The 141,940-nt window shown below is 44.9% G+C and overlaps 4 protein-coding genes across 19 annotated transcripts; all 4 read left to right on the top strand.

Moving 5' to 3' along the window:
* The first annotated feature begins 3,923 nt into the window (after positions 1-3,923).
* On the top strand, positions 3,924-4,903 carry LOC128910728 (interleukin-8-like). The gene is made up of 3 exons (XM_054204318.1): positions 3,924-3,945; positions 4,536-4,662; positions 4,816-4,903. Exons 1-3 carry the CDS (start codon positions 3,924-3,926, stop codon positions 4,901-4,903), a joined length of 237 nt encoding a protein of 78 aa, XP_054060293.1.
* A 19,785-nt stretch (positions 4,904-24,688) lies between these two features.
* MTHFD2L (methylenetetrahydrofolate dehydrogenase (NADP+ dependent) 2 like) lies at positions 24,689-89,186 on the top strand. Of its 16 annotated transcripts, none has more exons than XR_008466607.1 (14): positions 24,689-24,848; positions 31,265-31,449; positions 32,767-32,889; positions 37,060-37,212; positions 37,991-38,098; positions 43,278-43,370; positions 49,084-49,209; positions 66,698-66,815; positions 67,592-67,744; positions 68,052-68,189; positions 79,909-80,062; positions 80,813-80,889; positions 84,111-84,174; positions 89,097-89,186. XR_008466607.1 is itself a non-coding variant. In XM_054202961.1 (10 exons), exons 1-10 carry the CDS (start codon positions 24,709-24,711, stop codon positions 68,104-68,106), a joined length of 1,254 nt encoding a protein of 417 aa, XP_054058936.1. In that variant the 5' UTR covers positions 24,689-24,708; the 3' UTR covers positions 68,107-70,120. The 16 variants fall into 16 exon arrangements, 7 of the variants coding, with proteins under 7 accessions (XP_054058936.1, XP_054058937.1, XP_054058938.1 ...); XR_008466604.1 differs by having other exon boundaries at positions 68,052-69,384; XR_008466605.1 differs by lacking the exon at positions 84,111-84,174 and having other exon boundaries at positions 68,052-69,384.
* Positions 89,187-92,913: 3,727 nt separating this feature from the next.
* Positions 92,914-102,069, top strand: EREG (epiregulin). Its single transcript, XM_054202969.1, has 5 exons — positions 92,914-93,008; positions 99,483-99,566; positions 99,876-99,999; positions 100,538-100,684; positions 101,675-102,069. The coding sequence occupies exons 1-5, from the start codon at positions 92,963-92,965 to the stop codon at positions 101,733-101,735; spliced, it is 462 nt and encodes a 153-aa protein (XP_054058944.1). The 5' UTR covers positions 92,914-92,962; the 3' UTR covers positions 101,736-102,069.
* A 16,332-nt stretch (positions 102,070-118,401) lies between these two features.
* AREG (amphiregulin) lies at positions 118,402-126,820 on the top strand. The gene is made up of 6 exons (XM_054204169.1): positions 118,402-118,507; positions 118,635-118,802; positions 121,970-122,153; positions 122,604-122,762; positions 124,512-124,614; positions 125,592-126,820. The coding sequence occupies exons 1-5, from the start codon at positions 118,465-118,467 to the stop codon at positions 124,597-124,599; spliced, it is 642 nt and encodes a 213-aa protein (XP_054060144.1). The 5' UTR covers positions 118,402-118,464; the 3' UTR covers positions 124,600-124,614; positions 125,592-126,820.
* The last annotated feature ends 15,120 nt before the right edge of the window (positions 126,821-141,940 follow it).

The raw sequence follows: 141,940 nt of genomic DNA, 5'->3' as shown, positions 1-141,940 counted from the left end.
ATCAGACGAATGCAGAAATTTAGAGTAGTAAAGGGCTAAAAAGATGTCTCGCATCTGAGAAAAAAACATGAATCCAATTATGCAATTTTGCAAACATTAAAGAGAGAAAAAATTAGGGGAGAGTGTAAGCTGGACAAAGCTACATGTCAAAAAGCAACAGAGAATGGGCGGGGTTAATTACATATATGTATATAATTAAATAAATAAAATAGCTATCAAAGGGTGGATTTTACAATATGACAACTATGTATAGGGAGATATATATACACGCACACATCTCCTTAAATCAACCACATATTGTGAAATCACAAAATGACTCGAATGACAGATATTTTACCCACAACTGGCTATTCTACCGTGTCATAATGGGAACTACCTGGAAGCTGAAGGTATTTAAATGACTGGTGTTACTGTTTCAGCCGTATGGTGAAATCCAGCTGCAAGGAAAACCAGCAGCTTCCAAATGACCGCAATACTACTTGTATTTATATATTCAGTGTTTTCCCCCATAGTCCACATCACTAAGTGAGCAGCTCTGCAGCTGACACCTGCTGGGAACGCAAAACCACATACCTCCACATTATTTACAGAGGACTGAAGTCAAACTCTGCAAATTCACATACGGACCGAAGCTGAAAGGTTATTTTGCAGGAAATGTCAGCAACTTCTCAGAAAGACATATATACAGATAGACATAGAACAATTCTTTTACCCCGGTCTCCACAGTAACCAATGATACTTTTCTACTGTGAACTATTCACTTTCCAAAAACTCTAAAGTTTTCCATCGCTTTATGAAATAACCTCAGATGTCAAAATAATCTTAGAACTGTAGAGCGGCAAGCTTTTCTGGTTTTGAAAGCAAATGCTTTTCTAAATACATACTTTAGAAAAAAAACATTCTTACTTGTACTTTTAATAATCCACAATATTGTGATTAGGTACTTCTTAACATTTTTACGTATTTTTTCAGTCATTTTCTAAAATTACCAACATTTTAGTCATTTCATGAAATAAGCAATTTCACAATATGCAAATACACACACAAACGCACAAATATCTCTTCATTTTGTGAGCTACCACTCACTTGCATAACAACGGAAAACGGTTCTGCATCGTCGACTGGATGGAATTCAGCGCCTCAGTTTCAGGACTCCTTTCTGAATACAATATTTTAGGTATATGAAAATCATCAGGAATTCTTTACAAGAGAAGGCAGGGCTGGAGTGGGATGGAAAGCAGCCTGCAGTGTGCATGTCTGGTCATAGGCCAGGGGACAGTGACCAGCGGTGTGGCAAATGCATCCTTTTTTTTAACTGTATAACTGAATTTTCCTCTCAGGACAGATACCTAAGAAGAAGTGGGAAGAAGAAATCTGAAAAAAGAGATGTATTCAATAGGGTTAAATGCAAAAGCATAATAAGAGGCAGCCTCTTTGTGCTTGCAAATCTGAAGGGACTTGCAAGAAGCAATCAAATTGTCCTTGACCGAGGAGAACAGAGAAAAACCAAAGAGGGCTAAGGGCATAGAAGGGAGCATGAGGAGATGGTGGCTGTTCCTGGCATTTCCACAGCTGGGGTTTTTTGTGTGTGTTGTGTTGTACAAGTAACTCAAATCCTCATTAAAGAAAATTGTGAACCACACATTATCAGTTCCCTTTTAAAGGAATGGGAGCTGGAATGACAATGTTAAAACTTTAAGTGCTTTCTGAAACACCACCTAATACTCAGAGGTGTTGAAAACTCAAACCTTCCTAAAATCCTTATTTTTATTTTTATATGATATGAATAAAAGCAAGAGGTCAGGAGCTGTTTTCTGGACACCAGAGCATGTGGCATGGCATATCTCATCTGTATAGCCCATAGACAGAGAAGTGTGTTCTCAGCCACAGGATGACTCCCTGGTCTGTTCTGCCCCATGAATTTGCTGGGCATTATATGGGACAGTGGATAAGTCTATGTAAGAGATTTTTAAAAGATCGTTATCATAATGTGATAATGCTCTGACTTCCTCAACCTATCCAAATAACAGAATTACCTAGACTTTTGCCAATGCTCTATTATTAAGTTGATTCTGTCTTGTCTTCCAGCACCGAGAGAAAATTAAGCAAGTACTGAGCTAGAAATGATGACAACTAATGAAGATTAATACCTCTCTCACTGTTTTAACGAGCATGTTGTTCTCTCTTAGTATTTTACTGTTTTCTTGGAATTAAGAAGGAATGAGAGCAAGCAGAGTGGCTCCAACTTACTGCTCAGTTTCAGGTGTGTTAGCACAAGCTGTTTCATCTCAGAGGTTCCCACTACTTGTTCTGGCTGTGCCAAAAGGCAGGAGCGAGTGCAATTCTATCTGTATGGACATGTAAAGCAAATCCTGGAGTATAACAGTGTCAGCGGTCCCATGTGGGTCTGAAGACACAGCAGAGTTTGTTTTCAGTTCACCAGAAGAAGGCACAGAGAGCAGTCATGGACAGCAAGACTCTAATCTCCCTCCTGATTCTCTCTTTTACAGGCAACTTTCCTGGTAAGAAAATTCAATTTATTTTCCTTTGTATTACAATTCTTCTGTAATACAGTTTAGCTACACAGAATGTTTTCAAGGTGTGTAGGATTTCCATACTCACACTGTCTTTGAGGTAGCAGGTCACGAAAAACATATTCATGGACTGTGGGAGCAGGGCTATTTCTTGTCTCCTATTCTTTTTCTGCTAGTGGAGATTCACTGACACTGGTGAACTTGTCCTTTCAATATTCTGAGAAAAACGAGATTACAACCAGGCCCTGAGAAGTGATAGCCTGTAACAACTGTGTTGCATATTGCCTCGCCATCACTTTTCATGCTGCTTTGATCATTAATAGGCCCTGAGATGAAAGCTTGGAATATTCAGCTTCGTTTGAGTCAATCTATTTCTAATCAATAGACATCTGTTAGAGCTCTTCACTGAGAAGCAAGAGGGTAAAAAATAAACAAACTCTGCTGGGAAAGTCCAAAAAGTATTTTGTGGGCAGAAAGTATGCCAAGTTTAGGGGTCTGGAATGCTTCCAAGCTTCAGCACCATGTGGATGCTTGCTCCTACTGTGTCTTGGATTCACGTTGGGATGACACACGTCTGCAGCGTCTTCTGAGCCAGAACACAGCTGGATGTGGCCAACCTCCAGGCTGGACAACTGGCTAACAGGATGGCTCTATCATTACACACGCCTGCAGTGAAGCCCTGGCACTGCCTTTGGGACTCTCCTTTTCTTCTCTTGAGCCTGCAGATAGGATGTTGCTGCTCTGCTGTGATGGTCTGTGCTTCCCAATTCCTGACTTTCACGTCCCTTTATTTCTGCTTTCTGTCAGGTAGGTACAGAGGTGTCAGTCAGCCAAAAGAAGGACTGGCAGATTCATCTGGGCAGAAAAGAAGGGAAATAGGTGGATGACCATATCAAGATACAAGAACTAGCACAGGTTAGGGAAAGGGGTTTGCTGTTTGGTCTTAAGGGATGTCCAGACTACCCATAGGAAGAGAGGACTGAGATTTCGGCTCCTGCAGCCTTACTCATCTCAGTAAGAGTGTCTGTGTGCCCCACATCCATTTCTTTGGAGCTTGTCTTTGCTTCTTCTTGATACTACCCTCAAAGTACCGAACCTCCTCTTTCAAATATGTTCCACACTTCAACTGTCAGGAATTTCAAGCTGAAGAGGCAGCTTGCCTTAGCAGGAAAAACAGACAAATGTAAGAGTTGTGATTGTGTTTTTTAACTGTGATACCTGACTTGAAAACAGGGAGATATCCCAGTGTCTGCAGTGGGTGGAGCTGGGAAAGCCCTGGGCTTCATGACTTGTGATCTTTTGTGACTTCCGTCACCTCTCTGGTACTCTGTGGTCAATCCATAAAGCTGGGATAACGTTTTTTTGGGTTTTTTTCTTCACTAGGACAACATGGGTCTGGAAGGACTGTCAGGTGACAGCAAATTCAGTCCACGGACTTGGGCGCTGTACAATGTGTGGCATAATTTAATCAAATTCCATCCCAAAGCTTGTCGGGCTTCTTGCCCCTAGTACTTACCACGAGTTGCTTCCTCAGAGGGTCCCACACCTTTTCTAGCATCTCGATTAAGCTTCTAAGCTGAATATTTTCATGGCTTTTTCACAGCAGGTATGAGTGTAGAATTTTAGCCCAAACAGGTTTCACATCCAGGCTGTATTCATGGGCAGTAGCTGTCTGCCTCTTTGGGTTGCTTTTTCTTCCTCTTATAAGACAGGAGCCCCACATTTCCAGTAGCCCTTCATTGCACTTGATGTTGTGGGATGCCAAAATAATTGCAGTAGTAAGAGGAACTTACAAATTGTTACCTTACAAAGTCTACAGCTCTCAAATGCCCTGTTCTTGCTCAGTGAACATACTACCTTAAACCCATGAATATCAATGCATTTATACCTTGAGGCATGAACATTTTAACCGTTCTGCTTTCTCTAATTAATATTTTCATTGTTAGTTTGAGGTTCAGTTGCAGACATTATAAGTTTCCCTTTCCTTTCCTTTCCTCACAGAGATGATGCTGGCAGCAGAGCTGCGGTGTCAGTGCATCCAGACTGCCACAGGATTAACGCTGCCAAAGCAACTGGCCAACGTAGAAATCATTCCTGAGGGCCCACACTGCAACACTGTGGAAATCATGTAAGTAAAGTCAGCAGGCAAGAGAAGCTATGGCTTTACAAGTGCTAAAGAGCTGGCTGCCCTTAAGCTTACAGTCCTCAGCCTTGTCTGCGTCCTCCTCTGACCTCCTCAGGTGCCAATATTAACCAAAATGAAATGTTCATTCCAATGCAGAGCAACACTGAAGAACAGCCAGCAAATCTGTTTAGATCCCCAGGCCAAATGGGTGAAGATCGTAATTAACAGGATTCTACAAAGGTAACTGCCAGGATTACCTTTTAACTGGAATTATTCCACCAAAGGGCATATTTTCACCAGTATAAACATCAACGTGTGTGCAATCTTCAACGCTCTTCTCTGAGACCCATTTGAATAGCACAGGGCTAGGAATACAGGAGACTAGATTTAGTTGATCTTTGGACTAGGCAGAAGCAAGGCCTACCTGACATCTCAGTAATTTAAAACAAACAAATGAACTGTTACATGTCACACTTTTCAAACAAGTACATCGATCCAGGGTTCCTCAGGGCTGTGTGTTCAGCTCCACATCGCCAAGGGTAACGTTTGGGCTTTCTGGAGGAACTGCCTTGGAAGCAATAGAGAAGTATTGTTTAGCACTGCCCTGTGCCAACTGGTCTGCCCAAGAGACAGGATGGTCATTTGGACAAGCTTCTCCGGTGTGTGTGGGTGGGTGTATCTCCTCAGAGATAAATTAAACACAATAGCCTTCCAGGCAAACTTATTCTAGAATAGTTTCAAGTGGTCCCTCAGCATAAGAAGGACATGGACCTGCTGCAGCGAGTCCAGAGGAGGGTCACAAAGATGATCCGAGGTCTGGAGCACCTCTCCTATGAAGACAGGCTGAGAGAGTTGGGGTTGTTCAGCCTGGAGAAAAGAAGGCTCCGGGGAGACCTTATAGCGGCCTTCGAGTACCTGAAGGGGGCCTACAGGAAAGCCAGGGAGGGACTGTTTGCAAGGGCACGTAGCGATAGGACGAGGGACAATGGTTTTAAACTAGAGCAGGGCAGGTTTAGATTAGACATTAGGAAGAAGTTCTTTACAATGAGGGTGGTGAAATACTGGAACAGGTTGCCCAGAGAGGTGGTGGAGGCCCCATCCCTGGAGACATTCAAGGCCAGGCTTGATGAGGCTCTGAGCAACCTGATCTAGTTGAAGATGTCCGTGCTTACTGCAGGAGGGTTGGACTAGATGAGCTTTAAAGGACCCTTCCAACCCAACACATCCTATGATTCTATGACTTCCCCCTAGTGCAAATTAAACAAACATTCAACTAAAAGGAAACAGAAAATAATTCTTTAATTTTCCACTAAAAGCGAATCTGTTTTTGTCTGGTTTTGATGTTTGTAAATTAATCTCACTGTTTTGTGCATGCTGTAATTCATTACAATATCTGTATTACAGTTCATCCAAGAAACGGCGTCAGTAACGGAACCAGAGGTCTCTCGGCAAGCAAGAGAAAGCTGCACAGAAAAGTCATTAGCCTTTAAGTGTCTCCAGGGTCAGCGTATTCATCATTTCACTCTAGCTTTTTTTTATCCTCACTGCTCTCCGTGCACAAACTGTTCATCTGCAAAAGGAAACTGCTGGGCTCAATAGGCTGTCACATTAGCAGACTCTCGTGTTTTATGGCAAAATTTTACACGGTGCTTAACTGCAGAGGCATTTAAAGCAATATCCTAACCAAACCCTAGCCTTGCGTTGGTCAGCTGGAAACACCTGCACAGTTTTAGCATTCACTGAGCTGGGAGTTATACCACAGCATCGCTCAGCTCCATTCTGAAGGACTATGAAGTACAGTTTTGGATAGTTTAAGAGGGCTGTAGTTTTCAAAGTAAAGAAATAGTAAGCAAAGGAGATTCTTACTGAAAGAAAAAAAAAACAAAAAAGGGAAAAAAAGAAATTCCCCGATATCAATAAAAAACTTGTTTAGAAGCAATTTCGGTGTTTAAAAATTGGGGTTTTTTTGGTCTTATGCAAATTAAATATACCTCTCACCTTAAAACAGTGGAGTCATATTAACTCTGTTTTTGTCACCAAGCTATCAATGTCACAAGGACTCTTCCATAAAAAAAAAAGTTTTTAGAAGCCATTGGTTCAACTTTTCATAAATGAAATGTGAAAAAAATGTGTGTGAATTATCTTTAATGTTTTCAAACCTGCACAGAGTTTTGCCACCTGCAAACCATTGTTAGGGTTTATTCATAGTGCACCAGGGGCTGAAAAGTAAATAAAAATTTACAATAAGTACAACAAACGAAATTTGCCATTAAGACCTTACACTTACAGAAACCTGAAAAAGTATTTTCTGCCAGAAGAGTTTTCTTCCAAATATATTGAAAGATGCTGATCTAGTCAATTAATTAGAAACAAAACTGTTGATCTTTTTATCAGTGTTTCTTTCAGTTTTTACTGAAATAAGGTAGCTTTTTTGACCAGCTTGTTTGGCCAAGAGCACACTCATACCAAGTTGGTACTGGGAGTGCATATGCACATTGCAGCAGGAGTTGATAACGAAAAATGCCTGACAAACGCAGTTTTGCTCTCTATGCTAAACCCAAAATTGCTATCTCAGATTCAGATTTTTGTCTCTGCAGACAGACAGTGACTGCACTGACACAGGGGACTAATACAACGTAAATACAATGCGGAGACACAGCAAATAAATCTCCTTCCAAGCCTCTAGGAAACAAAAATGCACCCCTTAGCCAAATGTCACTGCCCCTCTCCGGGACATCAGCTTTAAAAAGACTTAAGGTTCCCGCCCTCACATCTGCCATTGCAAAAATTCTTGCAGGAACATTACTCCTCAAATGCTTTAAAACTTCTTCTAACTTCCAATCTACTTTGCCCAGAAATAAATCTATGTCTTTCCACTGCAATCCCTCTGCCTATATAGGTCTTTCCTTCCTGCCTTCCCCAATAACATACCTGTAAAAAGCCCCTATGATCCTATTCAACAGTGTAAACCCCTTTTATCTCTTTGCAGAATATAAATACTTCAGTCTTCTAATCGCTCTCAGTTCTCTCTGATCCAATCTAATCTTTCTCAAACAGAAATAATAATATGTCAGGTAAAATAATGAGCTTGTCATGAAATGATGCTACCTAATTTAAAAAAAAAACCCACAGATTTCTATGGTTCCTCACACGGCAGTTTAATCGCACTGCAAGCGCTCATTCAGACATAAGAGTAAATTTCAGCAAAGGCAATATTGATGGCACTTTTATCATCAGGCAGGTATCCATTACAAATGAGAGAAGGTACAAGCTGATCCACGCAAATAGTTTTGAGGTGTCCAGGTTTCAAAGGATACGGGAGGTGATCCAGCTAATTATGGGAGAAGGAAGGACATCTGTACCGTAGAATGAGATAAAGCTCAGAGGCAAACAACAGGGATAGTAAGCGTTATGGGATGAGAAACCCGTAAGCAGAATAGGTCTTTTCAGCCTGGAAAAGAGATGACAGAGGGAATGTGACAAAATTCTGTAATGCTGCAAATGGCATGCATAAGGAGAACAAGGAATAAGGTCACTGATTCCCATCTAAAAGAAAAACAGGACAAAAATTGAAGGTAGCAGCTGGCAGGTTCAGCAGAACCTGAAGGAATGTGCTCTTCTTACAACAAATAGTTAGGCTGCGGGTGTCTTCGCTACAGCTATTAGTGAACATTAAATGCTTCCAGAGGTTCAGGCAGTGAGTAGCCAAATTAATGAGGGAAAATCCTGTAAGGCCTATTCAACACAAAGATGCCGTCTTTGGCTCAAGAAGTCCCTTAACTTCAAATTCCCAGCACCTGGAAAAACACAGAGGAAAAGTAATAGTTCAAAGTATCTTTGTATGTTTTTCCCTACCCTTTCTCAAGAATTCTTTATTGGTCCCTATGAGTACCAAAATACTGGATGAACCTGTAATGAGACATGACACCACTGCTGTTATGCTCTTTTGTCCTAAGGCCCTGAAATGTCATGGCGTTTCCAGGATGCAAAACAAGGCCTCTGTTGGCTTGCGTTTTGTGAGCAGCTGAAGAAATCTCCCCTATACACCAAATGAAATGAAAGAGGCAATAAAACAGAGCAGGATTTTTCACAAAGTATGCTGAGTCAATCTTCTGATCATCACGCTGCTGATTTCATATCCTAGGCTGACCATAGGAATAGCAATGTCAGCATGAAAAAAGGATGTGGAAGGATGATTTAGAAACTTCACAGCATGATGAGGAAGAGCAACTATAGTCTTGGATTACACCATTACTGCGTACCGGAACCATGCTAGAACTGGTGCATAAATTCTGCTTGAATTAATCATGCTCAGTAAACTACAGAAAACATACCATTTCAGAAACTTCTTCCACTGATTTGAATTGGATTTCCCTGTTCCTTGAACCACCACCCAAGTTACTATGATTTATCTGATTAACACATGCATTTATTAGTGTTAATTTATCAGTGAATGAGGACTCAGCACTTGATGGCTTTGCCCATCTTGACACAAGTTTCTGTTAAATTTTAACCTCTCACGAAGCATTTTCTTGATCCAGGGTTATAAAAAGGCAATGATAAATAGGAAACACATTGTCCGCACCATCTCAGTGAATCTTTTCCATCTGCACATTCTGAGTAATGTAATAATGTTGTCACTCAGCTGAAACCACCAAAAAACATGGCCAAGTTATGAGATAATATTGATGCCGAGTAAATTGGTGTGTTGAATGAAAAGAATTAGCCACAGCTCCTCAGACACTTGCTAACACAGATGCTAAATGGTGACAAAATAAAAACATTCATTATGCCACGCTGCCAACGGGGCTGTTTAGGAGCCTGAAATATAGCGTCATACTGCCACAATTTTTTACAGGGACATAGCCACAGAGCCTGAATTCTGCATTTCTTGCCCCAGCATTTTTCTTCTTGTTCCTAATGCCAAGTTTTCGTAAGACTGGCCACCACACTGAGCATTGCTGCGGGAACACGCCAATGAGTGCATAGCACCAGGCTGAGATCACATTCAGACTGGGCAAGCTGAAAGGTGCTTTGTAGAGCCACATTCAGGATGCTCCACCCTTACTGGTGTTGCACTCCATGCCTTCTTTGGCTATCTTGAGGTTTTAATAAGGTGAGCTGCTTTATGATTCTTTCTCAGTTAATTACAGGAGAAATTGTTGCATGAAAAACAAGAGTAAGTGGTCACTAGAAGAATTCTACATCCAAAGGCTGTGTGGTCTCTGCAACGGTTGTGAGCTATCTGCGAAGGAATCGGGTCAGTGCTCTGAAATGGATCCAGTTAATGAGAATGAAAGCAACAGTAATTCTGCATTAAAAGCATTTGCACAAGTCTTTAGATCAAAATCCCAAAAAATTTAATTGTAGACTTCTTACCTCCTTCCACGGGCTTCACATGAGGCCTCTAACTCTAGGGCGTTCTACTTCCCAGCTCCATGTTACTTCCCAGCTCAGATAATACAGGTTCCACAGAAAGAGCTGATACGAATAGTTTCTTAGAGCAGCTGAGCAGGAGATGAACAAGAAAAACTGATCCCAAGGGGAAAGCAGTTGGACAAGTCCAGACCAAAAGGAAGAGAAAGAAGGATGAGGAAACAAAAAGGAAATCTGGAAAATAATGAAATAGTAAACATTCCTTGGAGGGTGTGGAATCTTCCTGCTTCTGTCTGCACTGGCCTGACTCATTACAGCCTTAGTTTTGGCACTCTAAATTATTACCCTTGTCACCATACGTCAGAAGGAAATGTGCCATTCCGATGCCAGATGTAGGAAATTATGTGGGAAATACTGATTCACCGCAAGGAAAATAGTACATCCATAAAAACTCACCCGTGCGGCTTGTGGCACACTAAATAAAAATAGCGTGCTTTCAGTATTAAATTAAAATGGTGAATATGCATGTAATTCTTCAGTCATATGCAGTCAAAATCAGAAAAGAAATATAAAAAATTTTAGCCATTTTGATATTTTGAATACCAGCACTTGGGGTTTGAAACGGCCACTTCTGTCCAGTGCCTCATTCTAATCCACAAGGGAGCAGGTGTCCATTGGCCAGCAAGACAAGGTTTTTTGGTAATGATAATACCTTTGTTAGAGTTATCGGTAATGATAATAGCTTCATTAGACCAACTACTTTCTGTTGGAGAAATAAGTGTATGGATCACAAAGCCTTCATCGTGACACTTTTGTATTTCCTTATATAGTGAAAATACCTGGGTTATTTAACTGCCCAGTAGAGTTTTGTATTTTTTTTGCCATAAAGCTCAGGATGTACTTCAAGAATAACACTCAAATCACCATGTACTGCAAGCCACATTTCACTGTCACATTAGTACAATGATGGAGTTCCTCGTGGACGTGTATGAGAACAAATATTTCTCTTAACTTTAGAGCCTTCTTCAGTGAGGAAATGAGTCTCTGCTCTACAGGAGGTATTGACCTACTATCACCCCCGGCTTAACGATGGGGAAACTGAAGTCATAAATATCCTAGAACTCCCTTCTAAAGCCATACAATGCCGAAGGGTTGTCCTCCCAGCAGAACACCACATTCAGGAATCTTTCCTACAGACACAAAAATGTCCTGCAGGCACAAATTCTCTTGTCAACAAAACAGAACATTGTGGTAATATGATTAGAAAATTTTACAGGCAAACATGTGCTCTTTACCAATTCTTTCAGTCTAAATGGAAGACAAAACTCTTCCATTGTATTTTTTCACACCGCCCAGCAGGGAGAAATGGTAAAAACCAATTCTTATTGAGAAATACAATAAAGCATGTAACAAGATGTACATTTATACCGAACATCTGTTCTCATTTATTTTTATTCTTACTCTGTTTGACAAACAAGCTTTTCTAGTAGAAGGATTGCATCTGGGTTGCACTATAGCAAAGCCTTGCACTTTTTTTTTGTGCTGGTACTGTAGCTTAGCCCTTTTTTCTATACAAAATAGCAATGGGCCTTTGCTGGTTTGAACAAGCTTTTCTACACTATTAGCCTGTTTTCAAACCCTGTGAAGGAAGGTTTGGTAGTTAAAGGCTGGGCGTCTGATGCTAACAAGAAAGACTTCCCTAGAGCTCTTCTTCAGTAGGTGTGCTATGGCAAAGATCGCAAGTTCAGATTCCTTAAATCAGATTCCTTAAATTTTGATTCTTCCCATGATCTAAAAGTACTTGTCCTGTGGATGAACTCATTAGTATTTACTATGAATAGCTTACTGAACTATGGAACGTACCAGTTCTCTCTACTTCTGTGCAATAGCAATTTTTAATTTCAGGGTTTTTCCAAAGGCACACCCTATTTACTAGTCATCGTTTCTTAACTATTAGCAACATTTTCCTTCCATGGCACATGAATAATAGCATATTGCAATGGTAGGAAGCCATTATATACCTTAAACTCACTACTGGGCAGGAACTGAGTAGCACATTATGATTGAGGTTGACTGTGATCTCTCCTTAAATTCTACTTTTCTGTGGGAGTGCTCTTAGACAAATTATTTTTGAGTTGAAATTGTCCCCATGCTCATTCTGGAATATTTTTATGTACGGAAAGTTTTAGTCACATCTTTTCAATGACAGATGAGTTGTTTTATCCAAAATTACAAGTACCCCCCCCGCCTCATAAACGTATCCCCCTGGTAATGCAATGGTTAGATGAAAAATGAGAAAGATTGAAATGAACAATATCAGAGTGGACACATCTTAAAAATCTACTTAAAAAAAAACCCAACCAAGCAAGGAGATGGACTGGGGAATGAAGGCAAGAAATTATTGTGATTTCAGATACACATTTCCTAGAGTAAACGCTGTTTTCAGAAGTGATGTAAGCATGTCAATGCCGAAGTCAGCCTGAAAGCCAGTAGAATCTATGTGGCTAAGTGAGCTCACAGGTTATGAATTTAAGATATGAGTAGCATGTAAATGTGCCTGTTCATTATTTTTTTTATGCAAACTTATTGACCATTATGAATATTAATTCCACTGAGTTTAGTTAATCTACCCCAACATACAACCTTGCCTCAAATTTACCATTACAGTTCCTACTTCTAAGTGTTGTTGGGCCTCAGTTCTGAAAAGTCCAACACTTTATATTTAAGCCCACATGGTTGACCTTAATAGTACAGATAACTATTTTCCTGTATGGCAGGAGCAGACTTAAGGAGTTCAGCCAGTCTCAAATTCCCACCCATGCAAGCCAGTAACCACAGACAGCAAAATAAAAGATTCACATAACTGCTTACATCCAAATACAGTCAAATAATTTGTCAACATCCCTTGTAATAAAAAAAAAAAATCCAAAATTCTGTTTTCTACCTCACACCAAGACTCAAACTTAGAAAACAGAACATGCCAACATGAATTATGTTCCTAACTTTTGCCTCAACAACCATCTTTATCCTTGACATTCATCCTTTATAAGTTTGTAGCAGCAACAAAATATCCTGGCATAATTTTTATGCATTGTCTCACAAATCTTTCTTCATACACAGGCAGTAGTTAAGTCAATAGCACTCACTGTACATATGAAAAATGTACACTGTTCATATATTTCAATATCAGCTGTCTATTAAATGGCATCTAATAATAACATTGTCAGATTACTGTCTGCCATTGATTAGAAAATCATTATTTAAACTAAAACCACGGCTGTATATATTCAGAACCACAGCTTTATTACCCTTTCTGCTCCGTCTGCACCTACAACACTGAGGTGAGGACAGAAGTACAGTTGCAAATTACAAAACTGGGTCCTATGAAAAACACTAATGTTTTCCAGAGAGCTGAGCATCCATCAGTTCTTTCCAAAGTCACAAGAATCACATGAGAGCTAGCATTCAGGCATGTCACTTCAAACCTTAGCCGAAATGACAAACTCTCTTTCAAATTTAACAGGCCCACTGCATTTTGAACGTACATCAGAGATAAAATCAGGACTGGAGGAGCATTAAGGAAAGTTCCTCGTGCTGAACAGCTTGAAGAACTACATCACAGTTCATTCAAAATCAGCCTTTCCTCAATCCAGGCGCAGCACACGTGAACGACACTGGTGTGAGAGAATATGCTTAAGACTACCCTTCTAACAGTATCTGCACTGGACAAAAACACTTCCACAGTAAAAAGGAAGAAACTGCTTCCTCAGCATATTAATATTTGAACATTATTGCATAGAAATAGAATCAGATTACTTTTTTATAATGTTAACAGGGTCAGTTCCCTATTCTGTCCCATTTGTCCGCTACAAAGAGGATGTGGTTCCTGCACAAAACGTAGCTGTCACACCAAGCGCACACACCCTAGCTTAAGCAGACATAATAAAATAGAACGGGCTGCATTACTCTACCTGATCAGTGCCAGTTGCATCGTTACTACATCCACTGAATCCTGATATGCTCATGTATGCTGTTATGTGTTATGACAAATACAGCAATACAGAAACAATTATGAAATAAAATATATCCTCCTACTCTTTGGGTATCCTGCTATTTACTTATTTATTATTTGGTTTGCCCTTGAGTGGTTTGCTTGAAAGTATTTGGAGTGTAATACGGATAAATTTTTCCACATGGATTTCCTATGACAGGGGCTCCACAGGGCATGCCAGAGGTGTGAATGTGCTCTTGGTTTATCACGTGAGGGGCAGAAAGGCCCAAAATCCAGCCCTTTAGGTTAGAGTGACAAATAAGGCTCTCCTGGGAGAGAGGTTGGAGAAGAGACTGGAGAAAGAAATGCATCTTATTTAGAGCAATGCTATATGAAGATATTTATACTGAAAAGCCACTATACCCAGTGACCCACATTTAACATCTTGTGTGTTAATGCCTCAGGATTGCACACACGTAGTCAGCTGCCTGACTGCAGCGAACAGGCTGGAAAGCAAAGGAAGGTGATTAATCATGTAACTTGTAGTTAAGTCATAGTAAAGAATGTTGTAAATATTAGGAACTTACAAGAGTCTTCTATGGATAATGTGCAGACATATGGCAAAAAATCCAATGACTGTTGCCTACGTCAGACAGTCCATGAAACACAAATCATTGGCAGTACAGGAGCAATTCTGGGAAACTGCTGCCACGTGCCTGTTCTGCTCTTGTCTTTTTTCCTAGAAGTTAGTTTTTGGCTTCAAGGACAGGAAGCTGGGCTAGATGGATCCTCATTCTCGTCCAGAGTGGCTGTTCATAGAAAAGTCACAGGTACTTCACTCTGCAGTCTGCGGCTATTAGAAGTTGGATTTATCCCTTACCCTCCTCATCTCACTTGTAGAAAACAGACACATGGATAGGTGGTGTCTTACTGCATCGCAATGACAAAGCACTCTGAATTTTGATGAACCAGAACAGAGCAAGCTGTGGTATATGAAAAAGCGTCTCCTTCACCGGCACTACGGAATTGCTGTAGGTAAGCAACCTCCATCCCCAACCTTGGCAGTGACAAAACACACCCATGGATAGATGAAACATGTTCTTTCCTACCCCCCCCCAACCATTCCCTTCCTGCCATTTACAGGTGATCTGAAATACTGCTCCCTCTCCACAACCTCGAGAAAGTCCTTCCTGCACTGGCCACCCCTCAACAGACTTCAGTGCATCTCCACACATAATGGTTCTCCTCCGGGGCATGGTGTCTACCAGAAACCATTGTCAGCACATTGTCCTGTTGCAACATGTCTGTCTCGTGAATAGCATGGATTCCAGGGAGAGCTACATCTGGCTTCACTTGACCGGAGCAGCAGATATTTGCAAAATCCCACATCTCCAAGGCAGAATTTTCACCTTCACTGCCCGGCTCACACCAAAGACTGGGACTAAAACATTGACAACAACCAGTTTTCCTCAAGAGCCAAAAGACATACTATATCTCCTGGAATAGACGCCTGTTTTATATGTTGTTTTTGAAAACTGGGCATCAGTGAAGACTGCTACAATTCTTCCGTCCTGCTCTATGTCATGTTTTTCTTCAGATGCAAGCTAATCTACTAAAACAGCAATGGAAATACCTTCTTGTGCAACTCTGGAGTTTTGCCTCCCACCCAATTTTCAGCATGGAAGTATATTGCCCAACAAGTAACACTAGTAAAACAAGACACATCAAAAGCCTCTCATTTTTTTAAAGTCCTCATGGAACTTAGGACTTTTTGTCATCAGTTCTGTGAAATTATCAAAACACTAAGCATGAAGAAAGTTAAGCTTGACAGCACCCTACAAGCTTCAGATAAATGCCTATAGATAGTTAAATGTACACAGTCACATTAAGCCTACCATTGCAACTTAAAACTGGATTTAACCCTTGCAACTATTTTTCTTGGCATAAAAAATGGAACTGGAAAGAGAGTTTCCGTATAAAGTTCCAGCTTTGAATGATTAGCATGATAGCCTTTGTGCTGTATTGTAATAAACATGATGAACTGAAAACATTTATATTTAGAGGAATGGCTAGGAAATTGCTTTGTACCTCCATAGCTGCAGGATGTGGCAGCAGAATGCTTTCACAGAGAAATTAAAAACTGCTTAGTCTACAGATGTACTCAAAGATGACGACTATTACCGCCTGCATAACATGTCAGTTGTTTGCAATGACCTCTGTGGGAAGCCAGGAAAAATTCTTGAAAAGTATACTCCATTTAGCATTAAAAATAGAGGAACACCTGCTTCAGCAAAGACACAGCCAAGCGTCTTGCTCCATGGATACAAGTTCACTATCCTATTCCAGAAAGGAGTGCACTCAGAAACTCATTTGGCAAACTAGCAACAATTATTATAGGGCTTGGGTTGGGGTTTTTTTGCCACTACTATTTGAATAAAGTAGCTAAACACATTTTCAGTGAAGGCGCTGTATTTCAAGAAATTTCCACAGTCAGGCTAAATAAAAAGCAGGTCCTTATGCCCTGCGCAGAAATGGCTTTGCACAAAAAAGAAATAGCGTTCCACAGTCAGGCTAAATAAAAAGCAAGTTCTTATGCCCTGCGCAGAAATGGCTTTGCACAAAAAAGAAATAGCATACAGGTTTTCTGTGTGAAACATCTGGTATCATAAGTAAAGTTCACATACTGACTTAGGAGATTTATCCTAAGGATAAATTTGTCCTTATCATTCCTGACTCGCATGTCAGCATAAATCTCAGCATAAATCTAAGACTTTTCGCCTCAGCTCAGAATTTTCTTCGTACTCTTGCCTGCTAGCAGCACAGCTTCACTTCTGATACCCACGCTAAATATGTAATCTCAGTTAAGATGCTGTACTCGGTAACTACACTTGATCCTTATCTTCAGTGGATTCTTGGTATCCCTGATATCTATTTTTAGAATGTCTTGCATATATACCTCTATAACTTCTATTATATTAGTGACCTTTCAATAAAGTGCTGATTTCCTGGCAGTTTATAGAATAACACTCTTTCTGTAATATCCAGACAATAAATATAATACACCCCATAGCAATTATTTTTATTTCAACAAGCTTGCTAGTCCTCTTTTCCTCATTCAGTATTACCTTCAATTTCCATCTATAATTAAATTGAAATTAAATTCACAAAGTGACCAGTTTGCACAGCAAGGAAAATATAATTATGTTAATTCAGTTTTAAGAAACTACAGGGAAAGCAAACGAATTCAGATCCAGAGAAATGCACTGAACATGGGCTTGCTGTGTTCGTGTAACATAGCAGATTTTTCTAACTTTTACTTGCACTTTCATTTTGACCAGGATCTTCTGCTTTCCAACAGCACTGCACTCCTCATCACTGGGGTATTAAACTAGATTTGTACTACTACACCATCATGTAAAATGGACCCTTTTTCTTTCTACAGTTAAATCAAACTAGATCATTTAGAGACATTTCTTTGTAAGTTTTCTCCCACGCCCTTTTTGCCAAGAGGCAAGACCCAAGATCAACTACACATTTTCATAGGTTCATTTAAGCATTTTTTCTGTAATTCTCCTGCCAATGCTAAGACAGCTGCCAGCACACAGGCTCTCCAACAGTGACACACCTAAATCCCTTAGACCCTGGATACCAATTTACCAACCCTCACCAGCACATAAAGGCGTCTTACAAAAAGAAGAGTGCTGAGAGCAACCTAACGCAAATCTACCTCGGTCCTTCCCCAACCCCAGCCCACCACGGTATCTGCCGGCTTTCCCCCGGTGACAGTTAGCTCTTTACAGCCCTGCTCATAATGTTCAATCAGTTGCTCACCTCAGCCATAAACGCCAGTATTCCACCATTGACTCAGAACGAAACACCTCAAAACTTGTGTAGGAACCATCAGTCCTTGCCTGAAAGAAAAAACAGAGAACAAAAAGTCAACGATGGAAAGGCAGAGAATTTCAACCGTCTATTGGAAAGAAAGTTTGTGCCATAAAAAAACGAAATCAGATATGAAGAGACGGGAACTTCGCACTAGTGGCACATGAGCACTGCTGTCTCTAAATCCCCACAAAGCAGGATGGTGAAATTGTGAAGATATATAAGGGATATGTGAAGATATATAAGGCAACTGTAATATGTAGACAACAGCTATTTTGGAATCTACATAATTTTCATGAAGATTTGGGACAATACACATTTTCAATAAAATGTCACAAGCTTAGAGAGTCTCATATAGATAACCTTGGCAATACAACATCCTTTCTGAATTTTTAACATGAAAACTGTATTGGCTATCACGGCCTGACTGTCTATCATTTCCAGTTTTTTTTAGTTATGTGAATGAACTGGAGATAGTTACTTTCTGGGACTGTCTACAAATGAGCATTTTAACAAAAAATTTAGTCATCGAGTGAGTGGATCTATCAAAAACAAAGACAGCTGAAGAACGGTTTGGCAAGTGATAGGAATGAAGGTAATTAGTATGGGTTTGCTGGGAACTTCAGTGTGGATTTACTTTATTTTAAACTCATAAAGACATCTTCTGTTGACTTCAGTAGCAATGCTAATTGTATCTGCATTTCGAAGTAAAAGCAACATAAAATGCTGGTTTTATGTTTTGCTGATGTATGTTTTCAGAAAAATAATTTTCACTCGTGGTTTTCTTTTTTAATAGAATAAGCTTTAACGTAAGATCCACGGGAAGATTCCTTTATCAGACATAATTTGTAATGTGTGGTTAAATTACATGCCAGAAGTCTTGGCAATGTTTATAATTCTTAATGATTATTTTAGAATAACCTAAAAGAGAATACAAATGCAATTAAGATACGTCAATCAGGCTTAAGAGAAGCTCCCCAAGGCTGAAAATCCATGTTCTCTGCTGTTGTACTCATAGCTAAGAGTTCAAGCACCAACTAGATACCTCATTCCCACTTGTGCAGAATTCTGAGTCACAGTATTCAAAAAGAGTCATGGCAGAGCAAATACATGTGGCTATTATAAATTTAACTGGTCTAAATTTAACTGGGAAATGACACAGTTTGAGTAGAATCTGCTTAAATTCAGAGCAGAACATTTTACATACCTTGCAATCCAAACAGACTACTTGGTTTGCTTGACTAATAATGGAAAACAATGAAAAGAAGTCAAAACGTTATATACTTACGCAAATACATTACAGAATTTGGAGCTTGTTACTATTTTGGAATAGATTTTACTGTTAATAATAGTAATAGTCATTACTGTCTACCAATAATTTTGTAATAACACAAAATGTCATTTCATTTAAAATCGAATCAAAATAATTTCCTTGTTTCTCCATGAAAACACTTATTTAAAGGATCCAATAATGTTTGTGGAAGGCATTATAAATGTTTATTGCTCTGGTTAGTGATTCTGATTAATGAACCTTTGCTCCAAATTTGATCCCACACCAAATGCTAGAATTTTCCTTTTTCACGTAAAAAGGTACTTTTTATTGTTTCCACTGTAAAGTTCTTCAGACAGGGTGCAGAGAAAAGGAAAAAATTTATTTCAATCGTGCTAGAGAAAGCTGAGAAAAACCCCACATTGATTATGTAGGAGCTCTGTAGAAATACAGTGCACTGTTACTGAATGACACAATCTACCTAACTCACATCAGTGCTTCCAACACCACACTCACTTAAGAAGACATTTCAGAGTCAGACCATGCCAGACAATAAATGCTAGTTATTAATCAAAAATGCATCTATCCATAAGTGTCAGCACTCTGCGAGCATTGATTTAATGCCTTGACACCTGTAGAGAGGGATGCCAAAAAAACTAAGATCAAAAACTCTCATTAAAACAGACTTGGCCAGGTATTTATTTCTTCAGTTTGCGCCTTAAAACTGCGTATTTGAGCTAGGATTTTTCTAAACATACAGTGTTGACTGGTAGCCCGAGGACTCCCAATAGTTACATGAAACTATTTTTAAAATAGTTTTTAAAAGTTTGCCTGTGCTTTGATGTCTATATGTCTCTTCAAGATCCTAAATATGAATTTCCATCTTGCATCTAGTTCTCTTTCCTTTCCTACAGAACAATTTAATACCTGTTTTCTATTTCAGCTGACAGCTACGGTGAAGAGAACTTGTGCCCCTGTTTGACTCTGTTTCCCTGCCACCATCATCCAAGAGCAGGTCCTAAGAGAAAATGAGATGTTTAAACAAGTGAAGTGAATGGAGGATCTTATTTCACGCTGCAGAATATCGACTACGCAGCAATAGATGCAGTTAAGGCCATCACTAACGATCGTCCTGCCATTCAAACCGAACTTTGGCTGCCCAATTAGTACAAGACGCAGCAGGAGGAAATCAGTGTGAGGCCAGCCTAACGTGTGGCATGAGTGCCTCCTGGTGGCTAGTTTTCCATATGGCATGGCAAACCCGGGATGGCAAACGCTTGCCTTTGTAATTATCCTAATGCAGTCACAGACTTTCTCTATAAACAGAAGGCGAAGGCACAATCCGGATTATTGATGCGCGCTTTAAGACAGCCACAGCGTGTAGTAACACACATGCACACACAGACACAATCCAGAGCGTTCTGATGAAGGAAAACCCTTCAGGCTTCAAGTGATGTTCAGTGCTGCCTTCTTTTCCCCCTTTTCCGAACAGAAGTTGCAGGATGTTGGACCAAAGTGCAAAATATGCATTTGTTAAGTAAATTGATCACACATCCTTTTCATTTAGTATCTCTTCCTGCTCCAGCAATAGCTGTGACTCTCACTTTTGTTCATATTCCAAAAATGCCTGGTATTCTGCTGTCAGGGCCCAGGTTTTATACACAGTTTGTTGCTGTACGAAGCAGAAAGCTGAAAGTGCCAGATGGTGGGATCTTGAGCAGGGTTTCTTAAAATACAGTAACATGTTCGTCCCCAATACTATGTTTGTCCCCAATACTAGTATCCAAAAATAGAGGCTGTGGTAGGACTGCTAGAAAGTAAAAAAAGGCCAGCAAATAAATTCTATTAAAATGCAAAGCTTCCCAAGGGTAACAATTTTTTTTCTTAAACTAAATTTTTCTCAAACTAAATTTTTCTCAAAGTACTTTTTCCCCCTAAATTAAGATTCATTATTTCCTTAAACTAAGTCTGCAAAATACGGGGTCGTTGCCTCTCTTCTCAACCTGTCTCATACAAATGTACACCCTCCAGCAGCTGGGAAGGCAAAACAGGGAAGAAAAAGTGGAGATGTGGACATAATATTCTCCCAGGATATAAAAAAAATTGCTCATAAAATTTTTTGCAAAGCAACATTTCCTGATACAGATTTTCACAAGATGAGAGAACCACGCTTCTTACTGAACACTTCTTACTAAACAACTGTGTTTGACTTCCCCTTCACACACAAATAATTACTAAGAGATAATTTTAAGTTGATGGTGTTGTTAGTGCCCAAGACAGTATTTTTTAACTATAGTCCTTTATTGTATGCACATAAAAATACTTCAACAGTAATAGACTCTGAAACAACCTGTTAAGAATACCCACCTTCTTCCCAGATGTCAGTGCCTAACTCTGCTTTAACTGTCACGCAAACCAAATTGCGTATTTTCAGCTTTGTCCTTTGTACCAATTTCATCACTGCATTTTTGTGGATCATATGCATACTGTTATTTATTATTTATAATATATGCAGCAGATTTTGAGCAATAGTAATGTGGTCACTTTTTGTAGGCTATGCTCTGCAAACTGTTAATTATAAATATTGTCACCATAGCAATGATGAGCTTTCAGGCATTTTTTTTTCAGGAATGATATGAAAAGGCAGTATATTATTTTGGTGTGAATGACTGATATTAGTGGCATTTTTTTTATATGTACATTACTATACGCAGCTTCAAGGTCAAACCTGAGGTTGCCAGTATGGTGCAATTTGATTGGTGTGAAAGTTAATTTAAAATGTTGTGCTGTTTTGTTTGTTGTTTTTTTAAAAGTTGTGATATTTAAGTACCAAACTTGAATGGGATCTAAAACCCAAGCAGTTAACTCAGGTCAAGAAAAAAGGTTTCATCCTCATATTACTGAAAACCTATTTTTATTTGTTTGTAGGCATCAGTATGAATAGCAGGAATCCAACTGGTACAAAAGGGGAATCTGCATAAAAGATAACAGGCAACTTTTTGTATGTGTGTGTTTAGCATCACTAACTGAAAGAGTATGCTTGCCTACATTTGTCAAACATTTTGTAACTGATGTACTTTTGAGGTAAAGCAGTTCTCCAGTCACAATTTGTATGGCAAATTTTATCAAAAGCATTTATAATACAACTGCTTTTTCTAGTGTAATAATTTGGTAGAAAAATATGTGGTGGATGTTCTGTTTGTGGAAAATTTTAACAACAGCAATTCAAAGTTTTATAGTCAAGTATACAAACCTTAGATAAAAAAAAAAAGTGAGTAGACATCCTTTTCCATCCTAGACAAAAGGAAACTTTTGAAAGAATTCTTTTCCCTGTAATAACAATTTTTAGGACCACTGATATTTTTTTCCCTTTCCCCATCCTGTTTTCTGTTACCCTCATCCGCTTTTCTTTCTTTTAATATCTTACCCTTTCTTTGTGATACACATATATACCTCCTTGAAGTAACCAACTCCTTTTTTTAGGATTACTTGCAATCCCTTTTCCCACCACCACATAAGGTATCGATCTATCTGTATTTGAACATCTCTGTTCTTACGGAACCGTTGATATGACAGTCCTAAAAAAAAGCAGCATTCAAAAAATGTCTAGATTTTATATAAATGAGCTTAAATATTCAATTTACATTCGTTATCTTAATTTCTTTAGAAGATTAATAGGATAGATTAGCATTTGAAGATCTTTGTTCTACCCTAAAGGATCTACTCTCTGTTCAGGACTGTAAATTTCCACAAGACTTCCTATAATCCTCACGTTCATTTTTCTGCAAACACGATAGTAACAAGAAATAATCATAGGAGTAAGGGACAGCATATATAACGGTGTCAATGAATCTTTTCCTTTTTTAAAAAAGCTTTATAATTAATGCAATATGTACATGCTAGATGGTGTGTAAAGTTTGGTGTCACTCCTTTGTTATAAGGTAAGAGATAGCAACCTAAAGGGGAAGATTTACATAATATCTACAATACTGGATGAGAAGATTCTACGAGGATGTGAAAAATAGTGAAGGTATTGTTGGCTTTCGCCATAATAACAAGGCTATAAATCTTTGACTTATAAGGATAACTAACCTTTAGTAAATTAGGAAACATGAGAAACCTCAAAGATAACAATTAACAGCCACTATGAAGAAAAACATCATGAAGAAAAACATCCGAGGGAAACAAAACAGAACTTCTCCAAAAGACTCCACAAGTGATTAACAGAAGGAAACAGATGCATAGGAGAAGGGAGCTGATGATAATCCATCCTACCAGAAGGAAACACATGCATGGGAAAAGGGAGCTGATCCTACCAGAAGGAAACAGCTGCATGGGAAAGGGGAACTGAAGATCATGGATCCTCAGAAACAATTCAGAAGGAAACACACACATAGAAGAGAAAAAGGACTAATAATAATCAATCCTTATCAACAATTACTCTGTCTAAAAGAGGGAATACGTATGCAATATTGAATGTATATAAGACATGGTTGAAGTGTTAGCTGGTGTGCCTCTGACTTGAGTCATGCACCCAGCGCTGTGCTTTTGCTTTATTGACTTTGTTGCTGTAATAAAGTAAGTGCCATTTCTGTTTAAGGGATCTGGCTACTTATTACAGAGGACAAATCATTAAAAAACAATATGCACATTGTCTGTGGAAACACCTGAGCCACTTTCCTTACACAAACACCTAACTTATCAAATAAGCTGCCAGTACCATAGCAGAAACCGCAGCCTCAGTAACCCGTCGCATCTTTTCAAAGCTTTTGCCGGCTTCATAAAGGAATGTTTCAACTGCCAGGAGGTGCAGTATTGTACGTAAGGTTGACGCTATTATTTTGGCCCGCTTGGTCTATGCTACTTCAGATCTCCATTTGTTTTCTTCATCCCCTCTGCAGAAGATTTTTTGCACGCATTTTAGCAAAAAATCTGCCACAAAACATGACAGAAAGCACTAATGATGAACAGCAAGACGGCCCAAAAGACTGGGAAAAAACCAGGGTGCAGCTGAGAATTACCAAGGGCCTCGCTGTTGTCTGGGTGGCTCTGACTCGGTGTCGGCTTCGCCCACACCGCATTTTGGCGGGAAGAGACGTTCGTAGGAGCCAAAGGACGCAAATGAAGACCTCTTTTTTTCACCGTCATCTGCAGGGGTTCCCGCCTCAAGACCCCGAAGCCCTGAGGGGAGGCACGGCCTGGGAAGGTGTGCGGAGGGGAGGCTGTGCCGCTCGCCCTCTCACCACACAGACGCGCAGGGGTTGCTAGCCCCGGGCGCTGTTTGCTAGCCCCGGGCGCTGTTTGCTAGCCCCCTGTGATGTCCTGCCCGCAGGTGAGCCTTCACTGGCGGCGCTGCCGCTGGGCACCCGGGCGGTGCATCCCCCTCGCCCCTCAGGCCCGCTCTCTCTGTCACGGCGGCCGGGCGCTCCACCCTCCCCTCAACACCACGCCAGGCCCGGGGCCCGCTACTTGCCCTGGCTCCTCCCCTCGTCGCTCGGTTGCGGCGGCGTTTCCGTCCGTCGGGACCGACATGGCGGCGGCGGCGGCCGCCGTCTTCTCCTCCTCGGTGCTGCGCCCGGGCTTGGCGCCGCTGAGGCCATGGCGAGCCCTCTCTCACCGCGCCCTCCGGCCCGCCTACAGCACCAGCAGCTCCCCTCGCAGCGCCGCCAGGTACGCCGCACCGCTCGGGGGCATCTTCATCCCTCATCTTCCCTCCTCATCCTCCTGCCGGGGAGTGCTGTGGGGAACGGCGGGCCGGCCGCCGCCGCCGTTTAACGGTCGCACTGGGCGCGCGGCGGGCTGAGGGGAGCCTGAGGGAGGACAGGGCCCGCTGGGCGCCATCCGCCGTCGCCTGAGGCGGGGCTGACCCCCCGCGTCCCGGCCGGGTCGCCGTTCTCCCCCCTGCGAAAAGGGGGCTCCGCGGCGTCCGAGCCAGCATGCAGAGGTACCGGGAGGGAGGAAGGGCTGCGGCACGGGCGGCGCTCGTCCCGTGGGGATTTGCGCGGTGCAGGGGAACGCGGGAGCCTCGGTGGCCTTCCTGCCCCCTCCCCAAGGCGGGTCTGGCGATTAAATATTTCTTTGCTGCCGGTGCCTTAACGGCCCTCTCACTTAATTTACACAGAATTACTCTGAATGTTAATTTTTTTACATCTGTGATTATTTTCCCTGATGGGTTGCAGCGAGTGTTTTAATCTTTGCTGGAGAATATTACTGTCTGCATGAAGGGACCTGTGATGGTGACAGCCCATCCCATTGCCTCTCCCTGCCCTCAGCTAGGCAGGTGGTGTGACACCGTGACGCTCCTTTTTTTCCTGGAAAAAGAAGTAAATTAAAACAATACAAATTTTTAAAATAAAAATATTACTAATATAAATAAGTAAATAAAGCCCACGTGGTCTCGCTGTGTCGCAGGTAGCACTGCCGGTGTTAGCAGAAAGCCTGGGTCCATGGGCGAGCAGGATGTGCTCCGATGCAGCGAGGACCAGTCTCCTGACGTTGTCACCCACTTTGTTTGGTTTAATGTGCTGGGTGGTTTGGTTTAATATGTGGTGGGAGGGTTTTGCCTGAGCTCTTTTTTCATTTATACTGGAGTTGTCTTAAATACTGACATGAAAGTTGCTCAGTTCCGCAGGTCACAAATAGCCTATGCTGAAAACATTATCTTTGCTCTGTGTTTTTAAGTGTCAACAGATTAGTAAGCTGTACTGTGACAACTGAAATAAGTGTCTGACCTCCTAGGTATCTGGTATGTCCTGTATAAACAGAGGTTTTGATTCTGCCGGGTTTGGCACAAGTAGATGTATTTCTGGAACAGTGCATGCCTACTTCTGTTCTTTGCTGCTACTAACTGTTTTTGCCAGTTCTTTGAGAAGCAGATGCTCATATAGTAATGATTTTACGGAGTTTTTAATGTGGTATGTATGGGACTGAGAAGGTCCCATTGTGATTTTAGTGTACAGGTTGATCTAAAATAGCAGCTGGCATCCTTGTTTCTGTAATGTCCTGCAAGTCACTGGATGCAGTAACAAGAAAATTAAAGTGTGTTAATTGTTCTGTCCTAAACTCACAAGGGTTCAGAATAAGAGCATCCATGAGTGTAATCACAGCCGGTCAAGTTTTTCATGTGTATAAAATTTAAAATAATAATTCACTTTTTAATTTCAGTGTCTTGAATAGCTTGCTGCAGTGTAACCTTCTTGTACAGCTGATGCTTTACTTTTTCATGTAGTTCTTGCATAATATTTCCATCAAAGGACTTAAACTATCTAGATTCTAAACCTCAGAAGCATCAATATAGTATAATACTTGCTATTATTATATTTGACGGTTGTGAAAAATTTTCTTTACTTCAGAAAGTTGTATACGCAGTCTTTTTAATAAGTAAGTAAAAGGCTTTCAAGAGCATTACAGTGCAACTAAGGAGAGTGACAAGGTGCTGGAAGTTTCTCTTTAGCTATATATTTAAAGCCTGTTTTTTTATTTTCTCCTGTGAGAGTTAATTTTATAACTGGGTCGTTTTGCTGAGTCAGAGTTCTGAAGGTCCAAGTAACAAATGGAATAGTATTTACTTAGTTGTAGTAAAATATTCTTCTTGATACTTATTTCACATATGAAATTACTATTTGATGCATAGAAGGCAAATGACTGTTGAATTCAGGAAGTCACAGATGTTTTCAAGGTGACCTTGTTTTAATTAAACTGGTTGCTCAGAAGGTTGCTAGAATTGGCACGTGAGCTGAATTTAAGTATATTTTGTGCAGCAGGTTGTATGTGTTATGCTAGTGCTTCATCTTTCCCTGATAAACTCTCAGCACCATATGCATTCCGTCTGGAGAAACACTCAAAGCTTTAGCGGTTGTTGAGTAAATTCAGAGAATTTAAAAATGTGGTTTGAATAGATGGTGACTGTGTAGCAGAATGTAGGTTCTTGATGAAATGTACTTCATAAAAATAAATCAATAAAAATAAATCAGCTGTGTTATATAAAAAGCGATCTTAGTGCAACTGTTTTCTTACTTTTGGGAAGGTGACTTCTGGAGTCATGAAGGACAGAGAATAATCTTGGAAGGAGGAGAAACTTCTCCTTTTGGAATGGTAAATGACAATGCACTGCCACCTGGTGTGTTTCCTTTTTGGTATTTGCATCTAAACCCAGGAATGATGTCTGCTTCTTAGGCCCTGGCATTTAAACAAGTTTCTTTTAGTACCTTGGTGGGTAGCAGCAAGAAGACTGTGGTGGTGTTTTGGGTGCAGTTAAAATGTGTAGACAGTTGGTTTCTTTTCCAGGAGTGCGGGCAGCAGCTGTCCATTTCCAAATGTGATCTTATTTAAGCAAAGAGTTCTTTTCAAAAAATGGATGATGTTATGGGTGGGATGGTGCTTCTGGCATTTTGCTTGTTCTTCTAGCGTTATTATTATTTTTCCATCTTGAAGAGGAAGGAAGTTGTTTCAGAACTCATCACTACGCATTTCTTCCATATGCTGTTAGGATAATATTTTGAAATCCTTAATGTTTTACCATCCATGTGTCTATAAAGTTTAAACAAATATCTCTGGATAAATATGCTATCTGCTGGCTTTTAGATATTTTCTCTGTGTGTTGAATTGTTAAACAATTCTCATGTTTGAGTATGGTGATAAACAGACAAATGTGCATCTTGTTAATATAACAAAACATTAATCATATGTTGTTTTGCTCCAGGTGTGTAGTTTCTTATAGTAGAGACAGACTGCAAAACTAGTTTTAGACCATCTCAGAAAGCGTGGGGGGTTGTTTTTGTTTTGGTTTGGTTTTTTTTTTCCTGAATGTTATTCTAGGTGCGGACTTGTTCATCCCACAGCATAATGTACAGAAAAAAACCCAACTGATCAGACTTGCAGCACTCTGAAAACCAGTCCAATTTTAACGTAAGCCCAGAATGCTTTATTGTTTTTGCAAATGACTTTGAACTACTTTCATCATGGCAAACTAACTCAACATACATTAAACATTGATGTTAGACGTGTTTGTGTAGAGATGTGCGTTAAACTTCAAGCATATGTACTTGCAGAGGGTGTGTTGTAGCGTTTCAGTTCTGCAGGTTGAGGGTAGTCAGGCAAAGAAAAAGATTACGGTGGAAGGATGTCAAGCTTTTATTCTTTTAATACCTAAACAAACATCTTTTTAATCTACTGGGTTGGGATTTTTGCTTGTTGTTGGTTTTTTTTCTTACACAATACATAATGCATGTTTTTATATATATATATATATATATATATGTATTGAATTTGTACCCTTGTCTTAAAATTCTAGATGAAAGTGTAAACCCACTAGAACTAATAATGATCAAGACTAATAATAAATACTGTTGTCTTCCTAGAAAATAGAGGTAAAATGCCATCACATGTTTTGCTTGTTTTATGTGTCAAGCAAAGTTCAAGCAACAAAACTTGAAGTAGCCAAACACTAGGTGGAGGAATGAAGTAATTCATTAGGGTGATTAAATGTAATTTATTAAAATCAGTATCTTGTCTTGCTGTAATGATTACCAGCTGAGATAAATGATCATCAAGAGGGACATAATTAGTTTTAGGACATTTCTAGATATCTTCACCTGTACAAACTATTGAGTGTTGAGATTTCAATTTGTGTAAGTGAAATATGTATGGTTAAGAGCAAACACTACTTACTTATGTTCTTAGTTAGTTAATAAAGCAGACTGGTGGAATGGTAATGCATGAATAGTTGCTAGTTGTGGAATGTACAACCATGTAAAAGAACACAATAATCTTTATGTTCTCAGTACTGTAATGTTTGTTTTGCTCTTGGTTTTGGCCTTGGGATTGTAAAAATTTAGGTGCTGACTGATTTAGGGCAAAACCATTTGCTATGTATGAAGGTGACACAAGCTTTAAAATCTGAAAACTTCTGCTAGGAAATGTATAAGGAAATGATGAACACATCAACCTAAGTGGTGGTTCTTGCAGTAGCAATATTTACAGCTTGGTTACAGTGATGGCATTTTTCAATGCAGTGTTAACCTAGAGGATACGTGGAGTGCTTTTAATAGCTTGGGACTCGTAACAACTGGGATGCTTAGTTTCTGAACCATTATAAAAATTGTTAGCTGAATTCCAAAAAAGATTTGCATTAGTGACATTGTACTGATTTTGGTAAACTATGGGTGGTTGAGCGTGGTCATCAGCTATGAGAAGATGATGGGGGGGGAAGCTTTCTTGCCTTAAACAAATGGTGAAATTTAGAGGGGGCCGGGGGAGAATCAAGAGAGTCACAAGATGTGCTGGTTTTTCCTTCCTTACAAGCGAGAATGTTGCATCTGTAACTTGACAGGCTCTTCATCTGTAACTCTAAGATACAAAGCTAACCTTTCACACTCCATTTTCCAATTATTTGGTCGTTTCAGTTGCTTTGTTGTTTGTCGTCAATCTCCAAAGCAAAGGCTGAAAGTTTTATCTAAAGATTTCTTTTCTCTGTATTTTGGCTTTATTGAGGTTCTCCTGTCCTGTGTGGTGGTAGTGTTGCTGCTGCTGTTCCCCTCCTACCTTCCTTCTTCCACACGCTTGTGCATTTAGATTGTTTGGTCATGAAGATTTGGTAATAATGATTGAAACTGCACAAAATTCTGAAATAAATAAAATTCTTTTTGGCTGCTTAAAATTATGGTTTTGAATCTTACAGAATACCATGTTTTAAACCAGGCCAGTGATAAAATTTCTTGCTCTATAGCTTCCTATCTCTTCCTGCTTTCTCTCCTCTAAGCACCACCAGCACCAAGCAATGAAGTCACTATAACGGCTGCTTATCTGATACAAAAGGAATTAACATCTTAGCATATGAAAGTTACACATGCTGGAGGTTTCTTATTTGTTGCGGGTTGGTGGAGTGTGTGTGTGGAGTTCCACATCCTTGGTTGGGGTGATGATCACACCAATGACAGAGGGAAAGAGGAGGGCTGAGGAGTTCTGGTACAAGTTCATGGCACAAAACTTTTTCAGTTTTCCTGAAGGGGTAGGGCAATGGTTGTGGGCCCTTCTCCTAAGGAGGGTGTTTGTCTGCTGTAGTGCTCGTTAAGGGCAGAGTGAGGTTACTGGAAGGATGGGGAATTGAAAATACAAAAGTGGGGAGGGCATGACAGAAGCTCCCGAGGCAGTCACCACTGGCTTATGTGAGTTAAATCCTAAAAAAACTGAGAAAGAGTATCACCTAGGCTTGTACAAAAGAATCGTGTGAATAATCCCATGTCAAATAGGTTTTTCAAGGAAATTTGGGAAGGCAGGTGGGTAAAAATGTGCTGGAGCATGTCTAGAGGAGAGCTGCCAGGCTGGTGGGGGGTCTGGAGACCAGGTCATATGAGGAGAGGCTGAGGGAGCTGGGCATGTTTAGCTTGGAGAAGAGCAGGCTGAGGGGAGACCTCATTGCCCTCTACAACCACCTGAAAGGAGGTTGGAGAGAGGTGGGTGTTGGCCTCTTCTCCCAGGTGAATAATGACAGGACCAGAGGAAATGGTCTGAAGTTGTGGCAGGGGGGGTTTAGATTAGATATTAGGAAGAATTACTTTACTGAAAGAGTGGTCAGGCACTGGAACAGCCTGCCCAGGGAGGTGGTTGAGTCACCATCCCTAGAGGTGTTTAAGAAACGTCTAGATGTGGCACTTCAGGGCATGCTCTAGTGGCAGAGATTGTATGTTGTTTGGTTGGACTCGATGATCTCAAAGGTCCTTTCCAATCATAAAGATTCTATGATTCTGTGAAAAATTCCTTAAAACAGAAAAACTTAAAGGCATAAGAATATTCTCATGTTCTGTTCCCAAATGCAAGAGTTCATAGATACGTTCAACCTGGCTGGCTGCATGTGTTGGGAAGGTGGGGAAAGGCAGGTGAGCTCCTCTTCTGTGTACACTGATGACACATTCCTGCTCTTCCAACAAGTGGGGAAACACTTCTTTACCTGGGTGGATTTGTAGTGCGTTAGTGTTTTCAGTAATCAAAGCATTTGCAAGTATTTAGCACGGTAGACCACATACTTCAAAGTGTCTTGTTTATGAAATTTTAGACCTAAATATCATGTATCTTTTTTGTCTTTATAGTGATGAAGCAACCATTATCTCAGGGACAAAGCTTGCTAAACAAGTTTTGAAAGAAGTTCAAAGGGACGTAGAATCGTGGATATCCTTTGGAAACAGGAGACCTCATCTCACTGTCATATTAGTAGGAGACAATCCAGCTAGTCATATCTATGTCAGAAACAAGATAAAAGCAGCTGCAGCTGTAGGTATGTGCTTTGTAATATGAATAATCCTATGGTAAGCACAAGATACTGTTATTTAAAATTTAAAAAGCAGGGGGAACCCCCTTTGTATCTTTATTCGATTTGGACTGTTTTCTTCCTCATCATCGCTGATTAACCTAAAGAAAAGAAGTTGGATTGACGTGTGAATGAAGTAGTTTTAATGGCACATGAATGGTAGCCATAGGTTCAGTTCTGTATCTTAAAATGTTGTTAGGAAACAGTTTGCATCCTTACCGTTAGAAACTGGAAGCTAAAGGAGAGCACTGGGGAAGTTTTTTGACAGTTAAAGATCTGAACTGGCTTTGAGAAGCTTGGAGAATAATCAGAGAGAAATTATGTCATTTTTTAGTTGTTTCTGCAAGACACTCTAATTGTTTTTGAATATGAAATGCTTGCTTAAGAACTTGCCTCCTTAGTGCATGTTAGATTCCTCCTTTTATATGTGGATTTTTCAGCTTGCCTCCAACTGTGGTAGTAAACCTTACTACCCCAGAATTGATGGGAATAGTGTTTAAGTAACCAGTTTCAAATGAAGATATTGAGAAGACAATTTTTCTTCACACTGTCAATCTTCTTGTATATTTCCTGTATCTCATGTCTGTCTCTCATTCCTGTATCTCATCATCTGTCCTGTTGAATGCTTTAGGTCCGCAGTAGAGCCAGGCAAGTTAATCCAAAACCAAGGCTTCACAGCTCTGAATATAAAGGGCAAGCTTTCAGGCACAATGAAAGCAGAGTAAAGCAAAGTGGCTGATTACACAGGATAAAGCCCAGTCGCTGCAACATCTCGTCTCCAAGTGAAAGAGTATCATAGCCTAAACAAGGAACTTGAATGTTGTTCCTGTCAGAGAAATTGCAATCTTTTGAAGTGACCTCAAAAATTTTCTTTTCTAATATTGAGTTTTGTCCCACAGAAGTAGAAGGTATCAGATAAAATGCCAGTAATGCTAGTGCAGCTTTAGCTGTTCAGTTTTAGTTGTAATTCTCAAGAGCACATTTGTAGAGAAGTTAAATGGTTTATTTTCCAAATATTTCTAAACTGTTGATTAATTTTGGAGCTACTGTGTACAACTGTAGATTTATAACCTTTTTTCTGTATTCTTCATTGTAAGATTGTACTTGACATCTAGATATACAGCATTAAAGAGCAGACAGCAAAAGCAAAAATTTTAGCAAGTCCTTCATGGTTATCTAAGACAGTTGTTAAGCATCAGATGGATTTTTACACAAAATTACTAAGCTGCCCATAGGTAAGTCTCCTGATACTAATATGTGTCTTCTGTTTTTGGTTTTTATCAGGCATTTCTAGTGAGATCATACTGAGGCCTAAAGACATTTCTCAGGAGGAACTCTTAGATATGACAGTAAAACTCAACAAGGATTCAAGAGTTAGTGGTTTATTAGTTCAGCTACCTCTCCCAGGTAGGTGACATCTTTTGTCCCGCTCCTCATATACAGTCTAAGAGAAAAGAATTCTACACTTTTGGGTTGCAAGTGTATCTTAGCTCTTGAAAGAGAGCATGCATAATGAAGGATTAGTTGAGAAGTTAATTTTTTTTGTTATATACTAACCTGCAGTTCATTTTAAACAAAAAAGCAAATTAAATGGAGAGAGTCATTTCATATTATCAACCTTGCCTTTTTTGAAGTTCAGACAAAATTCTGTTCCAAGGAGTTTCCCTCCACGCACGTACTTTATCCATTTTATTTCTCTTTTTTTTGTTGTTGTTTGCTCTTTAATGTATTGCACTGTTTTGCCTTGAACTCCAAGACCTTTAACGTAGTTTCATCCCCTGTATCATGCCAAGTTATGCTACCTAGCTGATGATGCTACGGCCTTTCTCACAGTAATTCCAGGTTTTGTTTTAAACATTCGTTTGTGTTTTCTGTGCTGTCCCTAATGTCCTGGATAAGCTTTGTGCTCAAGTCCTAAAAGCGTCTACTATGTTCTTTTTTTTTTTTTTTGTATTTCCCTTCTCCTAATTTGTAATAAAATCTCACTAAAATATCACTTGGCAGTAGCTGACAAAATGGTGTTTTTTGGCGGTGTTAAAACTTGCGGTTTCCATGTAAATCTATATAAGTCAACTTAATTAAACCACTGTGTGCTTCCTAATGGAGAGGTACCTAAATTACTGGAGTCATTGTAAGAAATTGACTGGCGTGTTGGTTTTCCCCTGTCTCTGTGTTTACAAGTGTTGTCTTTTATCATACCTTTATACTGTATGCTGTGAAGGGGAGGAGCTCTCCTTTTGGCATGTATAGGCATGATTTCTAGCACTAGCTGGGACTCCAGGGGTTACTGTTTACACGTATCTCTGACGATGGTGAAGTTGAAGCTTTGTTTCTAGGTAAACTCTTAATTTCCACTTTTTTTCCTAGTCTTGGTCTTCACTTGCAGACGGTTCTCACTGCCTTTATTTCATATCCACGAAACAGCAAAAATTAGGGTAGGTGCTGAACATTATAGAGAAAGAGGAGCTTTGCTTGTATTTCTAATAAACATAAGCATTCGTGAAAAGGAAGTTTTGTGCTTTGTGTTATTTGAAAGCTAACTGAAATTGGCCACTTGTTGAAATAAGTTGGCCACAAGGTGGAAGTATATCACAACTAAGGAGATTGATCTTGGATCCAAGTAAGGAACTCTTGAGAGCTGATGGAATGTGGTCAGTTTACTTTGAACAAACATCTTTCCTGCTAAGAACAGATTAGGGGAAATGGGTAATGTAACAAATTTTAATTTCAGTAGTGAGAACTCATGCAAAAAATGGAGCACTGACAGCTTAGGGATCAAAATCTTTCTGTGCAAAGCATGTAAGCAAAGGAAACAGACTCATCCACTGGCCTCCCAATGCACTGTTGTGTTCCCCTGAACTGGGAGGTGTCATGTGTTGCTTGTCTTGCTTGTGTGGGTACTCAGTAAAATTGTTAGGTACCTCTTGCAGAAATGCATTATTTTTTTTTTATGGGGGGGATATCTGTCATTACAGTATGCATACAGTATCAATCTGTCTGCCTTCATCGATACATAGTTCAGCAACAGCCTTAAGTCTTGAAACTTGGTGAATTTAAACCTGTTCAACATTTGAAAAGATAAACCCCCTGAAGATAACCGTGGTTGTGGGAATTCAAATGTCTGATGCTAGTACACTTAAATGTTTAAGCCCTAAAGTAATTGGTTGAAGATCCTTTTCAAGAACTATGGTTACAGTAACCACATGAAGACTAATTAACCTTCCTCTACCCTATAAAACTTGCTAGTTTGAGGCCTGGCCGTTGCCTGCCTTAGTGAAAATCTTAAAGTAATTTAATCAACAGAAGAACTTTTTCAATATTGCATTGTCTGTGTAATGAGGTTTAATATGCACGTTATCATGAACTGAAAACGTTCGGGAGGTTCTTTCCATAATTGATGTCAGATATAACTCTGATTACTGAATTATTTTTTTTCTCCTAAAGGAACTTCAGAAACGGAAGGGCAGAAAGCTACATTAGCTCATTTTCCAAAACTCTTCTGCATTGGGTTGTAACGGAAGGAGACAAAGCCTAGGTGTTGTGAAAACTTTATCAGTGAAGGCTGCCTATTCCAGAATTGAGGTGGTTGTGTGGGGTTTTGGTTTTTTTTGCGGTAAACCACACGCAGGTGTGGCTTTTGATCAACATGGGGATAAAAATAGAAGCAGAAAATAGCTTTGTTCTCTTTCACTTTTGTGAGCTGGAGCAACTTAACTTTGAGGATTGTCATCTTTGCCTGAGGAAAACTTCCTTTCTGCACACCTTTTGAGTGCGTTACCTCTGATGTGGTAATGGTTTTGTGGAGAGTTTCCTGTATCTTTTAAATTGCCTAGAAGATGCTATGAAATGTTAGATGTCTATTTGAGATAGAATGTGAAAAACTCAAAGTTTACTTCATGGTAAGCAGCAAAGAACTATGAAACAAATGAGTACAAACACGATGTCCCTCTTGTGAAAGACTGTGCCAGCCAAAGCGCGGCCTGCTTTGGTGGGACTGAGTGTGAAAGTGGTAGCTGCGTCTCAGTATAGCTTCTCAAAATTATTTCCGGGGAGCTCATTGCTGCTGCTGAACAGCTTCCTCCTTGTTCCCCGTTCCTTGATCGTATGGTATGTTTTTGAATCCCTTTTGTGCTGTGTTTTTATTTGCATCAGTCTTCCCTTTTGAAAACCAGTCTTTACTTTTTGTATGTCAACATTAGAGGCACTTGTTGTTTATTGTGTAAATAAGAGTTTCTCTGTGCGTGCCAGAGTAACTGGGCAAGTGATGCCCGGTGTCGCCTGGCAAATTCGGTTAAGAAGTGAAAGGGTGAGTGCGGAGAGGATCTTGGCATGGAGAATAGCTTGAAATGACAGCAAGTAAGTCTGTATGAATATCAGTTGAGAGGAAGCGAAGTATGTTCTATGAGACTGGCAGTAACGTACTTAAGCAATTATTTTGTTCCTCTGGAAATGAGTGAGGCTATCTGCAGTCAACTGGAAATAAACCAGGAAAATAAGTTTCTAGAGGCAAATAGAATCTACCGGTTAAGTAACATATAACAAACTATACAGTTTTAATTGGTTTTGTGTGGTTTTTTTGGGGATGGCCCACCCAAGATAGTGCTTTAGAAATGTCTCTGATGAAGGAGGGAAGGTGTCCGCATCCTCTCTTCAGGCCAGTGTCAGCCTATGTGTCGCCAGCTATGCAGCTGCATTTCTTCCCAGTACTACGTACCCTTTTCTGAAATTCTGCAAACCAGTTTTGGGCTATATGCTTGGGTTTGTAGCTCCGCAGAGGTAGGACTGGCTAATGCGTTTTTTTTTTCCTGATCAGTACTGATGCATGTATATATGCAGTATAAGCTTTAAGCAGTTGCAGACATATCTCATATCAATAGTGCATACAAAAAATGTTCGTTACAAATAGATATGAATAATAGATTAGGTGCAGATATTGTCATTTAAGGCATACTTACAGTTTTGATCTCATCAATATCGAACAATTTTATGTGTTCTCACAGTTTTTCGGTGAAGTAGGATATGTTTTAGTCCTGCGGATTAGCAAATTACTAAAAACAGTTGTATTGTTGTGAAATGGAAAATGAAAGCTAGACCTGCAAAGGTATTTCAGCTTAGGGTTTCCGTACATGTATTTAAAACTTAGGTCGTGTATCCTTTGTGATCTTAGAGACAGGTAGCATGCGCAATAACTTTTCTCCTGTGATTTTTTTTTTTTTGAGGCACTTGATAATTAACACTTCCAGAATACAGAAGTGACTCTGAAGTGTCTTGCTTAAGTGTTTATTTTATAGTTACTAAGTCATCATTCTCAGCTGTGTATCAGCCTCTCGTATTTTGATTTTTATCTGTTGTACTAGCAGTGTCTCAAACTGAATCATTTAATTTTCAGTAGATGACTTTAAAAGGTGAAGTTACAACTGCTGCCTTTAGGGGGAGAGTGTAGTTTATTCATAATGAATAATAATAATTAGCCTAGCTAGACCAAACTTGCGTGGTTTTCTGTGTAATGATTTCAGATAGTATTGATGACACCTGACAAGTGAAAGAGCTGTAATTTGAAAGCAATGTGTTTCCTAGATCACATAGATGAACGAACAGTTTGTAACGCTGTCGCACCTGAAAAGGATGTGGATGGATTTCATATTATGAATATTGGACGTCTGTGTCTTGATCAGCCTTCTATAATACCTGCCACTGCTGCCGCCGTGTGGGAAATTATAAAACGGACAGGTAAGAAACTCAATTATATTGAAACTCTTTTTATCTCAGAAGATGAATGAAGGATAAAGTCAGGTGTGAGTTAAAAGGCGTAGGTTATCTAAATGGATTGGGCCGATTGAAGAGCAAACATTTAGAGGATTAATCTAAATAATAAGGAGATGCCAAATAGATGAGATCTTTTGCCAGTAGCAAAACTATTAATTAAGTGGAGATAGTAGTCTGCATGGAATACTTGGTGCAACACTGCAGTAACTTATTTTTTGCATTTTATAATGTTGCAAGGAATTTTTTGTGATATTGCTGACCTCCTGATTATTTGTGGAATAGAAGATTTGAATGCATAAACTCCTGTGGGGGAGGGGGAAGAAGCAAGAACAAAACCATGAACGTTTAATTTAGTGCTAGAAGGGGAAAAGAATGCGTATGTATTCAATATATTGAATTCAGTTTTATAATCAATTCAATTTTATACGTGTAATAAGAGCTTCCGTTTCCTTGGTTGTCAGACAAGAGAAATTAAGTCTCTCCAAAGGGTGATTCGGATAACCTGAATGAGTTGCCAGCTTTGTTTCTCTGCGGTGAAAGCTGAAATTTGTGTTGTGGATTCATCCCTCAGGATCAGCCATGTGGATATTTCAAGTCATGTTTATGTCATCGGTCCACAACAGCAAATAATTATATCTTGGGGATTAAGAAGAAAGGTTTAGGTATATCAAAATGGTGGAATACAATTTTTTGAAAGTGTTTTTTTTCTTTTTGTTTTGTGTTGTTTTTTTTTCCCAATAAGGAATACAAACATTTGGAAAAAATGTTGTTGTAGTGGGAAGATCTAAGAACGTTGGAATGCCTATTTCGATGCTTTTGCATACTGATGGAGAGCATGAAAGGCCTGGAGGTAAGTCCATGAGTGTTGTTCTAATGTATCCATTTGTGAAATCATTAAAATAAAGCTGACCAGAGGATTCGGATAAAAAGAGAAAGCTTGTCTCTTGTTCAATATTTGCAACCAGAACAAGGAAATAAATTTGCTAGTGTATTTCCCGACATATTCGCTGGAGAGCAGTTTCTGGACTTTTCCTGGTGTTATGTCATGATTTTGTCCTTCGTTTGAGACAGCTACTGCTTAAACCTGGTTAGCACTGAAGGATATTACCTGGTATAGTTGAGGGTATTACCTGGTGGTGTGGCCTTAAAAAACTACAGAGGTTCATGTGATGTTTATACAAAGTAATACAGCTTTATGCCTTATCCTCATGCTTATGTAATACTAATCTCAAGTTTTTCATACACATACGTGTGCATGCATATATATACACATACACACATATATATATATTAAAAAATATGTGACATGTGTCCTGTGTTGTGCTATGTTAGTTAGGTGGTTATGATGAAAATACGTAAATGACCAAGAACTTTTCCATGTGACCTCTATGATATTACACGTTGGCCTGGGGGATTTTTCTGCAGCGCAGTTTATATCCCCATGGAAATTGGGGGTTGTAATGGAAATATTTTTAAGTAATTCTCATTACAGAAGCATGCATGTGCTCCTATAATTGTGCTGCAGAAAGAAAAACAAATATAATTTGGATAGAATACTGTCCTTTTGCAGCTTCATTTTGATGTTAGAAACTGCCAAGGTGGTGTGCGCATATGAGGTAAACATGAATGTTTAATCCCAGGCATATTTAATAGGAGTGGAGTGAAATCTGTTATTAATATAATAAAACAGTAAAAGCTTCTTACTAATCATGGAGTTGGCTTCTCCATTCAGCCTCTGTGGGAAAGTTGCTATTTGAAACTTCTCTCAGTGTTTGAATTTTAATTACCATCAGTGCATAGTTCTGGTCTCATCCCCATTCCCATGAAAATTAGTGGCATTTCTGCCATTTGCTGCAAATATTGGGTTATATATATTACTGGCAGTGTAGTTCGGTTTTTGAAATAGGCTTTAAACAACAGTTATGTTGCAAACTACTTGCATGTTTCTCAGTTGGAAATGAGGAGACTTAGTGACCTGTGATTCTTTCAGCAACTTGTTATAAAACTCAGTGGTTGCATGGAAGTTTTTTAGCTGTACCTAAATACTGTTTTGTAGCTTTCAGCTTTTGAGTTAGTTGGATCCATGTCCCCATTTTTTGTTGACTTGATTCTTGGGTTTGTAGCTCTTATTTGACTGGTAGTATGACTTGTTTTGGGGGGCTAGTCTGTGAGTTTGCTGGCCTATGAAAGAACTTTGTTGTGCTTCAGGGTCATCTGCCAACATTCTGATTCCTGGCATAATACACGTTACTTCACTGGCAGCCCTTTTTACTGGCGTTGTCATTGATGCCATGTATGTCAAGTGTTCTGTGCAGGGACACAAAAACGTTTGGATATTCTCTTACTGACAGTGGTGCTGGAATCTAGAAGTAGAAAGAGTTAAGTCATTGAATAAATTGATTTATTTTTAAGGTAGTTTTTCTTTTATTTCCAGCCTGCCAAGTGGTAGTATACAGTATAAAGCAGCCGGCAATGAGAAAACAAAGGAACATTTGTTCTTCATTCACAACAAATTAGCATTAAGTATGTGTTTGTCATGTACATGGTGATAAATACTTCAGTAGTTGGGGTAGGCTAGTATAGTTTTCATTCCAGATTCACAGATCAGGCTGTCCTTGAACGTCTGGTTGGTTTTCTGCAGTTAGCTTTCTTTTCTGCTTCTGCTTAGAGAAACAAGAGGCTAGCCCGGATGGCGTGTGGGATGGGAGGCAGGCTAGATGGTGGTTTCAGCTTTACCCCAGTGGTTATCAAAATTTGTGGATATATCGTGACAGAGAAGGAGCTGCAGGCAGTTGAGATAAATCTGAGACAGACAGTGAAAGAGAATGCATAAAGCAAAAGTATAGTGAGATAGAGGAGGTGGAGCTAAAGATAAAATTGGAAATGTGAATGTAATAAAAATTATAGTTTGGACGGAATAATCTTTTCCACCTTTTTCTTAGCGGCTATAGCGGGGCAAAATTTGTGCATTATGATCGGAGATGCGTCAGGATACAAGATGAGGTAGCTTTAGCAAGTCTGTTAACTTTCTAGATGAAGTGAGTTTTGCAGTTGAAAATTACACGTCGGAGTTGCTAATTTTATTTCTTACCAAACAAAAGCAGGCTTTCTTCTTAACTGCGTGTTTAGAACAATTTAAACCTGTTAATAGAAATGATGTAGAAGCTTTTTTATTCTTTCTTTTTTATTATTCAGGGGGATGGGGACCAGACAAGACCAACAGTTAAGTAGTGGAAAAAAACCCCGTATCCTGACTGGTAACCTGAGAAAGTTCTATTGGCAATTGGGCTGATTTGATTAAATAATTGTCGTGGTTTAGCCTCAGAAGGAACCAGGACAACAATTCTTAATGAGAAGTGATGCAAGGAAGGGGACTGAGGGATGTGTTACTATATTTTTTCTTTGTTTTTGTTGTAGGTTTTAGTTGTTATTTTTTTACAGACTGTGAAGGAAACTGAAAAGCCGGGATCTGTCTTCATCTGTGATGTTTTGCATGTAGAAACTGTCATGTCCTGCAGGTGGCAATATCTGATCAGATCGGAAAGCTATCTGACTCTACAAAACAAATTGTGTTTTGTGTAGGCAGGTCAAGCAACTGTCTCTATTTTATAAGCTAGTGAATTGGCTCAGTGGTATCATGCGAAATCTTAATTGCGAGGTATATTCCTCCTCTTTCGGAACAAATAGCAGTGTAAAAATAGTTGTTTATTTTCCGTTTTGGCGTGATCACAAATAAATGGAAAACCTACCCTTTCCAAGGTGTCTCTAAGCTTCTGGACTGCTATTCTGAAGGTAGGGGGTTTGGTTTGGGTTGGTTTGGTTTTTTTCCCCTTCTTTTTTCTCCTCTTCTTTTTGGTAGCGAGAGCAATCACTTGTTTTCAAGAGCTGACTACAGACACATTCCTTGCTAAAATCTTGATGGGAAAGTAGCACAGATTTTATTTCTTAGAAGGTGTGAATATTTGTAACTTGGGATTTTATCCATTGGTTTTTCTCAGCCTCTCTGCTGAGTACGGGATAAGAGGTTGAAAGAGTCTTGTTATGTATATGTCTTTGGAAGTAATAATTGTGGGTTTGGGCAAGGCAAATTTTGCACTTAAATTCACGGGAAGTTATAGAAAGTTGGTGAGAGATTTCTAACTGCTGGCAATTCCCCTTATTTCATGGAATTGCTTATGCACATGTGTGCTTTTCTGTTCTCATTATCTGAAACTGTCTTGATCTGCTTCTCTTTGAGGAGATGATATGCACTATAGAGACTGAAGGAGAAGAGGGATCAAAGATGAGGGGAAGCAGCAGAGAAGTCAGAGCACAGACAAGTTGAAGATGAGATGCTTAAGGGAAGAGCGTTAATGAGATTGGAGGCACAGATTAGATCAGTCAGACACATTCCAGAGCAAGTAGATGTGGTGGTAACATCTGAGACCGTAAAAACTTTAGTTTAATGGTTAGTAATGTGGCTTAGGAGTCTGTGATGAGTGGAACATGGAGATGAGGGGATGTAACACCTGAACACTTGTGCGGTACAAATAGTTGACAGGGAGAGAGCTGCCAGGATTCTCCTTTGATAGCTGTTATCTTTGCTGTTTTCTTGGGCAGTCTGTGAGGGATCACCATGCTTGCTGTTGGATGCAGTATGAGACTTCAGTCCTTATCCCCGTGATGATTCATTTTGTGTTTAGTGGCCTATCCTCAGTGTCTCCATGAAACAGCAAAAGGCTTTTTATGTTTTATTAGGAGGGTTTGTTCATAGCTTCTTGCCAAGCAATATGGATACATGCAGGAGCAGGCCCCATGTCTTTTGAGTTTGCCCGAAAGGATGTGTGCTTCTGTTTGTGGTAACTTCAAACTCTTCTCACTCTGGTGTGAAGTAAGGGTTCATCCGTTTTTCTTTTATCAGAAGATGCAAGAGATGGTAGGACACCTGCAAAAATTTGAGCACCTTTTTGTCCAGTCTTTTCCATTGCTGTTGTTGTGCTTGAGCTTCCATAAAATGATGACTTGGAATGCTCTGAGTGTGTGGAAAAATATAAGCATTGGAAGTATCGATCCCCTAAGGGGTTATGGTGATAAACCTTTTCAGATCCATCTAATTGGAATTTTGTAAATACTGATGCTGAGCTCGATTGTGTTCGAGAATGCCTCTCCTTGATGAGAGCTGGTACTGTTCCAGTCAAGAGAGGGATTTTGCTGTCTGACCCTTGCATGCTGTTACTGGTCGACAGGGTTTCTAAGCAAAGAGCCTTGGCCCAGGAGCATCCTTGTTATCATAGGTACTAGACTCATTCCCTACGCAATCAGGCCCTACAAAGAGAAGAGCCTCAGTTGTCAGCTCCTGTTGCTGGCCAGATTATCAACCGTGTTAATTCTTGAGAGGGGGAATGTCAGTAAGAAATGGTGCCACTTCGCTGAACTTGAATTACCAATTATTCCTTGAGCAATCAAAATCTGTCAAAAACACAGGCCAAAGACTAAACTTTGTCTCGAAGGACACGCTGTTATGAAGTTAGGTTGCAGGTACAGGGAAGACTGTGGTCTTCCTTCCTGCATGTACAACAGAATGTCAAGGGAAGCATCTAGAGAGCTTCAGGACAGGTGAATGACAAACATGGTTGAGGACAGAGATCCGAACATGGTGATCTTGTATGTGAAGCTTGAGTTTGCGAGAAACAACTGAGTCTTGTGGCACATTTTACAAATTGTGCTTAATAAGCTAGACACCGGATTCCATGCTGGGTTGCTCTGTGTAATTTCGCTAAGGGTAATGAAGCTGATTAAGGAATAAGTTAGTCCACAGTGTATAAATGAATTCATCCTGTGAGAATTTTTAAGAATAAGCTTTTTTTTTCATATATGTGAACAGCAAGTGTTGTGAGCCTTCTGCTATGCTGAAATTAGCGATGCATCCCAAGACAAATCTGATCATGATCTGTACTGCTGTTAATGTACCAAAGTAAGTCATTTGCACCTCAGGGTAAATGCTATACAAGCATTTTATATGTGACAATTAATTGATAATCTCATTTCAGGTGATGCTACAGTGACCATTACTCACAGATACACACCAAAAGAGCAGCTCAAGATCCATACGCAACTCGCTGACATTGTAATAGTAGCTGCAGGTAATATTAGTTGTTGTTCATCCTCCAATCACAGCATTTAAAACCTAAAAAGTAAACTTCGTTGTCTGTGTTGGTGGCACTACTAGCTATTTTACATTTCACCAAATAATTGGTGCTCACACTTGCTGGAGGTGTTGCAGTAGGATTTCTTGTAAGAAGGGCAAGTGATTTGACTCTTTGTTCTTGCCCTTGACATTTGCAGAGTCATAAACTGTTTCTCGTCACATGTGACACCTTTCCCTTAGGGAGACTTTAGAGTGAACTCAAGATTGGGAACCAGTCAGTGCATAGTTTATACAGGTATAATTATGTAAATTAAAACGTTCTCTCTGCAGTGCAAAAATTGTGAGTCATTTAAATTTTGACAGAAGGGTTTCTGTAAATCAGCTGGAGGCTGCATTCATCAAACAATGGTATCTTTCCCTTGCTCTTAGAATTAAGAGCAACCTTGCCAAATAACTGGTAGTTTTGGTAACTTATGTTATTAACGGCCAAATTTTTATTTTTTTTTTTTTTTTTTTTACAATTATCATATAAAGATGAAGAGAATGGTAATTGCCTAGAGGAAAGGGTCTGAAAGATCAGTGTCTGTACTCTTAAAGCAATGTTGAGTGAAATCCTTGCAGTTTGCCTAGTCTAGAACAAATAAACAAGCAGAACTCTGCTTCTGAGTAACCTCTGGTTTTTGATTACGGGGATTATGAATTAATTTTAAAAAAACCCAAAACAATTCAACTTACTAGAAACTTGGTAAAATTCTGTGTCCCCTCGCAGCTCAGGATGCTTTCCTTCTCTCATACCATTTTGGAGGACTACAAGAGAATTGTGTCTCTCCTCTTTTCTGCTCCCTTCCTCCCTCTTCCTCACCCTCAAGACTGAAGTCTTGCTTACTTATTTTCTAGATGAAGACAGATCACTTCCTGTTGAAGCGAGATGTCCTTTGCTTCAGGGCTTAACTGCACTATCTCTTTCTCATGCCAGGTCAGCAACAAGAAACAGCTCAGTTGTCCCACGTGTGATTACTCAACTGTGGGCCTGACCAGAATTCACGCGCTGCGAATGAAAATCGTATAATAATGTGTGTGCTAATTGGAAATAAACTAGTAACTTTTCATCCAAATTCACTGCTTCCAATTTAATCATTGCTTCTGATTTTTATGCTGAACAAGGTTTGTCATCAGTTATGCTTGTAGTTAAATGGTTCAGTAGCAATTCAGCCGTGTTTGTTCTTCACATTATTTTCCTCCTGTCATTTGTAACAGGAGCATGATACAACACTCATTACACAACATGAGATATACTTGGAATGATGAAAAAACCTAGGGCTAGATTGTGCAAACAGTATGCGGCCCTGCCCCAGCGGATGCTCTGGGGAAGATTACACTTCAGAAAGGTGGAATCCCTCCAAGGTTCCCCTTGTTACTTGAGAACTGTGCACATTGTACCTTTGGGATCACACGTTCCCCAGAAACGTGCGACCTGTTCAGTGAGTGTTGCAAAAATGGTAACTTCTACCTTGCCAGATAGAAATGGCTGCTGTCATAAGCCACTGTGCAAGATGTGCAAATGGAAAACAGCTTCTTGTGTGTGTCTGCATGTGGGAGCAAGATCCCTATTCTCATTCTCCTCTTCCCATGTAATACTTTTAGAAGAGCACCTGCATTCTGGGTCCTGGTCTGGTGGCTTGTTGCGGTGTGTATGTTCATTCTGATGCGGTACTCTGTTTCTGAGGAGTTTTCTGTTCACTTGCATTTATGACTTTTGTAGTGCTTCAAATCAGGTGCTTCTGTTTTTACTCTTGAGTTTGAGAATACCTGTTTTCACATGGTTTCTCTCTTTTGCCCCCAGCCTCGGGACCCCAGTTTTCCAGCTTACTTTGATTGTAACTGTCCGTGCAGTTTAGTCCTTCCCTCTCTTTCCCTCCCAACTCCTTGCATCATAAGTTCCAACAATGCTGCTTTTGTCCAGCCTACCCCTCCCTAAAATCGGTGTCTCTGCTTCCAGGTGGAGCTTCCTAAACTCTTTCAGTACCACACAGCTTTTGCGTTTCTAGGCAAAGCATAATGTTTCGTGTTACGGAAGCAGAACAGTACATATGCAGCACTTTGCATCCCACTGTAGCCTTTCCAGTCTTAGCCCACTGTCCCTGCTTATACAGATATCCCATGGAGTCTGTTCGTTCTGCCATGGGCCCAGACCCGTAGTAGAACAATAAGTGCAGCTTTACCTGTGGTGCTCGTATGGCCACCACAGTATTCCCAGGGCGGTGATGGAGGCCGTAGGCAGTCTTTGACTAGTTGACCTGCTGCTTCTGCTGTTTTGGCTTTCCAGTCTGCCTTGAGAGAGACAAGTCATCTGCCTGCAAGGTTTGGAGAGGGGGTAAAGAGGAGAAGGAGTGGGGATGCTAAATGCCAGGTGAAATTCTGCTAGGACTACTTGTGCTGCCCCTCGGGGCATGATCTGTGGTCCTCTCGTATAGGAATTGCTGATTTGTCAGACCCCTTAATTCAGATAGTGGCTGGTTAGCTTTCTCAGGAGTTGGTTACTTTACAGTTCTTGTACCTAAGCTGGGATTAGGTAGGGCTTTGTTTCTCTTTTGTTTAAGAAGTGATTCATCGTTTTCTACAAAAATTACCGATGAAAGATTTTCCCACATTCTTCAGTCAGTGCATTTTAGGAATAGCTGCTCTAACGCTTATCTCTTCTACTTGGTATGTAAAGCAGGCTTAAGTAAATAGATCTGCTCATTTGGTTTGGGGGTTAGTTTATTTGTTGCTATTAAGTATTTGGCCTATTATCAAACCATTTTACAAAGGGTGTAACTGTGCAGCTTCCGTTAATATGCTTCCATGCCTATCACACACAGATCATTTACCCCCATAAGGCTGAGGCATTATCCAATTACGAGCCGGCTTGCAATTGATTGCATAAGAGTGTGATGAAGTAGACGCAGCCAGATGTTATCAGATGGCATTGGAAGGAATTTGAGGTCTTGGCTTGCTCAACATCAGAAGCAGAGTTTCAAGCTTGTGTCCTATGGGGGAGTGAGAAATGGAGAGCAAAGAAGGTTCTTGTATTGCCTCTATCTAAAGGATTAATTGGCTGTGATCCAGCACTTTAAATGAAGCCAAAGCCATTGTATACCAGAGCTCGCCTCCAATAAAACTACAGTCTCAAACCATGTGGATTTGCTTTTTTTTTCCTTCTTTTCTTTTTTTTTTTTTCCTTCTCTGCACCTGAGAAAAAGCTGCTTTGGTGGGGAGAGGGAAGCTTAGACTCCCCCTTTAGAGATACTCTGTTCCTGGGATGAGCATTCCTCACAGAACTGAGGGAGAAGCAGCAAGGTGAATTGTAACTCTAAAGTTGGAACGTCCCGTCACTCAAAGTTGGAGGTTGCATTGTAGGAAACAAATTTAGGAAGTCATTTAAAATTAATACAGAGAAGAGATTGCTGCTGTTGCAATTAATGTATGATAGGCTAATGCGGATGATGTATAAGGACTTGATATTCTTGGCTCTCTGATAGCATGCAGTGACTTTGGTCTCAGATGCTGCTTTGCCTTAACATTCCAGGAGGTGCTTCGTTTGTTGTGATTGTCCAGGCGTAAACTTTCAGATGTCTGGTCATAGATGATGCTGCTGTTTGTAAAGCAGTGCTAGTATTTTGTTCTAAGATGGCCTTTCCTGTAATTAAAACTGCTCTCTGCAAAGCGGGATCCTACTGAACTGCTGTTCTTGAAAGGGAGGTCTTTTCAGTGCATCAAGTGGAGCTGTTGGCATGCCATAGAAGTCTTGCCTCTAGCTTCAGCAGACTGGGGAGGCTGGGTAAGATTGATCTTCTCAAAGTACACGTGGTGCTACCTGCAGTTAGAAATCCCATGCAGCAGTGATCTTTACAAAGTGGAAGACATTCACTGTCCGGTATTACTCCTTAGAAAGTGGTGTTTTGCCCCCATCTCCTTTGGTAGGACCCAGGTCAGATTTTACATGTAATTCAGTTGTCATTTTTGTACTTCAGTTCTTTCGATACCTAAATAACTGTTTTGGTGTCTCTTGCTGTGTATATAGATAGCTCAGCTGTGCTGACTGGAAACATACAGCCATTGACTCAGCTCGTAATCTGGAACCTGAAGTGACCTTTTAGGTTTTCTCAGTCCTGACTGTTGAACATCTTTGTGATGAATATCAAGATGCTTTACATTTAAATGTGCTGAAGAAATACGGTGCATATGAAAGAGATGAGACGGCTTGTTGCAGCACTCGGTCTTAGCTGCAGTTTCTTAATAGCAAAAAAAATCATACTCTAGGACGCTGAGGCCAGGCCCTCTTTGGTCAAGCGGGGAGATGGCCCAATTTGCTATAAATAGCAGGACATGGTGTTTTGTAGAAGCTCCCCTGTGAGAGGTCAGTGTCAGACACTGTGTGTGTCGTGCAGTAGCATGGTTGTGTCTGTTTGTGTTCAGTTCATCTAATCTCAAAATTCTTTTTCTGAAAAATTACTGCCTAACCAGTTGTTTGCTGTCTCTAGCCTTTGTGAGGGGTAATTATTTGTATGTAAATGTGGTGTCTTGCCTTCCTCTCTGTTCGATGTCAAATGATTTTAGATGCTTTGTTCCTTGTTTCCAGTGGCACTTGAAATCTAAGCTAATCTCTTTAAAGTTCTTTCCAGCTTCGTGTCATCTGCACCTTATGCCCCTAATAGATAATAAGCAATCTCTGCCATCGCGCTAGTGACATTATAGACAAACACCTGGTCTTTGTGGTACTTCTTCTGCACACGCTTTCATTTTCATAAAGTACCATTGCAGCCTCTTACATGGATACGATTACCCACCTGATTTTCTGTGTAGTATGTTTTTCTTGCTTGCTTATGAGAAGATCAGGTGGAGAAAGCTTTGCTTAAAAGGCAGTTGTTTCTCTCCTACAAATTGAGCTGCTGCTGTTTATTATAGCTAAATCTGAGCTGGCCATTCTGTTTTTCCTTGTTGTCTAACTGTTGCTTATAAATGACAGGAATCAAAAATAAGAAGGCAGGGTAGATCAGATTCTATTACTGTGGTAGTGTATCTCTCTCTATATATATATATATTTTTTTTTTTTTTTTTATAGCAGTGGTATTTCACTATGATTTCATGTAGTTCTTGTTCATTATTTAAGTAACTGCTTGAAATGTCATGCAGCTAACAAGTGAAGTATATGAGAAATCAGAGGAGTCGGGAGTAACACAAATGCCATACAGATATTAAAAAAGTAAAGATTAAATAAAATGCTGTCGAGGTTAACATACACGGCTTGCTTCAGCAGTTGACAACACATCTCTATCAGCAGACCTCTGACAATACTAACAGTTTCTGGTGGCTCGCAGAGCATCTTTATCGCCTAGCTTTTCTTTGGAAATGCTATGAAATGGACTTATTACCACAGACCAGCAAGTACTTCCATCGTTGAGGTCATGTTGACTATGTTTGTGACTGCAGGTTTAGTTGAGAATATTAAGTCAAAATGAACAAATTCACCTGTTCTTCTTATGATTACAAACTGTGTGAAACCGGGGAATAATTGTTTTCTGTGTAATGTATCAACAAAAAATCAAGTGAAAGACTTACCTTCTTTTTTGTGCATACATACACATGCATGTACGCCCCTTGATATAATTTGAAACTGATGACCTAAGACTACCTGGCCATATTAATCAAATCTATCTTGATTCCAGGTATCCCGAAGTTGATTACGACTGATATGGTGAAAGAAGGTGCAGCTGTGATTGATGTAGGCATCAACCATATCCACGATCCTCTTACGGGAAAGACCAAATTAGTTGGGGATGTGGACTTTGAAGGTCAGCAAAACACTCTTTATACGAACCTGTTGGATAAATATGTTAAGTTTGAGGGATTCATTCATGATAAATACTTGGAATAGCCAGTGTCTCAAATGAGATAAGACTTGCAGGAATTTTTTCTAATTTACTTAAATAAGAAGAAAAACTATATGTTTGTATATCTGCTCTCAAGAAATGGTATGTTATTTAAGAGAGGAAGTGTTACTTTCAATTACGCATACCAGCAACCATTAAGAGATGCAGATGAGCTGTTACAGCAATGAGGTGGCAGAAGACGCTTGTCTCCCGGTTTCTTTAATCCTTTGTGAGTCTGTGAAGCGTTTCAAGAGTAAGCAATAAAAACAGTTTCTGCTCTTTCACAAGTATAGGGTCTCCCACTGTTTATAGCAAAGATTATTATACCACAGCTTCTCAAGCCTCCTTTTCTGCTCTCACTCTACACTCGTATGTGAAAATCTTACTTCTGCTTTACAAGTATACTTTATGCTAAGGTTTAATGTGGGTTCGTTTTAAGCTCGGTCCAGGCAAGCCTAACAGATAAAAATTTGTATTACATATTGATCTTTTTATGTTTAATGTGTTGCAGAGCAAGTTCACAATTTAACTTGATTAAATATCTCTGCTCTGGAGGAGCTCCAGACTGGAATAGCAGGATTGTTGCAGTTGAAAATTAAAGCTTATTGGCAGAGTTGACTGTGGGAAGCTTAGACAGCATTTCCCCACATTATTAATGGTTCTCAACAGTTCCTTATTTTGATAAGTATGAAAATCACCCACAGGTTTTTTTCACGGTTATTAACATCTTGGCTGGCATAATGTCTCAAAGCTTAATTATATTCAAAATGTTTCTAGCCAGCTGTATATATTTGTCATTACATCACTCCCTTAGTTCCTGCTTCTTTTACTTATCGTACATGATACCTGTCTGTTAAAGTCAGTGAAATTACTTGCACGAGTGTAGCTAAGCGATTGTCTCGGCAGGCATTTGGAAATGTATAACTGTACGTGTACAATAGAGCTCCAGTAGAAAAATACTTGGAGCGCAACTCAGATTTTTTTTTGGTTTGTTATCCTGCTTATACTATCACAAGTAAAAGGTTATCTTTTCTGTTTTCAGAACCGAACTAAAGTACAGAGAGTTTTCAGGATTTTTTGTTTGCTTTAGCAGCTGTGGGAGGAAAAAAAGCTATAAGTTTGGGAAACATGAAATAGTATCCTTTTTGTTTGTTTTTCTTTAAACGCGAGACCTTCTGAATGTATTATAGGTGTAGATTCAATGGCAAGGCCATGATTCAGAGTTTCAGCAATGCACTGTATATGTCTCGTCATGTCTGCTGTGGGTTGTTCTCAGGATTTTACCTGGGGGGAGGGAAGATCCAAAAAAGAGGGAGGAACTTCAACTTGGATTATGCCACTACAGTTGCAAATAGCATTTCACTGTACATTGCCAAAGGGAAATTGTTGTTGGTTCGTTGGTATCGGTGAAAGTTTCACTAAATCTCTAACAACAAAAAAGAACCATCCCAGTGTATACAGTTCTAAATACTAAAAAGTCAATCACCCTTGCGGAGTATTTGGTTTGGCAGTTAGGAAATGGAACAAGCTAGTGTATTCAGGTAGCAAATAATTTTATCCTTTGACTCCCTTTGATCACTCGACTGAATTTATATTTAAGCTTCAATGAAAATGATTTTTGCAGGTCAAGGCTAGGTATGTAAATGGCTAGCATGACATGCAGCACCTCTTTAACATCGTGTAGCCCACCAGTACCTACTGTCTCATCAGCTGCTTTTTTAAGTAGGAAAATGTGGCCATAGGGAGAGCAGAGATTTAACTGGGCAATCAGAGGTTAAATTTGATTTGTAAGAAATAGATGGAAAGGGCTTATTTCACCAGGTCATCTGACTGAAAATCTCCCGTAGTGGAAATTAAGTTTATTAGATGGGTGGAAACTGTTTTGATTCAGTTGTCATATCCTAGCAATACTTGGATGCTATACTCTAATCTCTAGGGGGTAGGTTAAACACTAACGTTTATTTTTCTCTTTAACAACAAAAGGATGACATTTCAAAATTTTGTAATGTTGTTCATTATTGAATTCAATGTAAGAAATGCCTAAAGGAAAATATTCCTACCACATTCCTACCACAGGCCAAGAGAATTTGATAGCTGCTCAAAAAAAGAGTTTTGAAATCCATTCTGAAATCTGCATTTGTTTGAGTCATGCCCGCTTCTGCTGTAGGCAACAGGGTTGCATGCAGTCACCCACAGCCAGAGACCTTGCCCTTGACAGCGCTTCCCACAGTGGGCTGAGGACTGACCTCTGCCATATGTGTGTGTACACACTCTCAAGCCAAGGAACACACTTTGGCTGTCCTTTAAACTCAGCAGATGAGGAGGAGCAACAAGATTATTTAGTTGACTTAAAAAAAATTTAATGGTATCAGACTTGTGCGTATCACTACTACAGCTGCTATAATGGCTGGCTTGGTAGCGATGGCATCAGGGTACCTCTGTGCTTGTCAGACTTAAACATTTATTTTGGGCAAAAATCCCAGGCTGTGTTATGGAATGTCTTTAAACAGTATTTGTGATTTCCCCCATCCCATATGTCCTCTTTATTTTGAGACTCCAAACAGTGTCCACATCAAAGGAAGAGATTTTTTTTTTTTTTTTTGTCCAGAATAGCTTACTGAGCAGTTCCAAGGTATCTGAAAGAACATGAGTGGAAAACGCAGTGCACATGGGGGTCAGCTGTGAAGCGCTGAGGTACCCAGTCTGATATTGCTAGGACATCTTAAAGTGCGTGTGCACCTCTCCATATATAAGCAGCACAGCACATTCCATGTACCCTTATATATGTTAAGAATTTGTCGAAATATATGGTCCAGGGAGAGAAACTTTTGTAGCTTCTGGGAACCACAAGAGGGAGAGTGAGGTGACAGGGAGGAGGAGAAGCAGTGGCATCCTGAGATTATTGCCAGTGCCATTTTTGCTTTTGCGCAGCAAGTTTCAGGCACAGAAAGGGAGACATATTTCTATGAACAGGGTAGTGCATGTGTGGGTGTACTTGGCCCTGTTTTATAGGGCTTTTGTTGCCACAGCAGTAATGCTAAGGGGGGAGGAGGGCTACGAGGACCAGGAATATGAAGTAAAGCAACAACTTAAAAAGAGCATTTAGCTGGAACAGCTTTTTTGGGTGGAGCACCGTTTCCAGGAGTGACTGGTAGAGCAGGGTAGTTACACGTCAATGTAGTAGCTAACCTTTGAAACTGGAACTGGAAATGCCCGTGAAACCAAAGTGTAGAGAACTCAAATGATTCTTCCCATATCTCTGACAAGCAGATGGTAATGCTGGTTAGAGTCTTTATTGGATAGGTGATATAGTTGCTATATCAGTGGAGGGCTTTATAAATGAGAATTGCTCTCCCCACTCGTCTGTCTTGCACAGCCTAGGGGATGTAAAAGAGATTCTGGAAAATGGGTGCCACCAGGAGTAAAGAGGGGTTCCCATTGCTGAATAGCAGAAAAGACTGCCTCAACAAGTGATGGATATGGTAAAGGGTGATGGGCATATAGTATGAATTTGCTTAGAGTAAGGATATTTGTACATAGTGAACACAGGGGAAACAGGGAAATGGTACATTGAGTATTATTAAGGTGGAGAATGGACCAGATTGACATACCACTTCTGGATAGACCAAGTGTACCAAAAAGAATCAGTTGAGTGAAAACCAGGGAAGCGTATCCTGTCCTCATCAGCTACAGGACCAATGCCTACCAAATAATTGGGCAAGCTGACAAGTTTCTTGAAATTTCTTCATGTAGTTTAAGAGATTTACCAGGTTGGTCTTTGAATCCTATTTCTTAATGGAAATAGCGTATCAACTACAGTTGGTGGAAAACCCAGGCTTTGTGACATCAGTCGCTTCTGACGGTTGTTTGCTGATGCTTTGCGTTTGTTGCGTTACCTTCCAGGCTGTAGGCTTCTCTTCAGATTATTGAATCTTTTTCAAATTATCTCTCTGTGCAGCTTTTTCAAATGCTGGTTGTGAAACTAGAAGGTGGATGTTCCCGCTGCTTTTGCTATGGCATTTTTTAGTTAATTTCTCGGTTGATTTTGAAGACCTGGCAATAAAAATCCAGTCTACGCAAGCTTGTCACCATATTGCTGCTCTGCAAAAATCGGCGAAAGCGTTGCCTGTTGTGATGCTCCGCTGGTGCAAGAAATAAATAAAAAGGTTAGCATTAGGCTATGACCGCCAGGACGCTGGATTGACTGAGTGCTGATGGCTGGCAGTAAGATGCTGGATGGCCAAGTCTAGGTACTCTTCCCAAGGCTACAGCGATATCCTATCCGCTGCTGATTAGCTGAATGCAAAGAAGTTTGTGTGCATAATTACACACTGGATTTTTCTGCCCCAGATGCCTCTGTTGCTTGGCTTTTAGAGGTACTGGGGGAGGAAAGATCTATGTATGCAGTACGAGAATTACAGTACTGGGCCGTAATTCCTTGGTTTTCCTTTATATTGCTGTTAAAATAGCTGCGGTAAGGGAAACAGAGGTAACACCAAAAAGAAGGAACTGTGCGAAAAGGGGTAGATGCTTGCTGGTCGGAATCCCACAGTGCTTAGTGGGAAGAATCCTAGGATTTGTAGAGTAGAACGTGGGATATCTGCTGTGATTGCTGAGCACGTGATTCACACTTATGCAGTGCTGCAGGGATGCAGTGATCCAGAGTAGCTTTACAGGGACTAATAAAGCTGTGTGGAAACAGTGCTTAGGCAGGAATTACTCTGCATCACTTAATGCAGATGCACAAGACCCAGAACTGCCTTCAGGTTGAGACTTGCCCGTGGTTTGTGTGATTAACCCTATTAGGTGTCTGATGTCCTTAGCTTTAAAGGAACCTAGGAATGAAGGGCTGTTTCCAAAGCAGTGGGTCCTGTTTTTCAAGGAAACAATCTACATTTCATTTCTTCTGAAGAATCAAAGGAAGATTTTAAGGTTCAACAGAAACTGCAAAATAGCAGCTCCTCCCCCATAGGCACCTAATTTGTATACCGACATGTACCAGATTGGCAGAGAGATGAGCATGCATCTCGAGAAAGCAGGGTTAAAGCTAGGGACAAAGTTATACTGTTGCTGAGAAGCAGAAACAAGACCTTCTGGAGGAACCGACCACGCAGCACCTTACTTGCTGACGTGAGATTGGTCACACTGAAGTGCCGTCTTGGAACTGTGCTTTGGCCTAGTACACTTCACGAGGAAAGGAAAATCTATTTACATTTTTGAGGGCCAGGTTACTTTTCCCCCTTTGGTCGCTGGTATTCATCTTGGAAAATGGCATTCACCATATCTGTATTTACGCTCACAGATGGAAACTTATCAGATGGTAGTTTCCCCAACATAGACACCTGTTCTGCATTTAAAAGTCTGGACCGGCTTTTGTGAATAAGCTATCTGGGTGGTTTTATGCTAACTGATACAAAATACATCTTCCGCCGCGCTGACCCACGGGGATTTCCATAATGATAGAGTATGGGAGAGAAATTCCCCAACAACTTGTGAAAACAGTGTGCTGCTGCGTGTTTAGTGCTGAGTACAGTTACTAAGACTAGAGGCAATGAATGTTGTACGTGATATTCATTAGAAGGCTTTCTTTAGGTAAGGCATGGTCCGGTTGTGGGTTGTACCTCTTTGTAAGTAAGATAGGAGTAGTTTGAATAATACCACAAAAAGCGGTATGTAACATTGCCTTGGAAACAAGCTTATTTCAATTTAAAATGCCTAAAATATTTTCTATGGTAATTACTCTGTTTACTTCAGATGTGGGTATATTTCAATAATTATAACATTAATTTTGGAAATTTGTAGTAACTGTATTAACCGTAAACACCAATCTCAAACAGTAGGTAGTTCAGAATAGTATAACTATTAAAAAGACAAATTATTTGTGTTTGAGAATATGAAGAATAACTGTCATATGAGATCTTAATTCATTTGTTACAATTTACATGTAAAAAAATGCATTGCAATATGTCTACCTTTACAAATATTTTAGCAGTATGTCTGGTGGTACCAGTCAACTGAGTGATTAAAACCTTCCCACTTGTTATTGCCATCTGTCCTCAATGAGGTTTAATCTTCTGTTCTTCAGCGAGATACTTGCCGTTAACTTCTGCGAATGCTCTTGTTAGGTCCATGCCTTGGGGAGTTCAGACAGAGGGTTTTTTATTTCATTTACTCCCCCTTAAAATCTAGCAAATGAGCTTTCGGAAAAAAACCAATATCCAGCTTTTCAAGTTCTCCTTTAATATATCTTTTTGAGAGACCTTGTTATTCTCATTAGTAAAGCACTGCATATATTCAAGATGAATACACTTAAAGCAGCGGTATGTTATCTTGTTTGTTCCAAAATCAAGGCGCTTTTTCTCATAGCCAGATATAGGTTCTGTTCTGCGGTGACTTCAGTGGAAATGTATGTGCTTGTGTCAGAGTTATGCTTGCTCAGTTTTCTCCTGTGTATGTATGTCTGCCTTTTTAAAAACAACGCTTTTAAAAGTGGGGAGTGAGTTTTCAAGGAATTATTTCTAAGCAAGCAAAAAAACCCCAAACTAACAAACAAAAAAACCTCTCACGGTGGCACTTGAGAAAAAAAAAAACCTCTGTAGTAATCAGGTTAGTAATGTGCCATTTGGACTAACCATTATTAGCAAATAACTGCTCATTACAGTTTGTCATGCAACAAGTTCCCAGCCAGTTGCATGTAATTCCTTTGCAAGTAACCTGCAATTCCAGTTGATTGCATTTTGCAACAGTAGATAAGAATATCAAGTCAGGATTTATTGCTACGTTATATTAATTGCTCGTACAAAGAGGTTAACTTGACAGGTGTTCACTTAAATGCTTAGAAAAAAAATCCGCACATATTTACCCCTTAACACAAGCATTCAAGGTGTATACTGACTTTGGATAGTCTGACATGGTTTGTGGTTGGAGCTAATTCAGCTGTAAGAGTTTCCTTTCTGTTTGAGTCTTTGGGAAGATCTGCGCCTCCAAATCCTAGTTCAGTATAGGCACCCCAGTAACACTGGGTTGGGGGAGGGGGGGAGTCTTCTCTGCTTCTCTGGAGGAGCTGAGTGTTTATGGCTGAGGTTGCAATGGGAATTTTGCCACGAGGATCTGTTTTACCTTGAAGACAACTCTTGTTTTTTGTTCTTTGTCTGTATTGTGAAGCAGAAAAACAAATCAACCAGGAAACTGTACTTTCTCCCTCTGTGGTTAAGTTCCCTTTTCTGATTGTAGAGTATCTTTGTTAGAAGCAGCAAGCTAGAGCCGGGGAAGGAGGCCGAATGGGTGACTTAACTGCTGCTGGTGCTCTGCTGTCGATTTTGACGGTTCCAGCAGGCTCCTGCTCTGTGTGCCTCTCCTCAGGAACACACGCCATTTGGGGAGTCATCTCTTTACTTGCAGAATGAGATCCCCAGCTTCCATAGCTTTCCTGGGTATTGAAGGTGCCGTATCACAGTTGGCAGCTGGTGATGCAAGTCTGTGCTGCCCTCCTGGGGTCGTCCTGCCCTCATGTCACCCAGGCGTTCCTGAGCCAGCTGGTCAGCCAGGTCAAACAGTCGAAAACTGCCCCTTAACAAAAAAAAAAATTGCCAGGATCAACCTCGCATCTGTCTGACCACAGGCTGTTTGAATGCATGTCGCTCCCATGAGGAAAGGGCAGCCTGCTGCGGGTAGATCAGCTCAAACAGGTTGTGAAACCGTGCCCCAGAACTAGCCCCTGGGTAATAATATTCAGATGAAGAAAACTACCTTGCAGCCCCAGTCCTGACTGTATCCTGTCACTGCCATGGCTGTAGGAAGACTTCTGCCTTAACTTTTCCCGTATTCTCCGGTGCTTGCCAAGTTGCAGTCCTTTATGCTCATTGCCAGTTAGGTGTGTGTGGGCAACTGAAGAAAAAAAGCCAATGTTTTTGAAAACATTCTTAGTCAATACCTTTTTCTCTTTTCTCTTAGAAGTGAAGAAGAAGGCTGGCTTTATCACTCCAGTGCCAGGAGGGGTAGGACCTATGACTGTTGCAATGCTTCTGAAGAACACACTCATAGTTGCTAAAAAGCTCATTTACTAGAGCAAGCAGGCTACCTTGGAAGAAGAATCCAAGTTGTTCTATTTATTGATACACAAAACATTTATTTTTTACTACAAAGATATTTATTTCTACATTGTATTTATTTTTTCATGTCAAGTATGCTAAACCTGATGGTTTACAAAATGTTAAAATCCTTTGTGTTACCTCCTACTGACTTATTGTGAGCAAAAATGAATTGGAGAATGCAGCCTATGCAGATACGTTGGTGATGGTCAATTATGTGTGTGAAAATGAAGAATGAAGCATGAATAAAAAAAATACCTGTGTATCTGGTGATGGGGTGCAGTTATCGAGACCTTTTAAGCACATCTTTCAAACAGTATGAAAAATAAGTTTCAACACGCTAAGTGTCTTTTAAAAATATGGTTTGCGTTCTGAGGTCGTGAAGCACGCTGTGTGTAGTTGGAAGTCTTGAATTTATTTTTTTAAAACAGAGATAGCAACAGAAATGTTGATTCTGGAAGGAGTGAAAGCCTGAAATTTTTGTTTCACCTGCCAGGCAGTAATGCTGTCATGAAGGCAAATGTTCAGTACCTGTTTTAAAATAGTCACATAAACTTGAACACTGGTGAAATTTTGACTTGAAACATATGCAAGAGGTATGCATGAACGAGTAGCTAGAATTAAAGCCAGAATTCTTTTCTTCCCATGTCTGGATTTCTTTGACAAAATGTTTTGGTGCATAATGCCCTCATCCCACAAATAACCTTGAATAGATGACTGGGCTGGATTGGACTTTATTAGGCAGAATGTAGGTAAATCTACAAGGTGTGTTGGAATTTTATTTTCCGTAAGTGCATGACGAGTTGTTTTTCAGTACGTGATGTAAGGCTCAGCCCCGTGAATCCTTGGCTATGATGTTTTGCTGCTTAGAGAGGACTATATGGGATAATAAGATTGGTATATTTCTATTCCCAAAACTTTTAGTTACAAAGATGGATCTAGAATAGTCTCATGCAATGTAAAAGTTGGAGGAAGTTACTGCTGAGATGCCAGTTGAACTGAGTGTCTGCGCTATTGACATGAAGAGCCTACCCTGATTCCCACTGAAGCCAGTGGGAGCCAGTTTGGACTTTTTTCTTCATGTTTTTATCTCAGTTGCGCTAACTTTGATTTATTTCCATTGAGAGCCATAGGTGTTTGCTAGTAGACTCTAAGTAACTTGAAATGGGAAGAAAAAGAATTGTGGCTAAATATTACTGCTCTTAAACAAACAAATGCACTTACTGTAATAAAAGAAACAAGACAGAGCACCACTTCTCTGCTGATTGTTCTTGTGGTTAACTTTCTGAGAGCTTTGTTTAATGCGGCGTTTGCAAAAGAGGTTGACAGAATCATTACTAAATATATGGTGCCAACAGTGCAGACACTTGCTTATCTGTTTATGTTTAAGCCGTACTGTGAACGTTAAGAGGATGAAGGTGCCTATGCAGATAATGCTTAGACTGGTCAACCCGTCAGTGATTCAGGTGGAATAAAGCTTGTTCACTGTTATGTTAGTCTTGGTGAAAAATTTTAATACAGTTTGGGGGGTGGTTGTACGTTTTCTTTTTTTATCTGTGTGTGAAGGGTGGAGCAAATGGAGGTCTTCTGCATGTTCAGTCATTACTTTGTTTCGTCTGTTTACATTGCTGTTCTAGATTCATGTTTGTTTTCTTTGATTTAACTAAAAACACATCTGCATTTTTTTGTCAGAATCACAAATTATGCCTTTTGCTTACACCACTTCAGCGAGTCTGCCTCTTTCATGTCCTGCAAGCAGTTTATTGTGCATCTTAAGCTCTTTCTCTTTTTCATCTGTGGTGGATAGGTTAGCGTTACACAAAAGCCAGTGAGACTGAGGTTTCACTCAACGACGTGCTATTTTCAGAGCTGCCAGACACATCTGTGAGAGTGTTCTCTACTGGGAGAACATCCCAGAAGGAGCATCCAGAGGGAAGGGCCTGTTACCAACCCAAAAAGCACGCTCGTGTGCCAGTCCTGGTCAGGTCCGGTCCAAGCATGCACGCCCTGTGGCGGACAGAGGCACGGCCTTATCCACTGAAGCCTTCTCCCAGGCCTACCGCACCCAGCTGCATTGCCTAATGACGAAGCCACCGCTCAGATTCAAGCTGGATTAAGCTCCCATTGTGTAGATGTGTGTTGAAAGCAAGGCTCGTGAGACTTACCCCGCTTGGGACTGATGGCAGAGGTTATCCAGGTAGGTACAAACACTCCTGTCGATCCGGGGAGTGCGCAAGCTGCACTCGATCAGTGTGCAGGCATGCAGCAATTCTGGATAGCGAAGGAAGGGAAAAGCCTCCTGGAATGCAGTCCGTAATTAAAATGTGCATAACTAGCTTGTGTTTTTCCCTTAACATGTGAAGTGGTTAGATCTAATCCTACAGGTCACTGAGGACAGGGCAGCGTAGAGGGAGAACTTCAGCTGACCGGAGTTATTAGAGCATTTATCAGAAGATTTTTGGTTTTAGATTGTAACAATTGTGAAATTTTTTTTATTTTTTTTTTTTTTGCTTGGAGCTCACAGTTGACAAAAAGCATAAGTTGTTGCTGGGGTTAAGCGTGTAGCTCTCCTTTGGTGAGAGTCGGGTTGTTAATGTGTGTGTGCGTTATTGAACTGGGCCTTTCTGATGATCTGCTCTCATGTCTGGCTACGTAAGTACCCTTCAGAGAGACCAGTCCTACTTGTTCCAAGCTGCCTGTGACCAAGGGAGTTGGACAGCGTTTGGGCCTGTGGAGGGTGGTTTAGTATAAGAAATACGGAGGACAGGTATGTCTTAGAGACCTACAAACACTTTATGTCACAAGTATGATTGTTCTCATTAATGCATATCCACTTCCTTGAAAAGGTATAGATGGGCTTTTATGTCAGTATAGTGGCGGGACTAATGAAGGGATCACTTAATATAGGAGGCAACAGCTTACCTGCTCTTTCAGTCTGTGTTTTCTCAGTGCTGTGCTTTGCCAGCCCTCGCCTTCTGCCCTGCACAGTCGGGTGCAGCTCCAGCCAGCGATGCCAGGCCTTGCGCAGGGCTGGTGGCCTGCCTTGCTGCAGAGAGTTGTGCACATGGGAAGGCAGAGTGAAAAGTGATTAGCATGCCCCTCGGGCTCGCCGGAGCCTGTGATCAAAGGCCTCTTGCTGGCAGCCACAGATGGAGAACATCATCCATTATCTTTGTGTCTGATCACTTCCTAATCTTGGCACTAGCTGTTCTCGAAGTTCCTCTTCTGGATGGCAGGGAACTGAGGTACAGGGAAGGAATACGAGCAAAGCAGAAGCTGATCCCCGGACCCCGAACCCCAGAGTAGCATCCTGAATGCGGACTGTCCTCCTGGAGTTAACACAAGACCTACATTGCTAGGGGAAAGAAAGATCACGTTTTTCACAATACGTCATCTTTCATTTTGCTCACCTCTGTTTTGCTGTATTTTGTTGATCTGCTCTGGCATATACCAGGTCTCTCTTTAAAACTGTATCTTTGCATGCACAATTATGCCCACAGGTAATAGGAAACCAGGGTTTCAAAAGAAAACCTGATCCCATTGCTAGATAATAGCAGTTTCCTAAATAAATGTGTGGTTGCCCCGGGGGCTGAGGTTGCTGCCAGATGCACCTTTTTTTGATTGGTGAGAACAGCAGATGACGCTTCCTGGCATATAAGTGCAAGAGAAAACACAGGAGCACAGATAAGCAGAGCAAGCGAGCCATCTGGAAAGAAGAGTGGAGAAGGTGTTAAAGCAGCTGCTTGCCATGGCATTTGGAATGCTAATCTATATTTTGCTGAAAGGTAGGTTTGGAGGGGGCTTTTCAAGGTACAAGGCTTTGTTGAACGGTAGTTAGGTCTTTCTGAAAAAAGTGGTAGGGGTGGGAAGCATGCGAAGACGTTGTGAAGCAGAATTATTTTAGCAGTTTTAAACCTGGATGGAATTTTAACGGATAGGGTATAATTTAAACTCTTTGGAAAGAAGCTACTTAGACTGGTAAATAGGTGTAACATTGTAGTGTATTACATGTATCTGTCGTAAATTGCAAAAGATAATAGAATGGAGAACAGAATGGATATGTGTTTTGGAAATTTGCGAACAATAGTTTGTTTCCTCGCGATCATAATTATGCTGTGGCACAAGTAAGTTGGAGGCAAGAATGTTTTAAAGGAATTATTATATTGCTGTATCGTATCAGAATTCTATTAAGTGGGTACATGTTTTCTGGATGAAATGAACCTTGAATAGATATACTGAGTTTTTCTGTTACAGTAAACATCTATTTGCATTACACAGCAATGGGGGCAATGAGTGAAGAGTCAGCTATTACTGTTTCATCCCTCAGCACAGACTTATGGAATAATTGGACAAAAAACAACGCTGAAGGTATTTCTTTTTTTTGTTCTGTTTGTCTCTATTAATCTGTTATTTAAAACAAAAACAAACGAAACAAACCCAATAAAATCTATTATGATAATAGCTGCTAAAACGTTCCTGTCACTTGGACACTATTGAATTTTTTGCGTTTTATTTGTGAGATGAGCTGCTTTTTTCATGGAGACTTAAAAACCTCTCTGAAGCAGTAGCTGCCACTCAGTTGGGGTAGGCTCAGTGTTTACCAGCTACAGGATCATTTATCCATTCAGTTATAATTCGAAGAAGATACTTTCAGGCTAATTGGGATAGATTATCTGCATTTCTGATGGCCATTTCTGTTACTTTTAACTGGTGCTTGGTTTCTAGCTGTCTTCAGTGTGAATCTTTATGCACACAAGTGAGAACGCAGCAAGTGTAACTTCAAGTGATGCCTCTCATTACTGTTAACTCAGTAGTTTCTTTCTTTGTTGCAGTTTTGCTTTCGGCTATCGCAGCTTCCACAGCCCTCTTCAGAGTGCTAGCGCTCTCTTTTCTTTCTTTTTCTTTTCTGACTGAAATGTGAACTCAAGCTATTTACCTGCCAACATCTGAGGCCAGAACGCTGTGTTTATCCTGCAAGCTGCATTCTTGATGTTACTTCAGGTGCTAATGATGTCATTACTTTTGGAGAACTGTGCGATCTGGAACTCTGAGGTTTTGGCAGGTCAGTAAAGGAGGAAAGGATTTTAACTGTGATACTTATTAATGTCTTTGTACTTTAAAAAGAACATAAACATGCATACAAATCATCTTCTCTTAATTTTAAGTCATCGCAGGGTGTCTTACAAGCTTTTTTATTTCTCTCATAACAAGTCAAACTCTTTTTTTTGACCTAACTTCTCATTGTGGTACAGAGTTTTTTTATATATATATATATATGTATATACACACACACATTCATACATACATATACTATATATGTGGGTTTCATACATATATATGTAAAATACATATATAATATATATATGCACACGCACATATGTACGTGAAGTCAAGAAAATGTTGATTTTTGGACTGTAGTAGTCTGATTTATCAGTGCAGCGCTGTGGTCTGATGTAGTGGATTTGTCTGTGACACGATTCTTCCAGAGTTCTGTACAGAAAACAGGAGTATGATGAGGTAGAAATATGTTGTGACTTGATGAGTACCCTGTTTGCATTATTGATAGAAAGCAGGAGTTATGGGTCATGTTTTAACAAATAAGAGGCTTATTTACAGGGACACAGCCATGCTTGTAGTTGTCCCATGTACCTTTACGCTAGCTGTGGCTCTGCACGTCAACTAGATACCAGCGCTTTTAGTTCAGAGTGTGTTTCCCCTCAAAGATAGAAGCAAATTCACAAACATACAAACACAAATTATATGGGTAATTAAAAGTAATGGACCTTTTATGAAGCCACTGAAAACTTAGAAAACAGCATTTCCAGAAGTAAGATTGAGTTAGACTTGGTGGTCAGCCGAGAGGGAAAAGGTAATGGAGAGGACTGGGCATTCTGACCCCGTTTGGGCTAAAGGGGAGCCTTGGTAGCAAAATGGGCAGGTTGGAGCAGGGAAGGGCTTGGTTTTACTGGGGAAAAAATGAGATCCTTTCATTGCCATGAGCTGCTGCTTCCGTGCAGCCTGTAAGGGAGGCCCTGAACCTGGGGCTGACCCCTTCCCTCCCTCCCTGCCGCCCCTTTCTGACTTCCCCGTTCCTCCCCGACGCACCATACTTGAAGGCTGAGCTGTCGTGGTCTCAGTGGCTGACTCTTTTTGTTGCCTGTCTGTCGGTTTTGGCATGCCCAGGCTTCCAAGTACCTGTAGTTTTGATTTCATGTCAGATCTTGCCAAGTGTATCTGTTTGAGTGACTCAGTTGTAGGCAACTGTCAAGTGCTTACACAGCATACTTTTCTTTCCTCACGTGACATGAAAGGGCACATGGATGTGTTTATTCAACAGCTTATTTAGTATCTAGGTGGATAATATGATATGAATTAGCATAATGCTCTGGGATGGGTTAGAAAATCATTCTTTTTGTTTTCAAGACTCATCATTCTTTCAGAGATAATTTGTACTTTCGCAGTGTCAAAATAATTAGCGCGTAGAATTTTTGTGTCTACATTTAAGATCTGATCTTGCAGCTCAAAACGGACAAAGCTCTTGCTCCTGACACCGAGGGAGGAATGTATTGTTCATTTGTTGCCTGCGCAGCGAGATATTTGGAGCGCTTTCTAGGCAGGCTTCTGCTCTAGGCTGACCTTTGCTTCTAATGACAGTACTAACTTGCAGGCAGTCGGGGGAAGAGGTTTCTCGTACCTGCGCCAAGGGAGGTTTCTTCCGGACGGTGGTAGATGGGAGGCTGCCACCTCTCGGCAGCGGTGGGGTAAAGGAGGAGGGATGTTCTGGCTGCCTGAATCCATCTGGTGGAAGTTCGAGCGGAGGTGGCTGGGGATTTTGTGCCTCTGGCATGTAGGTTTGTACCTTTCTCGTTTTTTGTTTGGTTTGGTTTGGTTTTGTTTTTTAATCCTGTATAGCTGAGATGCAAGTGAAATATTAAACCTGTGCAGCAGACGTCTTCTCAGGGCCTGGAAGAAGAGTAGGACTTTGGGCCACAGGAAACACACATTAAAGGGTCCTGTTGAGTGGTTGTTTAGCGGTTTCGTAGTGCGCTGTTCAGCCCCCTTTTTTTGAATCCCCATTTCAACACACAGTTGGTGCCTAAGTGTTTGAGGAGAGGCAGGGGGGAAAATGACTGTGCCGTTGCCTGTTTTCTGAAACTTTTTCCCACAGAGCTGTGGCCTAAGTGAAAATGGGCTTTTGCAGGTCTCCTGCATTCTGGCTCTCCTTGGCGCACTGAGCCCTGCAGCCATGTTTACCATGTGCTTTGTTTTCTGTTGCGCTTTCCCCAGCAGTGAGCATCGTACAGTCCTCCTGTATGGAAAATAGCACCATCTATCCCTTGTCATAAAATCTGTCTTTTCTTCCTGAAATCTGTCCTTTATTAAGTTGTTATTCTCTTCCTTAGATCTGTTGCTCCAAGGTCTGGTCCTGTGCTGATCGTGTTCTCAGCCAACAAGCCTGTCCCCGGAGCTTGTTGGCAGAATTCTTGGAGCCATCCAGAAAAGAGCCAGAGCTTGATACTAGAGCTTGCTTGTAACCAGCACCAGCTTCTTCCCTTGCAGAGTGTGTGGTTCAGGGCTATGGGTAGATTTGGCTTTAGTCTCTACAGCCCAAAGAAGTTAATTTTAAAGCAAGACACAGTTTGTCCACCTCTGAACCTTTTCCTGAGAAAGTGTAATAAAACAACATGTTCTTTTTCAAGCAGACTTGAATTGTTACTTGTTCTATCTTAATCTTTTGATAAGCTGGAAGTCTGATTACTCTGTCAGGTTTTAGAGAGCACTATTTTCAAAGTAGTGTTGTTTGATCTGAGTAACAGTGATAGCATCGTGCCTCTTAGGTGTCCAAACCACATGATTCAAAACTGAAGTTGTGAATTGCTCTAACATGCAGGCGTAGAGTAGAACAGCTTTTTACCACCGTTTGTCATCTTTGTGATGAAGCTGCATAAAGGACAAAGAAAAAAATCACTTAGTTGAGCGCATAGGGGGGGTTTCTTGCTGTTAAATGATTCAAACTGGAATTTGATCAGGAGTTTAGGGGGTTGGTGGTGTTACTCCTGTAAAATGCGTCGTGGGATCTCGAGTTGCTCGCAGGACAGCTGGAGGCTTATGACAAGGGTTCCATCAGTGTCATATCTCCAGACCGCGATTCAGCACTTAGTCAGAAAGGAAGGTTTCTGCTTGCTGTACCATTGTTTAGTCACTCTGAGCAGACGTTGTCACCTTCCTGCATGGTCTTATTTTTCTTGTGGTCATAACTGAAAGCTGGTGTTGACATGTGCTCAATTAGGAAATCACCTTCAGCCATCACTAAAACAGTCCCTGAGATAGTATGACATTGCTTGGACACCCCACCCCATCAGCGATTCCTGTAACTGAGTAGAGAGACCAGTTCAAACAGATACTTGCTTTGATGGTGAAGCTTTTGAGCTTTCTCTTCACTTGCCGCACCCCTGCTCCCGCGTTACAGATGCATGCCGGCCTCTGCACTCCTTCTACTCAGCAGGGTGCCTTGCTCCTGGGATCAGTCGCTCTTCTATCGGTATGTAGCATTGATATAAGAATCCCCAAGGACAGTTTTGTCATCGTCTTTGTTCCCGTTTGACCTGCCATGGTTGGGAATAAGGTAGTAATTTTATGTGCTTTCAAAGCAGAAGCATGCTTACTGGCCTGGATGCATATAATTTTGTGCAAATTCAGAAACTTAGTAGTCATGGACCATCCTTTTGCGCAGTAAGACATCCAGGCAGTCTTGGGCGCTTACAAGCGTAATCGGACACTCTGCGAACATTAGACCATGGAGAATGGATGGAGGGAGCAATCCCGCCATTCCTGTGTCACTTGTAGCTGCAGAGCTGGCAGGCAGGAGTGTTAGAAATGCAGTAGTTTGTCTTGTGATGGGGAAAAGAAAAAAGAAATTACCTTCTTATTTTAATTCGTAATGGGAAGCATCCTGAGAATAATTCAGTGCTCTCATTGTGTCTTAAACTCCTGATATTTCTGGGATGGTTTATCTGATTGGATTGCAGGTTGGATAGTGCTGATGTTACCCTGGATGAATCTCCCATACTCACTTTCATACACGCTTCTCAAGAGCGAGTAATTTATTTACAGTTTGTGCTTTCTCTAAAGCTATGCTGGAACATCTTAGAAGCTTGCTCTGCTTAGCAGTGTTTGAATCTGCTCATGAGACATATCACAGTAAATCTGTTTATTAAGTGTCTTCTGCAGGCAATATCTGTTCAACTTGAGTTGTGAAAATATACTCAAATTATGTTTGTTTCCTAAATGTAACATGACTTTTTCCCCTTTCTCAGTAGACTACACAGAGCAGCCAAAGCTCTTGAAGCTCATGCAGACCTGCCTTGAAGAACACCACAGCTATTGTATCAACGGGCTCTGTGCTTTCCACAGCGAACTGAGGAAACCCATATGCAAGTAAAGAATACTGCTCATAAGTATCCTTGTTAGAAAATAACAACAGTAGCATTGTTTCTTTGTCTGCTACATGTTGTTACTGTAATGTGGGTAATTTGCAGCGGAGCACAGCTTTCCAGTGACGGTCAGGTATTTGCAGGCTGAGAGTTTGGCACCGGCTTGAGTGCTGTGGCGGCTCAGGACTGTTAATGAGGCAGTAGTGCTGTGCTAGGGTTATACTAAGGAGGGGAGAGGGAAAATTCACAGCTTGGTAGGTCACTGCCATGATGGCATATCAAATCACAACTGCTGCTAGAGTGAGTAGTAGAGGAATAAGTGAATTTTCACTCTGGGCACAATGAAGGGGGAAGGATCTTCCAAGATGTCAGCTGCAGCTCCTTTATTCCACAACTACTTACACACCAATTGGGACTATGGTGTCCTTAAAATTTTTTAGGGTTCATGTTGGGCAGCTTTGGCCTTTGGAGGCATTATAGCAGCTAAGGATCAGCAGAGCACAGTGCTCTTCATCCACACCCTCTGCGATGAGGGTATGTTTAGGCTGCATTTGCCGCTGTGGCTGCAGTACTTGAGCTAGCTTTAAACGAGATAAACTGGGGCAACTGGTAGTCTTGGTGGAGTGAAGAGGTACTGACCTAACACTGGATTCAGTCCATCCTCATTTAGGTTTGTTTTAAATTGGTTAAAAATGATGAAAACTAATGTGTTTCTGAAACTGAAATACAAAGCGTAAGAAGCTGTGAATAATTTTTGCACGGTGTATATTTATTTTGTAGGTGCCTTGCAGGTTACAATGGAGAGAGGTGTGAACATTTAACCCTAAATTCATATGCACATAATTCTTATGAACGCTACATTGCTGTGGGAATTGGTGTGGGAATACTGACAAGTGGGATACTTGCTATCATCTACTGCTACGTAAGAAAGAGGTATGGGAGATACGTAACCTTCTGATTACATTCGTCTGAATTAAAGCAGGCAGGAAGAAATTATGCAGAGTTGTGAGGGTACCGGGAGCATTGCTCTTGCTTCGTACTGATCTGCGGTGTGATCTTAAAGGAGCTGACGCTCTATAGCTCTGCTTTGTGATCTGCCAGTCACGTGAAACAGTGCGATTGTCTGGAACAAGGGTTTCATTGGAGCTGCCTAAAGCAGTTAGGCGATGAGATTTAGGTTCTCTTGAGACTGCTGTGGTTTTAGATTTGTCTGATTAAAATGACTTGTTGTCCATTTTAGATGCAGGAAATGGAAATCACCCTACAAAATCTGCATGGGCGAGACGGCGTTGTGAAGATGTGGCATTGGGACACTTACCAGTTCGCCTGTAAATGAGAGGAAGTTCCGCTGGGAAGGCCACCCCGCTACATCTGGCAGGTACCCCAGCCTCGCTGATGAGGTGAAATAAAGGGAATGACAGAGCGAGTACATGAAAGGAACTCCTGCAGGACTGACGGGCTCCGTTCACTTTTGAAGAAAGACTTCCTCTTTTTAGTAAAGGTTGCTAGATGAGCAGGTCCAAACAGCTAAGGATACTTGCAGCCCTCTCAATGCTCTCCTGTGGTTGGTATTTGCGGAGGGGAGGACTGGTTGGTTTTAGCTGTTTTCAGTCATTTCAAGCCCTAATACAGTGTTCTGCTCTGGTCTTTTCTGTCTTTTTTTTTTTTTTTCTTTTTTCTCCTCTGGAGGAAAAGCACAACCTATCTCACAATGCGGTTGTATTCTGAACATCACGTGCTGACAAGAAACCGTTTGGGTTCTAATTTCAGTGTCTGCTGCCTATGTGTGTGGATAAACAGCCCTCTTCCAACACAGCAGTTATCTTCAGTGTGCTAAGCAAAGCATAGGCTTCTGTTGCAATAAAGGACAAAATCATAAAATGCTTTGGACTGAGGAAAATGGATGGCTCTCAAAAGCTTACTTAAACTTAGGAATAGAGAGTAAGCAATTCCTGGAAAATTAGACCGTGACACCTCTGGGCGTGGCAAGTTCTTACTATTTCCATAAGCAAAGGAATCGGACATCTTTCTCAAAATGGATTATTGAGTGGGCTCATGACAAAGAACTCTACTCTTCCCTGACATCGGGTAACGGCTCATGAGATTGACGGAACTTCAGGCAGAACGTTACCTTGCTGCGCTGTGATTTCAGCACAAGACTTCAGTTGCTACCGAAGCTGGAATTGTTATGAAACTTCAGTATAGCTTTGCCCAGGAAACGGGACTGTCTTTATTCTGTTCTCACATTATGTGCGTGATGCGACCACTCAAATAAGAAAGAAATGACCATAGGGATTTTGTTGCACCCTGGACAAACACATTACGTATAAGATGCTTGTTTTTCTTCATCTTGTCTATGAAGAATCATAAAGGTAAAAAGATTTTTGTTCAAGGAAAAGGGAAGAAAAATGGTTCTGAAGACGGTGGCACTAACTGTGACTTCTCACTGACAGTTGGAGTGTTTGCCAGTGCTGATGAGACTGGAGATGGCTCTAAGAGATTTTCATTTCATGCTGTTGCACGTCGTAGATGCATCTGCTATGCACAGTCATCTATGAGAAACGGGCAGTTAGGTACTTGGCAATTTGATGGGGTGATATAGGCTCCTAAATTTAGGTGCCCTGGTGGAAAGCTCAGTTTCTTTATGTGAATCAGTTTTCACAACAGAATACATGTCATTTGTTGAAAAAATCCTGTGTATTTGTGAGACTACAATAATAATACTGAAATGTATATGAAAGAGTGGGTTTTGAAAAGGTAAATGTACATTTGGGACTCGAGTGGTCTGAAGTTCAGTGGGCTTCTGGCACAGGGGCATGCTGGTCAGTAGCTGAGTCATCTTGGCTCTCCATTTGATACCAATAAATAAAACGTCACGCGCTGTTTGGTTGGAGTCCCCATGGAGCACACTGGAGCAAGCGACACATGCATACACCGAGAAAGGATTGTTGGTGAGGAGCTGGACGGAGACAGAAACCAGTCCTTTCCTCTATGCATTGACATGAGCGTTTTGTAAGAGGCACCGAGCTGATTTTCCAACTCTCGGCCTTTTTGTTTTCTTCATTTCAAGTTAAATCTTCAGAGCTCTGTATTTTTAGCTCCTTTCCATTCTTCTGACCTTTCTGTAGTACCCACTGAGAGACAACTGCTGCTCTTCACAATTTCCAAGTTAGCTTTCGGTAGTTGCCCTAATGTTTTCTGTGTCCCACGTATGTAGTGAGAGTGCAGTTAGATGTTAATTACAGTCTGCGCACCCACACACAGACATATAAAAAACACCCCTCGCACACGCTGGACAGACTGAATGGAAATACCTATTAGAAACATGCATGTCATCAGGAAAACAAGGGTGAGAGATCTTTCTCCTCGATCTTGAAGAAAACTTTAGAGCTACGTAGGCCAAAGGATGAAAAGCTTCAAAGCTTTTGTCATGTGAGTGAATTTCTTTCTCCGCAGTGAGTTGACTCTTCCTGCATGAGCATTGCGAGCGCTGCATTCACTTGTAGAGGACCAACCCTTCTGTCTCGTGGAGGCTGCACCTTCGAGCAGACACACACAGTAACCTAATTTGCTCAGGCTATACGTGCAGTTGTTGAAGGGGTTCTAAGGGCAGGAGTTTAAACAACTGGACTTTCACTTGTCCAAAGATAGCTGTCGGGGAGAGATGGATTTTGTTTGGTTTTAACCATTTGCATCTCCTTTTACTAACCTTTTTGGTACCCTTTACGTACCAGTGGCCTGGCTTGCAGGATATGCAAGTGCTGCTTCAAAAATATTACTCTTTGCAGTGAGACATCTGTACCTATAGAAACAGACAGTGACTTCCTCTTTTCTTAATGTTTGGTTAACCATAACTTGAAAGGAAGGTTTATTTCAAAACCACAATTTTACAGAAGACTAAATAGCGAAAATATTTTCGTCTAGTTTGCTGTGTGGTCCAAGGCAGCTTTGAGAGGGCCGCCAGTCAAAGTTTGCTGAGATTTTTCTGCTGGTGAGAGAAAAGCTCGAGACCGAAACACCAGCAGAATCTGTGCCATGCAAAATGAGACTTTGTAGGGGCAGAGTGAGAATAAAATGGAAGACAAAGATGGGAAGAAGGAAGGCAAAGGAGGGCTTTGCTTTATTTTAGTTTTCTTTTTCCAAGTGGTATTGAGGCTTCCAGAAATGGGTTACTTGCCACCTGGGTGCTGAGGTACAACCTCGGAGCAGGCTACCAGCTTCTTAGACGTCCAAGGCTGGTGGCATCAACACAGATGACAGCTTTCTCTGTCAGTCTCAGTGTTTACAGGCTGTAGCCCGTGTGGGAGAAGAGTGTTGTCATTGCAGTTTTAAGGGATTTCATCAGGCCCCAGCTGTGTTTGAGGCATCACTGCATGAATGAATCACTCTGCTGTTTGATGCAGTGACCCGGCTGAGGAAGTCTGCGTTGCCTCAGATTGCTTCGTGGAGTCAGCCGTGCTGAGCCCTGCCTTGATAAGTGGCAGATGCTACTGGGCTAGTATGGTATGTTGCTGCTTACAGTGCTGAATTTCCTGCAGAACTGGCTTGTCAGAGGATCAGGATCATCTTTCCTGGCTCATTTATCAGGCTCAGACTCCTTCTGTAATGGCATAATTAAGAGTCGTAAGCTTCTGCTTCCTATTAGCTGCACGTGCCAAAAACTGTCATTTCCAGAGGAGATCCTGTGCTTGTGCGGCTTTTAGGCAGTCCTGCATCAGCTTTGTTGGGGCACGAGCTCAGCATGGCCAGGGGAGAGACGTTAAAGTCTGGGACCTGCCTTTGCAAAGGACAGAGCACTTGCCCTGTGTGTGATCCCGGATGGTGGAACCACACTGGCTTTTCCTGCAGCACATCTCTCAAGCCTAGTTGCCCTTAAGCCACCTAGCCCTCTACCCGCTTCCCTGGCATCTGCAGTCACCATGCAGGTGTCCTTTGACACCCATTTTCGATTGAAGTGCGTGGGTGGCCTGCAGTTTACCTGATCCCAGCAAGGTCTGTTTAAAATGGCGAGATGCAAACCTGTGGAAAAGGTGACTGTCCTTTCAAAATACTACTTTTAATCTTGGAAGGAAGTGTAAGGAAGTGTATCGATGGCTGATGTTCGGAGTACACAGCGTCCCTGTCCTGCCTGCCGGCCGGCCTGATCGGGGTGTACTGGTGATGAACAGCAGTGCCCTGGATGGCACACAGCTGATTCAGCAATCTGAGCTACAAGGGCACAGGAGCAGCCAAGCCACTGGCCCATCTATTCCGATAGCCAGCCAGCGACTGCAGACAGTGCCAGAGGCTTCTGGAGAAGGTCTTAGAGATCTGGTGGCAGGCAGGTAGGTAGGAGGCAGTTTGCCATCAGAGAAGGCTTTCTCTTATTCTCAGTAACCAAGAGTATGTTTTGCATAATGACACAGCAGGGTTTGTGGCTCTTCCCACTTACTATGGCAGCCTAGCTTCTTCTACTGTGTATTAAAAGTAAAAAAACTGATTTGTGCTCATGTGGCTAGCACAAGGCTAACTAGCATGTGGTCTGAGTGTAAGTGCTGGGATGTGTTTTAAGAACTAGTTGTGAAACTAGTTACTTGCTAGTGACTGGATTTTATGCAAAAAAAAAAACCCCAAACAAAAAAATCCAACCCCAAAAAAATCATATGGCTCTCAGCAAAATTTTATAGCTTGGTCATTCTTTACACCCATTATATGTTTTATGTAATTTCTGGTCCATGAAATACACTGTAGTTGGAAAAGCATCCCACAGAGGGAAGGCTAATGTGGCAAAGTAATGGATTTAATAATTAAGTTCAGGATAGCTCCCATGACCCCTGAAGCTTGCAGTCCTTAATGGGTTTGCCTTTAGAGCATCCCTATGAAGCAAGAGAGTGCTTTGGGGAGGATGTGCTGTGCAGAACTAAGACAGGGAGGGATAAAAGTCACATGAAGGAGAGGCATCAAACTTTCCAAATCTGCTGGTAGTGCTGTAGGGAACAGGTGATTCTTCTGCTCCTTTGAGTTCTTTTAAGAAATGGTTCTGTAGTAGATCAGTAATACATTAGCAGTTTTGAGCGAGTTGGGAAAAAGGGATCGGTCTTGGTAAAATGAAAGTTTGATGACAAACAGCGAGAGTTTCTTTTTGAATATTCATTTCAGCTCTCTATCTTGTATGACAGGAATGCAGGTTTTCTGTATTTTAACTTTTGGAGCTATTCAGAAAAGTATCGTGACAAAATAGAAATGCTTGAAATAAGACAATTTGCATGATGCAGATAAATAATCTGAAGACTGTATTCAGTCAACTCCAGCCCATCATAGGTAGGGTCTTCAATAGCCCTGCTCGTTTCAGTACCTCCTGGCATGGAACTGAACAGCTTCCTGGCAGTGGGGTAGCCGAATCCAGCCTCTAGAACAAAAGCATGAAAAACGAGGAGTTGGGAAAAATGTACTGGTTATTGCTTGTATTTCAAGGTGTCACTTTGGTGGCCCGAAGGTACCAGTGAGCAACTTGACCTGCTGCCTGAGAGACTGAAAGTGCTGTCTGCGCAGCTCAGGGCTCTGTGGTCTCTCTACGTTGCAGAGCTGTGGTGGCATCTGCAGTGATGCGTGGCTGCTCGTACAAGTCCTGTCGTTAGCCTTGCTCCGAAGAGGGAAACACCTGTAGAGGTCCCTGTTGTACTATAAATCCAGGAAATCATTTGGGACTCCTTCTTTACAACCAGTTAACAAACAAACAAAAAGAAGTGCAGGTATTCATTAAAATCTCAGTGTAAGTAGTCATTAATTATCACGACAGCAATAAAATCTTGTACTATGACTAGACCTTGGGCTGCTCCTACTCTCGCTGAATCGAATGGGAGCAATAGCAGGCTCTGTAAGAAGCAGCCCTTAGCAAGCTGAAGGAGGCGTGACAGCACAGCCCACACCATTGCTTTGTGCAGAGGAGGAAAACGTTTATTGTACTGTTGCTGAGAGCACTGTTAGTGCCAGGTCCCTTTTGCTTGTTACTGCGCAGATGGGAAGAGCAGGCTCTCCCGGGGCTGCTGGGGCACAGAGTGGTTTTGGTTGAGAGCAGAGTTTGACTCCGTCTGTGAGCCCATTGCCTCTGTGGGCCAGCAGATCCCTAAATGAGAGGTTAGATAACTGCAGGGAGATGAGGTGAATGCCTGTCTTCTAGGAGGCCGGATGAAATCATACGGAGGAAATAGGAGCACAGAAAAGGGCGAGTTGCTTTATCTAAGTTGGCATAGACCCTGGGCCTTTGGCCTACCCATCCAGGATCTAGGCGAGCTTTCTCCTGTTTGCAGACCAACATTTTGCCTTTATATTTAAGGGAAAGAGCAGAGGCCTGACGCCTAAGGCCTGGAAAGAGAGCCAAGGTGTTGTTTGCTAGGCTTGGTGGACATCTTGTTAGTGGAAGGATAGGAGTTGTTAGCACCAAAGTCTAAATTTAATTTTTGTCCATCTTGCTGGGCCTTCAAATTGATAAATGTTCGTATAGAAAAGGAAGTCAAGATGTAGCTCTGGACTCAGTTTTCCAACTCATCAAAAGGTCAGAGGTACTCAAATGAGAGGTTTTGATTCCATGTCTAACGTTGAGTCACTTATACACTAATTTTTAATGAAAACTTCAGGTTGAATTTATCTGGTGAATGTCAGTGAACAAGTTTCCGTGTAAAGATTTCCTAGTGACGTTTCTTTTTAACGGTCTTATGTCCTCTAATAAGCAAAAATACTGTTTGCTGTATTTTGAATATTCAGATGTCAAGCTGTGGTTCCTGGTCATGACTGACCAAAGTGCAGCATGGCGGCATTGCCGTTGACTGATTAGAGACAGGCTGATGGGGACGCAGCGCGGGAGGGCTTCCTCGGCAGGGTCCGTCTGTGAGCCTGGAGCTGAGTGCCGGTACCTGCTCCTCTGACCTACATTGCTCCTGAAAGCCCAGTCTTTGGAGTAGCCGTTGCTGTTTGCAAATTGATCTGCCATCCCCTTCAGCTTCCCAAGGCAAGGAGCCACGTTGTGATCCAGGGACAGGAGTGTTAGAGCTTTGTCACTGTCACTCCGTGAAATACGTTATGTTCTTTGATTTTTTTTTGGCGTTGCTGTTTGGGGTCTTTTTACTGGGGAGGAATGCAAGAACCCTTCCTCTGTCTTCCATGTGCCAGACTGGTGTGCAAAAATGCCTCTCCGTAGCTCAAGCAGCACAGCCAGGGCTGAGACATGAGAGGACAGGGCTGTGCTTTGCAAGAGCGTCTGACTAACCCGGGCAAAGCTAATTTGTTTGACATCATTTCTGTACGTAAGACTAAGTCTGTTTGTGTCCCATTGTTATGGCAAATCCCATGATGAACTGCATTTTATTGACTACTTCTGGCCATATGACAGAGCCCAGCAGCAGATTTGAATATGAGCACTGTTGCAGGAAGCTGTCTTAATAGATACTAATTCAGAATGTAAAGGTTGCGGGGCAACAGATCGGCCTCGCAGGTAGCTGTGACAGCTTTACGTAACAGGGAGGACCTGGACACTTGGGTGCATCCCTGCTTTGCGAGCTGGGCAGCCCAGCAGCCACCCATGGGGTGAGTGAAGCAGGCTGAGATGAGTCAGTGGCAGGCAGGGACAGCGAGGGGGGACCTTGAGTTACAGGCCATGCCATTATGCAGTAACATGCAGTGTTTAGCTAATAGATTTGTGCCTTTTTTTTCCTTTTTTCAAGGCTACAGCATCACTCATTGATGTGTGTTTATTGGAGGGATGCTGTTCAGGAAGAGAAACACAAGGAGGCCCCCAAGTGGCCTTATCTACGTTTGTGATTTTTGGAAACTCTTAGCATCTAAAATGTTGGTTTGTTGGGTACAAGTCTTTGAAGCTCTGCCACAACACTTTGTAGACTTTAGCAGCTTAATCTGCCTTCTGTCTCTAGCAGTGCAAGCACTGAAGCTTGACAAGCTGGGATTTATCATCGTTGTAGATGTAGGCAGGGGAGGGAGAGGAGCTGCTGGCAAGGGTGGAAGATGCTGCAGCTGGACTTCTGAACGGGAATGTTGTGCCTGTCCTGTCCAGATGAACAGGACATAGGTATGTGTCGGTCCCAATCTTGGCTGCTTTCAGTGAATGCAGCCTTACTGATGCTGGCGGTGTTGGTGTTGATCTGTGAGTGCTGAGGATTTCCCTTACAATGGATAATGCGGGTCTAGCCGGCCTGTCTTTATACTCTTATTTTATCTTAATTGAACGCACTGTTTCCATTTGATTAGGCTATGGGGCCTCGTCTTTCTGTTCGACTTGAGATCAGACCAGGGGTCCGCACAGAGGATCAAATGCTTTGATACCTGGTGGCTGTAACAGAGTGGTGGCTGTGAAAACCTTCAAGCAGGAGTTAGTGCTAATTTCTCTTGATGCCTTATTCTCAGGGGGATGGTGAATTGCAGAACCATAAATTTCAAGATAAGCGTGAACAAGAAGACGAAGGCAAGTTGAGCCTGGCGGAAGGCGCTGTGCTTAATGAACCTGTAAAATCAGTCACTTCCAACCTCATCCTGTCAAACAAGTCAAAAGAAACTGAGTATTTCAAAGCAAAACAAAGTTCAAGATCCAGAACTACATTTGGGGACAGCTGAGTAGTTCCAGTAATGGCAGAGTAAGATCTGTGGAAAGTCACGGGAGATGCTTATCTCACAGCAGCAGCCCCTGGTTCAGCTGTGTTCTGGTCTCCTGCTTATGCTTTTACAGCTGAACATCTTGTAGCCCCTGCGTGAGCGTGTGCAGCTCGGCTTATGTAGCCTAAACGAACAGCTCTCAACGTTCCCTACTGGATGTGCGAACCCCGGTTAAGTGAACGCAGGTCCCAGCAGTAGAGCTGGCTTTGGTGGCTGTGTTGCAAACCCCTTTTCAGTAGTTCATGGGCTGATGGTGCAAAAGATGTGATAGAGCAAAGGCACATCTGATTTTGCTCTGGTCACCAAGCAGGCCGAAAGTTAGCCCTCTTACAGCAGTGCCCGTGGCTCTCATAATTGGGAATCACTTGCATGAGCTCCCATATGTATCCAGCAGCTAGATGTTAAAGCACGATGTCTTCTCATTTTCCAGCTATAGGTGATTTTGTAGCTCTTAACTGCCCATGGATGAGTTCTGTGGTGTCTGCTGCTGCTCTTGAAGCAGTGCCCTTTCAGGTGTCCGGGTTTACCGGAGTGAACCGGCACACTGAGATGCAGGCAGGATTCCCTAGTTGCTGAAAGACAGGAAATTCTCTTGCCCTTTCCCCTTGCCTTGTTAATACTTCTCTTGACTTTTTGGATGGCATGTTCACGGCTTCTCATGTGCAAATACGTTTGAAAGTTCTTCTCCCTCAGGCATCTCCTGAATTCCTTCCTCCATCACTAACTACTTTTTCCATCAAGATTACAGCAGCAAAAAAATGTTCTCTATGGACTAGGTGCTCCCCTGTGCATGAAAAATGTGTGCAAGAGCCAAGAAACAGCAGGAGTTTCTCCCTGATTGTTTCCAAGAAGAATGGGGAGTGACGCAGGCAAAGGACATGACCTTACACCGACACACACGTGCTCTGAGGCCTGCATAGAGGTGGCCGTGACCTCAGCGAAACCATGAGTTCAGGGGCAGTCGGACCGAGTGCGTGGCCCCTCACATTCCTCTCTGACCTTCTCCTTCTGGTCCAGCGTGGTTCCTTTCAGGTTTGTCTTTCCTGGCCTGCCCAAAGCAGGTGTCCCCTCTTCCCACCAAGAGCAAGTGCCTCGATGCGGAAGGGAAACATGTAGGTTTGCTCTGTGTGGAGATCGTTCCCTTGAACTGGGTACAGGGGAGACCTGCAAAGGTGCTTTTTAATCCCGGTCCTGAGCTCTGCCAAGGGCTGAGCTGACGCCCCTGAGAAGAAACTGCAAGAAGTCTCGTGGAGCTGGGAGGAAAGGTGGAGCAGGTCCTTGCTTTACTCTCCTGGTGCTCAGGGCACATTTGCACTGGTTTGACCTCCTCAGTTCATTTAGGCAGAGGGAAGATAGGCCTGTGTGGGGTACCACTATAAACTTGTCCAGTGCCCTCTTGTAATTCAGGTGCCATATTCAAACTGCAGCCTGGAAGGTCTTTAAGGGGTATTTATGGTAGTGTGATTGCTTTTAAATCATTAAGTATTTGTGAAATGTAGCAATTGAATGCCTCCACTGAAGGCTTTTCAAGAGAATTAATCATAAAGTTGGAAACTGTGATTTTCCCAATTAGCTCTGGCCTAACTCCAAGCCCTGCTGCAGGCTATAGTAAAGCATCTGTTGACTGCAGTGGATGCAGAATTGGGCTCCTTGCACCATCTGAGTCCATGGGTATTAAGGCATTTGTCTTTTAAATGCCATGGGATTCTTAAAAGTTCCTGTTGGTGATGTTTTCTTTAGTGAGAAGTCCCCTGATACAAGAAGAGCAAGGGAAGAGAAGCTAATATGCTAGTCAGCAAGAGCAACTCATAAATGTAAACGTGCTTTGAATATTACTAGAAGGTGGAGGCATCCTCCCTGGGCAGAGGAGAAAACTTGGGAGCACTTGACTATGTATAAGCACAGCTTGGATAGAGCCGGTTGAAATCCTGGGCATTTTTCCATCAACTTCATTAGGCTTTGGAGCAGACCGCAAGTGGCTCGTGGTTCCTGTGACACAGGAGAATCTGGGGGTGTCAGTCGCGTCTGGGCCCCCGCCTCTCCTGTGCATGCAGATGAAGGTGTAGCAGGATTAACATTGTCGATTTTGAGCAGTGACTTGTGAAGTAACACCTGACAGCAGCAGGAATTAGGCTTTGTGTGTTTTCATAGGATTTTTGTATCAGCTGGATTTTTATATCCGTTCTTCATGCCTACCACAGGACTTCTGGAGACTGTATACATTATCCGTAATTTAAGTGAATTAAAGTGAGAGTGCTTCTCTCCTTCGATGCAAATACTTGTATCTATTTGTTTTGAAAGAAAACGTGACATAGATATGAGCCAAATTCCCTTTGTCTTCAAAACATTTGAATACACTTGTTTAGGAATGTTCATTGCTTTGTTATTTGCTCCTTCTTCCTTCAGCACTTTAGCTGTGTGCTGCCACACGCAGGATTTGTTATGCCAAACGATATTTTCTGTGACCAGTGTCTAGTTGACGTGGAAATATATAGCCAAATATTGACAAAGGTGCCCTGTGTGTATGATAGAAAATCTCTGACTTTAATGTGCATACCATACCTTGTGCTGATAGAGAGCTGAGGCTCTGACTTAGATTTCAGGTGTTTGGTAATGTTGAACAGCAAGTTTGTCTTTTATTTCTCATAAAAATAATTGTTGTTAACCTAGAACTTGGGTTCATGAAGATCACTACATGTGCAGAAAGCTCTGCAGAAAACATCCCGCTATTCTTGAAAGAACTCAGTTAGGAAAAAAACACCCAAAACCCAGCAGTGCGGGGGTGAGTTGGATCCCATGTGCCCACTGCCGTGCCCCTCCTGAGCCCCGTATAGGTGTTTGGAGAGAGGGGCTCTGCCGTGGCAAATCTGGATGCAGAAAGATACAGATCAGGGCTTGCTTTAGTCCAGTCCTTTCCCCATGTTAAATTCCCCCAAGGTTTATGGTCCTATGCAGAATGCAAAAATCGTAATTAATAGAAACAATACCAAATCACAATTCCGTATGATTTAATGCAAGTCACTGCCAAAGAAATCCAAGCAAGGGTTTCCACGTATCACGAGGAATTAGATGGTACAAAAGAAGCTTGCGTCTGCTTCAGGGGGCCTGGTATTTCAGAAGCTTGAGCTCAAACAGGGGTCCATCTCATGCTGTAGACCTAAATCTCTCTCTCTTGTAAAGCAGCAGGGTACCTGGGTACAAGATATAAGCTAAAAGTTTAGTCCTTACCCTTAGACATATGCTAAAGGTGAGGAAGCAGCAAAGGGGAAAAGCGTGGACTGATTGCCTAAGACCACCATGCACAGCATGTGACGTGTCCCAACTTGCCGAGTAAATGGGCCCAAGGGACCAAGTGCCCATGACATTTGAATGTAATGACCTGACAGTTTTGCCACTCATAAATCTCTCTCTTTTAAATTTCATTCGGTCAGCTTTAAATTTTCATTCTCCCACAGCATGGATTGGGGCTGTAGCATCAGGAAAGGGAGTCTGGGAGAGAGCCAGTGCTACTCCAGCTCACCATCCCCGGAGGACGCGATCCGTGAGAAGAGCAGGAGTCAGGATCACGGGAGACTCAGTTACAAGGCTCTGTCTCCGCATGTGCATTTGGTAAGTTGCAGATGCTGTGCGTGCCTCCGTGCTACCATCAGAGAAGTATCAAAATAGCTACAGGGATGCCATGGGGATGAAAGTATTACAGACTGTGAAGGTAGTTGGTAGGTGCTGGGGCATGGTAAACCAATACTTAGTCCTTAAGTAACACTTGGTATCTGTAGATTGAAAATCGGTCTCGCCCTCAGCATTCACCGTGGGGGAAGCAAGCAGCAGCCAGCTGAAATTACACAGAGCCTTCGCTGGCCCGTCACACTGCAGAGCAAGTGGAGGCTTCTCTGCCTCTTGCTTTCGCTGCTTGGCCTCCTTCAGCCCTGCCATCCATAAACAACTGGGGGTAGTTTCGGGTGTTGCTAATTTTAATAAAGTGGTTTTAGGAATGTTTTGCCTCTCTGGAGCTTTCATAACATATACTAATGGAGGCTTTTGGCAAGAACAGTAAAGCAAATTGCTCCCACCCTCTCTTAGCATGCGGTAAGCAGTGTCTGTCCCAGCAGCCACGTGACTGAAAGTCTGAATGCAGCGCAGCACCTGGTAAGCTGGGAATGCCCTTGTGAAACACCCAGGCTCTGTGTCCAGCAGAGAAGCGCCAGCCTCTGCCCTCCCACGCTCGCTTTGACCGTGATCTCTGCCAAGTCGTGCAGTTCTCGGGAGATGCTCATTTTTGATGGGGAATGTTCTGTCATTGGGGTTGCACATCCTTGCCACCGTGGTTGCCTCTAAGCCTTTATTTCCTTTGCTTTTGAGGGCTTGCATCAGACTTTCAGGCACTGTTGAACAGAGACGAGACATTTGTGTTTATCTGCTTACCTGGGAAGGGAAAGGTAAGCAATTTTTATGCTTTAAATGCCTCTCATATCTCCCCAAGGGCATTTAGTTATCTCGTTCCTTAGCTGTAGGTACACTTGTAGTGGGTGTAAGTCACAGTTTCCTCCTGCTTTATCTGCAAAGCAATCTGAGGCCCAGCTGAGTTCATAGTGCAATACACAGTGATTTACCTTAGAACAAGTAGCGTCAGGACTTCACACTGCTGCCTTTTCCTCATTGTTTTAAATTAAAGAAAAAGTTTATGGTCATTTCGTTTACAGCGAATACCTTTTTCAGATGCGGATGTCTGTGTTCAGGTGGTGCTAGTGATGGGTTAGAGGTGTGAAAAACAGGCCCAACATTTCCCACTTGTGGTGGCAGCGGGAATGACACCAGAGGAGTCTGGGCCCCCACATGGGTACCGCCGAGGCAGCTCTTGCAGCCGGAGCAAAGGCTGCTCTCAGTGGCCCAGAGTATGTCAGGAGCGGTCCCTCCTACCCTCCGGTTCCTTTCACCCGAGTGACTGGCAAAGGAGGAGAGGAGAAGAAAACGGGGTCCTGTCTGAGAAGATTTTGGTGACGCCAACCCCGCTGAGGTTATTCTGGGAATCAGACTGAAATGAGACATGTTCTGGTTTTTTCTTGCTTGTGACACAGCTTATGACTCATGTCCTTTTTACCAAAGTCTGGGGGAAGCGTGTGTGCAGGGGGGAGGAGAGGCAGAACGGGAAGGGCATGAAACGTAGGAAAGCTTATCTCGATGTCCCTGGAGTTTTGCGCAGGATGAACAAGACATGCAAGTCCAGTGCCTTTTTCTGGTATATACCGAGGACTGTTGGGAAGAAAAATCACCGCAAGACCACCAGATGCCAGTGTGTATTTTGGGCCAGGCAATCTTGGCTTTGTGCGCTACCATTCTGCCCAGTTGCTGTTCAGGATTGTAATCAGACAAAGCAGCAAATGAGGGTGATGGCTGGAGGGCATTGGAACTGGGAGGTGGGAGAGGATGGAGATGTGCTGGTGACAGAGAAGACGTGGCTGGGAGATGGGCTGTGCAGCATCCAACTGGGAGCAAGGGGAAGAGAAAGGCTGGGTTTTAGAGTGGGCCCAGCTAGTAGCCAGCGAGGATATGCCGCTAGAGGAATAGGACTGCTTTGTGCAAGGAGAGCCTGCAAGGCAAGGGGAATGCAATGCAGCCACAATTCAGGGACAGAGACGTAGCTAAGGGTCTGTCGTGGCCAGGCCAGGGTAGTAAGCTGTGCCCTCTTTACCTTCAGAACTATCTTCAGCAAGGACAGTAAATTGGACTGGCTCGGACAGACAGCTTTTACTGCAGTGCACGGCTTGTCTGAGTATCTCTGTGTGGGAGATAGCATCTTGGATGGGAGCCTGTATATGTTTTCTGGTCAAGGGTACATCAGAGATAGGGATGTGGGTGCTGGGGGACACCAGCTTGACTCAGAGAAGCACTAAAGTCTATGGGGACAGTGTTAGGATTTGTGTAATGTCCAGACCTCAGGGGTTTGGTAAGAAATAGCTGTTAACTTCAAAGGGCACCAGGTAGCTGCAGCAAGATTTCTTTTAGGTGCAACGTGTTTGGAGACAGCAACAATATGCATACTTCGAGGACTCCCTCACCTGCCCAAATAGTATTTAAGGTTAGGTCAACTATTATTTCTTGAATGCTTTACTAGCATCTGACTTTATGCTAGCACAGTTGTAGCCTGGAGTTATCATTCTTTAAGGCACTTGTTTTGGAGCTAAGGACATACTGTCACGCTGCTTTGTATCACTGCTCCCAGTAGTGGGTTATTCCCATATGGATTAGGAGTGACACAGCCTGGTACTTCTATTTCTCCTGTGCCAAGGGTTCTTATTGTTGTTCTTCTGTTACCTTCCAAGCTGGAGCTTCCCTCTGCGCGAAGGCAACTCCGCTATCCCCCGGAGCTAGCTACCTGGTCAGTTAAATATGTGCCCACCGGGGTAGCTGTACATTGCTTTTAATACAGGATTTAGCTGAGAAGGAAATTTCGGCCTCTCTCTAACTCTGCTGAGAGTCCTGAGGTGGACTGCTAAAACATGAGAGGTTAGTCTTATGACTTCTTTTTGAAAGATATTTTTAGACTTACTGCAGAAAATTTGCAGGATTATGGACAGGTATCTAATTATTGACCATGAAAACACCCTATTTCGCAACACCAAAGGAATTCCCAAGAGAATTTTAGATTTTTCTGTGAGCGTGTGTCTGTGTGTACACGTGTATGTCACTGTCTTTGTTCAGCTGGAGTGGAAGTTTATATGAAAGGGAAAAAAAAACCCTGCCTCTAGGTAAGATGCAGCAACAAATCTTCTGTGCTAACAACAAATCAGTTGAAAGAGGCCTGGGAGTCCTGGTGGACAACAGGATGACCATGAGCCAGCAATGTGCACTGGTTGCCAAAAAGGCCAATGGCATCCTGTGGTGCATCAAGAAGAGTGTGGCCAGCAGGTCGAGGGAGGTCATCCTCCCCCTCTACTCTGCCTTGGTGAGGCCGCACTTGGAGTACTGTGTCCAGTTCTGGGCTCCCCGGTTCAAGAATCATAGAATCTTCGTGGTTGGAAAGGACCTTTGAGATCATCGAGTCCAACCAAACAACCTACAATCTCAGAAGGACAGGGAACTGCTGGAGAGGGTGCAGCAAAGAGCTACCAAGATGCTGAGGGGACTGGAACACCTCTCTTATGAAGCAAGGCTGAGGGATTTGGGTCTCTTCAGTCTGGAAAAAAGACGGCTGAGGGGGGACCTTATCAACGCTTATAAATACTGAAAGGGTGGGTGTCAGGAGGATGGGGCCAGGCTCTTTTCAGTGGTGCCTGGGGACAGGACAAGAGGTAACGGGCACAAACTTGAGCATAGGAAGTTCCACCTAAACATGAGGAGGGACTTCTTTCCTGTGAGGGTGGCAGAGCACTGGCACAGGCTGCCCAGAGAGGTGGTGGAGTCTCCAACTCTGGAGACATTCCAAACCCGCCTGGACGCGTTCCTGTGCCACCTGCTCTGGGTGACCCTGCTCTGGCAGGGGGTTGGACTAGATGATCTCCAGAGGTCCCTTCCAACCCTATGATTCCATGATTCTATGAACAAGAATTCAGAGCAGTGTAATTCCCTTGCTTTCTCTACTTGAATGAGAACACAGCATAAGCCTATGGAAAATGACGACAACAATAATGTATTATTTCTTTAATTTATATTTCCCAAGCAAATGCTCCGAAGATGTATCAACTCCACAAACAATTTGTAGGAGTCGTGAAGTAGAAGCATTGGTACGTACGATTAGAGGCAATTGTTGTGGTCACTTACAGTTGTGCAATGTTTCCAGTGAAGTTTTGGTAGAGAGACACTTATGGCGGATGGGCATGTATCAAACTAACTGGTCTATTGTGAGCTTGCAAATACAGCTGAGGGATTTCCAACAGGATATTTACAAATTGTTAATGTCCTGTTTATGAAAACCGTGTAAACAATCGAAGGCCATTGCCCAAAGGCTCCGATGTTATTTAGATCTACGTAAAAGACAATTCCAACATTTGCAATGCAGTCGGCAACTCTGATGATATGTGACATGGTAATCAAAGTTGTCCCAATGTAATCAAATGCATGCAGCAGTGCGCAGCACGTTGCATAAGAATGCTGTAGGAGAGAGGGGAAAGAGGCTTTAGTATAGAAACCTCTTTTTTAGTTTAGTTAACCTATGCGCCCTTTAAAGTGGTTGATTTGGAAAGATGGGTAATTAGCTTTGCTTACAGCAGATCCTTCCTGGAAATCTCTCTCCTGGTTCACAAAAGGGAATGTTACAAGAACAAAACAGGGGGAAAGGTTGAGAAGCAGGGATGGAGGCAAAAGAGCGAGGCCATGTTCTGCACGGGCTCTCGCATCTGGCACATTTCACCCCAACCAGGCCATCTTCTGTGCTAACTCAATGGTCTGGTTTGGCTGATATGGGCCTGCTTGTGTGCTTGGTTTGGGCAGGGTAGGTTAATCTGGGCGTGGAGCTGGAACATGAGTGTGTTATGTATGAAGGGGTGACCTCTGCTGTAGGCACGCTGCAAGTCAGTGGCCAAAGGTGTCTCATCCTGAGCATCTAATGTGCAGGTTCTATTCGGACTCTTACAAAAAGTCGTTTTCAGGGATGCCTGTTTTCTTTGAAAGTCCTGTGGAGGGACTGTTGTTATTGAGGAGTTTGACTAGATTGAAAGACCTAACTTGTGTTTGCCAGCTTTGGCTAATTGACCCTTATCCATAGTCCTTTCTTTTCCTTTCTTTCATGTATAAAGGGCAAAGACCCCAACTGCAGGAGCATTCATCCAAGAACTGACAGCCCTAGCTTAGTGCTGTTCTTAGTTTAATAACTGACACCAATCTAATTAAGCCCGGCCGTAGCCTTTGTCCTGTCCCACTTGATTTACACGCATGCGCTCTGAGTGTCATAAAGGAAATCTCATGCATCTCTTAAATAACATCAAGCTGCAGGAAAAAGGACGAAGGGGTGGATGTGTAGATACTATGCAGAGGTGTTATCCATGGAAGCGTCACGGTCAGCCGGCTGGCTGCTGACACCTCTCCCCCAGGACATCCAGGTGCAGATCGCACTCCTCGTTCCATCTCCCATGCACACAGCAGGTGACCAGCACCCTCCATACCCATGGGTGGAGAGGTAGCAACGAGTTCACGGGGGAGTGCGTCTAGGCCTTTGCCTCCCCTTGGCCCTCAAGCAAACCCACAACTCTGTGCTGAGAGAGCAGAGAAACATGCAGGGTCTGAACACGTTTTATTTTGGTTTTTAGTCAGGGAGGAATGTAGGCTGCACTCCTGAGACGGGTTGGGGAGCAAGCAGCTCTGACCAGAAAACTGGGGTCTTGTCTCCTTCCCCGGTGGCTGATAGCAGCCAGACCTGCGTATGTGGGAGGAAAAATCAGCGTTGCAGGCAGATGGTTACCACCTGTACTGGAGCTATCTCTGTCCTTCTCAGCCCCAGAGAGGCCTACAGTCTTTCCCTGGGGCTCCCCGTTTGTACCCAGTCTGTGGCTAAGCTGGCTAATCCATGTCTTCAGCCTGTGACCTAGCGACAGTGTCTAGGGAGGCTTGGATACCTGAGGTGACGTTCAGACCATGGATGGGAGGAGAAGGTGACTGGAAGATGATTTCACATAGTCTGGGTCATCCCCAAACCAAACCCCAGAGGTTTCTGCGTACCATGTGACTCACGGTTGGCTCTCAGGGGTTGGTGATACTAAATTCACCAGAGATCAAAGAACATGGAGTTTTATAGCAGGCTGGGCCCACACAGGGAAAAAACAGAATGGGAACGTCTTGTTGAGTGGTGCAACCCCAAAGTATTCCCCATCGGCTGCTTTCCCTTCTAGCCGCATCTCAGCAGAGAGCAAGATACGAACAGGCCAGCTCCAAGCTGATGCGAGCCAGGGGGAGCGCCGTGGCTTTTTTTAGCTGGAGTTGTAGGAGAGCTTCATGGTGGACCACAGTGTCCTAGTTTGAAATATGAGTGTGGTGATGAATTGGGCAGCCGTGTTTATAGGTTCCCTGGGGCAGGCTGTCTCATCACCTCTGCACGACAACAGGCAGAACAATAAAGGCCTGATCCTGAGAGCCTTTTTTTTTTTTTTTGGTCGCTTCAGTAATAGTAATGATTACCAGTAATTATCAGAACAGTAATGGGAGTGTCCCATAATGCCAGTGGATGGGGGATTTCCACTAAGTGCATCTGCTCCCATGCCTAGCGCTAGTTACAGGCCAAACAAATACACTGTGGACCTGTGCCGCTTTCCTAGATTTGGTTTCTGGAACATATGCTGGCTAAGCTGGTTTCAGGTGAATTGCTGTTTACTCCATCATCCCTAATGACACATTCCTCGTGGAGGGTGCTCCAGCTCCCCGTGCGCATGGCTGGCGTGCAGGTGACAGTCACCGCTGAGTTGCAGTCAAAATGTGGAGTCTGCGGATGGGTGAAGTCCCAGTGGCAGTGCAGGGCCTGGAGCACAGGGCGAGTCACAGCCCGGTGCTGCTGCTTCCGATTCAGCAGGCCAAGCACAGGAACTCTGAGGCTGGGAAATAGCCATCAAGTCACCCTTTTCTCTGCCCTTGCCTTGCTTTTGTCTCCTCACCCCCTGTGGCAGTGAAAGGAGTGAAATACACTTGCCAAAGAGATTGAAGCCACTGTGGCTGAGGCCTGCGTAACGGCTCAGCTGATTGCCAAGGTTCCCAAATGGAGCAGGGGGGAGGCAGGGGGCTCTGCTGATCACCTGCGTTGGTCATGTATTGTTTTGGCTTTAGCGCAGGCCTTAGAGTCTAGCCCTGCTCCAGCCCAAGGCAGGTCTTTCCTTCCCTCTGACACTGGCACTCGTATGCAGAGTGTATTCCTCTTGTCTTCCCCAGGCTAGCGCCAGCTGTCCAGATGGAGGACAGGGTAAGGGGGATGGAAGGTAGCGGTGGAGAGCCCATAGCTGGGGCTGAGTGCTGTGGTGAAAGCCTGACGGGAGCCGGTGAGTGCCTGTTGAGTCACATCAATCCCCACGGTGGTGGTTCTTGGTGTTGTTTCACTGGCCGACATGGATGTTGCTCTCACGGCGGAGCTATCGAGCGGATGTGCCACATGGTCAGCCACCAGGAACAAGCTTTCACGTAATGATTTCAGTTATATTCGCCACTGGTCAGGGGTCTAAATGCTGCACCCGTGTGTACGCATGGTGAACCATCAGAGAGGGCAGTCTTCCTATTTACATGTATTCTATCTCACAGTGATGAACATTCGTCTTCTGGGAGAATGAAAAATACTGTGGAACAGGACTTTATGTACTTGAAAGAGGTGCTGATGGACACAACAACACACAAAACCGATGGGAAAGGGGCTGGTGTTCTTTGCCCAGCTTGCCTGCAACCTGCTGTGTGCTCTGGGGAGAACCACTTTCCTTCCACCTTGGTCCTTCTCATATGCGTAACAAGTCACTTGGAGCAAGGAGAAACAGTTACTAGATAGATGGGCAGTGATATGGGAGGGACTTGGTTTGATAACACCCTGTACAAGGGTACAAATAAAATGCTTGCACAGATTGGTTTAGCAGTGAGTAGAAGCAGAAGCCGTGAAAAGACTCCACAAGTGAAAAAAGCTACAAACCCCTTGGAGGCTAAGAAATCACTGAGCATGGAGCACTGAGCTGTAATTAGGGAAGGGAAAACACCAGCTGAGCATTATGAAGTTCTTCCTGCCAGTGAGATGTGTTGAGCCATTCAGGAGTTGCCCAGGGGAGAGTAATGGAAATGTCATACAAGCCAGAAGAATGAAGCTTTAAAAATTGCCCTGTAGGGAGCAATCCAGCATGGACTGGCAGATCTGCTGCCTTTTCATCTCCATCTTCTGAAACACGTTGAGATGGATGGGAATTAGCTGTTTGGGTTTTTTTTCTTTCTTTTTATCAATTGCTAGTTAATGCTGACCCGGGAAGTTGGCTAAGAAATCGGCGAATTTGGGGGGTTGTTTTTGGTGTGGTTTTTTTTTTTTTTTTTTTTTTTTTTAAACAGCAGAACATCTGTGTTGTGCAGTAGCTTTGACCTCACCCTGCATTAACAGGAAGAGGCATCAGCCACTTTCGGCCTTGGGGGCAGCATTTTCAACTCTCATAGTTTATAGGAAAGCTTGGTTGTTTAAGAACATTTGACCTAATTCATCCCTCACATACATGGCAGATTTGAAACTGACCTTTAGATGGACTAAGTTTGGCTCAGGGTTTTTCCTTACTCCCATTTCCTCCAGACTGCCTCATCTATGTATCCCACTTTAATCTATTCCCTTCTTAGGGCATTTGTGCTCACATGTGAGCCCCCTGCTTTTTACCACTTACGATTTTCACACTTAGTATTAATTTTCTGTAGTTCAAATGAAAATGCTGCATTCAAGTGAGCTGCACTCCAGTTAACCGTCTGATCTTTTGAGAGTGTTTTTTGAGGATCTCTTACGTTGTGCAGGGAAAGCTTGCTGGATATAAAAATTTGTCTTAACACACATAATGATGGTTGTACTCATACTGTTTTCAAAAATGCTGGCCTATTTTCACAAGAATTTATGAAAATGCTAGGTTTTCTTACTGTGTGTGTGTAAGAGTGCAAGGCTAGGAATGATTTTCTTCCAGTTTCAAGAATGCTTACTAATAAAATATATTGGTTTTGCAAATAGGTCTGACTCTCGACAGACAAAAACAATGCAGATCATCCCCACAACGGCAATGCATAAAACTGGATGCAAGTCCAACAGAGAGCAGCTAGAGTAAGTAGTATAGTCACTTGCTATGTATGGTTTTAGATATGTAAAAACATATACATAAAGCGGTAGTTCCTTGCTATGAACATGTGTATTCTACAGCAAATCACCATGAGGAAAAGTATTTTCAAGCACAGAAAAATGTATGTTTCACCTATATTTTTTTCGCTCTAAGTTGAAAAGGGTATGTTGTTCATCGAAAATCCTCTGTGTCATCAATGACACATAAACTCATAGACAAAGCTCAATCCATACCCTTGAAATAATCACTGCTATGAATCTGCTGCTCTGTCCAAAAAAAAAAAAAGAGATGAATACCTGTGACGTTGAAAGAAGATTAAGCATAACACGGACTTCATCGAATCATAAGATGGCTTGGGTGGGAAGGGACCTTAAAGACTGTCTAGTTCTTACCTGCCTGCCCTGGGCAGGGACACCTCCCACCAGCCCAGGTTGCTCCAAGCCCCATCCAGCCTGGCCTTGAACCCCTCCAGGGATGGGGCAGGCACAGCTTCTCTGGGCAACCTGGGCCAGGGGCTCACCACCCTCACAGCAAAGAATTTCTTCCTAATATCCAATCTGTATCTACCCTTCTTCAGTTTAAAGCCATTAGCCCTCGTCCTATCACTACATGCCTTTGTAAAAAGTCCCTCTCCAGCTTTCTTGTAGGCCGCCTTTAGGTACTGGAAGGCTCCTCTGTCACTTGGAGAAGGACATTATCACCAATGCATTCCAGAAACCTCCTGAATTGCTTATGTCCTGCTGTGTTGTCCCTCCAACAGATATTGGGGTGGTTGAAGTCCCCCATGAGGACCAGGGCTTGTAAACGTGAGACTGCTCCTGTCTATAGAGGGCCTCACCTTCCTGGTCGGATGGCCTGTGCAGACACCCACCGTAATGTCACCTGTCCCTGCCCTCCCTTTAATACTAACCTATAAGCGCTCAGTCAGCTCCTCGTCCATCCCCAGGTGGAGCTCCATGCACTCCAGCTGGTCACTGACGTGGAGGGCAACACCCCCTCGTCCTGTTGTGCCTGTCCTTCCTAAAGAGCCTGTGTCCTTCCAGTCGGACGCTCCAGTCGCAGGAGCCATCCCACTTGAGCTCAGCTTGAGTTGAGCCTATGGACTTTGTAAATAGCGGTTTTCTTTAAAGATGGTGATTAAGCCATTGCAAGGTAATAAAAGCAAGTAAGTCTTTTGCACAAGGTCTTAAGGTATTTCCTCCTATACCTGTTACACTTTGTAAAGAAGATGATCCTGAAATGTCAAAGCATTCTGGGGGCTACTCGCTGGTCTGATGCCAAGTGCCATGAATCCATCATTGGCTTGACTTGGGTGTGACAGTTCACCTGAAATTGAGGCCACCAGCCGAAATGTGCCCGGGATGCCGTGTTGCCCAATCAGTGCCACCTCTCGGCATTGTACAGGCATGTCGCTCCGTACGCAGGTCTGTGGGATGCGATGAATCTGCCTTAGAGTCAACCTACGGGTGCAGGGAGGCACTGCTCGGGGTGAACAGCCTCTTGGAAAATTGGCTCTTAAGGTGTGTATCGGCATTATTGAAAGAGGCGGCCTCCGCGTGGAGGAGAGGATGGTGAAAGCCTCCAGCAGGGATGCGGGATCACATACCGTGAGACAAAGGACATTGCAGAAAGATGAAATGAAGACGCCTGTATGATACTTGTTTTCCATACATTCAAATCTGAAAGAGGAAATTCCAATGAATTGCTCCAATTGTGTCAGTTACTTGGTATCTGGATACCGGTACAAGACTATAATTAAATGCTCTCTTTCAGAGGATAAATCATGCAGGAATTTAAGGGTGAAATTAATTATAAAGTGGAAGTTCTGCAGTGATGGTGCTTTTTAAGGCATCTGTGTGACCACACACAGAAATGCTTTACTAATCGTTGCAGTTTCTTCCTTTACCCATTATGATCCCTGAAAGACCAGACAATAAAATCCTTAATAAGGGGGATCAGCCCCAACTAAAGAAGCAACGAAAAGAGTCGTGTGGCATCAAAAAAAGCTACCATCTGCTAATCTTAAAGTGGTGTACTGATTGTATGGGGGGAAGCCATGACCCTAATGCTTGAGGGGGGGAAAAAGGCGACTTAGAGAAAGATTCCGGCTTTAACATGTCCCACTTACCTGTGGAGGATGAACTAAATATGTAAATGGTATAAATAATAATATAAATGCTACTTTTGCACTGATCTTTATTACGTGTATCTTGCTAACTCTCATACCATTTGGATAATTAATAGATGTTGCTGATACACAATTTTATAGTAACAAATCTCCTTTTTTTCATTTCAGGTTCTCCACACATCTGTAGACCTAAGAAAATGTTCCCAAAACAAGGAGGAGTATGATTTGTAAGTACCAGATCTATTCCATCTCCCTGAATGAATGTGTTTGTTCCCTATAATTGCAGTCTGAACACGGAGGGTGTAGTGTATCGTATTCTACAGTATCTTCTACAATTAACTCTCTTGTATCAATAACCACTTAGAAAATGGAGAAACTATGGATACTTGAGTCATCAGCTGCTGAACTGCACCTCACTATCAGTACTCGGATTCCTTACTGTGAGATAGGCTTATCGGTTCTGCAGTAATTGGGTATCACCTTGCCTTTTTTGACAATGGAAAGTGGTAAGGCAGAGGAAGAAGGTTTTTTGCTTTAAAAGGAAAATAAATAACCACCATTGCTGAGCAGCTTGTTTAGATAAAAGCACACTTCATGTTTCAGGAAGACGTGTACAGTAGGGATCTTGGGGTGGTGTATCCCACAGCTATCCGATGATGGGATGTGAGTGCCGGACGAGGCCTCATCTAACTGAGAACAGAGCGCGTGGACTCCGACAAGATGCTTGAAAGGAAATGTTTTAAAAGTAGCCATATTTAGTCAACTGGTGTCTAAGTAACTGAAAGATACATTGCTGCCAGGAACTGCCCGTGCCACAGGGCTGCGAGGAGGCCAAGGGCTGGAGGGGCAATGCGGGGTGAGCACCCACGGACCTAGAGACCGTGGTGGCCGGGTCTGGGTGCTGGTGAGGTGTTGGCATTCCTGTGGCCTGTGCTGTAACTTAATGGACCATTTCTGCCCCCAGCTCCCTGGCAGCAGCACGTGTGCGCCGAGGGTCATTCCAGAAATGCCAGGAGGTGGGAGGTTAGGGAACGCAGCCGGTTTCTGGCTGCCTGCCCTGAGGTGTTTTCCAAAACCTTGGTTTATGCGTGGGCAGCGTTCATGGCAGGGCAATGGTCCTCCCTGTGCAGGCAGAGCCCCCCCGGGCAGCGGTCGGCTCCGGGTCCACGCTTGCACCGGCAGAGAATCACACCGTTACGCCTCGCACGGACGAACGGGGGGCACGCAGAAGGCAGTGTGGTGGTCAGCCGTGGGCACCCATCGCCCCGGCAGGTCCCGGCCATCGCTGCCTTGGCCACGTTGCTAGGAGGCGACAGGTGACTTACAACCACGCGTAACGCTTGCTAAAGCAGGGGAAACCACGCGTACCCGGACAGCGGCCGCGCGTCCGGCCGGCCCGGGGTGCACCCTGCCGCTGCCCCCGGGGCAGGGGGCCGGGGCGGGCGCCCGGGGCGGCCCGTCCCAGCCCGGGGGCGGCACCTGTCCCGGGCCCGGCCGGGTTTCATCACCGGCCGGCGGCGCCCCGCCTCTCCCGCCTGCCCATAAAGGTGCGGGGCGGCGCGGCCGGCACCCAGACCGCTCCCGCCGCCGCCGCCTCCCGCTCCTCCGCCGCTCCCCGGGGACGCCAGGGCGATGGACGCCGGCTGTCTGCGGGCCCGCAGCCTGCTGCTCTTCCTCGGTGAGTGCCGCCGCCGGGCCGGGCCGAGCCGCTGGGCACCGCTCCGGCGGCTGCTGTGTCGCCCCGGGCAGGGGCTGGCGGGGCCGGGAGGCGACCGGGCGCCGAGTCGCGGGGCTGGGGAGTTCTTTAGGCGCTGGAAAAACTCCGGCAAAACGTAAAGGTCAGCTTGCCTTTAGGTGCAGCCGATGTGTTTGTTTTCCCGAGATGAAGTCTCAGGCAGGGATGGGTGTACCGGGGTGGCTGTGTGAGCCGAGGAGCAGAGCAGGGGGTCTTACTCTCTGCTGGGCTGCCGTGGGACATCTCGTTGCTTGTGCGATGCCCAGGTGTGTCGTCTGACCGAGTGAAGGTGAATGTTCGTTCCCCTTCTCCCCCTGCAGCACGGTCTGCTCAAAGCAATGCGATCTGTTCTCCGTCACCTTGTCCTGTTTGCATTCTGCTGCCTTCACCCAGGCCACGCTATGGGTGAGCTCATCAGGTGAATCCCCATGGCAGCAGAGACTTCCTTATGGTAACAAAACAGGTTGTGGCCTCCCTCTTCTTGACACTTCTCCACCTCCTCACTGGGAGCGTGTTACTCTATTGCATGACACAAGCTACCTGAAAGGCCAGAGTGAACACGTGTATCTAAGAGAGTCCTGGAGCCTGGGTGCGCTGGTGAAGCAACAGCTGATCCTTGCCACACACCTCTGCTGGGCGCTGGCAGGGGCAGGCAGTGGCTGCTGAGAGCTGACCCTGTGAGGTGACTTGAACTGTGTGGGCAGCAATCGTTGGAGGCAGGACGGAGACATGGCGCACTCGCAGGCTGTTTTAACGGCAAAGCAAACTCTCACACTTGCGATGCTGGGCTCAGAGTCGCAGTCGATGGGGAAGCTCAGTTCCCAAGGCTTCTCTTTAGGGGCAGATGTTCCCATATCTGCTAAGCCCACTGCAGCATCTGTCTTTCATCTTGGCCAGGTATTTCCATAATAGCTTATGGATCAGCTGCAGCACAGCATCTTACTTGCCAGGACAGCGGGCTAAACATCTTGTAGTCTGTGACTCAGCCATACTTTGCACAAAACTGGCACTGGAAGGAACTGGTATGTCTTCATGGATTTGTGTATGGATTTATTTATTTCCGGGGCAGGCACAAAATCTAATAGTAAGGGGTAGGTTAGTCATAGCTTGATGGCATCATAACAAGTGGTAGGAGCACTTTACTGCCTTTCCCTCCCAGGTCACTAGTGTAAGCAGAACTCGGTGCCACTGGCAGAAGCTGGGATGACTGTCTGTAGCTGGCATTACACCAGACGTTAAGAGGTTCCCTGCTGAAGCCTAACCGAAGTGACAGTCATTGTCAGCTTCATACCCTGGCTATCGTGGTCTTGGCGACTGCGCAGCAGAAAGGCAGTGGTGGGAGAGCTGACCACCCCTGGGGAGCCACGGTGCTATCCCAGCCACACGGCGGCATAGCCAAGCCCAAGCCCTGCCTTTCCTGTGAGTTTACTGCAGGAGACTTGGCACGGGCCTCCTTGCAGTCACTGTGAGCCCGCTCAGTGGGGAAGGCAGGCCTCGGATCTCCAGGCTCACTGGACAGTTTCAGGAGCTGCTGACCTTATGTTTTCCTGCATCGCTTTTTCTGGCTTTCAGCAAATGGGCTAAACATGCAGGTCATTGACTCTGGAGATGTGGAATGTGTCAATGGCTGATGTGTCTGGCTGGAAGCAGTAATGGATTTCTGCTGCTTCTGTGGTGCAGGGACCTCTGCCCCCACACATAGTGGTGGAAAGCAGAGTGGCCCAGGCACAGGGGGTACGTGTGAATGAGATCCCTGGTGTGTAGGTCTCCACAGGGCTGGAAGCAGTACTGAGATGACTGGGTGCACATAATACGTAATTATTTACATGATCTCTGCTTAAGGGTAGGTCCTGGCACAGTGCTGAAGATGATCATGTGGGCCTGTAGCCCGCATGGAGCGATAGCCTTCCCATACAGGCTGGTGTTTCCAGGGCTGCCTTAGAGCTGCTCTGGGCATCCGACTGAATTGGCAGTTCTGAAGTCACAGGTATAAAACGTGAGATGGGGAAACCTGGATGTTACTTCCCAGAAAAATGCGTAGACGCTTCTGTCCAGTTGCCCTGGGTAATTTATTTGAGCCTACCTCTCTCAGTACCATCACATCTGGTGCCTCTCTTTAGACAAAAGGCCAAACATACGTAGACAGCAGGGGGGTGAGGGATGAAAAGAGCTGATAGCATCTCCTTTCACATGGGTGAGAAGAGCAACTGTACATCTTGTGTGTCTCATCTCAGGAAGAGGGGAGTTGGGCACCTGCCTTGATGGCCATGGTCAGGCAACTAGGCACCAGGTACATCTACCCAAAACAGCAAGAAGAAACCAGCTGAGGTCTCCTGAGTGCAAGGGAGGTCTGCTCTGTCTGAGGTGGTTAAAATGTCTCAAATGACCACTTCTCCTTCCCCAGGAAAAAATCCTTGGTCTACATGGGTAACCTGAACTCTAGAGGTGCTGTGGTTGATGTAAGCAAGGGGTATAGTTGAATCTTGAATAAGACTGAGCTGTTTGCAAGGCTTTCCTGGCTAACTCTACATTTCCATGATCCTCATCTAAAATACAACCATTCACCTAGCCTTTATTGCCAGAGGTGCTTGTGTTGTCTGAGATGGCCTGCAAACTTCTGTGGCTAGCTAGGGAGGTTAGCAGCAGAGAGACACGGAAGGTGGTGCACTGGGGTTAAACGGTAGTAGCAGTGATGCTCACAAAGCCAGTAGGGCAGACTGGCTAACTTCCATGTTTCCTCCTTAGTCTACACAAAGAAGGCCTCAGAGAGTCAGACATGCTCTGGGTGTCCAAAATCAGGTGACAAGGGTCCACCTTGATCTGTCTCTAGAGCTAAAATGGGCTGAGATCCTCCAGGTGTATGTCATCTGGACACCTCTGCGCTTGGCATTGCTTTGGAAGTGCAACCCACGCAAAAAGCGTAGGTGCTGCCTCTGTGGCAGAGAGACCACAGAGGTGCCGAATGTGAAGTAGTATCATGGGGTCTTCCTCAGACGAACTAGTATAAGACTAGTGGTCTCGGTGACCGGCAAAGCCAACTCAAATGATGATTGACCTCTCCAAAACCTGACAATTCCCCTTTAAAATGGGTGTAAGTCTTGCAAAGAGACTAGTTCTCAGTTATGTGTATCCTGTATGTGCATCCTTAACAGTCATCCTGTAACTGGAAACTATAGCTGGCTTTCAGTGGATGGACTGATAATTAGCCCTTGCATGTCATCTCTGCGGAAGGCTGCAGGAAGCGAAGGCAGCCAGTCTCTATCCCTCATTTTCCTTTCATCCTTCATGGAAGGACGAGTAAACAGCAGTGTTATGCCTGTTCCAGAAACAGCTGCTGCTGTCAGTGGTAACCTTACAGGAATACCTGCAACACCAGAAGGTATTGCATGTGCACGCTGGTGGTGTAGCACTAAGCGTAGCACTCGCGTTCCTGGGAGGCACACAGGAATATCCACCATCTCATTACTGTTATCTTGTACCCTGTAGAGTATTTGCTTAGTGAACAGCAGAGGAATAAAAATATAACTACCTCTCCCAGGTCCTATGCTTGGTATATATCGTCTGATAATTATTCTGGGAAAGGCTCTCCTTTGCGGTCTGTGGATCCCTCACGTTCCCGTAGGATCCCCCTCCCATTGATGTCAGAGGAGAAATATGTGCATGGGGGAAAGGGCAAAATATAGCAGTGCAGAGCAGAAAGAACTTTGCCCGAACGCAGAAAATACTGCTGGGTGTCAGCAAATATCCACGCCTGCGCTCCAGCCTTTCCGGCCTGTGTGGCTGCGGTCAGGTGGAGGAGGCTATCGGTTGTTGCGCACGTCTGGAATGGGCCAAGCCTTTGTTCGGTGCTGTAGGAGGAGGTGTATTTTAATTTGTCCCTCACAGGTGTCTGAGTTTTGGGCTTTCCTCTAGCTGGAAAGTGGTGCCGCCTCCTGGAGCCAAGAGAAGAGCTGACCTCTTGCACGTACCCAGGTTTGAGTTTCTCAAATGCAAAACCCGGGTTCTCAAACTGGGAACTTTAGATTAAAAAGCAGCCGCTCAGATGATGCTCAGATCAAGGAAGTATGCAAGCTGAAACAGAAATGTCTGAGCTAAAAGAGATGGTCAGCTGGCTTAATCCCTCTACTTAACTAAGTACGATAGAAGTGGGTATCTCAGATACTTCTAGCATATTTTGCCTAGGCTTAGATTCATTACTGTCAGGTGGCCCCAGACCGAGTCTTGCCATAGCACGTCACACAGAGACAGTAGCAGCAGTACGTGGGGAAGAGGAGGGAGCCTCAGGTCACTAACTCTCGCTAGTCTCAGGATTTCAGCATCCCTCCTTGCAATGACATGGTGCACGCTTAGTGGGACAGAGCTGTCCTCCCTGCCGAGGGAGCAGCGTAGTCCTCGGAGCACTTCTGAAATGTCCCGCTAGTTCATGGGAATAAGGACTGACTCAGTAAATCTTCTGTTCCCAGCATCATTTGGGACACCAGGTCCAAAGCCTGCTGTTCTAGCGGTAACTGAGCTGCCACCGTCCATCAGCTGCTGGCCTCATCCTTCACACGCTTTAACTTTCTGTCGTGGCGACTCGTGCTCTCCTTACAGAAGTGTTAAACTGCTCCCGATGATGAAATCTTAGTGAGCACAGTGCTATTTAAAAAACAAAATAAAAAAATCCCACCCTGAAAGTAAACTTGCTGGTCCTGCCCCATTGGAGTGAAAGGCAGGTCCTGCTGAGTCACACTAGCATCGCAGGTGTCTCCCGCTTAGGCTCCTGTACCAGTCAAGATGAGGGCATCACTGGTTTTTGTTACCGTGGCTCTCGCTTTGGCAGACTTAGTCTTTGTCTTTTCTTCTAAAGCTTGGTGTAAACCTGGCTTACTAGCTTTGCAAGGAATGCGGTGGAGAGGGAGGTAAGAATTTTCAAAGAAACAGAAAACACACAAAAACCTCCCGTCCCTCTAAGATGGATATTCCTGCTGTTCTTGTATCTAGCTGGAATAAAGCTTAAAGGAAGCCTGCTAATCACCCAGAAGTAGATGGGCTGCAGGAAATCCATAAATGACTACTAGATTTAACTCGGAGAGGTAATGAAACTTTCTAATAACCAGAGTTGAATTAGAGTGATCAAGAAATTATGAAGGCACACTCCCTCCATTAGACATGCATGACCTGACAAGTTAATAGAGGCAAACAGCCCAAAGACACAAATTACAGACTTCTGTGGAATGGGGCTGATGACTAAGCAGTTCATGAGCAGGTTAGTTTGTGACCACAGCAAGAGTGTGAGCCAAGTGGATTTCATGGCCGGCTGGGGCAAACATTGACTATTCCTCTTGGGCTAGCTGGGAAGCTAGTTGGCCTTCAAATCCTGTTTGGAATTGTTTGTTGAACTACTAGAATACCTGGAAGCTGTGTCTGCACAGCACTATCCAGCCCACATGGTGCAGTCTCCTGTTCTGTCTGGTACCCACGTCGCACCTGCCGAGCTGCAGTTTTCTTCAGTGTGGATGGTGAAGGAAGGACAGAAACGTACACGTTTCCTTCTGGGGTTCTGCTGAGATAAGTAACACTGGCCCAGGATCCGTGAAGCGGTCAGTAACCTCTCCAACCCAGTGACCAGGTGAAGAGGGCTTGGCGTATCGTGTTAGCTGTCTTTGCCAGAGGGCTTTTAACTGAAAAGCTCCAGAGTGGGTGTTAGCGCAGGAATTGTCCAGCCTTTCCGGCTGGCCACAGCAAGCAGAGGGCTGAGGAAGCTCTGTGCTGCTCAGGAGCAGCTGTTGTGCTAAGCCTACCTGGAGCAGTATGTGGTCTCTGAAGCCAGCGGTGGGGCGCCGAGCCTGGCTCAGCCCTGACCTGGCGTCCTGAGTCACCAGCTGCACTGACTTGCTGAGTCCTAGGAAGTCCTCTCCCCGTGGACAGTTGTGAGTCAAGGACATCTTGATTTTGATCACCAAAAGAACTCCTCCTGCGATGAATGCTGGATTGTCATGCTTAATTGTGGAACCCTGACTGTGTCCCTTGCACAGGTGCCGTGCCAGACTAGTCAGAAGCCTAAGATAATCGAGTTGGACTGATTTCTGCCTCCCCTCTGTAATCTCTCCAAGCCTGTTCCTGCCCAGTTTCACTCAGAGTGTGGGTGAGAGGTGGTCACAGACATTGAGTTTCTGTTTGATCTCTCTTCTACATCAATTTGTAGAAGTGAAATACAACATTTTGTATTTCAGAGATGTTTCTTTGGGCTACCTTATAGAATCTAGGCAACAGATCTCTCAGACCTGTATTTTTTCAGCTTACAACACTAGGTTTTTCCTACTAAGGTAAAAAGCTTCTGTTCTTCTGCTGTTAACTTAATGACTGCACCAGCTGCAATATTTAACTATACTTGAAAAGCATCTAGTTTTGACTCTTACTTTTATTCTCTTGTAGGTTACCTATTGCAGGCAGTCCTGGGCACAACAGTGATCCCATTATGTGGGCCTGGTGAAATGGAGAACTGCACAACAGCGCTAAGTAAGTGTATTTGCTGAACAAAATCCGTTTTTTAGCCTGCCTTTCTTTTAATGTTGCTTCTTCAGCAGAAGAGTTCTGTCTTAGGTGAGAACTCTGCTGTAAAAGCCGAAATAGCTTATGTGGAACTCCTGAAAGAGAAGTCAGGATAACTCTGGCCTGGGAAAATCCTCTCCCAGTTCTCTCCTGCTTTAATGCCTACTGCGTCTCTTGGTAGCGAGAGCATTAGTCATACTTATAAAGCTTGTATGTTGTTAGGGAAATAGAAAGGGAAAATAAGGCCGAAGAGATGCTAACAAAATCTCCTTACAGTCCAGACAGAGAACAGTCCACGTGTGGCTCAAGTTGGGATAACTAGATGCAAGCCTGAAATGAAGGACTACTGCTTCCACGGGCAGTGCGTGTACATAGTGGACTTGGATGAGCACTATTGCAGGTACGGACAGGGCGCAATGCGTCCTGCAGGCTTCCCTGAGGTGGGCTTGGCAATGAACCATACATGGCCTTTGATCTCGCTGGTATTGACGCTTAGGCAGAACACCAATCCAGCAAAGCATTTAAGTGCTCACAGAACATAAAAAGGAGCAGTATATCGATAACACACCTCAGCTGCATTTGTGCTGGCTCCAGGGAAACCTGGGTGAGAGTCTTAGACACCTGAAATTAGTCACCAACCCAACATAAACTTGGGACACTCATCCTGATGTGCTTCCCTGTTCATTTGTATTTACAGTAGTGGGAGATCCAGACCTCAGGCAAAGCAGCGAGGTCTCTCCTTTGATTCCACCTACAAAATAAAGACCCTCTAGGCGTTTTTAAAGGTATTCCTCATTTACTTGAAAAATTTGCAACCATTTCGAGGACCACATGGGCTTGAGTTACATCAGTTCAAATTGCTTGTCCCCGAGGAAACAGCAGGCCATCAGTATAGCATGCTTTGGTAATGTCTCTAATGCTGCATCTCTTATCCTCAGGTGCGACGTAGGCTTCTCTGGTGTCCGATGTGTGCATTCAGAACTTGTCAGACAACCCCTCAGTAAGGAGTATGTGGCACTGACAGTTATCATAGTTCTGCTTTTCCTCATCGCCATCTCTCTTGCAAGCTACTACATCTGCAGAAGGTAAGAAAGATTTTCTTTGTGGCTCAGGAAGCAGGTCAGCTGTACGTGTAGTAAGATGCCCACCGAGTACCTCCAGATAGACTTGGATACCTCTCCTCGCTTGACTGCATGGAGATAGTTTGGTATGCACACCTGCTAGCCTGCACTTAGTGAAGTGCTCAAAAAAAGGAAGTATGCTGACTATGTAGCGTACCCCAAATGGCAGGTGAGGCAACAGTACCCTCAGGTGCCTTTTACCTCTGACGGGGGACTGTGCAGGTTAGTTCGCATCTGTCTCAGAGGGTGCATCGAGGGACAGGAGAGAGCAGACAGGGAATAGGAAAATTCTAGTTCCTTCACCTGGTAATGCCATTTCCCCAGTCATGAGGAGCTGCAGAGCAACTGGATTAATACTAGCTCATTTGTTTATCTGCCGTGTTGTTGTGGTGACCGCTATCACGAGTGTTGCCTTATCAGCTTTACCATGGAGGACAGTAGTAGTCTTCTCTGCTCACAGACCCACAAGCAGCCAGAATTGTTCTTCAGGCTAATAACTAATCATAAGCAGCTGTCAGAGCCGAGAAGGTGGAACAGTCCCCAGAGAGAGTGCTCGGCCTCGCAGATCTGACAGCTAAATGGTAACCGCTGTAATTCCTCTTCCCTACCTGAAGACTGGATGGCGCGTCACCTCGAACAGAAGATGGCCTAGTTGGTTAGGGTACTCAGCCCCATGGCAGGGAAGGAGCCAGCAGGATTTCTCAAAGACAAACCTAGTGCCAGCAGCACGACTTTAATGCACGTGTGAAATCTTCAGTGAAGAGCTGAGAAAGGAGACTCTGCAGGCAAGTTATCTCAGAGCTGGAAATGAGCACAGACAGAGCCTAGCTGATAGAGGCTTAAATCAAATGTGAGGAGGTCATGCTGCTTTGTTTTACTTCCTTCGCCCCCCTCCCCAAAAAGCCATTTGGAACAACTGGCTTTCCCGAGCTCACGCTTCTCTTCTACTTCCAGGTACCGAAGCAAGAAGAGACAAACGAACGCCAGCGAATACAAGGAAGTTGGTACCCTGTAGAAGAAGCGGTGGCTTCCTAGAGTGTTCTGTTCATCTGGGAGGACTCAGTGGCTTCCCATCTATTTAAATGTTATTTTTATTAACAATATTTACAATATTTATATCCTTTTAAAAATTTCAATTGTTTGGTGATCCAATCAGTATAGGTCAAGCATTTTATTTTCAGTGTTTTATTTTTTTATTAAATAATATTTCCTAATGAGAACCCCACCTAAGTGGTTCTGTGGGATAGAGATATATTTTTATAAAAGCTCATCTTCTTACTCTGAAGAGTAATTTTATATTTATTCTTGTGAATATGCTCAAAACAATTCTGTTCCTTGAAATAAAAGTTCTCGACAAAGTCAAAATGTCTGCGTGGTTTGATTGAACTGAAACTTGGCATGGCTTGGCTGAGGAGGCTGTTTGAAGTCCCAGCAGTTATTTTCGGAGAGAAGCCGTAGTATTGCTAATAATAGGTATCAATGCACCTTGATTCCAGTGAACGTAGCAATTAGCTGGGGGAATTGGAGGAAGACTTAAAGGAAGAAAGAACGCAACTCCTCACGCAGCCTATCCGAGCAGCGTGGCTCTCAGCTCATCCACACCCAGCACAACGTCCCTGAGGGTCTATTTTGGATTACAGCAGGGAGGCGGCAGCACAGGCTGATCAGTCTCCGCGACTGACCGTGGCAGCTCAGGGTATGAGTGCGGCTACGGGAAGAAAACTCCCTCAGAACCAGCACCAGCGCTTGAGTCCTGCCCAAACCATTTCTGCCATATGTCTGTGGTACAGCTGGGAGTCGGGGAGAGGAAAGGGTTTGAGTTTGGGCTTATTGTAGGTATCTTGTTGGCTTAAAATAATAACAGAATAGCCTACTGGGCTTGGCTGCACCCTGAGCTTGAATCCCCATGAACAGGAAGGATTCTTGCAGCATCTGAATCATCCCCGTTAATGCCATCACTTCTCACACTCTCAGAAGAGGTGAGAAAAGGCACAACCTTTATGTCATTATTCCCCATCTTTGTCAGAGGTCCCTGAGAGCTGCGTCGGCCCGCATTGCTTGGTGTTTGTGGGTGTGAGACCTGTGGTCTCGACCTGTGCAACAAGATCTTTGTAAGGAAGAGTGGTGGGATCTGAGATGTCTCAAAGTGGGAATGCTATTTCAGCAGCTCTCCATCATCCAGAGGCCCTTGTGGAGGAATAAACTGGCTCTTTCCCTCTCTCTCTAAACTGCCCTCATTTATTAGATGCTCTTGAGAACAAGAAAATGAAAGGGGGGATCTTATTCTCAAAAGTGACTTTCCTTGCTTTTCTGCTATGTGTCACCCAGTGACAATTCTCAGCTGAGCTTGTAGGTAACAGGGCTTAACTCTGCCTTGCATCATCCCGTAGAGTAAGGCCGGGCTGTGGTCTGCCGTGAGAGGGAACCCGCAAGCTCTTCCACGCACACGTGCGGCAATCGGGGAGGAGGGGAGTGCTTGTGATGAGTCGTTTGGCCAGCAGTGGTCTTGGGGAACATAACCGTTGGTCTCCTCTCCAGAGAACAGGGGGGCTGTCAGTGGGAACCGAGGAGGGTCGCTGCAGTCGGGGGTGGGAGGTGAGGTGGGAAAGGCTTGCCCGATGCTCTGCCCTGGCCGTGTGAGCTATGCCCCATTCTTTGGAAAAGATGAGTCATGTGAAATGATAGCTCTGCTTCATTCCCAGCTTGGTACCTGCCTCCTGGCTTGGACTTAACTTTCCCTGCTGTCTTTCCTCTGATGAGCACCAGCCACGGCCACGGTGTGGTCAGGCAGACTTGGGGCGTGACGGCATAGCTCTGGCCAGAATCTCCCAGTTTTTGTTCCACTTCCCTCCCCAGTGAGGAGTGCTTGAGGTGGTGAGGAGGAGGAATGTCTACTGAGATAAACAAAGGTGTGATCTGAGCAGACCAAGGTTACACGGGACGCGGTTGCTCCAGCAGCGCACAGCGGGAGAGCCCAGGTGCTCCAGGCTGGTGGATGCGAGCCCTGCTTGCAAGGCTACGGCCTGCCATTGAGTTATTTTTCGTGCTGCTCGCTCTGCTGCGTCGCTACAGACCTCCTCGCGCACACAGCTCTCCTGCTCTTTGGCAGATATACCTCCAGCTCCTGAACGCTGCAGCCGCCGTGTCATTTCTGCCGCCCACAGGCCTGCAGGTAAGCCAAGTGCCATCAAGACTCAGGCCTGCTCAGCCAAAGCGAGCCATGCTGTGCTCCTGGCTCCTTCTCAGGAGGAAGGCTTGACCAAGTGACATTGACCAAAGGCAAGAAAATCTTCCCAGATTGAGTACGGTGACGTAGGGGTAGAAGGGACCCCCTTTACGTGTCCTTATGGCTGCAGGCACGCTGGCTCTCGCTGTTTGTCTTGGGGTCTGTCACAGAACAGCCTGTGTTCCGCTGACCATGGGATCTCTTGCCCATCTTTTTCAAACACTGGGTTATCCTGTAGGGTTTACATTTGGTGTGCCGGGTCTGTGCGGGTTGCCTGTGGCTACCTTCTGCCATCTTCTGAGATAACGTAAGCATTCATTTTTGGCAGTGACACGGAGCAGTCCTTATCCGGCCCTCAGTGCGGGTCAGTCTGTGCTTAATATGGGTCTGGACAGTACGAATTTTTCCCTGATCTGCCTGGTCCTCCTTGTCTCTCTTCAGCATCGAGTTAGAAGTGGATCGTTGGCCATTCCCGGTTAAGTGGGTTAACTCTGTGTCACAGGGCCCTGATTAGCTGCTCTTCAGCTTTTCACTTCCTCTCCTTCTGTAATCTGGTTGTCACACAGGAACCTGTTCTGCCAGGTAACTGGTGACAGCTAATGGCAACCCCAGCCACAGCCGCATTGTAGCACAGCCTTTCCCAGTGGGAAGATGGGGCAAAAATCCATTCTCGGAGCATCCTTCCATTCTTGCTGTGACCCAGTTAGGATACATAGTGACACATCTTTGTTTCCCCCTCGGGCTTCCCTGCCTGGCCGTGGACTGCTCTGGCCGGTCCCTGTTCATCTTCTGGAAACTTTTCCTGGACTCCCCGGGTAGACTCAGCCCAGAGACACGTGCAGCCCCGCTGCGCTTCTGCTCCGACTCCACGCACTGCCCTTTCCGCTCCTCTGCTCCGCTTGGCAGGAGCGTCACAAAAGGGGAACCCGTCCTCTCACCCCACCTTTTGTAAATGATGATCCCACGTGTTTGAGGTCCCGTTGCTGGAGCTCCGGTGGCCCCTCTGCACCTGGGCAGCCACAGCACCTAAAGACGCATCTCTCTGCCGCAGCGCTCGGGTCCACAGGCCCATTGCTGCGCTTGCAGAAGTCTTGAATTGCAGCAACAGCAGCAGCCTGGGGTTTATCACGCCTTGAGCTATTTGGGTCAGGCAAATCTAAGAGAAATAGTCCACTTTCAGACCCGAGCGGGATTTGTTTGATTTTTTGTATCTGCCTTAACTTTTAGCTGACTGTCCAGATTTGGCTTGGGCTTTCTCCACCTATCCTGTTGCTCATCTTACTCCCAGCCCTTCCAGACCCTGTGTTTTTCTCACTCCTGCACACGATTGAGCAACTGAAAAGCTTGGGGCCACATACCAGCCTGCCACCTCAACAGCTTGTGCCGGCTGGACGTAGATTGCCAGTCCAGCAACCACGCAGCCGGGTCCTGGTGACACACCCCAAATAATTTGTCTCGGAGAGTGAACCTCCCTCATTCTTCCCATGGTTTCTGCTGGCACCACCTCCATCCCGCTGGTGCGGCTCTTCCTCGCCCGCACCGCCCACTGCCACAGTCACCTTTGGCTGCGGCTCTCTTTCCGCCGGTGAGAGCGCCCGCGGCGTGCCTCCAAGGCTGCCCTGCCTCGGCCTTCCTCACCAAACGCCTTCGCCTCCTGCACGAGTGTTGCCAGCTCCTGTCAGGGCAGTTCTCCCATGCCCGTCTCAAGCTGCATCACGGCAGAGTAGGCGCGTCAAACAGGCGGGGACAGGGACTAGAGACTGGTGCTGGAGAGACCCACCTGGCCCCGCAGCCATCTACCCATCCTCAGGGCCACCGACGTATCGCCGTGCCGTTTTTCTGCCTGGGACACCTTTGCTGGCAGCTCTCTGGAGGCCTGAGCAACCACAGCTCCCGTCAGCCGCAGCGGTGCTCCGTTTGACATCTCCCTATCACTTTAAAGCTTACCCCATCGCAGACCTGCCCTGTCAGTAACCCTGCGGAGGGGTTCTTGCCCACAAGTCCGTATATTCTATCCAAAACCCATTCCGGCCCCTGGGGATTCAGGCGAAGGACAGCTGATGCTTGCTTTCAAGCCGGGGGCTCTCTGACCCAGAGAACAATGGCTACAGCTCCTCGCTTGGCGCTCTGTGGAAGGATGGTGCTTTTTTGAAGTACGGCTTACTGTAAGCTTTCTGAAATGCCAGGCTTCTGTGCACACATCACCAGTGTTAATAATTCCTCTGGTGACAATGCATCCGGACTTTTTTAAGAAGGCATTAGAAAAATCTTTCCAAAAGCGGGAGCCGGCCACAAAACTGCAAAGAGATCAGGATGGGAGCAGTCACAGTTACCCAAGCTGTCCATCACCCTATCACTTCTTGAGGGAGAAACTATTTCAGCACCTGTCGCGTGTGCCTGCTGTTATCGAACCTGGAATTACCGTTACCACAACGTCCATGGCTACCGCAGGGGTTAAAACCAAACCTCCTTTTGGGCCTCTTCATCCGTGGCCCACACGGCGATGCATTTAGCTTGGGAGGCTGACCTTTCTCTCTCCAGATACCGTCTTGCCCGTTGCGTGCTTCACGGTAATGTCACTAGAGGTGCTTTGGCAATCTCGAGCCTCCGTGAGTCATGTGTCCCCCTCAGCGGGTTTCCTTGGAGTGCGTCAGCCGGTCATGTCACAAGAGAGCTGGAGGAAGCCTCCATGACGGTCTGGGGTTACATCAGAGAGGCGGAGGACGTTTGGACAACTGGTCCTCGTCCCCGCTGAGGCAAGCCTTGGATTGCACAGTGCATCTGGCACCTCATCTCGGGGCTGCGCGTGAGAAGGGCTGGTGCGGAGCGCAGGGAGGAGAGAGAGGAGGTTAAATGGGCTGGAAAGACAGATCACGCACTCATTGCAAACCTGGTCTGGGTCAGCAGCAGTTATCCTTTGTGCTTATGATGAAGAAAGAATGGTTGGATGGATGGATGGACAAACGGAGTAAAGAACGGATGGAAGGAGGGAAGAAAGGATGGATGGAAGGAAGGACAGATGGAAGGTGTTCCATCAGTAAATGTAGAAGTTTGGTCTTGCACAAATAGTCATCATTATTTTAATAAAGCCGGTGCCAAACCTAAATTACTCCAGCACTCCCATTATATAATTCCGTCCTGTATGATTAAAAGCTTTCCCAGCAAACTGGGAGATTAAAACAACTGATCAAAAATTATTGAGCAATCTCTCTGCCCTTCCCTGATGGATGCCACTCTGATCTTTCTGACCCACTCACCAGAGGGCATCGGCCTCGCGATAGGAAAACCCAGCAGGAAATTAGGCGATGAGATGCAATACTGAACAGGCACCAGCCCCAGCTGGGAACCACCGTTCGTCCGCGGACGTTTGTCAGTGGTCCCCAGTGGTCCTGTGGTGGTGGCTCTTTCTATGCCTTTTGTCGGGCTGGTTGTTGATGCCCTTCATTATAACGGGAAGCCGAGGCGGTTGTACAAGCCGCATGAATGAGGAAGAGAAGCCAGTTCAGCTGCCTCTCCCAGAACTGCTGCCGTTTAGGTGGTAGAGGCAGGGAAATAGACGGCAATTTCAGGAGAGAAGAGTAACTGATGGGAGGTGGGTATCCATCTGGATACACACACCCACAGGGGAATAACGCCTTCAGGTCACTGCTGAGAGGGGGACAGTGGAAACCGACTGAAGAGTCGTAATAAGGGGACAGAAAATCTGTGAAGAATAGAGTTCAGAAGAGGGCAAGAAAAGACGCTGAGGCTTTTGACTGTAAAAAGGACACGGTATTGAAATTAGGAGGAAATGGGAGAACTCAGTACCTTGCAAAATCAGCGGACCTGTGGCCTCCCAGACATTTGGTGCTCATTCAGGAGGTCCACCTGCTCAGCCCACCCGTGCCAAGAACATCACTGAGACAGCAGAGCAAGGCGCAGCAAGTTCCAGCCCTTGTAGAAAGCTCACCAGGAAGGACAGGAGCATTTAAATGAGGAAGGTCAAATACCAGAAATCAGACTAGATTTACAGCAGCTGGAAAACCCAGGCAGGGTGAGTCCAAGCCGTCGTTTTCATTTTAGAAACCAAGCAGCCTGGTTTCTAAAAAGCTCCAAGAGCCACAGCTCCTCTCCTCACTAGGAACATGTTTGTCTTTTGAACTGGGAAGAAAATACGCCAGAAAAGGGTCTTCCCCGTGCCACCCTCAGCAGCTGCAAAGGCTCAGCCGGGGAAAGGTTGCTCTCAGGGCTACCAGTGCCCGGCCACTGCTGCTGGCGTCCCCGGCCAGCCTCCCACAGCTCTGAGCAGTGCCCTGTCCCGGGCCGTGCTGTGATTACCGCTCCTTGGTCCTGACTCACGTAATTCCTCCTCAGCCGTTCGCCCCGCGACGGCATCCCCGTGCAGATAGCCCGACGCAGCCAGGCGAGTCAGCTGCTCTGCTCCTGGGGATGCAGGGCTCTCCTTCTGCAGGCAAGTTTCACTGGGGATTTCTCCACCCGAAGGATTTTTCTGGCGGAAAATACAGGTTCTGAAACAGGCAAATAATCTCATTTAGGATTGTTTCTTCTCCCAACATATTCACCTATTTATTTAGTCTTCCTTTCCGCTGGGATAACTGAACTGGGATATTTCATTTCAGCCAGTTCATCACTGGTCAAAACCTGTTGTTTTTTACCGTCTTATTCAAGCTGTTTTGTTCCGATGAGCTCAAATCAAGCAGAGGGGAAAGAAATCCATTCATCAGTCCATACCCTGCACGGTTGGGTGCCACATCACATTTCTAGCCCTGGTTTCATTCCCACCTAGTGGTCACCTCCGAGACTACATCCCCTGCTTCCAGCGTCCTTTGCGTGGGACATCGTGGCTCTCATCCCACTCTGGCATGTCTAGGGCTCGGGTATCGGAGTCGGTGCAGCAGGGAGGGAGGGTGGTAGCGCAGCCTCCCCCCCTCGTCCTGCCATGGGGAGTTGGCTCGGAAATTTCCTGTGGAAAAGCAGTGTTTTGCGCTCATCCCCACAATGGCAGAGAGCATTCTGAGCTTACAAAAATTTGTATGTTTGCATGCATCGAAAAAGGTGGAAATTAAGGCTTTCAGTGTTTTCTGAAAGTAAAATTTGGAGCATTGCCCACTCCAACATGGAAAAAATAATTACGACATTTTGGGTGTAACGCCCTGTTTTGGAATAGAAGTGGAAGCTGGAAAGCCTGATCCGAAATGCATGGCGTCTCTAGAAGGCTCTCATCATTCCTTGCGCGTGCTCTCCTCGGGGTGGGTGACCATTACTGCAGGCTCAGTTTCCTGATATTTACCAGCAAAGTCCTCCTTTCTTTCCAAACCGACGGCTAGCGTCAGCTGCCGAAGAGCGATGCAGCCACCGAGAGTATTTTATCAGCCTTGTCCCTTGCAGCCGCGGGTACCCTGACCCTCGGCCTGCCTTTGGCGGCGGCTGGAAGCGATGCCAAGTGATATGACAGATTTTATTCAACCCCACAGCCGCCCTTCCTGCAAATCCATCAACTTCAAAACGAGCTGCTCAAGCTCATGGTCTGGGAATGCGAGAGTCACCGTGTCCTCCCGGGGATCTGGCGATGACCTCAGCCCTGACGCGTTTAGCCCACCGACGGACACCCGGGACGGCAGGGTCTCCGATTGCCGCGGCGCTAATTGGGCAGTCGTGGGTGGCAGGGAAATGGCAGGTGAGCAGTTAGTGGCACGCTTTCGCAGAGGCATTGCTAACATTGCGCGCGAGGCCACTTGTTGCTGTAGGTCAGCAGGGCCCCGAGCAGCTCCGGCTCTCCTCCTTTCAGTTTCTTCCAAAACATTTAATGTGTTTGCTTACTGTGTCGCTTAATGCGTAGCGCGTAACACCTGCGAAATGAAGAATTTGGCATTCGCAGGGGGTCAGGATCCTTGAAATGTGACTCTTGAATTGACACCGCGCGGAACATTTCTGAGTTTTCGTACAAAGCCTTGTGCATTTTTTTTCAGCTCAGCTCCTCTTTTAAATGCTTTTTATTTTATTTGCCACCACTCTGCTAATGTGGGGGAAAAATGGCTTTCTGGCTGCAGTGCTTAGTGACCTGTTTCAGGCACGTCAATCTTTAAATGCTAAAATAATTTAAGTGTAGTCAAACACCATTGAATTTTCTCTCTCTTTTTACACAGAAACACGTTAGTTCCAGGCAACTTGAGGAAGCTTGGGAACAACTTTCCGAAGTGCAGAATGAATGAGATCCTTCATTATCAGTGAAGGAGGTAAATCTTGAATAAAGATTTCAGAAGACAGTGGGACAGAGGGGCACAAATCCTGTTACCAAAAGCTTGTGCGTTAAAGGGGTCCGTGGGGCAGATAAATCCATCCTGCTCTCCTGTACCTCTCGCCGTGGCAAGGGAGCAGAGCTGAGCCCTGAGTGGTGGGGACCAACGCGCTCACCCTGCATTCGCCACCTCCAGGTTCCTCCCTCCCCATTCGACGCAGACCTCTGCTCCTGCTGAAGCCGCCCGGGCGAAGCCCACAAGGGGAAGAGGAGCCCTGCAGATGCTGGTGATGTTAAAAAGCCTTTTAGGAGCAGAACGAGACCTCTTGTCAGCAAAGCACGGCCCACGCAAGCGGGATACCTGAAGCCAACTCAAAGCGGAGACTCGGTTTTGCCTCAGAGGGCGCCTCCACGCAGTCAGACTTGGGCGGACCCAAACGCGCCAGGCGGACAGCGTTGTGGCCTGTCAGTGTGAGCTGGTTTCTGTCCAAGGACTTTAAGAATAGGGGTTTTCCTACATGAGGGCAAAGCTACCTACAGAAGGAAATGAGACTGTGCCTAGGAAACCTCCTTGACAGCATGAGTGTGCAATCTTTATGCAAACGAGACCTTACTCACGCAGTGTGTCTCAGCAGCCTGCTCCTGGGAAAGCGCCGGCCCCACGCTCCAGCTGGAGGGGACACAGGCAACAGGCGAGGAAGGGGGGACAGGAGGTGCGCTGCCGGCACGGGTTTCCCTGACGGATGGACCTGCCTGACTGGAGGCGGCCTCGCAAAGCACTCGCTCACCGATCCCCCTTCCCGAAATGAATGCCCAAACGGCCAGGACTGACTTATTCCAGTGGCACCTTTTCGGTTTGCCAAACTTCATGCTTATTTGCTAGCACCGTGGCACAATTAAAGGCAGCCGACGTCACGAGGGCACAGCGCTTGTAGCCAAAAGCAGGCACTACCAGCAAACAATGGGATTTCCAAGGAAGCATAACAAACATGCCCGTGAAATGCAGTGTTCTCCTGAGCTCCTTTGCTTGCTCATGGCCTGTGAAAAAAACAAAATCCAGAGTGATCTACGTAATCATTGTTGCGCGTAGGAAGGCTTGCCTGGGCTTTGTTATAGGGAAAAAATCTGGCTTTGGCAAAGGTGAGAGGAAAGGAGTTTCTAATTGCTGTAGGCTTCTCTTTGTGATTCATTGTTTCTTCACATGCGAAATGACTTCAAATAGGTAAAGAAAATTCACCTCCTGATGCACCGATGGGAAGGCACTGGGCAAAAGCCCAGCTGTGGTAAGGCGGTACCAGATGCCCTCCTCTTCCTAATGGTGGGGTGAGTCAGAAGGAAAACCATTCCCATCAGGGGAATACTGTGAGTCTCGCTTATGCCAAAGACCCTTTGCTCTGCTCCAGCGGGAGAGAGCTCAGCAGACCCGCGCCCGACGTGGGCTGACAGTAATGGGTCCCTCCAACAGCTGGGCAAAGGGCCCTTCGCGGGTGATCAGCCCCAGACAAAAGTTGCCTTGGCTCAGAGAAGGATCAAGAACTTCTTCGTGCACCATTTCTGCTCAGTTTGCCCCCACTGGGCCAGAATCCGACCTTTGCCTCATCCTGTTAGTCTAAGATCTGAGAGAGTCGGGGGCTCTGGATCCACCTGCCGTCAGGCGGGAGGTGGATGGGCTGCGCAACCCGTAGTGACCGTGGTGGACATGAGAGCAGGGCCCTGTGTTTATTTCTAAAATCTGTGTTTGATTCCGACGTCAGATGATAGGACTTGAGCTGCAACAAACCAACGAACGCAGTGGAGAGGAGAAACGGGCCTGCAGCGACAAAACAGCAGCCCCTCTCTCACGCCATGGGCTGTACGTGTCATTGTGAAGATGCCGAGACAAAAAGCGTTCCGTTTGGGTGGGAGAGGACCCCTTCTTGGCTGAGGGGATGTTCCTGGGTTCCTGCAGGGGATGGATCCAGGCAGCTCACAGCATTTTGCTGCTGGGATGGAACCCTTTCAGGCAGGAGGACGTCCGGGCTCTGTTCATCTGTGTGTGTTTACCCGCCTCACCAGCTCCTCAGCTTGGGAACCAGTCCGAAAAAAACGTTGTGCAAGGAAGATTATAAAGTAAAAAGCTAAGACTTCAGCGGCACTTCCAGGAGAAAACTCTCAAACAATCCTCACATGTCCTTTATTTCTCTATTACTCTGGACACGATGGGAAGTAACATGCGAGACAGAAGAAAAACATCACGCTATTTCTGTCACGTGTTCCCAGTCCTCATGCGCGGCTGCCGTCCCTCAAAACGTGCAGCACCGTGTAATTTACTCACATGCTGTGTGCTTTCACAGGAGCTGTGATACACATCTCCGAGGTGACTTCATACCCAAGCCACCAAGGTGAGGAAAGGGATCTATTATTCACCCCGCTTAACAAACTCAGTTAGTCAAACTACCCACTGCCACTTTCATTGGCGCCAACGCGCTTTAGATCAGCCGGACTCTCATGGCCAGGATCCTCTTACCTTAAAGGTAACCCCAAATTGTTGCTGCTCCATCTGTACGAGGCCATCTCAAGGAAGCTGGCCTTGCCTTGTGACTATAAAAGATTGTTCCTCCACCGTTAAAACTAGCTGTTGTGTTTGCCCTGCCTGTGCTCCTTAAAAAGAAGGCTGCGGTCAGCATGTGATAATTAAAAGCCACCTCTGCCTACAGAAAGTCACTTTGTTACAGTAAGCAAAAAACTCGTTGCCCAGAAGTCACGTGAAATGAAGAAACCAGAAAATTCATGCTAATTTCCCAGGTATCGGAGGTAACCATGGTTTAGCTTTTAAAAACACCACTTAGTGTTTAGATTTCTGCTCCAGCGCTTTGCAGCTCAATCTCTAAGAGACTAGGGGGAAAAAGCCTATATTTTCCCAAGTATAGACATCATTTTTCCAACCGCCACACCGCACGCATAATTACACACATTCTCAAAGCTGAGTGCATTCTGCGGCTGAGCTGCAAGACCACCAGAACTCAGTGAACAGCAGCCACGTAGCTGTTGCTACCTTGAGCTCAGCTCCCCATTTAAACATTTTTTTTTCTCTTCTTCTTAGAATGAGTACTTTTGGAGCACTTAGAGAATGAGCCGGTAGCTCCATACACCTTTGGAAAGCGATGAGCCGGCTGTTCTCCTCCGTAGGGACCGTGCTGGGCTGCAGTCCTGGAAACGTTGCAGAGAAGAGGGGCGATCTGGTGATTTTGCCCATCTGACGATGGTATGCCGAATATATAAAATAATGGGCAGTGCAGGTGAAACGCTCTTGTGTAAGGTAAAGGGCCGCAGTACTGTTGCTGGGTAAATCGGTGTAATGGCACTGACTGCAACAGCCGAGCTCTGGCCTCCGTTTCTTTAGGGATTGCTATCTAAAGCACCCACCCCTTTCTGTCCCGCGGGGCCGGGCAAGCGTCGTCAGGAGGGTGGGTGTTCGCTGGGTCGCCGTGGGGAGCCTGCCTCGGGACGGGGGCGTGGGTAGAGCTGCGAGCTGGCCCCCGAACGCAGAGTCCTGGGGGAAGTTTCTGCGAATTGCCCGAGGAAATGGAAGAAAGGGCAGCATTTTTCAGGGCTCTCCGGCGTGGCGGGGTGAGGCATTAGAGGAGGAGGTGGTTGGCGAGGGGACGGCTCCCCGTTCTAGCGTAAATCCAGTGTTGCTTCACCCATCACGGCTTCAGGCCCTTACAATTACTGCTGGGGTCAGGATCTGCCCCCGAGCGCTTGCAAATTGAACTATTGCACAAAAAGGAGTGGGTGAGCGCTGGAGGATGTGTTTGGTCCAACGAGAGCTGCTCGGTGTGTGCGGCGTGGAAAATAGAGCAGTCGAAGCCCAGGGCGGCGTGCGAAGAGCAGGCAGCTTCCCAAAAAACCTCCCAGCACGTGGCAGGATGGTTGTCCCGCACAGGCTTGCAACGTGTTCCCCACCACCGGTGCAAAACTGAGCCCAGCCTGTCCTGCTCAGCTGTATCTAGTGCCAGCGAGCAGGCAGCAACAAGAGCCCCAAGGATATTCTGCAAATGATCAGGCCTTGTTCCCCATTGCCTGCCATCTGTGAAAGCCTGGGCACAGCAAGCGTAAAACCCCCCCCGCTGTGATTAAGTGCGTAAATTACCCCCTTTCTGGACAGGTTTCGCTCACGCAGTCCCTGCTTCAGCCTAACTCTCGGGGAAAGGAGTGGAGCACAGGGAGAACGTCATCGTCTTAGGAAAAACTTATCCGCTGAAGGCTTTCACGGCAGGGATGCACAGCCATCCGAACGCCCGCGTATCTCAGAGGCTAGCAAAATCTGTACCCATTTCCCGAAGGGCATTATCCGGGCCTTGCCCCTTCCCTCCTCCCCAACACCCCGGCTTCACATTTGCATCCTCTTTATGACAGCAATCTGGGTTTACATCAGCAGGAACCGGAGTCACACACGCCTCACTTCAAAGCTCCCTCCCTGCCTGTGAGGGAGCTGCTGATAGCAGAAGATACTGGCGTCTGCAGATCGCAAGTCAAGTGAAAGTCTGGTGAGCTGCCCAGACAGACACCACTCGGGTTTGAGTCATTACCCTTTTCCACCTGTTCTCAACTGGATGGATGAGAAAGGATAACTCATGTTCAAACACCCAGGTCAGCTGTGCCCGCCCTTGCAAAATAAACATTTGATGTCAGTGAAGAAAATTAATGGGCAGGTATTTGAGCTACTTCCTTTCCCTTCACGCATTTCTCGGGGGTTTTTATCAAAAGTAAAGAGAGTGAATAACGAGATCGCAGTTGGCACTCGGACTCTTCTGGAAGAGAGGATGCCCAAGCGCGCTCCGCCAAGGCCGGGCAGCTGTCAGCATGGATGTCGCTTTGCCTCCCTGCCTACGCCCCGGATTGGGGACAGGACGGGCTGCGCGCTGGCCACCCTGTCCTGGGTGAGGGCAGGGCGGCTTTCCACCCTGGTCCCCAGGGTCAGAGTGGAAGGAAATATAACTTAAATACATTGCCAGGCTGGGGGCTCCCAGCACAAACCAGAGCTGACAAGGTGCAGTTTCACACTCTGGGCACATCCTTCCCTTTTAGTCACCTTAAGGTGACAGGCCACGGTCAGTGATGGGGACAGCAGGTCCCAGGAGCTGCCAAGAAACGGGAGAGAGCGCATTAGTGTCAAGTCAGCCAAATTTGCTGGGGTTCACCACAGAGCGGGAGATGCTGAACCGCCGCCTCGGGACATCAGGTCCTTGCCAGGGGGGCCTTGTGGCCCCGGGGCTGCAGGTAGCCCGATGATGCACTGCTGCACAGCAGGAAAAACAGCCACAGTCTTCATCCCTGGGATGTTTTCTGGAGAAGACCCTGGGAGAAGAGAGGCAGATCGATGGAGAGAAACCTCCCCTCCAACGTGGCCACAGTGCCAGACTCCACAGGCACGGCCGGAGACCAGAGGGGAAAAAAGTTGGCCCCAGCGCCACCTGCGCCCTGTACCAAGTCCATGCTGCGCTGAAGGTTTTCAGGGCTAGCAAAAAGACGGTCAAGGCACGGGAAGGACCAGCCTGGCTCCCGAGGCGTTCATTGCCCCCAGCAAGAACCGCGCAGTGTACCACCGGCCCATCTCCTCCCACTGCGCTGCCGGCCCGTGGAAATCAAGGTCTGGCTCAGCGCAGACATCGAGGAGAGACTGGTCATGTCCGTGCGTGCAGCTCCACACACAGACCCCCTTCTAATCTCTAAGGGGCACCCTGTTGGGCATGCCAGCCTTTGGCGAAGCTCCGTGACCCCTGGGAGTGGCGTGATGGACCAGCCAGAGCGGGCCAGGGCACTTTGGGCAGCCACTCCAGGCTGGGTGTCCTGCTGGAAAACCCCGGGTGCTGCCGGGAGTGGTGGCTCAGTAGGTGGCACTCTGCATCCATGGGGAACCAGCACCTTCCCAAAAGCGAGCCCTGCCCTTGCCTGCCTGACAACCTGCCCCACCGGCCCAGCCACTGTGGGGCAGCCCACGGGGGTGAGCCTTGCAGCCCCCTCCTCAAGGCTTCTCCTCCTTTCACCACTCCTGCGGACATCTTCCGGGAGCTTGGCCCAAGTGTCCTTCTAGCCCTGGAAGAAGGGAATGGCCAAGCTTAGTGCCTCCTCCTCGACAGCCCACGGCAGAACTGGGGCTTGCAGCAGGATCCCACCCTCAATATCCTGAAATACATGGCCTCTGGAGGGTGTCCTCTTGGAGAAGGAGCCAAGCAGGGCTCTGCCAGGGCGCTGCCATTTTGAAGAGCTCCCCTGATTTCCCATCTGAACCTCTCCGTGGCCATCGCCACCTTGCTGCGTTTTCTGCAGGCCAAGCAGCGGAGCTGGTTGATGCCAGGCTGCTTCGAGGAAGCAGGAGCGGCAGGAGGAAGTCGGCGAGATGCCTGACAAATTCGAAGCGCGCTGAGCCAAATTCCTCGCTGCTGCCAGTCAGTGAGACGGAGCCATCGGCTGGAGATGGGAGGCGAGAGGGAACGTAGTGAGTCAGGCGCTGGATATGCCGTGTTTGGTCTCCAAACAGCGCAGCTAACACGGGCGATTGCACTCGGGTCATCCAGCCTTTCCCCGATAAACTGCTCCTTTCAGCTGCTGAGCAGTTTGCCAAGCGTAGCGCGTAGCGGTGAAAATTTAACTACTCAGTATATTCCTCTGACGGGACTTTAAAAAAATAATTGAAAACATTTCCAGTGAATCTCTGATAAAAGAAATGGGAGAAATACTTCATTTTAACAGCTGTAAAAAAGGAAATTCAGGAGAGAAGCTGCAGTGCCTCGCTGAGGGAGCAGGCCTTGAGCGTGGCAGGCAGGGGGGAAGGAAAACTCCCCGTTTACAAACCTCCCTATGGCTGTTCTTACACAACCAACCCCACGTTTCAACAGGAGAGACCCCAAACGCCACCATCTCTGCCTTTGGAGAAACTGCTCACACACGCTCGGTCTCTGCTAACACCAGGCCCTTATAGGGGTCTTGTGGGAAGGGCACTCCGGTCCGAGGGAGAAAGGGGGGGCCCTGTGGAGCCCCTGGCTGCCCCCAAATGATGACCAAGCCGCAGCCTGGGAGCCGCTTGGGGGCTGCCTGACGCGGCTGGGGCTGGACCCAGAAGCGTCTGCCCAAGGCTGCAGCGGCCGAGCAGGATTTGCCTTTTTTCTGCTGTAGACACTATGGGAAAAAGCATGGGGAACGAGGGGAAACGCAGCGATAAAAATAACCCAAGAGTAAAGCCGTCAGCTAATGACAATCAGTTTTAATTGCACTATGCACAAAGGCACTGATGGAGGTTTGCTGGGCCTGTCTGTCACAGGTTTAACGTCCGAGCGACCGATTTGGCAACTTCTTTTTCAGAGCTCTTGGGCATCGCTTCTTGGGACTGGCATCACCCGGCAAAGATGGCACCTGGAGCCGCGTATCCTCCTTTGGCCTGCGTGGAAGAGGGGAGAAGGTTAATGACTGAGCAGCCTGGATCCCAGCCAGGGCCAGCGAAGGCTCCGTCAGCTTCCAGAGCTGTGAGCGGCTTTCCAGCCCCTCTCTCAAGAGAAGATCACCCAGACGCTCCTTTTCCGATGCCTGGCAGTGTTGCCAATGGTTCGTGTGTGGAGGCGCGAGGCCCGGGCTGCCCTCCTGCCCCGCCATGGCACACAAGGCCTTTGTGGGGACCGCAGCAGGAGGGTACCGGGCTTCCCACCCGACACTAGCACCTTCCAGCCCGCTGCCCGGGTTTTTCTCCCCAAAAAGTACTTCAGGATTTCTTACGCAACAGCTGTGCAGAGGCGGCCGCGGCCAGGACACGGTGATCCTGGAGGCATTTCCCGCTCCCCCCCCCCCCTCCGCCCCCGTTACTCAGCCGTTACTCATGCGCCGCTCGGGCAAGGGCCGAGGTGCCGCGGCGAAGGGCGATCACCACGTTTATCGCCGGAGAACGTTCGTGCCGTCCGTCCGGCGGAGCAAAGAGCGGAGCGCCCAGACAGGTGTGCCCGCGCAATAAACCCCCGGCTGTGCCTGCGTGTGTGCGGCCCGCCGTCCCCATGGCAACCCGGGCCGCCTCACCCCGCGCCGGGATCCCTGCGCCGCGCCAGGTGCGCCTGCGCCGCCCCCCCCACCCTCCTCCCTCCCGCCGCCGCCCCGCCCCACTGACGCCACGCGCCGGCCGGGCGCGCGAGCGGCCGCCGCCTATAAAGCGGGCGGCGGCGGCGGGCGGCTCCTCATGGAGCGCCGAGTCCCGCCGCCGCTCGCCCGCCTGCCCTTGCGCGCCGCCGACCGTCCGCTTCCCCGGGACCGCCGATGCGCGCCGTGGCGTTGCTCGCCGCGCTGGCCCTGCTGGCAGGTGCGTGCGGGGCGGGCGGGAGGGGAGCGGGGCGGCTGAGGGGGCGAGCGCGCAGGGCAGGGCGGGGGGTGTCTCGCGCGGCGGCGGTTGGTGTGCCCCCTGCCCACGGCGCCATTTCCCCTCACAGCCAGCCGGCCCGCCGCCGGCGACTCGCCCAACGCCACCCAGCCCCAGCGGCACGGGGGCCACGGACAGCGGGAGAGCGAGGCCGTGTCGGGTCCCGACTACGAGGAGGATGAGGAGTACGAGGAGGCGCTGCCCGTCCACCAGTACATCGTGGACGACTTGATCCGAGGTGAGCCGGCACCAGGTGTGGTGAGGTGGGCTCGGCGGTGGTGGGCCTGAGGGCTCTCTCCTTCCTTCTGCCTGCCTCCCTTGTAAGGCAGCTGCACTTCGCCTATAGAGTGTGGCGCAAAAGCATGCTTCCGCTCGAAAGCGTTGCATTAAAAACAGGTTGTCAGGGATGAAAACTTCATGTGAGTGTGGCTGGGCTCTATGGAATCTGCAGGTTAGTATGAGGAGGCACTGTCTGTCCACCAAGTACATGGTGGATGACATGATCTGAGCTGAGCCAGGGCCAGGTGTGGTGAGTTGGGCCCATCAGCTTCACAGTGGTGGACTGAAGGGCTTTCTGCTTCTTTCTGACTGATCTTGCTTGTAGAGTACTGTGCAGAAGTGTGCTTCTGATTGCAAGTGTTGTATTAAAAATAGGCTGCCAGGGATGAAAACTTAGTGCCAGTGCGGCTGGGCTGTGTGGAAGCTGCAGGTTAGTATGTTGAGGTGCTGCCTGTCTGGCAGTACATTGTGGACAACGTGATCTGAGGTGAGCTGGTGCCAGGTGTGGCCAGTTGGGATCATCAGCTCTGCAGTGGTGGGCCTGAGGGCTCTCTGCTTCTTTTTGACTGATCTCTCTTATAAGGCTGCTGCACAGAGCTTGTAGAGTACAGAGCAAAAGTGTGCTTCTGATTGCAAGTGTTGCCTTAAAAACAGGCTGTCAGGGATGAAAACTTAGCGTGAGTAGGGCTGGGCTGTGTGGAAGCTGCAGGTTAGCTGATTGCCTACTGTACTGCTCTTGTCTGGTAAACCTGACAGGAGGGCTGTGAGGGGGCAGCTACCACCTACTTACCATGGATGGCTCAGCGGGGTTTGTGGGTGCTGCTTGGCCCTAAAGGTGGGTTTTACATCAGGTTGTTGTTCTTGCTCCAAGGATTTCCTGGGTGTTTTCTCATGATGGCTTATTTGGGTTGGAGTTCACTAAAATTTCTTGGGAAAGCAAATAGGTACACCTGTGAAGTGGCTGCAGGGAAGCTTGTTAAGCATCTTTCAGGCAGTACTTCACTGTCAATAGCTATTGTGTGAATTTATTGTGATTAGTCCACTTGTAAGCTGTGAGGAGATCTGAATAGCCCCTAACTATGGGGGTGGGAGGATTTTGTTGGTTCTGGTCTAAGTGCAATTGTAATATAAGCCAGGTAGTTGAAGGGATTTGTGCCTCAGTAGAGGTTAGTAGGCTGGTGCTGTTAACCTCTAGGGTGGATCTCACTACTATGTTTCTTGTGGAAGCACCCTGAGACTTAAAGGAAACTAAGAGGACCTTTTAGGTGAAGGGGGACCATGCTCAGTCTGGGGAATTTGTAGACCCTTGCTGGAGTTTTTAATGAGTTGAATACAGCCAGGAGAAGCAGGAATGTCAGAGTTATTGAGCAGCTCGGCCTGTAAAACTACTGGCTTGGTGACTTAAGTGTTGTACAACTGCACAGAAACCAGATTTGTTACTGAAGGTGGTTGGTTTGTAGACCAGCTCTTCTGCTTGGTGTGAGGTTTATCTGTGGAGCCTTCAAGCTGTTATGATTCAACTGCGGATGGCTTTCCTGGCTTTGCAGCTTGCAGACAGGGACACAGAGATCAAACTGACAAGCTGAGCCTTGAAGAGGGAAGAATGGAAACGGCCTCAATTATCAAAGTGTGAACCTAAATATCAAGTCGAACTGGACAGAACAGGGGCCTCAGCTGTCAGTAGTAAGCTTACCTTTCTAGGGACAGGAAGCCTTGCTGCAGGAACAGTGTTCCTTGTTTACATACTAATATAGCTTATACCATTTGAATCAGACTTCTGGTTGCTGAAGGCATTTTTGCTTTTAAGTAACTTCAAGCCAGGCTTGTTGCTCTAGAAGTTAAAATGATCAGCTGTCTAGACAACAGTGAACTACACCTTGTTTCTTTGTGCAGGCTCTCTTCTTGTCACTAGAAATACAGGGTTAGGAAGTAATTGGATCAAGTTCCGTGCTATTGTGGTGGCCTATATGCATAGTGCTCTAGGTAAAATTTTAATAGTCCAAAATTATTTTCATTAGGTCTGCAGAGCACAATGGAGAAATTCAAGAGTGTTGTAAATAGCTCTACTGTTCTTAAGACCTGTTCAGACTCTCCTGGTTAACTGTTACTCCTGAAATGCAAAGTGTTGAACTGAGGAGACCTTCTTTATGGCTAGCAGTAAGGGGATGGTTTCTTTGGAGAACCAGTGTTTTACCAACTTGCTCTAAAACAATGCTATTGAGCTTTAACTGCTGCATGGAGCAGCTGCAGTGATTATGACCCTTAGTCAGTGGCTGGCTTGAGCTTGTTCTTCCCAGCAAAAGGAAGATGATTGCCCTTGCTGAAATCCAAAGGCTACTAAGTCACCAGCACTTTAAACCACGCTCTTCTAGAGGTTTGTCTTAATTGAGATAATGAGGGGCAACAGTAAGCGGCAGAACAAATAACCTGACTCTTGCGGACTATCCTGCTTTCACTCTCTGGGCGCACTCGGCATCTCTCTCAAAGTAGGAGAACTGGAAATGAGCTATCTTCTGCTGAAGACAGCACTGCCGGTTATTTGGGAGAAACAAGTATGCTAACTGGGATAGCAAGCTGTCTTGCCTCTGCAAGTGCCCAGGACTATCTAGAGACTTGTAACGCCTTTCATCATTGATGCAAATAGAGAGTTCAGAGCAATGGAGGCTGTTAGCCTTGTATCTGAGTCGGTGTAAAACTGGTGGATGGCTGGGCTCAGTGTGAACTCCATGTTCTTCACAGAAGAAGTAAAGAACTTTCTTTAAACTTAATTTCTTTGCTTGAACCTGTACGGTTTCGCTCAAGTATGTTATCCTGTGCAATGCTGCAGTCCTTCAACTCTACTCTTCATCTCTGGTGGCACTCTCAGCTCATCTGCTTATACTGCTTTTGGTCTGCATTGCACAGGACTTCATGGTGGCAGAGTTGTGCCTAATGAGCTTCTAAGCTTGCTGCCCTTGTGCTGGGTGTGAAATACCCAGTGGTATGCTCACCTGCATCCTATGCTTCCTGGTCACAGATTCTCCTGCAGTCACCACCTCCCTACCCCTCACCAAATTCTGTAATTCAGTTTTCACAGAATCTAGCTTTTTCGCATGGCTAGACTGAGTCATCTTGTCCTTTTTCCAGTTGAACCTGTGGTTAAACCCAAGCCAACAAAGAGGGGGGGTGAGAAGAATGCTGGCAAATCAAGAAGGAAGAAAAACAAAGGGAAAAACAAAAAGAAAGGGACTCCCTGTGAAATGGAATACAAGAACTTTTGCATCCATGGTGAATGCATATACCTAGAACATCTCCAGATGGTGACCTGCAAGTAAGTCACTTGTACCTTGTGAGTTAGCTGTGATTGGCATGAGCCGGTGGCGTATGAGGGCTCAGAGGAAAAATCAGTGTCGGCTTGGCATAGATCCATCTCCTGCCGTATTTTGACTGAGAATCTTTCTGCCATGTAAATTAAGTGATGATGGAATCTGAGATGCGTAACAAGCCACTGAACTCATCAGTTGGTCATAAACTCAAACCAAAAGAATGAAAAGGTGTGTCTTCCTGGAACATCACGCCCAAACTAATCTCGACTTGTTGAAATGCTGACAAACCTTGTGCTAGAGCCATGACTGCGTTTCATGAACATGCTCTAAAGAGAGCATTTTGGGATTCATGGGAAACTCTGAAGATGTCTAAGTCAGGTTTGAATGTGTGTGGGTGTCTATGGCTCCAGACAACACTGGAGCTGATAAGAACTTGTGTTCATGTTTACTTGCAGGTGTCATCAGGATTTTTTTGGTGAGCGCTGTGGTGAACAGTTCATGAAGACTCAAAAGAAGAATGATGTGGCAGACTACTCGAAGACTGTGTTGGTAGTGGTAGCTGTCCTGCTCTCAAGTGTCAGCTTCATTACTGTACTTATCATAGTGATAGTGCAGTAAGTATTATACTCTTTGGTGTCTGTCTAGCTTAAGTGTGCGTGCGGCCTGTGTCCGGTAGCCCTGAAACATGCATGGCTTATCAGAATTACCTGCATGGAAGACAATCAGAAGGGCTGAGCTCTTATCCCAGCTTGAATATGTCTTGAGGGCAGAAGCAAGCTCTGAAAAGTTCCTAAGTGACTAAGTGTTCACTTAACCTCTGTTGCTATTGTTTGTGAGCAGCCTGGGACCCTCATATTTTCGAACAAGAGCCTTTCTGCTCTTGCTACAACCAGGATAGTTACAGTGCTGCAGAACATCAGCAGGAACTGGAGGAAAAGCATTAATGCTGACACAGCAGTGCCTTCCCTAATCCTTGTGGAGAGGCCTGCAAGAAGTCATGTAACTGCCTCATGCATGGTTATTATCCAACAGCTGGGTGCACAGCTGGAAGGGAGGAAATGGTGCTCCAACTGTCTGTTTATTAGTGAAGGTTGTGGGCTTAAATAATGACACTGCGGGAGAAGCAAATGGGGGAACAAGAGCGGTCAGTCCCAAATACTGTACTGCTTGCTGTTAGGATAGAGGGAATGATCATTCCAGCCTAAGCAGCTGCTGACAGTTCAGTGTAGTGGGTAATTAGAATCTGGGGTCCTGTTGAGAATAAAGGAGCTTTTCTGGGTACATGTTTCAGGCCATATATCAGACTCTTCTTTGTACCTGCTAACAAGCAGTATGCAGCAGCTTATGCCTCTCTGTGTCTTGCCAGTGTGTTTGCCAGGAGTTTGTGCTGAGATTAGATAGTCATCACAAGGAGCTTGACTCCAGTGGTTCCTGAGTATTGGAGCTGTCCTCCACTTTTTCTGACACTGCAATCTCCACCACAGTAGGGCTTGGGATATTGTAGCTGAAACTCAAAAGTTCAGTCTAATTTTAGATCTTGAAGTACATCAACTGAGTTGGGTACATGCTGTACCCTTTCCTGCAATTCAGGAAATAAGGTGTGCATCTGTCACTTCACCGTTGCTTCATTTTTAGATCTGAACATGAGGAATGCTGGGATGAACACTTGCTCTCTGAACACTGCCTCATTCCTCTTTGCTAGGAGAGATAACCAGTTCTGTGGTGCTCTAAGAACCAATGATGGCTGTTAGTTTCTGGAGTGAGCTGTGGACTAGGATTTCATTTGTTTCGTGCTCTGAACCCTTACAGGCTTAAAGCATGAAGTTCATTAATCTGTACCTTTATCCAGAGAAGCTAGGTGATCTGTTTGGAACTCTTACTAGTAAAGACTGGAGAAACTGAGAGAAAATCAATAAGCGGCTTGCTTGTGATGTGTTCCAGGGACATGTTAAGGGGACAAGGACTTCAAATACTCAAAGCCCACAGGGCCGTGCTGTGGGGAGGAGGAAGGCAATCTGGTCTCTGCAGCTGTTGGATAAAGCCACCAGGAAGTCTGGTCCCTAGAAAGGCTGCTGGTGCTTTGCTCGGTTCTGGTGATAAGCCCTCTTCATCTTGGTGTCTATTTGGGCTTAAGCCAGGAAGCCCTGGTGCTGTGAGGCAAAACTGCCAGTGCCAAACTTGGCTGCTTCTTGATGTTATTGTCAGATACTGCTTGATGCTGAACGTTTTAAAAACTGTTTTGCTTGAAACTTCATGGTGCTGAGGAGTTGCTTGAGGATTCAGATGCTGCCTAGCATGTGGGGGCTGGTAACAGGACATATGTTGGGGTTCAAGATGACAGCTAATGTGCTGTAATTCCACAGGGTCAGGAAAAAGTGTCCTCAGTATGATGAGAAAGAAGAAAGGAAAAAACTCCGACAAGAAAACAGAAATGGCCATGTTGGTGTGTAAATGAGGAGAAAGCAGGTATGAAAGCTGACTTGAAACACCTTTCAGTCCTTCCAGACTGGAGTTACCATATAAGAACTACTTGCATGTTTTGCAAAGCTAGTGTTTGCTTTTAACGCTCAAAGTGCCTGGAAATTAATAGCTTGCATGTGAATGCCTGGCTTTGTTTTCTGGTGTCCTGAAACCACCTGAATTGTGCCGAGTTTCTCAATAGTGTTGTCAGCCTTCTGGCTGCTCTCTAAAAGAAAAAGTGAGGATAGGAAGCTGTACTGTGATAAGTGAACTTAAGAAGGGGCGGGGGGGGTGGAAACGGATGGACACAACACAACCCAAACCCTAATATCTGTGCAGAGGCAGGTTTAGTGCGAGAACACAATGTTAGACTTCCATCATGGAAGATGGTGCAGCAGGCAAGTGGATCATCTCCCCTTGTAAGAGAAGTACTGAGCGTTTTCATATTTCGTCTGCAAGGCATCAGGAGGTTTGTGGTGCTTAGACTGTAGACCAAGAGAAAGCTGCCAGTTGCGTGAGCGCCGTGGCCTCTCAGCCAAGTTTCATACTGTCATAGCAACTGAGTGCTAAAGCTCCTTGGCTAGGTGGATCACTCCTGGGAGAAATCTAGTGGATTTTAATGAGCAAGCAAGTTGGTCTCTTCTGAGCAAAAATGTACCTAACAGCAGACTCAAGGACCTGTGTTGAACAGGAATTATACGACAAGCTGAAGGAGGAAGCTATAAGGGATAGTCCTGAGAAGCTCTGGCAGAATTCAGGAGTTTGGCTTTGCATGTCAGCTACAGACCTTTTCCAAGCTTTGTCCAGTGACAACTGGAATGTTTTGCTCAAAGCTCACTTGAAGCTCAAGAGTATCTAGTGGAGTGTCCTCAGGTGTGTGTGCATACTTAACCTAACTGCCTCAGATATAGGTTTGATGCAGTTCTAGCACAGGGTGCTTGTGTCTTGGGTGGTGATTAACATGCCTGGTCTGCCCCTTACAGAACAGTTCTGATGTGGCCACTGCCAAGCTGCAGGGTACCTCTGGCTACCTGACACATCCACCTGGACACTGTGGGCTGGAGCTGTTGCCACTAAGCTCTGATTCATCAAGACAGAGGCTGCTGCAAGGAGATGTCAACATGCTACTTGCTACTGAATCGCTTGCTGGGGAGGACAGTTACCGTGACATCTTGGCACAATGATGTGGAAGGAGCTGCTGCTGTGGAGTGGAGGAGCTGCTATCAAGACCTGCTAGAGACTACTGCTACTGAGCCCTCTCTGTCAGTGCTGGAGCTCCAGTCTCTGCTGTTGTGTGGATGGACTTTGTTCTGTTAGCAAGTCTCCTTTGGCAGCTCTAACCCGAAAGGAGAGTTGGATGGAGGGAGAAATTCAGGAGGGAGAGAATTTCAGGAATGGATGGAGGGGAGGAAAAAACCCTTCCCTCTCCCAAAGTTAAAAAGGGGAAAGCTCTGGATGGCTTCTCTCCCTAGACCCCAGTGGATGAAAAACCTAATTCTGCTGTCACTGTGCTCCCTGTTGATATCAGCTTCAAAGAACCTCATCTCTAGTTCTTACTTGCAGGGCGTTGGTGACAGATCTTTGTCAGCCACACCTGTGTTCTGTTACTGTATGTGTGGAAGGTAATACCTCTGAATTCAGTAGGACTCGTGTGAGTGGAGCTATCCATTTGCGTGTGTGCTAGCCTGAGTTAAAATTAGTCTCCTCAGGATGCTGAGACAGTACATGCAAGTTCTGAAGCTCTGTATCTGAAGGAAAAGGTCCATGCTCAAACAAGCTGATAAGCCTGGACCCATCTGTTAGTAACACAGAGCTACTTCTGTTACCCAGACTCTCAGTGCTGCTTTAAGCAGCACTTAAAGTATAAAATGCTTCACATCAGATCTAGTCAAGTTGAACTTGACCAAGAACCTGTTCCTTTGAAGAATTAAATTCATGCACTGACACTCTGCAAGCGGTGGTCTCTTGTGCTCTACCTTCTGGTGCGGAGAAATCAACTTACCTCAGACTTTTCTGACCCAAGTGTCCTTGGTTTCTTGAACTGTCCATGCAGCCTTGAGCACAGAGTATTATTTGAGTTCAGTTTCTTCTTGGAAGAGTGAATGTGTTCTGTATAAACAGAGCAGAATTCTTCTGGTAGCAGAGAAACACCATTAATTGTCAAGTCATATCTGTAAATGTGTAAATATTTATTACTGTATTTAATATTTAATGTTTCCATAACAAACTTATTTATTTTATAATTAAACTTTTTACATAACCTAATCATGGTAAGATTTTTTTTTCTTGCTCTTGGGAGTACATGTAAACACTTTAAATTAGAGCTTGGTTTCTCCTCAAAGCAGGAATGCAACACTGAAGAGCACAAAGTATGGCTGTGAAGAGCTACAGCCATGTGTGAAGTACGAGCTTGGTGCTCTCATAAGACTGCAAGTTGTTTGTAAACAAAAGGGGCAAATGCAAGTACCTGTTTCAGTAGGAAGTCCATTTAATTCAACTACAAAGGAGTCTTTTAGTTTACTGGATTAGGGAGGGGTTATGTGAGCCACCTTGTTGGAAGCAAAAATCTCAAACTGAAGTTAGAGCAAACAAGTAGCTCTCTGCACTGGACTAAAGAGCTGGGAATATTGGAGAGGGAAGAGCCTTTCATCTCTGTTTGGTCAGAGGGGATTTGGACAGCGGCTTGAAATTTGGTGTTGAATAAATGAGGAAAAGCAGAATAGCTTCAGGCCAGTGACTCCCTCACCAGAAAGGCAGTCTTGGCTTCTGCAGTCTACCTTTAATTTCTTTTCTTCCCCAGGTAGTTATTAGTCCAGTAGTTGGATGATGTTCCCTTTAAACGCTTGTAGCTGTGAGCTGGGGTCTAAGTTCAGAGTTGCTTGAAAAAATGAGCATGAAGGGGGTGAGTTTTGTTTTAAAGCCACGAGATCTATACCCAGTGTAGGAGTAGAGCATAGCTCTGTCCCGAGAAGCTGAGATGCTTTTGCCTTGGCCTCCTGACTTAGCCGAGTAGCTCTCAGACTGACTCTTGAGAGCAGCCTGGATGGTATGTAGCTGAGGTACAGGTAAATGTGTTGCAACATCGATTGGGAAGATTGCAGGACTTCATTCCAGGGAACTTGCTTCATTACCAAAGTAAACAGCACTTCTCCAAGCGGCTTTTCCACAGACATTTGCTATTAGAGCTCTGGCAAGAAAAGCTGTTTCTGTAAGTCTTGCCAAGCTTTTTGCTTTGGAGTAAACAAGCTCAATCTCAGTGGTAACTGAGCCATAGCCCAGTGAGACTGGGGACAGATTACAACTCCCATTTGAAAGCCGTGAGACTCTTCTTGCAGAAACTCTTCTATCTCTAGTTGTCTTTCTGGAATAAATACTGGGTTTTCTACTTGATAGGCTAAACCAATGCTAGCATAGAAAACTGAGCTGTTTTCCCTCTTCCCAGCTCGAAAGTCTAACAGGAGCAAGGCTGCTAGTGTAACTTGTAAATTCTATCCATTGTGTGTTTTTCATACTCTGGCTACTGAATGGACTAGAGGATGTTTTCAAAAAATAGACAGTTAGGGGGTGGAGAGGCCCAGCTGAGCTATTTCTGGGAGGCTGGACTCTTGAAAATCTGAGTGTCAGCTGGTGGTGTCCTGGCTTGGACTTGAACTTGTGTCAATAATGAGGAAGGAAAATAATTGCTGAGTCTCCTTATCTGAAAGTTTGGAAACAGTGGAGGGCAGGCTTCATAGAAGACTCGTTCCTCCCTAAGGGTTTAGGTTATGGCTAGATTTTCTGACAGGTAGGGCAGCCAGCACCTCCCTCGTAGAGACGGCTTTTGCTCTGTCTCAGTCACATCCAGCATAGCTATAGAAAAGCTCCTGCTAGCAGAGCTTTTCTGTGCCTGGGAGATGACTGCTGTCTTGTGCTGGGCAGAGGACTGCCTGTGTTCCCTGCCGTGGCTTGCTGAACACAATAAAATGTTTTCTGTGTTTGCTGAGGGAATTCCATTTTGAGAAATTTAGTGCAGGAAACTGAGGGTAGATCTCCGTGTCTAGGAATGACATACATAGTTGTAAATTCAGAACTGATGTACGGCTTGGCATTTAAAAATAAAATCCCTTAATTATGTTTTTAATCAATTATAACTTCTAGCAAGCAGTAATGCTGCTTTTTTTTTTTTTTTTATACTTGAGCTATGGCCCTGACTAAAAACACCTTGCTACCAGCTTCCTAGTGTAATTGTGATGCACAAGCGCCATGAAGGCCTACAGTGTTCAGTGGGTTGGTTGCTTAAAAGACAACTGACGGGTGGAACTATGTGTCTGGAAGTCTCTTGCTGTCCATGGGTGCTACACCTGTGTGACAAGCAAATCTGATCTGCTGCAGGGCAAGGTCAAAGATAATTTTTATTGTTGATCCTACACAGCCAGGTCTGCTCTTGAGGATTTATGCATCACCTGCCTTTTAACCTGCTCCCCTCACCATGTTCCACTAAGCATGCCTGGGTTTCTGGGCCCACATCTTAATAAGTTATGCCTCTAGATTTTCCTTGACCGTCCAGTGGCAGTGTTATTTTGACAGGAGGGCTGTGGGGTCCTTGTCACTTGTGGCTGCCTCAGTTGAGACCTGGATGAGAAGCCTGATGTTCTTGCACAATTTTCTGCACACACAGCTGATTTTGCAAGGTATTTTCGATACCCAGATCAGCATCCAGGAATTTGGTAATGTGAGGGTCATGTCTGCTTGCACAAGTCCTTCCTCTTTCCTAAATGTTTTGTTCTCTGTGATTGTTGCATCTTGTAGAAAAAAACGATAGTTCCTCACGGTGTTTATTGTGTATTTATGGAGCTTTTGAGTGTTTTGTTGTTGTCTGTAACCTGAGTAGCTTCCTGTCTACTTCTGGACTTCACTGCCCTCCTCCCACTATGCCCCTTCTCCCTCGGAGCAGTAGCAGATGTTACTTTGAATCTCAGCCTGCTGGGTATTATAGGAAGGTCAGTTTTACTCCGGGGCAATGAAAAGTTACAAGTTTAAGTTGTTTTCTTTTCCTTGGTAAATCCCGATGTACACAGACAATTATGAAGGTGTACTGACAGTAGCCGCAGGTCGATGTTGTGCAGTGGTTTGCCTAAATCCACCTTTGAGTTGTTCCATGCCATTTCCAGTAACTGGTGTAAAATTTTTAATTCTTAAAATAACTTTGGGTGGTTTTTATATCAATATAATTACCTAGGCCGTTAGCGCTATGAATACTTCTGTAAACTACCTGAGCAAACATATCTGAAAGCAAGGTTGTTAACTGGGACAAATGCTCGCCTCTTCAAAAAGAGTTTTTCTTGATGTGCTAACGGTATGTCTCGCTTCGGTGCGCAATCCTGCTATCACTCGTCTCTTGAGGCTTTATCTTTGATAGGAAGCAATGGCTTTGCATTCTTGGTGGCAACTGAATGCAGTGAGTGAGTGTGCTCGAGGAGCAAGGGCCAGTTGTCCGTGTCAGTGCTGGGGTCTCTTCACATGAAATAGATCAGTGGACCGAAGGGTCAGGCAGCCTTTAATAAGCAACCCTTGATTCCCTCTCATTTTGTGAACAAAGCTGTACATACCTATCGTTCCTCTGCTGGTTACGCCTTCCTTGAGCGAGTAATCCTCATATACGGCAGGTCTGGCTTTGCCTATGACTCGTGGGTTTGCTCGGTTGAGACAGCTACGCCTGTGAATGGCAAGAGGGAAACAGCTATTGTTTGCTTATTGTGGATCTAGGCCCAAAGCCAAGGAAGCAGGAGTTGTGCCTTTTTCAACCAAAGGCGACCTGTGAGGTGGGACATCTAAAGTCCAAAGGAAATAAATGCTTTCAAAATACATTTTCCTAGTAAGGAGAGTAGCAGTTTTTCTTGAGAAAAACCACATTTTCATTTTTAGGTTTTTTGTGTCAGAAAGACATATCTTTTTGTATATAATGCAGAAAAAAACCACTTTTCAGCTCAACGTTTTTTGACTGAAATCATGCATCCTGTTCTGTTTGCATTTTGGGACAAAAAGCAAAGCTGAATAGTCTGAGGGTCTGATCTAATCCAGCATTTCCAATATGTCTTAACCTAGATGTCATACCCTCCTTCCAACGCCGTGCCTGCTAAGTCAGGCAACACCATCATTACTTCTGAGTGCCTTTGGATTCTTGCCTACTGATGCTCTGGTCCAGACCTTGGAAAATAGCTGCCTCCTTTGAGTGTGATTTCCTTACACAGCTGGCAATGAATGTGTATTTGGGTATCAGACAGCAGTAACTTACAGACTGAACTAGTTCATGGGTGGTGCCTGGAACCTGCTAGTTTTCTGGGAGATAAGGAAGTACATGGTTTAGCATCAGTTATGTTCCTTTTGCTTAAGAAAGGAAATCTCTTCAGCACTGCAGGTAACTAGTTAAAAAATAGTGGAAACAGAAGTGACTGTTAGGTGTCTAAATCGATTAATATATTTTAAAATGTCTCTATTAGAGCGTCCACAGCTCCTGTCAGTGTAGGGTTTGAGCACCTCAGAAGCAATCCAGATGTGCTGTCAGATCTGCATTCCACACCTTATTTCACTACCGGGATGGCAAGGTGAGTTGTTGGTGGTCGAACAAGAGCTGGACGTGGTAGCTGTCCCAAGTTCTAGCCCCAAGACTTCCCTTCTTGCATCACAGAATCACAGAATGGTTCAGGTTGGAAGGGACCTTAAAGATCATCTAGTTCCAGCCCCTCTCCCATGGCATCCTTTGCCCTCACGTTTCTAAGCAGTGCGATTTATGTTCAGAAATGACTAAAGGTGCGCACAGAAAATGCAGGTTGAAAGAGTTGCAGATGAAACTTTCAACTGTAATTTCCATAGGCGCAGAGTTAGTGTGGCTCCCATTGCTATCTGTCTGTGTTGCTTTCATACTGTATCTGCCTCCTGCGGATCTGGCTCCTTCCGGTTAAAAGATGCTTTCCTGTCTTATGCCCGGAGATGATTACTGTCAGGGATGAAAGGCAGACACCTCTTGGGTGGAGCAGAACGGAACAAAACCAAACCAGGGCTTAGGGCAACAAATGTCCTGTCAGGTCTTAGTCCTTCTCATTTATGATGAAAGCTTTTCAGGAACATGAACAGTAGCTATGGGTCTTAATCCTGTTTAGATGTTCTACGCAAGCGCTAGCATATTGCCTGAAAAAGACAGCAGCAGTTGGGATTTCACTGGAAGGGGGAGTGAGGTGGAAGGATGGAGTAGCAGAATAGAGCAAAATGGGCCAGAATAAGTACAGGATTTTACGTTATGACTCCCCAGCAAATACCCCTGCCATGGAAAAGTAGTAACTTCCCTTTCATTTTTAAAGGCTTACCCAGGATAATTCCCATGAGCTCTGCTATCACCTACGAAGGAGCTCTTGAAGTGCTAAATTAATCCAATATCTCCCTCATACCGCTACAAATATTAAGGAAAGGCATAGTAAAGAACACCAAGGCATATTAAGGCATGGCCCCTGTGCTATGTAAGTGCGTACCATAGTGCCAGTGTTTCGGTGCCTTTTGTAGGCTCAGCAGCAGGGAAAAGCTCGATGGGATACTGACGCGGCGATGCACGCTGTGGCATGGATAAAAACCGAAACCGTTTCGAGGCCTTTGAGAAGCTTGTATTAGCAGCAGCAATAAGAAGAAAAGGATCCCCTTACCGTGGCTGCACACTTGTTTTTCTCGGTCACATTTGCGGTCTTTAAATTTACGAGATGCCACATAGAAAAGATATGTTGCCATTAGCTACATAGCCATGGCTTCAAAAGATAAAGTTAAGATTTGAAAGAAGACATGAGGTCCACAGACAAATGCTCATCAGTTTCAAACCTCTAATTAGGTGCACGGAAACTGCTGTTGTACACACAAGTTTGGTGATGGCACTTGCAAATAGAGAGCCAGGGGATTTTTGTATCTGGAATAGTCTCTGCAGATGCGAGGGTAATTCTGCTTGCAGTGGAAGATACGCAATGACTGCTTTTATGACTGGTACTTGGTTTTCTATTTTTTAAAAAAAGAAAAAAAAAGATCATTAGCACTTCTCCTCTGTTCTATGTCCATCCCAGCAGTGCAGGCTGGAATTGAACTGGTTTTTCTGTGGGCTGGCACGATTTACATAAGAAATCACTTACTGCAATGCTAATGAACAAGCAGTGCAAGACTCAACAACGTGTGTCTGTTAGCAAAAATATCGCAAGAAAAGTTGAGAAGGGGTGGTGAATGGTGATGGTGGGGAGCTTGTTAGCCATCAGCGCTTTCTAATCTCGGTCCCTGTAGCATCAGCCTGAGTTTTGTCGTTGATTTAGCCGGAGCTCAAGGAAAAGAGCAGTTTTCAGAATATCCCATCCTTTTGCTGGGGTCTGAAAAATTCTGCTTTAAGACATGATTAAAGCATTCCACGATTCTCTTTGTGGAGATTATCTTGGCTTGTGCTAGTAGCTGCTTTCGTTCAGAAGACATACAGAGGCCTTACCAGTGCATCTGGAATATGGTTTAAACACATGGCTTGAATTTGCGTCTTTGTTAAAACCCTGTTTCTGGTTTAACCTAGCTCTGGAGGATACTTAAGCCATGCTCACCGTTGAGCTGTTTCATCTCCAGGATGCGTTTCAGTCCACGCTCTGCTGCAGAGCATGTCACATAAAGCTGTTGCACACTGAATCCCGAGTGGGAGTAGGATGACTGTTGCCGCTGAAATAACTCCGTGCTTCACCGTCTCACACCGATGTTGCACAAGAGTCTTTAAACGAATCCCACTCATACATCCCAAGTGATTGCGCTAGGGTTCAACACTGTGATTCAACATCCACGGTCTCACTGGTGCTGGGGAGATGCTCCGCAGAAGGGTAAACTCGCAGCAAAACAAGGCAGCTCGTGTTTTCTTGGGGAGGAGCCAATTAATAACAAGCATTATCTTCATCAAGTGTTCCCAGCTTTAATGAGGGCCGAAGGCCTTTTGTCCCCTTGCTCAGATTTCGTCACAGCCATCCCGGGTCCGGGCTCAGCTGCGAGCCAGTCTGGAGGGAGCTCTCTGGGAAGCAGCCAGCTGGTCTGCCAGGAGATTGGATCCAGTTGCATCAGCATGGGAGCAGGAATGCTCCCGGGGCTGGCGGGACCAGTCCCGACTGGTTTTCCCAAAGCTCCTCCCACAGGAGCTCCTACAAGGACATCCACTTACCTCACCAAAACCTGGGTGATCCAGGGATCCGGAAAGTAGAACAGCTGTTACCTGGCAAAAGCAGGGAAGGGATTAACCCTTCCCTGGGCTCTGAGCCCGGTGACAGAGTGAAACGATAAGTGAAACAGCAGCAAAAGTGCTCCCAAGCCATTCTGTCTTTAAGCGTCACAGCTACAGAACTATCACAGACAAACATCTACCAAAACAAGGATGAGCCAGGCCCTTGTTTAGCGGAAGATTAAATCGATTGGTCTGTGCTGATTAACAGCTGATGATATAGATAACTTTGTGGAAAGCACTCTAGCCTTTTGGAAAGGATGTCTCGGACCGACTGCTTTGTGCAGGGTTATCGATGCTCGTGACTTCGCTGTGAACCTTTCCATCAGCGATGGTGCTTCATGGAGGAGAGAGTTGTAGTTTTTGGTCTTTTGTATTAGCAGCATTTCAGTAGGAAGCTTTGTAGGAGCTTGAAGTGTTTCGTACACGTATTTGTAGGCGTGCACATCAAATCTAAGTATCTACAATTGTCTGGTACTGTGGAGGACTAGACGAGGCATTCCCTTCAGGGACCCAATCCCTGGAAATGTGTAATGGTGTATTACACCACGGGCTGGCTCCTGGCACGGAGGCACGGCCTGAGACCCTAAAGTTTCACATACCTGTTTTGAGCAAGGACGTTTATGGCCCCTAGGACCAGAAGGGATGAAGATCAGTGTATGACCGTAATGTTACCCTACAGACTTTTGAAAATAGCAAGACTTACTTTATTTCCTCTCCTGATTTTTAGAGTCAGCAACATGATTTGGGCCAACTGTAACACGGCTTAAGCTGGAAGCCCGAGACCATGAGTGAGAAGCCGTCTTCGACCTCAGCGGGTAAGTTTCCATCTCCCATCCAGGCAGCACGGGAGCATGATATGGGCAGACATTCCAGCCCAGCTGATCTCGGGTGCTCTGAAGGAAGTAGGGCAGGCAGCAGACAAACCCTCAGGCCTGTTTATGAAATATTCCTATGCAGTAGCTCCCAAAGTGAAGTGTAGGGAGGCTCACAGTTACCAGGGGAGGAGGAAGCAAGGGTTGATGGGAGGCAGTTTGCTACTAATGCCACGACCTATGCGAAATGAAGCCTGACAATTGCTTCTTCACCCCCCTACCTTGCTAATGACTATTGGAAAAGCTGTCTCCAATGCAAAGCATCTGGGATGACTGTAGCGCAGAGAACATTGATTAAACAGATGGTATCGCCCACGAGCGTGGCTGAGCTGGTGACCTTGTACATGTCTCGGGGAGAAACAGGATATGCCGCACAAGAGAGTGCTTTGCATTGGGTTGCTGTGCCCACACGCCCTCTGCCACGACCTGGTGTGGCGTGCCTGCCTGGCCTCCCAGAGGACACTCACTCGCAGCCCACAGATTGAGTGCTGTGGCTCACATGGCTAATTGCAGCTCAGAGGCCTGGCTGGTGTGACTGGGGCCACCGAGCACAATGACGGGGCATTGGGCAGGAGAGAGCCACTGGAGGTGTTTCTTTTCTCTGCACTGCCCTGCTGGGAAGGGTTCATCCTGCCTGGATGGTAGCCTCCTGCTACCTCTCGTTCCTCCTTGCTGTAGTCTCTCCACTCTAGGCAGCGTGGTACCACTGTGCGTGTGAACAGCTGTTCACCCCAATACACGTGCCCTTCTGAGCTGTGAGTTGCAGTTCGTTTCCACAGGAACACCAACCTTCTGCTTTCCCTTCCTTAGGCATTTGAGATTGGTGGTGCTTCACACCTTTAAGCATCCTTTTCTCACCACCCTTTGTCAGATCTGTGAAATGCACTGTGCCTTCCCAGAGGACTGGCACAGCTAAGTGGGGAATTCATCCCCACCATGGACAAAGACCTGTCAGTTGCCTCTCCTGTGAGACTCCTCTCTGTGTGCATATTTCTAACTTTTGTGATTCACTTGTGACCATTTTGGGCCCCGTTAGTGTATTAGCACTGCTCTGATGTCCTGGCCCAACTGCAGTGTGGTGGCGATGCCTCTCCTGGACCTCTTTGCTGTCTCCTTCAGGCTTGTGCTCACTAAGCTCTTCCCTGCGTTTTGTCTGAAGCGGTGTGCTCTTGGCTCTTGCTGTGAGGGCAAGGTTGGTTGGAGGTGCCTGCAAGATGCAGGCAGGTTTTGCAGTGTCTGGGGTGTTATCTCGCTCTATGGAGCCTACCTTGAAGAGATTAAGCAACCGAGACCTCATCACACTGGCAACAATAGCGCTATGTGACCTCCTTTCAAACCTGTAGAAACCAGCAACAGGGCATTGACCATTGCCTCATGCTTCCGTCAGCCCGCACAGCTCCTCAGATGCTAATGTAATTTATAACTTCCAGTGGATAAACCAGGACTGATCTGTCCTCTGTAAAGAATCTTAGACTGATCAACTCTTGTTCCTTGAGCCTTAAAGGTTCTTCCAACAAAATCAGAAAGTACTGGGAGCAGAAGAGGTGGTCTGGACATTTCATCCCACTCTGCGCAGCCTCCCAGAAAGGTTTCTTTCTTCCTCTAGGTAGGTGGGAGGGAGACAAATTCTCCGTTAGTGAGGTGCCCTAAATACAAATCTCTTTCTTTGCCACCTCCCAGCTGAGGAGGTGTAAGCTACAGCTTACAAAGGGGGCACTGAGCCAGGCTTGGCAAGCCAGCCTCCCTTTTCATATTGGCTTCCTGATGCAATTTCACACCTGCCTCCCGGCGCTGGTGCGACCAAAGCGTGGCTGCAGGTGCTCGCTGCTGAGTCTAAGCTGTACCAGTTACACCCATGCCAGATCCAGCTGTCAGAGTTGAGCCCCCTGAGGAGAGGGCCCCGTTGAAGGTCTCAGTCAAGTCAGGCCTTTCTCAGAGGTGTCTGCTGCAGCCCTGTAGGATTTTTGGTGAGTCACCGGAAAACAGGAGGTAAAGAGAATTTGCCGTGAGAAATGCCATGCAGTCATTTATTCCCAGCCTACCGTTGCGGGTTTGTTTCTTTCTGTGCTAGCAGGAGAATGTGTAGAGTCTCTCTAACTGGTTCTCACCCATCCACTATTTCAGGATCTAGGTGTATCTACTTAGTAGCAAAAATTTATATAGGTTAATTCCCACACTCCCAATGAATGAATCATTAAGGGAACAAAGAAAGGTGCCTCCTTTAAAGTATCACTGCCACCTGCATTATGAACATACGCCCAGGTTTACCTGTGCATATTTAACCCCTTATCGGAACAAATAAATGACAGTCAGCTCTGGCACTGGCTGCACCTCTGACATGGTCGGCAGGAGGAAACACGTTCCTGCACTTGAAAGTGGTGTGCAAAACTCAAAAGAGTGCTGAAAGAGAAAACAAAACCCAATATAGGGTTCGTTTAACTAGACCTGGCCAGAGGTATATCCCACCTCCCACACCCTTCGGTTTCCAGGCACATTGAGGAGGAGCGGTACCCTGCAGAAATGTTTAGCATCTGCCAAAACTGAGCTGGAAAAGCGTACCTCCCACCAGGAAAGCCCGAAAGCCTCCTTGCTAGTAATTGATGAGCAGTTTGAGTGGAGCAGCTGACGGTCAAAGCCAAAGGATGCAGTAGCTTCCCGGGAGAGCAAATTGTTTCTTCCTGAATGCAAGTAAGAACAGCATCCCCTTCAGCTGAGAAGTGCAGATTGGCCTGAATTGCAAGGGGGAGGAAAGGGACGGCTGTATCTCCTGTGTGTTTTTCCCACTTGGTTGGGTTGTCAGTATACAGTCTGTGAAGAGGTGTGCCCCAAGGATGTGAAAGGAGATAAGCCACTGCACTGTATTAGCACATGAAAGAAAAAACAGTGGGAGCTTCCAAAGGATGGCAAAGGTTCAAAACCTGCTCACAGAAGCACATAGTTGTGGATGATTACTGCAGCACACTCCTCCAGCCGGAGGTGTGGCAATGTAGCGTGAGATGAGAACGTAGCAGAAAGTGAGTAATGCCAGTGCCATTCTTAGCAAGGAATCCTATTTTTAGTACGGATTGGCTTGGAATATAAATGGCTTTAAAATCAAAGAGCCAGTGAAAGGAGAACTCCGGTGAAAAGTGCTGACTGCCAGATAAGAGTACAGCCTCCCTCTGAAGGTGACCCCGAGACACGCAATGGCAAAAATCGAACGGTGTAGGCTCCTTGGCCCACTGCTCTGTCCTTGCGCTGTCCCACTGCCCTTTCTTTTAGGCACTGTTAGAGGCAGGATCCTGGACTTCCCTTTTGGTCCCTGCACTCTGCAAGCACCCGGTAAAGGGCTGTGCAGCTGAGGACTCCTCTTCATCCAGCCGGGGAGACAGAGGCATGACAAGACATCAGGCAGCAGACCTGTGCAAAAGGTGGATCGGTGTCCTTGTGTTGAATCTAGCTTGCCTCCAAAGGAAGAAGGACGGAAATCCCATCTTTTGGTTCCATCAGGAATTAAATATGGAGAGGAAGCACTGCGGTAAAATTTTCTAGCGCATCCAGCGCTGGACACTCTGAAGGGTTCAGTCGCCTGATACCTGCGGAGTTGTTTGCACTGAAGGGAAGGTAGTGCCTAACTCCTTTTGCACCCCACGCTACTTAGAAAAGGGCAGGTTGAAAATAAGAGCTGTTATTGGCAATGACACTTCCCTGCTACGCACAGACACTTTCTATCCTTGCAGGGGCTTGCTTGCTGCCAACTCAGTGCCTCTGCATTGCAGTAAACTGCATGGTCCCCTCTGCCCCACAGGAAAAACAAAACCTTTCTTTCTTATCTTTGTGGCCTAGGTGTGAGGCCAGCCCCTCAGCAGTCTGCCTTTTTTAAAGAGCAGAGCACCCAGATGAGAGCCAAATAAATAGAAGAGATACTGTCTCTCACCGTGACTCAGAAATGGGTAGTCTGGCCGGCGGTCTGTACATGTGTTGCAGACATGGCTGTGATTTCTGGAGATCTAATGCCCTGACTCATGTGTAGGACATCTAGAAATCCCGGGCAAATGTCCAGAGGCCTCACATTCTACCTGGACACCGTTTCCCAGCAGAAAAGAAGGAACAAACTAGGGAAACCCTGGTCATTTGTGGGACCTACTGTGTCCTGCACGCACATCTGGCTGTCACTTTGAGTCAGTTAACGGACATAGAGGTGACTTTGCCCTGCTGGTTCTTCGTAGTCTTTTAGTGTAAATAGCAAAACAAAAACTTTCTCCCCGCTGTCATGAGACAGTCTCATGTCTGAAATCCAGGGCACCTTTCGGAATGCATTTTTTTTAAGAGCAGCTGTTTGGATGTTGAAGGTAGAGGGATCTAAGAGGTGGCTGAGAACCACATTGGAAGGCCTGTGGTAGAGAGGGAATGGCTTGGGGGCTTCTTGTTTGGTTTTTCCTTTGCTGTACAATGTTAGAGGTACCATTTGGGATTTCTCTGCTTTTCTAATTGGTGGGACATGGAGCAAAATTAGGAAGTTTAGTCTGATGTGGCACCTACCAGCTTCTGGCTGGGCAGTGAGGAACCGTAGCCTGGCTGAGACCATATGAACAGGAACCTGTTCTTAGTGCGTAAACGGTATGTGGTTATTGCCATTGTTTTTTCGTTGCCCTCTGCCTTTAGAACTTCCCGTAGTGAGGCCTCTCTTTAGAAGTTTGCAAAATGGCAGCCGTCACTGTCACCAAAGGGATGTTTTGCTCTGGTCTTTCCTGGTCTTACCTGCCTGTCGAGAGCCCTGTACAGAGTGCAGCCAGCGTGATGTGCAGCACAGGGGTTAGCGGCCAGGACCCCGGGTGACTCCCTGCTGCTAACAGGTGCAGCTGCAGGAGATGCTAAAGTTCACGTGAGAAGGTTCAGGTATGCGAAACAACGGGTGTGATCCAAAGGCTTGTGTGTTTTAGAGGTAAAGAAACACCATTTAATACTTCAGGTGCTCTCCTATGATTAACGTATAATCTCACATGGGGAGACTCTGCAGGGGAAGTTCTGCCCTGGAAATTCTGTCATTCTGCAAACGGGGTTATTGGTAAAGTGCCTCGCTGCTGATCGCTGACGACAATTACAGGTAGGAGGTATGTCAGGGAGCATACTGCTTTTCTTTCTTCTGATCAGAATGGCTGTCTAGCAGATCAGTGACATCAGTCCAGGAAGAAAGAAATGTTGCAGAAAGGTCTAATTTCATCCTTTTCAATCCAAAAATATTTTATTTATTCTGTAAATGATCATTCAATGTTTACCAATTTTTTTTTTCTTTTTTTCATTTCTTGTAAAATGAAGAAATCGCTCAAAGAAGCAGAATGTTTTGTTCTGAGTAGAAGAAGACATTCTGTTTGACCTGGAGTTTTGTCTTTGGGTGTGTTTTCATTTGGGTGAGAACGCAGGGGAATATCGACCGTGAGGTGCGAGTTCTCCAGGCTCCCCCATGGGGACAGAACACTAAGTAGGCGCAGGTACCTACCGGCTCGTTCACTCGGTGCTGCACATGATTTGAAGGTATCTTTGTTTACGGTAAGGTGACCTAGGTGTATGGCTTTGTCCTTGCTGCTTATCCACCCAAACACACCTCAAAGTAAAACGCAAGTGACTATAAATAGTTTGGGATCCTTTAAGACAAAATACAGGTGCAGTGTAACCACATCGTTTGGTCCGGGTTTCATGGATGACAGAAGAAGTCCTACTGAAATCTATGGTTAAATTTCAAAAGCCCGGAGCACACCCTGAAGTCGCTAACTGTGGTGTTTTCCCATTGATCTCAACAGGGCAGAGCTGGGCCCATGCTGAAGACTTCTGAAAACGCTGCTCTGCAGTTGTGGATCTGGTCCCGTCGCCTCTTGTGAACTCAGCAATGTTTCACCACTGTAAGAGACAGCGAGGTCTGGCAGCTCTGCTCGTCTCCAGCGTAAGTGCTTAACAGATACCGCTTAGTAACTAAACACAGAGCATAACTGCTGCAAAGGCCAAAGCTCTTAATAACAAGTATTGACGAAGATTTATGCATTTCTTTTTCTCTGTGGGGGAGACGGGAAAGTGCGGGTAGAAAACTGCGCTCATGTTGGAGCAGTCTGGGCTTACCTGGGCGGTTTGCAGTGTACTGATGAGTCCTGATGATTGTTTGTTTTGTGTTTCCCCCGTGATTGTGTCTGTGTGCAAATCCCTGGGGTTTTCTTAAGGTGTACTCCAGGAATGAGGTGAGTGAGAGGAGCAAGCCCTGCTGGGAGGACAGAAGCAGGATACAAATGGGCTCTTGGTTTCAGTAGGAGACAGTGAGGAACTGCTGTGAGTCTGGGTGTGGAGGAAATATGTCAAGACTCTGAGCCAGGACTGGATGGCACTGAAAAGCAGGGAAAGCAGGAATAGAGTTGGTAGGGTCTTGGTGAAGCCACCTGACAAGTACATCTGAGGTGGAGCAATAACAAGCACTGTAAGGCCAGCCCACAGAAAAGGAATATGATAGTGGAGAGGTGGAGACTAAAGAGATGGGCAGAGTCTGGAATGAAACCTCTGCATGTCAGCGCAAGGCCGTTCTAGTGCTGAGGGCAGATGATTTTGCTCCCAAAAGTTGTGCTTTTGTGCTGGCTTAAACTTGGAGAAAGGGGAGGAGAACGGTGCTTTGTGCATCAGCAAGTTCCACTTGGAGATGTCAAAGCATTTAGTTTCTGCTGGGCTAATCTGGATGTGTCAGTGTTGCTGCAGTGCTGCCTGACCTTCCTCTGCTCTAAGGGGCAAGTTATTCAGCCGGGCCGTGTTTCTTACAGTGCTGCAGCCAGACAGCTCCACGTGGTCTGAACGTCCTGCAGAAAGGAGATCAAAACGCACCGTGAGAGCCCAGCTGCAGGGTGAAATAAGGCTTTGGTCCTGGTCAAGCGAAACCATTTGATTTGGCTCAAACGAGCCCCAGACAGATATTCTGGGAAATATTGACATTTTGTGAGGTCGAAGGCGTTGTTTGGCTTCCCTTTTTCCCTTCCCTCTGTTGTCTATTTACAGGAGAAGGTATTACTCAGGAGAAAGGAATGAGGAAAGTGCAAGACATTATCTCCTGATACAAATGACAGGGCCCATCCTATAGAAAGACTCATGCTCTTCCATCAAGGTGGTTGTGTGGGTCTTGGGAGAATAAGACAAGTTAATTAATAATCGTGGCTTGGGCTTGCCAAAGAATGAGCTCTGAAATCCCTAGTCCCTTTCT

Source organism: Rissa tridactyla, chromosome 5 (assembly GCF_028500815.1).
Source record: "Rissa tridactyla isolate bRisTri1 chromosome 5, bRisTri1.patW.cur.20221130, whole genome shotgun sequence".
Lineage (NCBI taxonomy): Eukaryota > Metazoa > Chordata > Aves > Charadriiformes > Laridae > Rissa > Rissa tridactyla.
Note: the sequence above shows the minus strand (reverse complement) of the source record. Positions and strands in the feature narration are given on the sequence as shown.

What these genes read in the sequence shown, in the direction of transcription:
- AREG (XM_054204169.1), top strand. Translation starts at nt 118,465, where the DNA reads ATGCGCGCCGTGGCGTTGCTCGCCGCGCTGGCCCTGCTGGCAG. An exon ending in CTCCAGATGGTGACCTGCAA is followed by an intron (nt 122,154 to 122,603) that starts GTAAGTCACTTG and finishes GTTTACTTGCAG; the next exon opens with GTGTCATCAGGATTTTTTTG. An exon ending in CTTATCATAGTGATAGTGCA is followed by an intron (nt 122,763 to 124,511) that starts GTAAGTATTATA and finishes GTAATTCCACAG; the next exon opens with GGTCAGGAAAAAGTGTCCTC.
- LOC128910728 (XM_054204318.1), top strand. Translation starts at nt 3,924, where the DNA reads ATGGGTCTGGAAGGACTGTCAG. An exon ending in GGGTCTGGAAGGACTGTCAG is followed by an intron (nt 3,946 to 4,535) that starts GTGACAGCAAAT and finishes CTTTCCTCACAG; the next exon opens with AGATGATGCTGGCAGCAGAG. An exon ending in TGCAACACTGTGGAAATCAT is followed by an intron (nt 4,663 to 4,815) that starts GTAAGTAAAGTC and finishes ATTCCAATGCAG; the next exon opens with AGCAACACTGAAGAACAGCC.
- EREG (XM_054202969.1), top strand. Translation starts at nt 92,963, where the DNA reads ATGGACGCCGGCTGTCTGCGGGCCCGCAGCCTGCTGCTCTTCCTCG. An exon ending in GAACTGCACAACAGCGCTAA is followed by an intron (nt 99,567 to 99,875) that starts GTAAGTGTATTT and finishes ATCTCCTTACAG; the next exon opens with TCCAGACAGAGAACAGTCCA. An exon ending in TTGGATGAGCACTATTGCAG is followed by an intron (nt 100,000 to 100,537) that starts GTACGGACAGGG and finishes TCTTATCCTCAG; the next exon opens with GTGCGACGTAGGCTTCTCTG.
- MTHFD2L (XM_054202961.1), top strand. Translation starts at nt 24,709, where the DNA reads ATGGCGGCGGCGGCGGCCGCCGTCTTCTCCTCCTCGGTGCTGCGCCCG. An exon ending in AAAAGCAGCTGCAGCTGTAG is followed by an intron (nt 31,450 to 32,766) that starts GTATGTGCTTTG and finishes GGTTTTTATCAG; the next exon opens with GCATTTCTAGTGAGATCATA. An exon ending in CTGAGGAAACCCATATGCAA is followed by an intron (nt 66,816 to 67,591) that starts GTAAAGAATACT and finishes TTTATTTTGTAG; the next exon opens with GTGCCTTGCAGGTTACAATG.